Source organism: Ochotona curzoniae, unplaced genomic scaffold (assembly GCF_017591425.1).
Source record: "Ochotona curzoniae isolate NIBS_2020 unplaced genomic scaffold, NIBS_Ocur_1.0 scaffold_4506, whole genome shotgun sequence".
Taxonomy (NCBI): Eukaryota; Metazoa; Chordata; class Mammalia; order Lagomorpha; family Ochotonidae; genus Ochotona; species Ochotona curzoniae.
This window is the reverse complement of record NW_024467119.1, coordinates 30931542-31075720: the sequence shown is the minus strand read 5'-3', so window position 1 is coordinate 31075720 and position 144179 is coordinate 30931542. Positions and strand designations below refer to the sequence as shown.

At 37.4% G+C, this 144179-nt stretch overlaps 1 protein-coding gene across 2 annotated transcripts; it reads right to left on the bottom strand.

Annotated features, from left to right (window-relative positions):
- Positions 1-72940: 72940 nt before the first annotated feature.
- Positions 72941-120980, bottom strand: MMRN1 (multimerin 1). 2 transcript variants are annotated; one of them, XM_040966904.1, is made up of 8 exons: positions 120330-120980; positions 111720-111830; positions 108814-108920; positions 95620-95733; positions 94485-94658; positions 87985-89958; positions 75972-76124; positions 72941-74084 (listed from the first exon to the last, which is right to left on the bottom strand). In XM_040966904.1, the coding sequence occupies exons 1-8, from the start codon at positions 120905-120907 to the stop codon at positions 73669-73671; spliced, it is 3627 nt and encodes a 1208-aa protein (XP_040822838.1). In that variant the 5' UTR covers positions 120908-120980; the 3' UTR covers positions 72941-73668. The 2 variants fall into 2 exon arrangements, with proteins under 2 accessions (XP_040822838.1, XP_040822839.1); XM_040966905.1 differs by having other exon boundaries at positions 95629-95733.
- Between the last annotated feature and the right edge of the window lie 23199 nt (positions 120981-144179).

Below are 144179 nucleotides of genomic sequence, written 5' to 3'. Positions count from 1 at the left end.
TCTTATGGATTGCCTTAAGTCTAATTTTGAAAATATATTAATAAGTATAGTAGAGTGTCTAAAGTAAGGCTCAAACTTTTTAAAATTATAGATATCATCTTTAATGAATAGGTATCTATTTCTATTTGGCATTAGTGACAAAAACAGAGAGATGGATGGATGGATAGATCAATAAACAACTAGAAACCTGTACTGCACAGACATCAATCACTATGGCCATAAAGATTTGCCTACATACTCAGGTATTATAACTAATTTGAGGTTTCCCAAAAGTCAAAGTATAGTAGTGATTTGGTTGGAAAACCAAATAAATGCTGCCATCGGTGACATATAAATTCTGCTTGATCTTTAGCTTAATGTTCAACAGATGACTCACAAATTGGAAGACACAGCATGACAAGATGCAGATCATGGTATGATGTCTGATGTTTTCACCACATCTGTCAGGTTGGAGTTGGTGACTCAATTGAGCTCATTTCAATTGCTGTCAAAGACACTACACAGAGAGTGCAAGAGGGGCACTTTAGTCCTGTGGCAAGACATTAGGATTTTTATTCTAAAATTGATGGAAAGATCCAGAGATTCTTATCAAGAAGGTAATCTGGCTGGTGTGTGAACAGATAGTGGGATAAAGGTGTGAAATGGAAGGCCAGATTGGAGATCATGGTGATAATTTGGCAAGTGAGAGGCTCAGGGTTAGAATGAGAATGAGGGTAAAATTTAGAACTCCACAATGGATGTAGGCTTGGTGAAGAGTCAGTTTAACACTGGTCTGAGGCATGGCCTTCTCTTTGGGTGAAGGGAAAAGGTCGTAAAAGAAAAGGTGGACAAGAAGCCACATTTCCCACTCTGTCAATCATTTCTCTGGCAGTTTTCTCATTCAGCACAGTAATTGTGATGATTTATTTGCATTGTAAGCTGTTGACTATCCAACTTTCCTTCTTGCCTCTGTGTACCATGAAGATGGGACCTCCTGTTAGTTTTCTCAGCACTGGATGGAATGCCTGAACAAAGCAGCTTTCATAAAATATTATATATCTTTAAAGATTTATTTATCTTTATTGCAAAATCAGTTATATAGAGAGAGGAGGAGAGACAGAGATCTTCTCACTGCCCAAATGACCCCAATGACCGGAGCTGAACCAATTCGAACTCAGGAGCCAGGAACTTTTCTGGGCCTTCCTTAGAAGTGTAGGGTGCCAAGTCTTTGGGCTGCCCTTGACTGCTTTCCCAGGCCACAAGCAAGGAGCTGGAATGGAAGCAGGGCTGCCAGGATAAGAACCGGTGCATATATATGGAATCCCAGCATGTTCAAGGCGAAGACTTTAGCCACGAGGCCACTGCACCAGGCCATAAAATATTACATACATATGATGTGAGTACAGTTGTTTTCATGTGTATCAGGCATAAGCCTTACAAAGTTCTAACTTCAGTTACTAGAATTTTCTTATTCCCAGGAAACAAGAAAAATACATTCATATATTCTCATTTACATTGTCAAAAGGAGCTGGGTTTGAGGTTATTATGGAAAGAGATGATTTTTCCTTCCTTTATAACTTCCTTGTAACATTTGGCAATAGAGCTAGCTTAAAAAATTAAACCTTGATAATATTATTTATAATAAGCATGTCTAAAATATGTAAGATAATAAAATCTTAAGATAGCGTTAATGATTAGTAAGCAATGATGATTGCAATTGCATAAATCATTTTATCTATTAAGCTGGTTATTCTCATGTCATTTAATCTATATAAGTGTGTTCATCTACTTTTTATATGTATGTGAATATAAGATATTAATTTTAAAACATTTATCATGATTCAAGTTTCCATTTATTTACTGTTATTTTATGTTAGAAATCCAAATCAATGAGATTTTGCTGTGAAGTTATTAGTAATTAAATCTAAAATATACTGATTATTTGATTTTTTTGTTCTTATGTGATCGAGTCATACTACAGTTGTAACATAAACAATGGAAAATTCTTTCACTTTTGTGATCGAATTCCTGAGAAACTGTATCCAATGGGACACAGGGTTGAAAAAGAATCCTTTTATGAAAACATGAAATTCAATAAAACAAATATATTTACTTATTATAATTGAACTATTGAGTTGTAATTAACAAATGGTACTTATTTTTACAGCATTTTTACTAGTCAAAAGTATATTTTAACATATGTTCTTATATAATATGCATTAATATAATATATAAATCTAACATTGATTAAAATACCAATGGGTTATATGTTACATTAAAAACTACCTAGTAATGCTCTGTCTCCTTTCAAAATTGTATAATTAAACAAGACATTTTTAATTTTTCATGATTATATCAAATAAATGAATTTCACACCAGTCGACGCCACGTAGTCAATTAGCCTAGTTAATTTTCCTGGGGATATTAGCGTGAGATTCCCTGAAATGTTCTGAAAAAATGCAGGCAGGTTTCGCGGGCATGAAAACCATGTTTATTTTTTGCCCTTCTCCATGATCATTCCAGTGAATAGATATCATAGATTAGAAGTTAGGGCTTTGTGGGTAAAAACTAAGACTGTGTATTATAATCTATTTGAAATAGCAAAATTGCTAGCTTCCTTTGATTAAAAAATTGCTAGCTTGTCTCAGCTATAGAATGTAAATGCTGCTAAGCTGAGGAATAACAATGCTTGGAAACATAATAAATTCTCTAGATGCAAATAAATTATCCTTATTAGGCAATCTGTTCCTTTCATTGTTCCTGTTTATTATTTCATTTAGTAATAAGCACCATAGTCAATTTGCAAAGTAATGAACACTTTTGTAATACCAGTGAAAATAATACAAATAGTTAAAAAAAAAGAATGAAAATGTAGGTTTGCATGGAATCTTTAATAGTCTGGAAATGAGAAAGTTTTGTTTCTGGGATCTTTTACACCAACTTCTTTAGACAATCTCCCTTTCTCTGCATTTAAAATACACTTTCTTGAGGCTGCATGCTCCTGAGTTTTTTTTTTTTTTTAATTTTTGCAGTTTTTACATGGCACTATCCTCTTGTGCTAAAATTTTAAGGTTAAGTAAATTCATAGAAGAACAAAAGCTTTGAGTCACCTACTTACAGTTGTAGTTACTCCTTCGGAGGGAAAATATAGCTAAGAAATCTGCTCTGGCTTTAACATGTTTTTGTCATATGTGTTAAGCATTCATTGTTGCTACACATTCACACATACACACATACAAAATGGATTTCGTGATGATTATACTCAGCAGCTTAGCCTGCATAACAAAATACCATTGGCTGAATAGACTATAAAGCTTAAATAAAAGACACTTGTTTTTTCACAAATTCTGAAAGATGGAAACTGTAAGTTCAGGGTGCCAGCATGATCGTGTTTTCATGAGGCCCTCCTCCTGGTTTGCAGACTGCTGCCTTCTACTGGTGTCCTTAGAAATTGATTGTAAGACCTGGTGCTATAGCCTGGTGGCTAGATCCCTCGCCTTGCACACACTGGGATACCACATGGGCATCGGTTTATATCCCAGCAGCCCTGCTTTCCACCCAGCTCCCTCCTTGTGGCCTGGGAAAGCAAGCAAGGACAGCCCAGAGCCTTGGGACTCTGAACCCATATGGGAGACCTGGCCGGCTGTGGCAGCCACTTGGGGAGTGAATCAGTGCACAGAAGATCTTTCTTGCTGTCTCTCCTCCTCTCTGTATATCTGATTTTCCAATGAAAATAAAATGAATCTTTCTTTAAAAAGAAAAGAAGTTGATTGCAGAGCATAGGTAGGTCTCTGATCTTCTCCTCTCTCTTTTTCTCTCTCTCCTCTCTCTCTTTCTCTCTCTCCCCTCTTTTCTCTGTAAAAGCATTAATTCTTCCATGAGTGTCCCTAACAAATCACTCTATTTAACTCTAATTGCCTCCCAAAGGCACTCTGCAAATAATAGCACATTGAAAGATTAGTTCTTTTTTAAATGAATTATGAGGAAGCCCAAACAATTCAGCCATAACAATATATTCCAAGAAAATTCATTATGCCAAAGACCTGTGCTGTGGGGGAGGTATTTGCATAGAAGTTAAGGCAATATTTGGGAAGCTCATACACCATGTCAGACACCTGGGTTCGATTCCTGGCTCTGCTTCCAATTGTAGCTTCCTGTGGATGTGCACTCTGTGATGTAGCAGGTGGTGGGTTTAGTACTTGGGTGCCCATCATCGACCTGATAGACCCAAATTTAGTTCCTGGCTCTTGGCTTTAACCTGGCTCAGCCCAAGCCGCTGAGGGAATTTAGGAAGTTAATCTCCATTGTTCTCTCTGCTGTTGCAATAAACAAATACATGTTTATTTTTAAAACATCAGTGCATGCATGTACAGAGAAAGAGGGAGTAAGAGAGAGAGAGCATTGCATTTTATAATAAGGATTCTGTTTGTAAGCAATTGACACTTTTCATCAGCATTGGTACAATGTCAGGTGATACTGTGTTTGTCAGGGATGATTGAAAAAAAGTCTGAACGTTGGTGGAGTGTGTAATGCTGTGAATGAATGCTGAGACTGAAGAAGGAAGAAGGAAGTTGCTATGAAAATAAAGATTTTACTGAAGCAACCGACATAGACAATCTGGTCAGTAGCTGCTGCAGTGAGTTATTTCTACTTTGGGTGGCAGATGGGAGGCAGATTTGATAGATCGTACTAGAAAGACAAGCTTTGGACTTGTTTTGCAAGATTCTCTTGCACATGCTTGAGGAGTTAGCCCCTTGGGCACTCTGATGTCCCTCCCCCATCCATTCCTTTCAGGAAAACTTGTGATACCACTAAAGCTTTTGTAACTAGTGAACTGCATGAGCTAGGCTAGCATGTGATCTGCATCCTTCAGTGGTAAAGACAAAAGCCAAAATGAAGTGGCGCATGCAGTTCAGAGAAGGTATTTGCTATCTTGCATCAACTGTGCTACGTGAAGGGCTCTCACCAATGCTTTGAAATATCTAAAATTGCCTTTAAAATTTTTAACACAATGTTTCCATGTGTGTTGACTGTCTGTTCTAGCAGCACCATGTTTAACAGGTGGTTAAGGGCCCAGCACAGTGGGCTAGCAGCTAAAGTCCTCGCCTTGAACCCGCCAGGATCCCATATGGGCACCAGTTCTAATCCCAGCAGCTCCACTTCCCATCCAACTCCCTGCTTGTGGCCTGGGAAAGCAGACAAGGACAGCCCAAGGCTTTGGGACCCTGCACCCATGTTGGAGACCCAGAAGAAGTTCCTGGCGCCTGGCTTCGGATCGGCATAGCATCGGCCATTGCGCTCACTTGGGGAGTGAATCATTGGATGGTAGTAGATCTTCCTCTCTGTCTCTCCTCCTCTCTGTATATTTGACTTTCCAATAAATAAATAAATCTTAAAAAAAAACAACAAGTAGTTAAGGCCATTCAGATTCAAGCTTCAGAATGCATAAAAACCAAACATCACAACAAATGTAGATTATAGAACTAGAATCCTTTTATTTATATAATAGGAAATAAATGCTTTATATCCTTTTAAAGTGGTTATTTATTCTTTCCAGGAACCATTTCTTGTTAAATAAGCAGAAAAATGCAGCAACAAAACAGCCCCTGGAAGAAAACACAGTGGGAATAAACAAACAGATAAATGCCTGGGGGAAATATCTTTTCCATAAATTAAATCTTTTCTTTGTTTCTAAGCTGTTTGAATTCTTTGCTTAAATTCCTCAGATGATGGAGTTCTGGCTAGCTTTCTACTCAAGTACATTTGGCAAAAATTATTGCAAAGTATTGCAAATGATTGTGATTTAGTTTTTCTATGCATAATTCCCTTATGAATCAAAGCAAGTTATATGCTATTTTCTTAATTTAATTTAATTAATTTTTTTTTACACAAATCTTTTGCTCTTCCAGATTAAGAATAAATCCTATTCAGGGACAACTTTACTGTATTTGAAACATTATATGGTCATCTGTAGCCTTACTTTGCCAGCATTTTTGCATTCTGGGTTGTAATTTAGTAGACTTTTGGACTGAAGACCAACCAAATTAATTAAAATGAATTTACAAGGTCAATTTCCTGTACTTTGTGTATTGCCAGAGAAACAATAAATCTTACTAATAATGGCAAGATGGCAAAGTGAAGTTTAGATTTTTTTTTAAAATGTAGACAAATTTGGCAATCTTGGATAATTATGCTAGAGAATTGGTATGGTTGTTTTTCTGAATTTAGGCCTTAAAATATAAGCATAAATATCTAGACTTAAACAAAGCGGAGCAAAGTTCCAGCAGTGATTTTTTTTTTGTCTCATGCAGCTGTGGCCCACCTGCAGTAGGCATCAGTGATTTGGATGCTGGGCATTTTGGCTCAGTCACACACTTGTTGGAAGATGTTAAAGCAATTAACAGAGGCAATCTCAAAAGAGAAGACCGAGGAGAATAATGTCACTGTAGCTGTTGAATAAAACATTATCATCTTAAAATTATGCTTATTTCTTCTGTATAATATTAGCACAACTAAAAGAACAAGCGTGATTTTGTCTGTAGTGAGCTATTTTTAGTCCTTCAATTAAGCTCTCTCCAATAGTGATTATCATTAGTGAGCATTTCCATAACAATGCACACTTTGTAACACAAGTATTTAGTGTTCATTTTAGAAGTTCCTTCTCCGTGGTCTTCCTAGGTAACAGTTAATCTACATAACATTTACAGGAAAATACAACAAATTATATGGATCTTTCACTTCATGTTGAAACTACTTGCAGTTAGCTCTGTCATAAGCCAATATAAATTGCCCTTGTAGCTAAATCAAAGGAAAGCTGACTAATTTATGCAAGGTCACATCTGGAGTGAGTTAAAGATTCAAACATAAAACTCTGTTTCCTTTTGGAATGATCTTGTACCAGCCCCCCAAGTCCGCAATAATATAAAGTTTCAAAATCCACTTGGGGAATAAACCATAATGTGAAAATACACAATTATATATAGCATCCAAAAGCCTGATTCATAGGTCTTGCATATCACATGTCAACCATGAACACATTTGCAAGAAAAATCTGATCCCCAAGACCAAAGAAATTGAAGTTTGAACTCCACAGTTCTGTAATGTCCATATCCAGGGCTGACTTTAAGTAACTGGGAGCCAGGATTAAGATTCTTAAATTCCCCTTGAATTTCCATGGCATTTCAGAAACATTATTGAAATAGAAGCAATAATCGACATACATGCCATCTACTTCAGAAATTTCCTAGGATGTCTGTGTAAAAACTATGTAAAAACTAGGTATGATTTTTTTTTTTTTTTGGTCTCCAAATTAACTTGTCTTGTCTTCCATTTTTTCACATTGTGAAACACCCTGGAACATAGCAACAGCTTTTTTTAAAGGAAGGCACACTCATGAGAAAAGAATCTCAAAGCTCTGATACAAGTGACTTTAAAGATCTTGAAAATCATCACTTTAAATTAGATATTTATTTATAATTTATAATTAGAATATTTCCGCTATCAACCCATCTTCTTCTCGATTACTTTACAGAACCTTCCATGTTAAAACAATTTCCTAATCTCAGGCTCCCAGAAGATGTATTTTGGCTGTCTTCTTTGTCTAATTTTGTATCAATGATAAAGATTATCTCAAATAAATGTAAAACACATTTTCTTTCTTTATTCTGTCTTTGTACTTTAACAAGGAAGATGTTCCACCTGGAAGCTTCCAGTAGTAGTCTCACAACTATATTCTCACTGAAAAAAAAATGTATTGTTTGCAAGATCACTTAATTTCTATTTTCATAGATAGTGCTCTATTTCTGGGTGAAACACATTTAACCACTAGCATTTCCAGGGTCAACATTATGGTACAGAAGACAGAGCCAACACTTGAGACACCAGCATCCCATGTGGGCACGAGCTCATGTCCTGGTTGCTCTACTTTCTGGCTGCTCCACTTTCCATCCAGCTATCTGCTTGTGGCCTGGGAAAGCAGTAGAAAATGGCCCAAATCCATGGGACCCTGCACCCATACAGGATACCTGAAGGATGCTCCAGGCACTTGGTTTTAGCCAGGTCCAACTCAGACTGCTGTGGCCATCTGTAGAAACAATGGATGAAAGATCTCTGTCTGTCTTTCCGCAGCCTCTGTAACTGATTTTCCAATACACAAATCCATCTTCTTCTTTACAAAAATTTGTTTTTGTAAAGGCAGATATGCAGAGAGAAGAGACAAAGATCTATCCACTGGTTCATTTCCCAAGTGGTCATTAAGGGCCGGAGCTGAGCTGATCTGAAGTTAGAAGCTGGGAGTTTCTTCCAGGTCTCCCACATGGATGCAGTGGACAATCTTTTACTGCTTTCCCAGGTCACAAGCAGAGAGCTGGATGTAAAGTGGTGCAGCTTGGACAAAAAATCAGAGCCCATATGGGATACTGGCACTTGCAAGGCAAGGATTTAGGAACCGAACCATTGTGCTGGGCCCACAAATACATCTTTTTAAAAATGTGTTATTCTTGTACTTTTCTCTGCAGTGAATGTAAAAAATTTTAATGCAATCCATGTTTAACTGCTTTCAGAGAAAAGGAAGGAAAATAGGTCAATATAATTATTTATTCAAATCTACTAGAATCTTAAGGAATTGAAGTCCATCAAACTGCTATAATCCCAAGTGACAAGAATCTCAGTTTACAGAAATATGAGGATACTTAAGGAAGTTCATAGAAAAAATGGAATTCAATAGTATCTTTATTTTGATGCAAAAATTTGAAACATGTGGGTGTTATTTGGTTTTTGTCATGTTTATTTTTAAAATTTATTTATTTTCTTATTTTGTGATATAGGCTCCAATATTTCCCTTACCTGTTTTTCAAATCTCTAGCCCTTCCCCAACTGATTTTGCCCATATCATTACAATATTATGGTTCTTCACAATCAGTTATACGCCCATCATTCTGCTATTCAAGTGTATCCTGATATTGTAGGTAGGGGCAATGGCAGAGAGTCCAATATCCTGTTGTCAAGATACAATCACAGTGTCTTTGGGAGTCCATCTTTGATTTGGAAGTAGAGATGCACACTGCATTGTACCTACAAATCTGTATGTGATAGTCTGTAGTACACAATTACCATACAACCCCTTAAATGAAAAGCCATAAAACAAAATCAACAATAGAGAAAAAAATAAAGTTTATAACAAAGTTAAATAGCATGCTACTGAATGACCAATGTGTTGCTGAAGAAACGAAAAAGAAAATAAAAAACCTTGCTGAAGTAAATGATGTAGTGAGGAAGGAAGAAGGAAATGATGTAGTGAGGAAGGAAGACAGTGAGGAAATTAATAAGAAAAACAAATAACACATTTTTCACAAACTTTTTGAAGATCCTTTACATCTATAGTCTAAAATTCTCCATCTCCTTTTTCACCTGGCATATTGTTGAACTCATTTTTACAACTCTTTCTGTTGAGCAAAAAAACCATATCCAGTTTGACAGGGAATTGTTAAATCTGCATAGGCAGCAGTCCAGGGCGCTCATCTTATGAGAGTTCTTGGCTTTGTCTCCAGTACTCACTGTCTATCCTTTCTCTTGCAGAGTTCTAGTAGCAGCAGGTGTTTGCGTTTGAGCATCTGCTATCCTCAGCCCCAGAGATGACCACAAATATTTAGCCAAGTCTTGTTGTTACCTTTGAGACCTAAAACTGCACTGTTCCTAACTGGTTCTTTATTTCCACGTCTTCACTCACTCACACTAATTCAGTCCATGTTGAACAGCACACTTCTTGGCCTTACTGATTCGGCACATTGTCCCCTGTTCTCACCTTACCTGGGGGGTTAATTGATGTGAAATGCCTTTCCTGGGAACCTGAAGTGGGGAGAGGTTTTCTACATGGTGAATATCTCTGTCACTTGAAATTCTATTATATGAATATATCACTATTAAAGAAAATATTGCAAAACACCTAGAAATTATCATTATGAGTGAATTCATCAATAAATCCAGTGTTTCACTATATTCCTTTCTTTGAATCTACATGGTATGTATATCATGACTAGGGAAGAATCAGTGTGCAACGCGAATGGGATTTTGTTGAGGTAATTAAAGGTAAGGACTTTAAACAAGAGACTAACTTGGATTATTCAAGTATATACTAGGAGGCTCTATGGATAGACCTAAGACATGTCCAAAGAAGTCGAGGGTGATCTCTGCTAAATTCTTGCAAAGACCTGGAGTGCTCTGCTCCACAAACAAAGCAAGTGAGCTGGTCCACTGATGTGAGTGAACCTGGAAAGGCAGTCTCCTACAGGGCCTCCAGTTACAAAGGCAGCTCTGCTGACAACTTGATTTTAGCGTGTTGACACCTATGTTCAAATTCAGACATACAGAACCTGTATGACAAATTAAATTGTGCCCTTAAGCTTGGGTTATCTTTCACAGAAGCCACAGAAAATTATAAAACTGCAATTACGATTTTGTTTCTGAGCAGTTTGGTCCTGTGGGTCATGTCTTAACATCAACCTGTTCCCCAGATTCTCTTGGACAGTCATCCAAGCTAAAAATCACTGTGAGAGGGACCAAGGATTTTCCCCTAACGCAGGCCAATTTCACATGACATTTCTGTTCCTTGAACACATCATAGGTAAAAAGTTGAATACCTTAATTACCCCAAATTTTATGATGTTTATCCTTGGTGCCATTATTTTAGCAGTTGTCAAACTTAAAGTACACAAAAGCCACCAAGAGTGCTTTTTAGCACACACATTCTGGGGCCAACCCCTGGAGTCTCTGATTCAGTAGGTCTGATGTAGGTTCTGGGAATTTCTCTTTCTAATAAGCTCCCAAGTGATGCTAGAGCTGCTTCTTAGATTAACATACTGAAAGAATCACAGCTTAACAAAGTTAAATGATTCTTTTTTTCATAACATATTAACCTCTGTTATCCTTGCATCTTTTTAACCCATTTTCATAGTAACATCCATTTGGGTATATCTCCTTTACAAGACAGAAGCAAAAATATCCAAAAAAGAGATGCTATTTTAGTGCATTTTACTGGAGACAATACAGGTTAATGAAATTATTCAGAGGATATGTCAATGTTTTTCAATAGGAGTATGATAGCTGTTTGTTGTGAGATAGCTCTTCATTTTGTAAAATCGGATCGTGTGACCTTTGCACCAAGCAATTCAATACCTCTCATTCTTGTCTACCAAATGCAGGAAAACTCCGCAGGCATTGTGAGCACACAGAAAAGCTCTGTGATTTTCACATGTCCCTGCAGAGGGTGCATAACACTAATTGAAAACTATAAATATAGATTATTCAAATTTCCATGCTATTCTTTCCTATGTTGGTGAGGATTTTCAAATTTTGTTCTCATGTTTTATTCATAAACTCTGGCAATTATAAATATTTTAATTAATAGAATATATTACTGAAAAAACCCCTGAGGACACAATCAAGAAAGATATGTGACTAATATCATGAATTGGCTCACTCAAAAAGGCATCCCATCCTCTTTCAAGTGTGTAGAAACCGGAAAATAAAGGCCATGTTTATTGGACTTCCTGAGGCTTCTCTATGTAGTTTAATTTTCACCACTGAGATATGCCCTCATGACCTGGAATAGTCAGAGGAACCAAGCAAAGGCATTCATTTTCTATGCATATTACAGTAATAGTGGTATGCATTGGACACAGGAACTGCAGAAATAACTTCTGAATTTACCTGTCAGCTTCCAAATTCCACAAGTTACCGCTGTTTCGAGATTTGGAAGACCCCGGAGCAGTTTGTGTAGATTTTTAAGGCCTTTTCCCAGAAGCTGCATCTCTTAAGCACTCAATGATCAATGTTCAACCTCAAGTCTGTTTCCCTGAAATTCTTCCAGTCATTTCATAGCGAGAAATAAATTCTCATCTATTCAAATTACCTTGAGTGAGATCTACCCACCACAATTGAAATCAATTCAATGCAAAACACTATTAAAACCCAATGCACATGAACCTCCATATCTGCATATTTTGGCCAACCATGGTTCCTGTATTATGTAGCTAGCTTTACAATGGTCTTGTTTGCTCTTCAACATGTACAGAGTTATTTGTCTTGTTATACTCTAAACAATGCCGTGAGATGACTTAATACATCATTTGCATAGCGTTATACATATTATTAGAATGCAGAGATGATTCAATATATGTTGGAGGCTGATTATAGATTGGATGAAACTACACCACCACTATAGATTTTGTAATAGATTTGAGCACCTGCAGGTTTGGGCGCTCTTGGGGAGTTTCTGGAACCGATTCTTTGAGACACCTAGAGCCGACTGTTACAGTTAAGAGAATATTATGGGTGTCTGTTTTTAAATCTAGAATCAAAGCAACACAAAGGTAATTATTTCTCAATCCAAACATAGAAATAGTTTTAATAGATCTTGAACATTTTTCTTCATGGACATACTGTGACAAATCATGCAAGTAAGAATAAAAGTTGTCTGTCAATGGGGTTTGACATGACAAACACACATAATCATTTTCATCTTTGTGAATTCCCTTCTCTTCAGTTGTCTGCTACTCCAAGTTGTGAAAGTGAAACAAATACTGTCATGAAATTGATCTTTTTTCCATGCCTTTGAGTCAAGTAGTACATCTCTAAGTACAATATGAAGATTACTAATATCAAACTGACCACTTTCTGTTAGTGCCTGGAGATAACTAGCAATATGAAAGAAAAGAAAGAGCTAGATTCCAAGCATAGGTCAATAGGGATACTGAAACAAATAATTAGAAGTAAAGTTTGGTGCCAGAGGCAACCAAGGGAACTTAGAGAGATCATTTAGCCTCATTTGGATGCACATCCGCACATATACAGCTGCAAACCTGTTATTGAGTACTATATAGAATTCGTACAGTACTATATGTATATAATACTACAAATAATTTAATATTGTAAGCATAATGTAATATGGTACATAATAATATAGATAATTTATACAGCAATATATTATATATGCATCATCATATATGTGTGTATATATATACATATATATGCATGTATATATCTTAGAGAGAGATTGAGAGAGAGACAAAGACAAATTGTGTTTCTACCCGCTGGTTAACTCCCCAAATGACTGTAGCTGTCCAAGATGTTCAGGTCTAAATCAGGAGCCTGGAACTCTGTCCTGGCTTTCCATGTGTGTTTTAGGCATTCAGCTAACACACCATCATTGTTGAATCCTAGTGTCTGTTGCAGAAGAAAGACGGAATCAAGAGTTGGAGCTGGAGCAGCTTGTTGTTGAGGCTGGACACTCCAATGGGTGACATAGGTGTCTTAGCTGTTAGGCCAAATGTCCACCCTCATTCTAGATACTGTGAATCAGCCTTCTCAGCCAATCTTTGATACTGTTGAATGGGTAGGGTTAAACTATGATATCACTTTTAGCTTATCAAAATAATGCTGGCTTTTCCCATGCATGACCATGCACCAGGAAAATATTAAATTATACAATGTCTAACTATTTATTATCAATTTTTCTTTCAGAATTCTTATTTTCCTTAATGTAGTAAGTCATTAATTACAAATGCACTATATTCCTTTTTCTTATTTTGCATGTAGATACATAACAAACACATACACGAAATCCTTAGCACATTATGGATCACTACAAATTTGAAGGTTGAAAATACAAATTACAGTTATACAGCTTAAATTGGATACGAAATATCATTTTTTTATAATCTCTTTCAACTGTTTTCAAACTCTTCCACACTTCTATGCAGACTACTTGTTAACTCCTTGCTGTCTTGATATCCTTTCTAGCTGCTCTTCCTCCTGGGTCCTGTGATTTTGTCCCTTCCCCTTTGACATAATATTTCTCCCATTTCTTTTCTCCTTCACTTGGTATCCAAAAACAAATACATAAACAAAAACAACTCTTCATTGTCTTATATATTGAGCCCCCTTTGGATCCTGTCCCACACACCAGCACACTTTCTGTGTATCGTCAAAGTGCAATTCAGAATTCTAAGACACCATCTCTAAAAATCTGGTCTGGACAGCCAGGGAGTCTGGGAGTGGAAAGAGGATTAGAGATGTTGTATTTTCCAGTGACAGAGGATTTCTCTCACAGTTATTAGTATTGGAGTAATATAAATTCAGCTGCATAGTGAGATAGCAGATATTTCAAATTAAAGAATTAGGGACAAAATATATAACCTTAGACTGAATACCAGAGGAAACATCAAGTTCATCTTCACTGTCATTGGTAGAAAACGAGAGATTTCCGCATTGTATCCTTCCATGGTAGTCCAAATCAACTCCTGTTACATTCTATGTAAGTGATTTCAAAACAAGCTTTTATATCAAATAATTTTTATAAAGTGTGTTAATATTTAAATTTATTATTCTAATACCCTTCTGCTATTTATTCAATTTATAGGGTTTATAAAGACGTATTTCTCCTTCTATCATTAACCTGTAATCTCTCATGGCATGTTTTTGCCAAAATCATTTTCCATTTTCTAATTTCATAGCCTGACAATCTGTCATTCCTCCTCACTTCAGTGCCTCATTCGAACTGCATTTGGATTCCAGGCAGATAATGAACAGGAAGGTAATAGACATGCCTCTCAAGTCCAGTAATGAAAAGGAAAAAAGAATTAACCAACTTGTTCATGAGCTGAAAGTATTAACTGTGAATTTCTTCATTTGTTTCATATAATATAGTGATTCACATGCCAGAACATTTGAACACTATAAAATATCACGTAAATTTTGGTTATTATTTATAATAATTACCACCAACAACCACTATCACAACAATAGTTTATCATGCCCTTTGGAAGTTTGTTTCAGATCATAACCATCATGAATGATGAGTTTTACTCACTAAAAGTAGTAAAAGAAGAAATATAATCTAAGCCTAATTTTGATGGAAATTATGGTAGAAGAGGCATCAAAAAAATAATAGATGTTTAAAGAATTTTTAGAAGACAATCTGTAAATAAATATGTGAAAATGTAAATAATTATGGGACAGTTTTCCAAAGAAAATACATACTGTAATCTTAAATTAAAAAGCTAACTCCAAAAATTGAAACCAAATATTTTTATGAAATTTACATAGCCAGACACTTCTGACTTCTATTACGACTTCAGAAGCAAAAAGAAACAACAGCAACAACAACAGCACACAAAATGAAGCAAGGGGAATATAAATGAGTATGGAAAGCAAGCAAATATTAATCTTCACGATGTTTAGATTAGACTTGATTATTACTACAATGTTATCAGCATCAAATTGACAGGAAATTCATAGACCCAGGAGTAGAAGTTTCCCAGGAAACAGGTGTGTCATGCAGAGGAAATGTCACTGCACACCTTCGGCTGCCACTTCCTGGGAACACACAGAGGCAAGCATGAGGAATCTGCCTACAAAGCAACCTCTGTCACCTTTTATTTTCCTAAAACAAACACACAATCAATAATTTTACAGAAGACTGTTTCTTTGCAAAATAAAGCAGCTAATAAAGCCTGTAAGATAATCAGTGTGTAGAACCAGCTAATGTTAACAATCATTTGTTTGATTATTCCTTGGTTCTTTCTTTCTAGGATGACTTTCTCTTCATGTAAGCAGAGGAGTGCCAAATATTACAAACTAAGACAGAAAAACAAAAATGTTAACTAAAAACCTTGGAAAGAATGGTTGAAAGAAAAATATCTGCCAAATATTCCTGCTGTAAATCCTTACTGACTGTAAATAAATAAACTTACACTTCTTTTGTATGTGTGTCTCTTGATGAATTGTCAAGCTGATTTCAGTTTCATTTTGAGTTTTAGAAGCATGTCATCCCTGAAATGTCCATTCCCCACCAAGTCCCCAACTCTACTAAGAGTATTAAGATGTAATTCAATGCAATTATTCCTGATTTAAACACCTATGGTATTATCAGTTTTTTAAAGCCCAAATGCTTATGCATCTAACTTCTTTTAAAAATGCATTTAAGATGCATAAGAAAAGATTTTTTAAAAAAAGAAAGCAATGAGAAACAAACACAACTAAATTAAAGGAGAAAAATCAAGAGAGGAGAGGCTTATAGATAAATGCACGAAGTAATAATTAACAAAGTTTTTATGAAGGCATAATTAATAAACTGCAGATTTACAATAGGTTCTAGCAAGAAAAAACACGGATGAATTAAGGCAATTATGTATTAATGAAGATTATGATAATATGGCAGAACTATTAAATAGCAAGATACAATTAAAATTCATCATGGAAAATTCCAGAAAGAACAGAAAATAAAGCAACCTAATGATAAGAGTTTGTCAATTGTTCTAAGAAAATTGTACCTACTATATTTCAGGAAAACCTAGGCATTAGCCAACAGATACTCCATGACTTGACCTGAAGAAAAGTCAGGGAGCTTCACATTGTGGCTTGGTTTATCTCATCAATTTGGATGCACATCAACCTGACCAACAAGGCGAGAGTGGTAAAAAACAAAATGGCTGCGGCAATGTCAAGCAGAAACACTACACTGCTAACTTTATTACAGTACTAAAATTTTGATTTACTTTTTAAAAATACAAAGATAAAAAAGAACAGTCATCAGAATAAAATAAATTTGCCCTATTTCCATAGGTGTTAAAGTTTCTAAGGTGTTTTATTTTTGGTTCAATTTTAATGTAAATATTTATCCCAGAAGTTTTTTTTTTTTAAGATTTATTTATTTTTATTGGAAAGGCAGATTTACAGAGAGAAGAAGAGATGGGGGAAAGATCTTCCATCCACTGATTCACTCCCCAAATGCTCACAACAACTAAAGCTGAGCCAATCTGAAACTTTGAGCCTCTTCTGTGTCTCCCGCATGGGTGCTTTGGGCCATCCTCCGCTGCTTTCCCATTCCACAACCTGGGAACTGGATGATGAGTGGAACAGCCAGGACACAAATGGGCACCCATGTGGGATTCCAGCATTTGTAGATGGAGGATGTGCCAATTAAGCCACTGTGGCAGGCTCCAGAATAATTTTGATAATGGTTTATATAAGGAGGAAATAAAGGCTAGGTGATGTATTCTTCCAAGATTCACATATTAAGTAAGTATGCTAGGGCTTTGGATCTCAACTGAGTCCTTCCTGACCTTGATGTGAATGTCATTTCTCACATATGACCACCCAACCTCAGCCTCAGTGTGTTAGTTTAAAGCAATTATTTTTGAATTTTAATTTCCTTCTGATTGATTTTGAAGAGATTTTCCCCCCAACATTGCAGACTTTCTCATGTTATACAGCCTGCTGGAAAAATTTCACCTTTAAATATATTTGTTATTAAGAGCAAAATCAACAAAGAATGGTTTAGTTCAACACTCTTTTGGCACTTCTCCTTTATTATTGCCGGGACACACACACACACACACACACACACACACACACACACACACACACACACACATAAATATCCTTTATCTCTAGCTTGTTCCCTAAGTGGCCAGGCTGAAGGAAGCCAGGAAGCAAAGACTTCATCCTGGTGTCCCTCATAGGTATCAGGGGCCCAGATCTTCTGCTGCCTTAACGGGAATTTTAGCAGGAAACTGATTCCCAAATGGAGAAACAGGGACTCAACCCTGCACTCTGAAATGGGATGGCTTGTTCACAGGCTTTTGAAAGAGGTAAGTTTCACAAGCACTGTGATATACCAAGTTAAGCCTCTCTGTAGCATGAGCATTGTGTATGGCCACTGGTTTGAGCCCTGGATGCTCCACTTTTTTTTTTTTTAAGATTTTTTTTTTTCTTATTGGAAAGGCAGATCTACACAGAGAAGGAAACACAGAGAGAAAAGTCTTTCATTTGCTGGTCCACATCTCAGCTGGTAGCAATGACCGGAGCTAAGCAGGAGCTGAGCTGCTCTGAAGCCTGGAACTAGGAACTTCTTCTGGTTCTCCTGTGCAAATGCAGGGTCCCAAGGCTTTGCGCCATTTTCTACTGCTTTCTCAGGCCACAAGAAAGGAGCTTGATGGGAAGTGGAGCAGCTAGAATACAAACCGGTGCCCCTGTGGGATGCTAGCACTTGCCAACAAGGCAAGGATTTAGCTATAGAGCTATCACACTGGACCTGCTGTTTCATTTTCAATCCAGCTATCTGCTAATGGTTTGAGAAGACAGTGGGAAACCTGGAAGAAGCACCTGTTTCCTGAATTCAAATTGTCCCAGCTTGGCAGTTGCAGCCACTTAGTGAGTGAACCAGCAGGTGGAAGTTCTTTCCTCTGTTTCTCCTCTCTGTAATTCTGGCTTTCAAATAAAAATTTAAAAATCTTACAAAAAAAAACAGGTTATAAGTAAATTGAAGTTCGTTAGTGATATTTGCTGTTTTCAGCCACTTTTTGTGTGTAATAATAAAATTATTCATTGTGTTTGTGGATTTTATTTTCTTTGTACAGATACTTAAAATATTCAGTTTGAGCTGATGATAGAAGTTTTATGTATATTTTCTTGGTTAAGGTTTCATAGTAAATGATAAAGTGAGAAAATTCAATATAATGCATATTTGTGGAAATAGACATTATATTGGAGTGTATCTTTATGAGGTGACTAAGTATCTTTCATCACACAGATGCCTTGAAGTGAACAGTTTATATTCTATACTAGAAAGGTAATTGTTTTACTTTACAAAGGATTTTTACATAAAGCCTTTCCCATCAAGGAGAAATGAAACTTAACAGTACAGATTTCACTCTCAGGTTCCTATGATAAATGACCTTGACTGTCAAGAAATCCTTGTCATTGAAAGGAAGATGTTGGTCAAAAGAAACAAAAATATTGGAGCACATTATTCTTATACCTCTGTAACTATCCCAAAAAGGACTTTCATTTCCCCATGTGACTGGAATTAGGTTTGCGCTTAAGAATGCATAAGGACTAAAAAAAGGAAACAAAATTGTACTGTAATATAATTTAAAATATTGCAAACAAAAGGAGAGGTTGGGGGAGGGAGTGGAAGTCAGGGAAAGCATACAGCATGTGAATGTGGTCAAGAACTTAGTAAACTTTTAGCATCAGTGTTTAAAATGACAATTTCTATTTCTTTAGTGAATGATTTTTGTCGATTTTGCTTTCCTGTACATCTCCAACGGGAAAGTGGAAAGAGACCCAAACTGGACACTGTGTACGAATTGATTGCTTACCTCCTTTTCAAGTCTCTTCGAAAATGAAGTGGTCAATAAAATTTCCTTTTGTTTGTCAGGGAGTAGGGAGGCAGTCAGGCCTGCAGGCAAAAACAATAACAGATGGCAAGGAGTAAACAAGTCTCTTTTTCTATTATTATTTTTTTCTTTTAAGGGAGACTGAAATTTGAAAGGTCAGGGGAACAAGATTCCTCTTGATTTTAATAGAAGAAGGGTTAAAGACCTTTCCAAATTTTACAGGTGTTAGCAGTCAAATGTGTCCCCATAGATGATGGCTGCCACCAGGCCGGGAAGGGGGAGGAGGAGTGCGGGTCACGCTCAGAAGCAGGGTGTCAGAGATTTTCGCTAAATCCCTAAGCTGAACATCCGTTCGGTTGTGGTGAAGCTTTGACATTTTCTTCCTGGTGATGAAAACCCCTCGGCTTATAACCCGTGATGATCACTTTGTTGCTTAAATCAATTTCAAACAAAACTGGGGGAGGGGGGGATGTCCTCAGAAATGGCATTGTTGTCAATCGGGCTTGTCCTACTGGCCACAATGAGATAACCAGCACCCGATGGACACTATTTCCACTGGCTTAATCTCCTGAGAATCTGGGACCTCCAAGTCCACTGCAGCAGCTCTGCCCACGAGCAACGACTCTGCATTAATCCGTCCGAACAATTTTTATGCTAAGTTTTCTTCTGCCAAATCATAATTCTGAAGAGACGATTAATGCCCATCTCTCGTTGACCCCAGAAGGGAAAGCTGACTGCTCTCACCGCCCCGCTGCATCTTCCAGATTTTTCTCATGTTTTCTATTCTCGGGAGGTCGGGGCGGGGGGCTCTGTTTAAAGAAAATATTTATCTCAAAGTAAATGGAACCTTGGTCAACCACATCTTGAATTCCATGCTGGAATACTGAGGCGATGGAAGTACTGATATTGGGTTCACTGCAACTGCCTTCTTACTAATTTTAATAGCGACCAGCTGGGGGACCTGTATTAGCTATGTTTTTGAGGGTTATTTTACTTACTCAAGGTCACAGATGTTGAAAATGGGGAAGCCAAATTTGAAATCACTTAGACTACAGGGCCCTGATTTTTTTTTTTTTGCAATGAGTTTGCCAAAAAGTAATTTGAGATAACGTTTGCATAAGCCCTAGGTTATAATGAACTTGATAGCAGGAAAAATGTAGGGAATGGTTATTTCACACACATATGTGTGTAATAAGTAATATATGTAAAAATATATTTAATAAGTATCCTATAATAGTAACATTGTATTTATGGAGTTAAATTCACATCAATTATAGGATTGTACATACCAAAGGAAATCATTCCCAAACAAACTTGTATGTGATGATATCTCATTGTAACTGCAAGAATAAAATGGGTTTAGCAGCTACCTAATAAATGGCCTATAAAGGGCATGGCCTTAATTTCTTTAGAAGTTTAACTCATTTGCAAAGAGCCATCATTTCTGTGTTTCTTTTCCCCTTAGTGCCCACGTTGTCTTTTCAGATTCAGATGCAGCCCATGTTAGGAAGTCCTCTCTGTTCTTTCATATTTTCATCACCTCACTTTGACCTTAGGGAAACTGATATTCATTTTGATCTCTACAATAGCTTCAGACCTCAGACTTTCAATGCCTGATCCAAAATTTCTATTTTTGGAGCAATCCGTAAAGTATTGGCTTGACTTCTCCATTGGCTTATGGGACAGAGAAGCCCCATCCTCGGCATACTGTCATTTAAGGGGAGATGAATCCATTCAAAACAGGATGTGCATTTTTTTCTTTTCCAGTTGCATAATCCTGTTTGAGAAGAATTACTTAGATACCATATTGTTACTTCACAATCATTTAAAAAGACTTGAAAACAGTGGTGGGTGTGGGGATGTTGAGAACACATGTGAAATCACACTATCAAGTAAGAATTGTTCTGCTATATTGTAGTGACTACTCACCAAAACAATTTATACTGTCAAATAACAAAGGCAAATCAGAATCAGTTTCCTGGAAGAAAAAAACAACATTTGAAATTTTAAGGCAAATATTTCTGCATATTCTTCTAGTAGCAAGACATTTACTGTACTTTTGTTTTGTTTTGCAATGGATCTACTATTGTAAAGTTCAACATAATACTTATAGATTACATTATGTTTCCAGAGTGTTGTCAATGTCCTTATATCCAGAAAATAGAATGGAAAGCTTTTGGAGGGACATCAAATTGCACATTTTTTAAAAGCTCCCTGCACAGAAACCTCTCTCAAAAAAGGCTTAGAATTACAGTCTTGCTGCTAGTATTTTAATGCAATTATAAAGATTATTTTTCATAAAAATGCTATCCACACCTTCTTAAACAGTTAATAAATTGTAATGTTCTTGCAGACACAAAGATCACCTGAATTATTCATTTTATGAATATTTAACAATATTTAATCACATTTTCATAATATTTAATGGTCATAAAAACTCTGCCTCACAATTCTGAAAATATTACCTAGTTCATGAATTAGAAAGGTGTTTCCAATTGTGCCTGTTCAATCTTTCTTGAATTTAACAAATGTATTCAGACACTGCATCAAACTGTGTGCTCTGTGGTAGAAACATAGGTAAATGAAGGTCAAGAGCACAGAGCCTGTGGTCAGATGGCCTGAGTTCAGATTCTGCCTCAGCCAGCACCTTGGGGGTCTTGGTTAAATTATTTAACCTCTCCTTGCTTTCATTTACTCATCTGTACAATGGTAGTTTGAAATGTTTCTCATATAGAGCAATTGAAAGATTCAGTAAGATGAAATAAGAAATATACATCAGACATTTAGAATAGGATTTGGCAAGTGTAACCATCAACACTTGGAAAGTGCTTGCTATGTCTCAGGCACGTCAGTGTTAAATATTGTCATTATTTATTCAAAAGACATGATGGCACTGTGGTCATTGACTTGTCAATACATTACTGGTAGTAATGTGTTAAACAACATTGAAGTAATCAGGTAACAAGAGATTAAAAGCAATAATGGAATAATGTCTTTTGTGATAAGAATGCTTAGTTGAAAGTATGTGGTTATTAATTACTGAATAGCTTTGCATGAGCTTTGGTTCTAATTCACCTTATCTCCAAAACCATGGTAAATTATATGAGCAGTTTCTTTTAAAAAATAATTAATACCACAGTTGTATGAGACTCAGAAAGAACAGTGGTCTTACAGGTATTTGAGCAAAAGCAATTTTGTCCCTCAATTAGGGCCCCCATTTTCTTCTTTTTTAAATTGTGTAAAATGTGGCATTAAAAAATTCTATATCAGCATTACAAGCAGTATTGTCATCTCATTAATTTTTAAATTAATGACATTAATATTTATTTAAAAGGCAGATTTACAGAGGAGAGTTCGAGGGAGAAGGTCTTCCATCTAATGGTTTACTCCCAAATGATCATAGTGGCCAGAATTGAGCTGATCTGATGCTAAGTGTCAGGAGCTTCTTTGTGGTGTCCCAAGTGGGTGCAGGGGACCAAGGACTTGGGCCATCCTCCGCTGCTTTTCCAGGCCATACACAGAGAGCTGGAATGAAAAGTGGAGCAGTTAGGACATAAATGGGCACCTATAAGGGATGCCGGAGCCACAGAGAAGAGGATTTTCACTTTGAGCCACTGCACCAGCCACTGTCTCATATATTTTTACAGCTTTTGGAAGAATGTCAATATTGCCAACTTTCATAGTGAGGCACCTAAAACAAAAAGTTGTAGTGATCTGCTCACTGTTTCAAAACAGGTGCATTTTAATTCTAGCTAAGTGATTGTGTTACTAAGCATTTGCTTAACAAGTATCATATATTAGTAATTATTTTTCTTTGGGAAACCAAATATGGATATCAATAAGAAATAAAAATATTTATAAGAAATATTAACTTGTTCAGATTCCAATCTTTAATTTTTCCTCTTTTTTCATTGTAGTACATTTTACTATGACTAATCATACTGTCCAGCTAACTAGCTACCTAATTAGCCATTTTTTACATTAACTTTGCAAATTTGTGTTTCCTCTTTGTCTAAAATAAAAGCGATTTTAGGTTTACTGCTTTTTATTCAAGTCCATTATTCAACTCATTCTACAACTGTTCCATGCCCATGTTTTCAAAATAATTGTATGTTGAAATTTTTGCTTTAATGTATCTATTATAAAGTTGCCTTCTATTTTATGTCCAAGAAAGAGTAGATGCTAGCTTTCTTCTTTACAAACTGTGATCTTCTTTCATGGAAAAATACATTTTTATTAAGTTCTTGTTTGCATGTTTGTCAGGAAAGGCTTCTGTGGGATGGGCAAGTAAGATAGAAAGAACATTCAAAGAACCCTTAATTAATATTATCAGGAAGAGTTAGGGTTTCTAAGAATGCCCAGAAAACCAAGGACCAAGATGTAAATGCATTAGCGTGAGCATCCTGAAGGATCAGTGGGGTGTGGACAACTAGACCAATGTATTTTTGTACTTCTTTTGCCATTCTACACCTGCCTCCCCAGAAATTGACTATAATGGAGTAAGGAAGAATAGAAAGTGCAATGTGATGCTTAATTTATACAGAATTTTCCCAGATCATAGAATTATAGCTTTCTTGTTATTTCCTGTGAACATTTGAGAGCTTTCAGACATACTTGAATTTGTATTACATATTCCAGTTCACCCATCAAGGATTTTTCTCAAGTGCGGCCTCTATTATTTACCACCATGGTTTCAAGAACAAGGGCTCTGCTTCACTCATGTTTTATAGGCTCATCATTGCCATTCAAAGATGTTTTTTATGATGGTGATGACACATATTCTCTTTATTCTCTTATATACGAATTTTGTGCTTGCAGTAACAGCCTTTGGCACCACGGGGCGGTGTTACATTTATTGCTGGAAATACCTTAAACTAGTTGACCCAACCTTTTTAGCACATACACAAAAAAGTGCCTTTCAATGAACAACTGAATTTGTAAGAAACACGGAAAACAAAAACACTGCTGCTTGATTGGCCATCTACTCACAGACTCATGAACATAATCACGGAGGAAGGAATGCACCAAGTGTTCTGTTGATAAAACAAGAAGTACATTTCTTATCTTTAAGTTTCCTGTGTGAATTTTTTTCTTTTATTAACTTGTGGGAGAGGGGAAAAGAAGACAGTACAAGATGTGTTTATCCTTGTGTGTGGCTCACTTTGGTTTTTAAAAGGCTTTTTTTTTTGTAAATCATAGGAGTCTACTTGTGACAAAGTAGGCTTCTTTTATTTATTTCAAAAGCAAAGCTACGTGAGAGGCAGTGGAGAAACTGTAATATGCTCTGTCTGCTGATTTTTCCCCAAAGGCCAAAGTTTGGCTGACTGAAATCCAGAAGATGGGAATTCCATCCAGGAATCCTACTCGATTAACAGGAACCCCAGTGATTAGACCATCTTCTGCTGCTTTTCCAGGTGTGTTATCTGGGAGCTGGATAAGAAGAGAGGGTGAAAGTCAAATCAGGTGATTGTTCAGCTTGACTTCTACCATATAAGTTATTATTTATCATATTATATAATTCAAACACATGTTTTAAGGGATACTTGACGGATTATGTCCTTTTAGGGGTGTGTGTGTGTGTGTGTAGCAAAACAGCAACAGAAAATGTTCTTTGTTATTTAACACATTGAACTGGAATCAAAGCACAAAAGAAGAGTGTTGACTAAATTTTTGGAAGAGCAAACCTTAGAAATGACAGTCATGAGGTCTTTGATTAAAAATTTGTGGGAAAGACAGGCATTTAAAGCAACAGTTAAAACAGCACGTGGGGCACCCACAGCCCATCAGAATGCCTGGGTTTGAAGCCCAGCTCTCTTCTCCATTCCAGCTTCCTTCTAATGTGTACTCCCGAAGACAGCATGAGACTCTGTGAGAAGTTAGGTCTCTGCCATTCTCATGTGAGACGTGGCTTGGGTTCTGGACTCTGAGATTCAGCATGATTCAGTCCTGGCTGTGTCAGGCACCCTAGGAATGAGCCAGAAGGTAGAAAGGCCTTCTGCATTTGTGTTTTTACCTGTGTCTCCATCTTTCACATAATAAATAGATATTTAAATAAAAATATCTTAAGTAGGAAATCATTTTAACCAGTATATTGCAGAAACAACTAGATTTGTATATTTGATTATGGTAAAAATACAGTTAAAGTAAATCACTGAGAAGACAATTAAGACTTTCACGTTGTATGTATATATTTCTTGATTGATACAACAAAGAAGATGCAAAGAAAATGAGATAGAACATGTAAGAGAACCTGAACCGAAGGTAAACTTTCAAGTCTTCCAAAATGGTGTGGCATCAAATCATTTGAGTTTTATAATGTTGTGTAATGCATGTTTGGTCTTCCAACTTGTTTCCTTGAAATTCTCAAAATCCACACTGATGAATGTTTCTGTGTGCAGCTGAGAGAACTGGTGGCTGGGGCTAGATGGATGGCTTCAGAATGGGAACTGGGCACAGGAAAGACCAAGGCATGACTGGAAGGCTGTGCCTTTGAGCATCCCCACCCCAACCTCTTGGCAGGGGAGAGATGGCAGACTGTGTGGATGATGTATTACCAGTGACTTAATTCATTTTGCATATGGAATGAGGACTTCACAGAATCTACAAAAACTTCAGGTAGGAAGGTAAAGTACCCAGAGAGTGAATGGAAATGCCTTCTCCATCCTACCACCCTTTCCCAAATATCTCCTCTTTCATTCAACTAGTCCTTTGCAAAGCACTGCATTATGTTATTTACTTATTTTTATTTTACTTGAGAAAGAGGGCACACAGAAACTTTTCATTTTTAGGTTCACTCCCCAAGTGTCTGCTATAGCAAGAGCCAGTCCAGGCATAAGTGTGTGCTGGAGGGTGGAGTCGGTTGGGTTGAGTTAAGCTTCAGTGCCCAATGGTGTATATGAAATCCCAATGGGATATGGGGCAGACCAGACCAGTCCACTGCACATGCTGGCAGGCACAGGAACCACAGGTGGAGGCGAGTCCACTATGGATTATTGGTGGTCACTGTGACTAGGCTGCAGCTGCCCCTGTGGTAAGATCAGGGTCAAGTGCGTGTTGGACAGGGCTGGGCTGGGCCATAGCACCTATTGGTTTGCTGAGGATGGAGGGCAGAACAAATTGACCAACTACCGCAGTAAAACTTGCCAGCAAGTTTCTGGGCCAATGGAGACACAGTGATGGACTATGACAGCCAATCGAACTTGGAAAGGTTTCCTCATCATGGACAGTGATAGCAGTGGCATCTCAGAATTACCAAAAACACATGAACAGAAAATGCTCCACAATGGGCAACTTGGGATGACATCAGGTGGCAATCCCTAGGGCATTGTAGGGGTTTGGGAAGCTGGGTGTGGTTTCTCCTCTCCCTCATATATTGGAAGAAGAAGAAGAAGAAAAAAAATGTGTAAACAAGGGTCTCACTCACTAACCCCTGTTTTTGCCCATTCCCACCCTGGTCAATATGTAAACATCATCAATAATAAAATTTTTTAAAATAAATAAATAAAATTGTTTCAAAAGAGAGACACAATAGTAATACTTATGGGATTATTTGAGAATTAATGAGCTACTAGGTTAAAATACTTAATAACAATGCTAAGCAAAGAAGAACTTAACACTGTAAAATATTAATAATTTGGAAAATTCCTAATATATACTCCTGGAGAATGAAAATTAATTTGATTGTTAAATCAAGAAATCGCCAAAAGAGACTGAGATACATGAAAACAAATTTTTACTAGCAAGTCTATCAAATGCATTTTTTATACTTGTACACATTCTTCTTATATTAGCATCCTAGTAATTGGGGGAATGTTAGAATACTGACATTTTCTATTACTTAGAACTCCTTGAATTAACTTTTCCAAAAAAGAAGTATACATGAATTCTTATACAATAGTTCATTAAAATATTCCATCAATCTTTAAAAAAACTAAAGGACATACAAAGTCACAATTTTAAACAAAGCATCCTATTTTATTATCAAATTTATTAAGTTGACTCAGAGATATAATTGTAAATTGAAATGTGTTTAGTATGACAGTGTAAGACCACACACTGATAAGAAACATTGTGAAATTTGTTCAGAGCCCATTGCATAAACGGCGCTGCGTACTGGTTATCGGTGGACCTTTCCCGTGTGTGTAGGATTTGCTCTAAAGGCTTTGAAAGCACAAAGCCTTGAAGGCAATCAGAGTAATAATCATAATCCCAATCATAGGCGTAATAACACAGGGGTGATTAAACGTCACTCTCTGGGGAAAGAAATTGATTCTGTTTCATAACGTGGATGGGGGATGCGTTTTTCTGCAAATATGACATTAAATATATGGATGGCTCAAGTGCAGGCTGGTAAATTGAAGAGAGAGAATTAACTGTTTCTCTGAGGTTTAGGCACTTACCACATGCAGAGGTGGCTACATTGACTAAGCGTCTAATTTGGTATTAACACACTGTAGCTGCTGAATAGAAATGAACTTCCTTTTGCTTCCCACCTGCCAGCAACCATCTAATTAGCTTCTATCATCACCCCTCCCCTCCCATCGTCACTATCTACACCATCCTCTGTCAACCTGAAGGTAAACTCCCCATCCTTCAAATGGCAGACTTCTGGAACCTACTGGTGATGGGGCAGAGCTCACCTGCACCTGGTGCCTTTCTGTGCCTTCATTCACCGTTGCTGATTTAACTACAGAGTACATGAATCTAAAAAAAAAAAATGCACTCAAAAAGTCACCACTGGACCTTAAACGCTGAAATTCAGCATTTACAAGTAGTGTCATAATTATTGCAAAACCTATTCTCTGCTGATCTCACTCATGTAGATCTACTCTCATATATTTTTTTACTTTGTAATTGTACTCTAATCCTTAACATAGTATTATTTCCTTAGAGGCCAAATAAATTCCTAATGTAACAGTCTTAGTTGGCGCCATTGCAGAATAGGACAAAAGTAAGTATCTGTCCACGTCACTCACTCCTTGCAAAGATGAAGGGGCTGGATAAGGATGACAACACAAGTTTTTTTTTTTTTTTTTTTTTAGACCCCGATACTATGAATCACATAAGCTACCCTGGTAAATAAAAAAAGTATTCTGTCTTTTTTCTGCTACAAAAGGTAAAACCATTAATTAACTTGATTTATCCTCCTGGTCCAAACATCCTGTAAAGGTCAGAACTTTTAAAAAATGTTTCACAAAATAAATTTGATGAATAAAATGGTAAATTCTGAGGTCTGTACTGTGATGCAGCTGGTTAAGCCACAGTTGTGCTATTCCACATGAGCACCAGTTGTTTCACTTCCTGCTGATGCTGAGGACCCATGCAGGAGGAGCTGCTGAAGGTCTGGGTTCCTGGCTTTGTCCTGCTGCAGCTTTGGCTATGGCGATCATTTGGGAAGAGAACCATAAGTACAAGATCTCTCTCTCATTCTCTTTCTCTTGCTCTGTCCCTTCCTCTGTCTCGCTCTGTAACTCGGCCTTTCAGGTAAACAATCTTTAAAAATAAATAAAATGATAAGCACCTTCACTCAATTGGTGCCATGATCCACATTTTTGTTCAAGTTCTCTTTTATGTCCGGATGATTCATACAGTAAAAACCCCAAGAAGTTCCTACCTTAAAGAATCCCAAATTTTCTTTCACATCCTTATTGCTAAAGGAGAAGTCGGTTGCTACATATCTGAAAATACTGTATAAGTCAGAATTAGAGATATATATTATATATAATGCATATATTACATATAAATATGTCATATTAAATATAATGAAATATATAATGTATATAATATAGTGTATGCTTTATTGTATAATATAAATTATATAAAGTTTATAATATAATGTAATATATAATATATACACAGACACAAATATACAAACCAATTTTAAGTATACAATAAGGGCTGCTGCTATGACATGTAGGCTAAGCCTTCACCTGCAGCACAGGCATTCCATAGGGGCACTGGTTTTTGGATGCTCCACCTCCCATCCAGTTCCTGGCTGATGTGCCCAAGAAGGCAGCAGAGAATAACTCAAAAGTTTGGAAACTTGCACCCAAGTGAGATCCAGAGGAAGCTCCTGGCTTGTGGCTTTGAATTGACTCATCTTTGGCTATTGTAGCTATTTGGAGAGTGATTCAGTGGGTGATAAATCTCTCTGCTTTTCCTCTCTGTAACTCTGCTTTTCAAATAAACATAAAATAACTATAAAACAAACAAAAGAGTAATAAAGTACAACATAGAAACATGAGGGTACTGGGCCTGGTGGCTAAAGTCCTTGCCTTGCATGTGCCAGGATCTCATATGCACACCAGTTCTAAGCCTGGCAGCCCTGCTTCCCATCCAGCTCCCTGCTTGTGGCCTGGGAAAGCAGTCAAGGATGGCCCAAAGCCTTGGGACCCTGCACCCACGTGGGAGACCTGGAATAAGCTCCTGGCTTCTGGCTTCGGATTGGCGCAGCTCCGGGCATTGTGGTCACTTGGAGAGTGAATCAATGGTTGGAAGATCTTCCTCTCTGTCTCTCCTCCTCTTCTTATAGGAAAATTTGCAATAAAATGGAATAAATAAATCTTTAAAAATAACTATGAGGGTACTTTAAAAGATTCATGGAAAGACATTTAAAAGACAAGTAGAGTTTGTTGAAGAAATGTTTGAAATCTATAGTTTTTCATCGTATGTATTTTCCAGGAACTCTTGGACATACCCATCTATGAATCAGGTTTGCTTTTTTTGTTGCTATTTTGTTCTTTTGTTGTAGAACAGGAAGTAAATTTAGATGTAAAGAAGAATATTTGGCTATTGTAGTTCTACAATAACACTAGTTGTATTTAAAGAGACTACTGAAGATACCAGCTGTAAATTCACAAACTATGATACTATACCAGAGTGTAGAAAATGAAGAGAGAGAAAGAAGAAAGGAAGAAAAAAATCTGAGAGAAAAAGAATGAAAAGAAAGAAAAAGAATGGAAAGAAAGAAAGAAAGAAAGAAAGAGAGAAAGAAAGAAAGAGAGAAAAGAAGGAAGGAAGGAGGGAAGGAGGCAAGGAAGGAAGGAGGGAAGGAGGCAAGGAAGGAAGGAAGGAGGGAAGGAGGGAAGGAGGGAAGGAAGGTAGGAAGGAAGGAAGGAATGAAGGAAGGAAGGAAGGAGGCAAGGAAGGAAGGAGGGAAGGAGGCAAGGAAGGAAGGAAGGAGGGAAGGAGGCAGGGAAGGAAGGAGGGAAGGAGGCAGGGAAGGAAGGAAGGAAGGAAGGAAGGAAGGAAGGAAGGAAGGAAGGAAGGAAGGAAGGAAGGAAGGAAGGAAGGGAGGAAGGGAGGAAGGGAGGGAGGGAGGGAGGGAGGGAGGGAGGGAGGAAGGGAGGGAGGGGAAAGAAAAGAAAGGGAAAGCAGAAGGAGATGAGGCAGACCCACGGTGCTGCTGGCACCGTGCCGGTGTGGGCCTGGTGTTTGTGAGCTCAGAGGAAGCCATACAGGTCATCTGTGCTTATGTACGTGTACTCTGGTTCTTTGTGAGGTAAACATCCTTCCTGGATGTTCCATTTGATCACCTTTCCTCCCTCTTTCTTCTTGCCAATCAGTGTTCCAATTCTTGGATCTTGTACTGAGTCAATGTTTTCATATCATATATAGTCTCTGTTTCAATAGAGAGAGAGAGACAGAGGTAAGTACTAAAATATGATGGGCCTCAGGCTACTACTCTCTGTTAAAAATTAATAATAACCGTTACTTACAATTATACATTTAGGAATGAGTTAAAAATATACATTAACACATAAGTATTGTAAGTATTAAAATATTAACCAAAAAGTCTTTAGAAGTGACAAAACGCTTGATGACATCAGTGGGAGCCCAGTGGCGTGGGAGATCGTCAACTTGGGGTTACCAATAAGCAAATGTTTTTTACAGGAAAAAAATCCATTCTTTATAAACAGAGTAATCCCACATTCATACAATGAGAATCTACTTCTTTAGTCTTTAGCCTGTCTCCCCTCTTTCTGTAATCATGTTTTGGATTTTGTTTAGCTAAAATTTCAGTTTAAAAAATCACAGAATCTAAATATTGAATTAAACTTCTTATTTTCATTCTTCTTGCTACCAAATCATTTATTTAAAGAAACAGTCCAACTTATCCTGATTTATATTTCCTAATAAAATGACACCACAGTTCTTCAGTATGTGCTAATGCTTGGAACGCCCTGTAGAGATGATGAGTCATTTGGATCTTCAGATTAGTGCTTTCTAAGAGCTTTGTGTTGATTTTGGCACAAATCAGGCTGTACTGTGGCTGGCACAGACTACTTAAAATTAATCCTGCTAGAGATAGATTGAAGCTGAGACTTCTGCTTTTCAGCACTACCTTTCCTTTTCAAAAGCATAACCTTCTGATATGTGCGCACACAACATATTTGCCATTAAACAATTACTTAGTGCATATGTATAATATTGAAATTACAGATGTTACTGTGAGCTCATTTTAGCTGATCATATAAAAATGTCATGGTTCTCTTGTTTTACTGCAAACAGCCAGAAAATTAAAATGCTCATAAGTATCCCAGAGTTATTAAATAAAATGGTCAACAGACTAATTTCTATTGGTAAACTCCAAATTATTTCCTTTTAAAATGTTCTTCAGAAATATGTAAATATGTATTAAATTATATTTGACATTCTGTATAGGTGTTAATATTAACTTTTGGCTAAAATCCAGATGAGCAGTTCAAATGCTTGCTAAATAAATGTTAGTTAACCTTGCCTTTGCCAGTTCTAGGTCTAGAACTGAAAATCAAAAGCAGAATGATTAGATCAAAATATATCATTTTCAGACCAAAAATATATATGTTAGGGTAGTGTTCTGGTTTCAGTGACAGTGATATAGATATATTTTCATTTTTTTTCATCCAGATATTAAACTTTTAAGATAACATATTAACCTAATGGCAGTGTACCCTTTTTAAGGTTACACTAGTTCAAACAAGATGAGATCTTACAAAACCTCAAATATGGATTTAAAAAAAAATTCTTTTCTGAAGATTCTAAGAAACAAAGAAAAATATGCATATATGCCCTCTGCTGGCAATGCGAAGATCATAGTCTTTTTCTGGAGACAATGGAAACAAAATTTTCAGGCAGAATAGCACAGCATATTCAAAGGCATTTTATGAAAGAAGCAAACAAGCTTTGAATTCATTGAATAACAGTTTTGAAAGAACTGCAGACCAGTTTGATGTTGTGGTTTATACCAAGGCTGGATGAAACTTGGAAAAATAGCAATGCTATCTTTTATTTTTTAATGTTTCAAATTAATTTGTTGAAAAAAATAAAACATTCATGTCTAGTTAATTCCATAAAGGTCTATTAGATGAAACAAATCAAGATGACTTCATGAAGTCATATTAAATTTTCTAATGACAATGCATTTGTCCCTCGGTTTTAAATATTATGCAAGTTTGGTAATCCTAACCCAAAGATCTCTTTAACTGAAGGGATCTAACATAAAATGTTTATGTTTTAAAGCCTTGGGAAAGAGTATCTAAAAAATATATGTATACACCTTCATCAATTTGAAGAGGCCATAAGGTTTTTTTTTTTTTAAATAAGGACACAATAAACTAAATCTATGCAAGAAATTTTGTGAGCTATCAGTAAAGATTGTCCAAGCTGCAACCACAGTCAGAGAATACAAATGAGATATAGGAATGTGATCAATGCATTAGTGTCAACTCAGGAGAATGTGACAAATGGTGCCCTGGAAGAGTTGATCTGGGACCTATCTTCTCATTCAGTGTCGGAATGATAAACTGTAGAACATGCTCTGTAGTCTTAAAGTGACAAGAAAGAGTCGAAGATTGATTTAGTCCCACCTTAGAAAATGGTACCCTAAAAGCGAAACATGCTTGGAAATGAACCTATTCAAGCTTCCTCATTTTATGAAGGGGAAAACTGAGGCTCAGGATAACGAAAGTTAAAATGGCTTTTCAGGAGCTGGCCTTTGCAGAGCAGGTAAGACACTGCTTGGGATGCCTGCATCCCATTCAGAGTGCCAGAATGGAAGCCGGTGCTCCACATGGCTGGACTGCTTATATGCCTACCCTTGACATGAAAAAAACAGATTAGTTTTAAGTTCCTAGTTTCAGCCTGATCCATTTCCGGCTGTTGCAGATCTTTGAGGCATGAGCCATCAGATAGAAACCACCAGTCTTTCTCTCTCTACAGATATATACATATATATTATATAGTAATATAATATATATACATAGTGTATTGTATATATTATCTGTATATTATATGTACAGATATCACTCACTATATATTACATACAACTATATATATTTTGCATAGACATACATATCTCTAAATACATATATATAATACACATATATATCTGTTTTTTCCTTTTGATTCAAATGAAAATAAACAAAACATTAAAAACATTTGGCAGAAACTGGAGTAAAATAAGGATACAGAAAATGTTCAAAAGACAACTGTGTATTTGTATATCATTGAAGGAAACGAAGCGGAAATATTCCTTAAATGTGGCAGAAAAATGGTTTAGGTCTTATCTCTTAATAAGTTGATCTTGAATCATTAGTAAGAAAGAAAAGTATAACAATTTTCTTGAAAAACAGCAATACTAATAGGTTAAAAGTTTCAGAAAAAGGGGTAACCATAGCAAAAGTAGTTATAGATATCTGAAAGAGTCAGACTATATTCCTTAGACTATCACCAAGTAGTTACAAACTTGGTGAGTCGTTTACTCAATCTGACCCTCACTTTCTAGATGGTCTTTGATTACAATGGTTTTTGACAAATATGCAAAAATGATACTAGTTTAGTAGAAACTGTATTTCAATTTTTTTGTAAAGACCTATTTGTTTTTGTTTAAAAAGCAGATTTACAGAAGGAAGGAGAAGCAGAAATCTCTTCCATCTGCTAGTTCATTCCTCAAATGGCTACAGCAGCTGGAGCTGAGCCAATCTCCCACGTGGGTGCAGGGTCCCAAGGCTTTGGGCCATCCTATGCTACTTTGCCAGGCCATAAGTAAGGAGCTGGATGGGAAGTGAGATAGTTGGGACACAAAAATAGGAGGCTGGCACTTGAAGGTGAAGGATTGACCAATTGAACAATCGCACCAGTCCCTGCACATTGAATTTTGAGTGTTCATCTTTCCTGCACTAGCAATATGCTGCTAGATAATCTCTCCTGATGCTGGGTAGTGCCATGGTTGTAGCATTCAGTCTGCCTTGTGATCAAGTGTGGGACAGTCTACAGGATGCTAAAGTGTGCCATTTTTCAGGAAATTGGGTATACTTCATGCATTTTTCTTTATGATACCTTCACATTTTCATAAGTTTAAAAAGACATAAGCTCATCATAAGTGGAGGAGGGTCATCTTTGAATAAAATAAACTGGGTGGTTAGGAGTTGGTCCCCTTTAGCCTTTTCTGTATCTAAAAACCCTGCACTGCAAGTGGATTTTCTCTACATGTGAGTGTACATGTTCATCACTTGTAATGTAAAATCATATCACTCTATAGATTCAACAAGTACTCATAAAACAAATCAATGAACTGAAGAGGAACCATTTCTTTAAGGCAATAAGGGTTAGGGTGAAATAGAAAAATGAAATAGAGAAGCAGTGTGATGAAATCGTGGCATCACAATTCTATCACCAATATCAAATACTTCAGGACTTTCATTTCAAGAAAATGAAAAACTAGAGAATTCGTGGGGACAGCAGGATTAAGCTACCATGTACAACATGGGGATTCTATACTGGATTGCCCCCTTTGAATCTTGACTGCTTTGCCTCTGATTCAGTTCTATACTAATGAGATTAATAATTCAGAAAATCACGGATCTCTGTCACTCCTGTGGGATATCATAATGGGGTTCTATCTTTCACATGATCTGGACCTGGTTTTGGCAGTGTTTGGGGAGAGTGAACCAACAGTTATAACACCACTTTCTGTCCCTCTCTGTCACTCTGCCTTTCAAGTGGATAAACATATCTTTTTTTTTTTTAAGAATGGAGAATGTGAAAGTGAAATGATGTGACTAAAGGAGGAAGCTAGCAAATAGCAAAGAATAGCCCCAAGTTCAATTATCTGAGTTAGGTTTTCCTAACAATATAATAACCAGCATTTCCCTGTTACTATGGTCTTCACTGAAAATAGACAATTCATTTCTTTCTCTGTATATATACACACACATATAAATGTATATATATTATATTTTTCATTTTTGCTTTTCTTGCATATTTACTTAATTGCATTGGGCATTAATCTTTGTTGGTTATAGCTGTTTTTAAAGACAATGTTATGTGGAGTTTTCTAGGAAAATAATGGAATGTATTTTATGGAAATACTGAGATTGCTATCAAGTCCCACTGGTAGTCAATCTGAGTGTGACAAACGTAGCAGTGATGTTCATAAATGAATTTCTTTATTATTGCCCTAGTACCATTAATAGACACTCAGCCAATGTAGATGTCATGTGTTAATGTTTCCTCAGGAAAAAAATAGAAACATCAATCTGCCAAAAAGGATATTGAAAGCAAATACATTTGATTTTAACATAAGGAGGATGTGCACATATGACAAGCAAAATATCTCCAGAACAGAAGAAGATGCCATGGTTGATAAAGAAAATGTGATAAAGGGCAATTTGCCGGAAAGAAGTCTAGTCAGCAAGGTGGAAAAGTACAGCAAGGGATGTGACAAATAGATCAGAAAAGCAACCACACTGACGAAATTTAAGCTCTGCGAACAGAACTAAGGAGGCTCAAGCTCTGTAAAGTATACATATTACACATGGAATTGAGTAGTAAATGATTGAAAAAGAAATGTACAGATATAACTATCAGTATCTTGGATACAACTATCAGTGTCCACATTCTTTGTGAAGCTGTTAGGATGGCTGGAAGCTGAACTTGAAATGATGTTTAATGTTATTTTGCGTATGATGTATTAATAGAAAGTGTTTAACATGGCATGAATAGATCATAGCAATTGCAGGGCATTTAAGGATTCTATTTATGTTAAAACCAAGGAACTGCAGATAAAACCGAAGTAAAGGGAGGTAATAGCTGCTACATAGGAATAAGAAAATCTCAGCAGTAATTCTTCTCCTTAATAATACATTTAAGGAAGCAAACATTTAGCCTAGTGGATGACAGACTTCTATCCACGTCAGACTCCTGGGTTCAAGGTCCTGCTGTAGCGTTTGCTGCAGACCCCAGCATGCTGGCTCCTATCCACTAGCATGACAGACCTGGACCGTGTTCTTGTCTCAGGTCTACCCATTACAGATTTTTAGGATGTGAATCAATGGACAGGAATATTTCTCAAAGATTCTCAAATGAATTGATTAAATTCAGAACAATATCACATAGGGCAAAAGATTTAAGAATAAGAGTAGAGCTAGACTTTCTGTTAGGGGAAGGGAGGTTTTGTCATGTAGCATTACAGTTTCAGAAAGAGAAACATGTCATGTAGCCCTGCAGGGTAAGAAAGAGAAGGCAGAGCAGTCTTGCTGCCATTGGCCAGCCTAATAAGACTCTCTGCAGCTGGCTAAGTGAAGGCAATGTGCCAATGCTTTTCGATCTCCCCTCAAATATCCAGGGACTACTCTAGAGAGCCACATCTGGCCACTCATATCAGGAATATTAATGACAATTTCATGTCATTATGAAGATTAACCAAGATTAATAATTAACGAGCTATTAAGATTAGGTCTCTCTCTATTGTTGTTGTTATCTGTGTTATTTTGATTTCCCATAAGAAGTCATGGTGCAGAGCAGTGAGCTATACTATACACCAGAAATGATTTTCATATTTTTTAAAAAAATGCAATACTGAAGGAAAGTAAGATTTCGTAGCGACAGGTGATTTCTGATGCTTAAACTATAACTTGACAAAGCAACTATATAGTAAAGGAAAAAACTATATGTAATCGTATGTAAAGGAAAAAATAAGGGCCTTTTGTATTCATACGTATTTGTTTTTCTATTCTACGTCATGGTAGAGAAATAAGGATTCAAGATTGTTACACCATGAGTTATGTGAATTTTCAGTACTAAACAGCCTTGACAGGGCCAGTGTTACAGTACGGGAGGCTAAGCGACCACACAGAGTGCTGGGATCCCATACAAGTTCTGGTTCAGGTCTCTGGCCTCTCTGCTTCTAACCCAGGCACCTACTAATGCTCCTGGGAAAGCAGGCAAGATAGGAAACTTTGATGGAGCTTCTGGATTCTGGCTGCAGGATGGTACACATTGACAATTGCTGCTACTTGGGGAGTGAATCAGGGCATGGAAGATCTCTCTCTCTCTCTCCCCTTCCCCTTTATCCCCTTTTTCTAATTTTCTGTATAACTCTACTTTTTTTTCTTAAATAAATGAAGGACACTTGACTACAATCAATTTCATTCATTAACATCAATATACAAATTAGTATCTCACAATACCTTTAAGTTAAATGAATATAAATTGTCATTTTAAAGAGATGTGAAACTGCAATGGACAGGAGTAATGAATCTCTATTGGCTAATGAAATTAATCTTCTATATGTGTACATATAGTAATGTCACTATTAAATACAAAAATAAGGCAGAATAGATGTGCATTGCCTTTCCTTGACATTGTTTTTTTTTTCATTAATAGTATTTAAAAGAAAAAGACAGTGGTGAGAATAAAATACATTTAATACATTTTAAGCAGTAGGATTTTCATTTTTAGTAAGATGCAAGCTGAGTGACAAAATTAATTTTCATCATAAGGAATTCTGAAATGATCTGGACATCATTTTATGTACTAATCATGGTGGTTTCAGGATTAATAATGAGACCCCGTATGTTTATGCAATATGTAGTCACATATAGGTTAATAGTAATATGCTTTTCAAGCAATTCAGCCTGAAGATATTACATAAAGTCTTGGAGAGCTGTTAAAGACAGAAATTATTTCCTTCTAAACAGAAACTTTTATTAATATGTTAATAATTAGAGATATGCATAAAATTCATAGTTCTTATAACTAATGGAGCAATATAGACTAGACTACTTGGATGCTTAGGCAGTTGTTAAATATTAAAATAGCAGGACAGAATTTTTAGACTTTTATTTCTAAAACATATTATAATTTCCATTCACATTTCATCAGTGAAAAATTGAATTTATGCATGATGTGCAGCCATAAAACAAACCATACTTCATGTTAGGGCTTAAACTAATTCATATAATCTTATTTTTAAATCTATCATTTTTAAATCAAAATATGAAACAAAGAAACTGATCCTAAAAGAATAAATTTAAGCTCATTTGAATGAATTTGAAAACTTATGACAATAAACTTTTAACTTTAAGATCAATTTAAAACAAAAACTTAGTTATTTCACACACCAAAAAATCAGCAAAATGATATATAGGTTATTGCTAAACTCATAGTGGGAATTGAGTCCCAATTTTGAGTTATCTCCTATTGAAAGTAATGGAAATATGAAATCATTGCAACTATATTTGTATTTATTTTCACTTCCCCAAAATTGCTTCTAAAGCATTAAGTACATGAGGCTGCATGATAGCATAATAGGTATTCCTCTGCCTACAGTGCTTACACCCCATATGGGTGCTGGTTCCTGTTCTGCTGTTCCACTTCTGATCTAGTTCCCTGCTTATTGCCTGGGAAAGCAATGAATGCTGAGTCAAGCACTTGGGCCTCTGCACCCACATGGGAGACACGGCAGAAGCTCTTGGCTTCTGGCTTTCTGATTGGCTCATTTTGATCATTTGGGGAGTGAATCTGTGAATGAAAGATATTCTCTCACTATCTCTGTAAATCTTTCTTTCAGATACAAATAAATAAAGTAAAAACAAACAACAACAACAACAAAAAACCCTTTTGAAGACCTGTGAATCTTCTCTTCCAAGGGAGATTCATTGAATTCATGAGGTTGGACAGTTCACCAGCCAATAATAAAGCACATAGATATGTGGCTGATTGGGGAATCCCAGGAAAACAATTCATCTTCTGTGGTCTTATACTCCTCACTGGGAAAACACTCAGTTCTCTAAAGTCCTCTAGCTGAGAGCTAGCAGAGGGACAGGATTGCAACACAGAAATGGGGAGAATAAATGAACTTTATCAAGAAAGGGTTATTATTATTATGAAGCACTTTGTTTTTTTCAGAGCACTTTTAAGGCTCACAACAAAAACGAAAGAAATGTATAGAGATTTACCATATACTCTCTGGCCCACACATGTACAACATCTGGCACAAGAACAATACGTTTGTTACAACAAATGAAATTACATGGACACATCAAAGCCACCTCAAGCTGTTAGTGTGTGTTACAGTTCTTCCTTGGTGTTGCCTATTCTATGGGTTTGGACAAGTGCATAATGACACATAGAAATCATAATAGTATCATAAAGAGTGTTATTGCTGTCCTGAAGAAAAAGGTGCATTTTCTCTGCTCATTCCTCCCTGCTCCACCCCCTGAAAACTAGTGGTCTTTTTACTGCCTCCACAGTTTTGCCTCTATAGTTTTAACCTTTTTCAGAATGGCATATAATTGGGATCATTCAATTTAGCTTTTTTTCAGGTTGGCTTCTTTCACTTAATAATATACTTTAAGTTCCTCTTACATCTTTTTGTGGCCCAGTAACTAAGTTCCTTTTAGTGCTGAATAATATCCCATTACCTAGAACAACATAATCTGTTTCATCCACAAAGAATGTTTTAATTGTTCACAAAATTTGATAATTATGAATAAAGCTGCTATAAACTTCCATGTGTAATTTTTAATGATTTAGTTTTCAACATGTTTGGATACATATCAAAGAATGTGATTGCTGGATAAATGTGGTAAGAACGCATTTAGATTGGAAAAGAAGCTGTCAAATTGAACTTTCAACATAGCTGGGAATTTTTTACACCCCCACCAGCTCTGCATCCTTGCCAGCATTTGTTGTCACTGTTCTGTGCTTTGGCCAATTCTATCGGGATGAGTGGGGACTTGTTCAGATGCCCAGTTTCCTATTATATGTGTTATAGAGCATCGTTCGTATAGTACTTGCCATCTGTGTATTTTTGGTGTGGAAACAGTTAAAATCTTGGGCTCATTTGGATCATTTCTTTTATTGCTGTTGAGATTTAAGAATTCTTTGTTGATTCTGGATGGTGGCAGCTTTATCAGATATTCTCCACGTGCAAGTTTTTTTCATTTTATTCTCTGTACCATCTTTTGCAAAGCATGAATTATTATTGTTGTTGTTGTTGTTGTTAGTTGGAGAGACAGACACACAGAGAGAGGGAGAGGGAGAAAGAAAAAGGGGGAGAGTGAGAGAGAGAAAGCACTCATCCACTGATGTATTATTCAAATGCTGGAAAAGCCAGACCCAGCCAGGTTTAAGCCACGAGTTGGAAACTCAATACAGGTGTCCTACGGGCATGGAAAGGTTCCCAGGGATTCATCCATCACCTGTTGCCTCCTTGAGTGCACATCCATAGGCACTTGGAATTAGCAGGGGAGCTGGGACTCAAGCCCAGGCACTTAAATGTGGGTGTAGGCATCCTAACTGGTGTCACACAACCGCAGGCAGGTCAATTTTCAGTTCTCTTAGCACTCTTCATACTGACTTCCATAGTGGTTGTGCTAGTCTACACTCTCACCAATAGTGAAGGAGGCTATCTTTCTTTCCGTGTCATGCTTTCTCTAGTAGACAGAGAGTTAGAGAAGATGATACAAACTTTATATTCAAAAATAAGTGCCTTAACCTCTGTGGATGTTGGATTATTTCTACACAAATGGAATAATTAAAAATGCATTGCCAAGGTTTTCTAATCTTCAAATAGATATCATTACAAGTAGTAAGCAATTCTGAATAGTTTCTAAAATGTTGTTCTTAATGGTTGAATTTATACTTTGACATTTTTTTAGATGCCACATTTCCAAATTTTGTTATTAAATGCTTTCTTTGATTGAAAATCAGAGGACCAAATTCTCCTTTTTTCACAACCCATATGATTTATAATAGATATCAGTAGTGATAACTTGGATTGTGTTGATGTCTCTTTCGACACCTTAGGTGGTTTCCTTTCATGCTGACTCAGACGTAGGCCAAGAGAACTTTCCTTGTTGCCCTACTTAAATTTTCACTTCTCTGATTTTTGTTGTCTCGTTAGCACCCATCCTCGTCTTACACACTATTTATTTTACTTTCTTTTGTACGGCCTGCCTCTCACACTAGAATATAAGCCAAATAAGGGTAGGCTTATTATGTTTTGCTTGCTATCTCATCTTCAGCACCAAAGATAACAACCAACATAAAGTGAAAGACTGCTAATAGATGTCAAATTGCTGAATGAATAAAGGAAAATTAAGGGATTTTTATTTCCACCTAATTTTGCACATATGTGAAATAACTAGTCGTAGAATTTTGATATGGATATAATTATAGTTACTGAGATACGGTTCACAACTTTCATTCAACAGGTTTCTTGGTACAATAATCTGTTTAAATAATTTAAAATATTTTCTTTAATTGTAGAATTGAAAGTTTGAAATATTTTGAAAAAGTTGTGGCTAGTTTAGAGTGGTCCCAAAGGAAGATTAATCAGGCAGAACGTCGGGTTCAAATCAATGGAAATTATAGGCACAAAGAACAGTCAGGAAGTTATTGTATTAAGTAATTCATGTATTAATGAGACCCTGAACTAGAAGTGTGACTTGGGAAATTAAAAGAAAAAAACTGATTGATTATGTACAAAAAATTATTAGAACTGCTGCTGTGTTACTGTGGGATAGCAATGTTGAAATGAAAATCAAGTATCAAAGAAAGAAAGTTGTGTTCTTATTTTTCAACCAAGCAATACCACGGTTTGTTAAGTAACTTCATTACACTGAAGAGAAAAAAATGTCCATAATGTCTCAATTGTTTGAATCTTAAACCAAAAACCATTTATTTTTCCTTCTAGCAATGCCACCAAGAATAGGTTTTTTAGGAAAAAGAGCATGGGTGCTATTTGCTAAATTTCATATAGAAATTGGAATAAGTCAAAATAGCCCATGATTGGCCATTTTCATTGTTAGGTGTAATATTGAATACATTGAAATATTTTCATTTTTAGCTAAAAGAATAAATGACTTTCTATTTGCAAAACATCTAATGCAGCATATAATGTTCCACTAAGCAATGCTTAACAGTGATTATAAAGCTATATAAAATATAAGCATGAAGATTGATTCTGTCTTTACAGTACAGTAGAATGTACAGTACAGTAGAATGCTGTACATCCGATTCAGGGAAAGGGGTTGGCCTTGATAAGAATTGTTTTCTTTTTTTCAATTGTCAGAAAAGGCTTAATAAAGCAAATGGTAACTATTGTAGTCCATATCTTAAAAAATGAATTAGGGAAATGACAGCTGCTATCTCATGAGAAACTTTTAGTCCAAAAGCAAAAGCAAGCAGTGGGGAGGCAGGTACTCTTCCCTTTGGGATTTCTCCGTACACTGTAGGACACCAGCCACCTCATGACTGCTGCATTCCCACAGTTTAATGCAGATACTCAGCTAACATTTTTTTATCTTAATAGATAAAACACTGGTTCAGCTTACATTGTTTTTTCCTTTTTTATGACAGTGAAGAAAATTTTAAATAATAAAGTAATTTCTCCCCAGAACTGCCAAGGCTTAAAAAGACACTTCAAGAACCTCCAGGAACAAGCCCTACATTTCCATCCTGCCCAGTGACTTACCTCACTAGGTCTGATGTTTACTCACTTTTGCAATCTGATTGTGCAACTGATCCAGTGTAGATATTCCTGTTACTTGAATGCTCTTCCAGGAGAAACCCCCCACCCAAGGGATTGTGCATTCCTCCATAGCTGTCATTCCTTTGTGACTCTTCTCAGTCTCAACTGAATTTTAGCATCAGTCTTAACTGCTTTCTCAATGCTTAGTATTCAAACCTGACTTCCAAGAGTTCCAAGCTGCTGAGAATTTGATCATACTATTCGTTTGCTTAAATTCTACCAGTAATTAAAAAAAGATGGGATATAATTTTAGTTACATTTATTACATATATACTGCCATGTTTTGCATTTCCTTCCACTTTGTTTCATTTTTTGCTGCCTCCAGAGGCTGAACCAATTCATTCTTTTCTCTGAAACAACGTGCTACTCTCTACTCCTGCCAAACCCATTCACCCCTTCTGTCCTCCCTCCACTGTCTCCCTTGCCATGTTTAGATAAGCTCCCTTTACTTTTTTCCATTGTTTTGCATGATTCTATTGAATCTTCATCCTGGATTGGTCATTCTTTCATCGACTTTTGATATTCTAGGACCAGCATATCATTTGTTTTTGTAGAAATAAAACTTTGACCTACACAATTCCTATGATAGAAATTTCATATGGGAGAAGAAAAAGAGGATTATCATTATATTTTGCAAATAGTGCCACTTAAGGAAACACTATTGTTGTTTTCTCTATTGCTACACTGGGGAATCCTCCATCCATCTTTGGCTGGTTCCTTTCTTAGTTCTGGCTCTCAGGGTAAGGTCATGTGGACATCTAGGAATGAAAGAGGATAGAAGGAAAAAGTTGCTCAGGATGGCTTGAAGAGTCTGCTAGTTGGCTTCTATCACTTTGTGCATAATAGATTCTAGAACTATAGATACTGGGGCACCTCAGGGAGAAAAATCAGTGCCGACCTTTTTAACTCTTGCTGTTACTGTGGACATAAAACATAAAACAATCCTAATAACAAAACCTTGTCTCTCAACAAAGGAGAACCCTTGCCCCTTCTGTATCAGTGAAACTTCGGCTACCGCTGCAGCTGCCTTTATCCAGTGATTCTACTTCTGAAATATAAACATTATGCCAACCCAGGAGTTCTTGACCACCTGACAAGAGAAGCATCTCATCTCGCAGACTGCTAGAGTGAACCACCTGGAACTGGAACCTGCGTGTTAAGATGAGTCACCTGGTATGTATGATATCCAAACACTGGCTCAATAGTCCTGCCCCAAAGTGGGATCTCTGCGTTCTAAAACTGGAGGAATACAGCAGGTCCTGCTACTAGAGCTACAGAAATTGCTCTAACATAACTGAGATGGACCTCTAATGTGCTGCAGTGCTACCAGATGGAATAGTACTTGTTAAAGGTTAAGTTTCATAAAACATGAAACACTGATCATTATTTTGTGGTAATAAAATGTGATATAACATGTTGAACAGAGTCTAGGTATATTTGCATGAAATCATATTTAAATGTATTATTCATTATAAGTCTACTACATTGCTTTATCATATTGCATATTACTGGTTCTCTTTTACAATTAATACTTTTGTCTATAGAGATACAATATGACCAAAATTTCCATATCTAATTATATAAAGTGACAAGGTATCTTAACTGCAATTTTATTACAAAAAAATTGTTATATTTATATTCACATCTGAACAACCTTGTGAGAATTTTGGAGACAATGTGAAAAAAATAAAGCATGGACTGGATCCAGCTATTCTGTCCTATTCCCTGCCCAGTGTTCCATTCTGGGTAATATCTGCAAATCATGCTTCATTGGAGAAAAATAAGGATACTGATTCACGTATGAACATATTATTTTGTATGTCTCGAGCTTTACATTTTGCCTGGCCTTTTTAAAAATTAAGCTATTGCTATCATCTATTTATAAAGTTAAGAACTTGACATCTGTATAGTTCTTTGAAATACACAATAAAATAGGGTTACCAAAGGGTCACCCACTGCCAAAAGCCTTCAGTAATTAAGGAGTCCAAGTGCATAGCTAAAAAATGACCCAATTCCTTTACACTAGGAAGGAGAACATTGATTTTCAGCTCTGGTCCTCAACCTACTATAAAGCTCTGATTCCTTCTAAAGGGTACTCTGTAATGTTGAAAGCTTGAGAACAGATCATAAAATTTCATGGAGAGTTTATTTTTGTCTGTGTCAATAGCTTAAAGCCTACACCTTTTAGTTTGGCACCTTTTTTAATGATAGGATATAGAAAGGTGGAAGTAGAGAAGGCAGTGAGAAAGGGAGAGGAGGAAAGGGAGGAAGGAAGAAGAGTGAAAAGAATGGAAGGTGAAAATCTGACTCAAGAAGATTTTTATCAAAGCGAAAAAACACACAATGCGGGCAACGGCAGAAGCATTTCCGTTCAAAAGCCTGGATCTGATTCCTGTGGTTTCATCGGCACTGCTGCACCAGCAGCAGCAGTGGAGACAGTGGGGCTGGGGTGGGAAGCAGAACTGGTAGAACTGGTAGGGGTGTGTCATGTGGGTTACTCAGCACTGGTGTCTCGGAATGGAGGAGTCATTCAATTATGTACATGAGGAATTTCTCTGCAACTATGTCAGATATGTGACGAAGCTTTGAGGAAGGTAAAACTATGTAACATTTGCCAAGAAATGATCTATTTTATTCTTTACCTGGAAGCCACTTTTATTTTATTATTTTTTAAAATTTTAATCCATCTATATCCCAATGCTTCATTTGCCATTAGTCATTGTATTCAACAAGTAAAACATAGGGAGACCACAATTCCAGTGGAGTTCAAACATGGGCTAACAACAGCGATCCTATCTCAGTGACCAACTTAGTCCAGTACTTTTTTTGTTGTTGTTAGAATACATTGTTGTCCTCATAGAAGATATGATTGCAATTTTAATATATTAGTAATAGGATGTTATGTGACAAATTACCCCCCAAATTTAGCAGCTTAAATGAGTTACTCCTGTCTTTCCTGTGGGTCAGGAATCCAGGTGTAAGGATTAGCCGGGAACTTGTGAAGTCTGGTGAAGGCTTGGCTGAGAGAGGAGCTGTCTCTAAGCCCGCTCGTGTGGCACAGAAATGTTGGTTTCTTGTTCCGTGTATCCTTCCACAGAGCGTCTCAGAGTTTGCTCCCTTATATCTAGGCTATTACACTTCTTTTTGTTTCTTCATTTTTTCCCTACATTTCTTTTTGTAGCGCTTTTAGGTGAAGTACCTCCTTCTCCTCTGTGACTCTTAAGGTGCTAGAATTGGACAGCAACCACACCTGTCTGGCATCAGAACACACCCAAACCTTCACGAACACACCCACTAGCCCAGTCGGCCGTCTGAGTCTGGAGACAGGAGAAGGGATCCCGGCCGGGTCTGGGCCTGGCGCTGGCAGCCACGCCGCTGGTTCTAACTCCAGTGGCAGTTGTTTCACATAGAGAACCATGAGGAAAAGCAGGAGGGTGGACCCTGGATGGTGGTCAGCAGCAACAAGCAGCGGTTCAAAGACAGCCATTGATGTTACCGACTGTCCAGCAAAGGGATCAGAGCCGAGAACGCAAGGGCAGGCTTGATTGGAGATTAGTTGTTTCCCAAGATGCCTTCTGTGAGAGGCCCTCCGTGAGACATCTTAACATGAATCAAAGACTTTGTTCTAGAAGATGGCTGACAGACTACGCTGCTTGCATGGCATTTTGGGCTCTCTGGTAGGTGCATCAGGAGCAGCAGGAACAAGTGCAAATCCTGAACATGTCGGTGAAGGCACAGTGGTCAGGAGACTGGTGACGAAGATGCTCTGGGCTTGCGGGAAGACCACAGTGTCTCCTGTGGGGGCCCAGAAGAAGAATCTACATTTAAGCAGCTTAACAAGTGACTTGTACCGACAGGTGAGTTTCTGAATTATCACTGCTGGGCTCCAGGTCCTCTCTGGGGGGAGTGGGAACAGCTGTGGTCACGGGTGGGTGGGTGCTCCTTAGAGGAGCACCGAGAGGCCAGGGCGTACACCCACTGGCTCTGGTCTGTGAGATCCGAGATGCTGGCAGTACTGAAACCATCACCCTACGAGAGCACTAGTTGCTTGTTGACACGAATGGCTGTATCCATATGGGATCTAGAATAGTTCTGAGTAGGGCAAGGCCTCTGGACAAGGAGGGAAAATAGGCAGCAATGCCCAAGATCAGGCTCCCCCCAGATGGCTGGCACCACTGTGACACCTAGTCAGGTATACCGAGAAGAAATAAAAGTTGTATTTATTAAAATAAGTGTTTGAAAGAGTTAGAATGATAAAAATGAGACTCACTGTGCGCTGGTTACTCTGAATTGATTTTTAATGTATGCATGTGTTATAACAACATATTGAACCCTATACGTGTTGTTCAAAATTCAGAAAAACATGCAATTTAAAAACCAAATTTCATAAGTGATTCTTTGGAAAAATATTAACATTCAGGGTGGCCACAAAACTCAAAACTGAAAAGTTCAGTGTTTAATTTGGCAGCTTCTTTATTAGTAATTGATGTAAGATATTTCTGCAAGATGGAAGATTCTGGAAGAACATCTAAGATCATAGAGCTTTTTCTAGCCCTTCAATGCCTTTCTAGTTGCTGGTGGGTTGTAAATATTCTGAGTATGCATTTTCTTACAGAATATGCTGAATTCATACTTCCTCAAAATTTTAAACATAAAATAAAATATTTTGAGAGATCTGATTAAAACTAACTTTATTCTTAAAACAAGAGGGCCTGTTAAGAACAGGTGGAACCATTTTGCCTTTCTTGAACTGACTTGAATTCAGTTGAGTTTTACCGTAACTAAAAGCAATTTTATTTGAACTTTTCAGTTTCCTTTGTTAGATTATGGGATGGCAGCCTATTCTACTTCTGTGCAGACCTGGCTCTGTTTGAAAAGTATGCAGGAGTAATTGGGAGCCCTTCCAGTAACCTTTCCTGAGTCACAAGGTCAAGTGGAAACAGACCAAACCAAGCATTTAGAATGGTCTTCCTTGGACCAGACTAAAGCCATGGTCTGCTTGCTTGTTTGTTTTGTGACTTTTTTTGTGTGTGTGGTTGAGTGCTTAGTCTATAATCTGTCCATCTAGAATCTTTATATAAATATGGATTAGAGCAATCGTATTTATTTCCTGTACTCTTACAATCAGCACAGCAGCTAAAAACTCAGCCAACTCTGGACCCAGAAACATCAATGTATTAAGATTCCTCATGCTGAAAATGCTGTAGAATTAGGTATAACTGGACGCTGAATGTGAGAAAAATCACAGGGGTTGCTTTCAAGTTCTGTGCTCGTAAATTGCTTAAATGCAGGAAAGTCATAAAACTGACAACGTATCTTTTATTTTTTTCCCTTCATAGTTTGATTATTTGTGGAATATACCAAAGTAAATTAATTGGAAGTATTTGGACGGCTTTATTATTATTATTACTATTTTAATCCCAGGCATAGGGAGAGTTGAATTGCTCCTGCTTTGAGCCCAGTATGTTCTGCCATCTGGACTGCTGATAACTGCTCAAAGTGTTCCTTTCTTTTCGAGGAAAATAGGTGATAAATGCTTTCAAATACTACCTTTTGCCTGTTTAAATACCAAATATCAATTTGTGATTATCCACAGTAGCACCTCGCTCCCTCTCCCTCAATCCCCTCGTTTTCTTTCCTCCAACTAACCTCACGAGGAGAAAGACAGAAATCTTCCAAGAAACCCAGTTCCATTATGATCCCCAGTATGGTGCCATTAAGTACTACTCTTTCTGTGTGGGTCTAATTGGCCAATGTATGGTGCTTTCTATTGCTGCTTTCAGGTTACCACAGAGCTCCATACACTTACACATATATAATTTGTCATGTGGAGGTCACTTTCTTCACCCTCATTGTTCTGCTCCTTAAATTGTTATTCTATGTGTATTTCCATGCAATTAACTGGTTTGGTCGCAATTTCAGGCACTTCAGAAACACAAAAGGAAAACTGGGAAAAGCTGCCTTTGTGAATTGGTTTACATTCAGTAGCCTTGCTCGTCATTCTCTTGGACCACCAGATGTCAGCCTATATTGAAGAATAGAAAAGAAATTGTGTATCATACCATTAGTGTCTAGTGTGCCAGATGGAGTTTTACACAATCCCAGAGGAAGAGTTAGCCAGCAGTAGTTAAAATTCAGTGTTAGAAATGGCACAAGTGACACTGCATGCGCTGTAGCATTTTTTGATTATGGAACTAAATTGTATCATAGATCACTGATAGCTTAGTTTATGAGGATTGATTTCATTAATTCAAGCAGTTCAAAAGTCACTGTTAAACCTTCAGTCCATTTAATTGTATCTGACTTAAATTTTACTCATGCCATAGGAAGACAAATGACTGTATCATGGCAATACGTTCTTACTTTCTCTGCTGTTTGTCCATTTACTTCTATTTGTGTAATTGGCTGTGGTTTGCATTTCAATGAGCACTATTAGAAACATGACACAGGGTTTTCTTTTTTTTAAAGTTCTCAGTGGAACTTGCAGAAAGCAAATGTAATGCTGTCTTTAAATTGTGCCACTTTTGAGTTCACTACACTTTTTAGTACAGCAATCAAAATGTTAGGGCTTTCCTCCTCCTGTTTCCATCTATTTCATCCGGGAGATTGAAGCTGTTCCTTTCTAGGACTAAATAGTTGGGTTTGGAAATAATTTAAATAGAAGGGGTCTGCTATAGTTTTTGTTAATATATGCAACATTAAACATGGAGAGAAATTCCATTAACATGTCCATTAAGAAAAGCAGTCAGAACTATAATTACACTGATTTTACTTATCTTTGAATTTAACACAGGGGTGAGTAAGTAGACTTATTAAGAGAAGTGAATTTAAAAGATTATGGAGGGATGAAGGGTGGGAAAGAGGAGGAGGGAGATAGAGAAAAGGAGGGGGGAAGGGAAGAGAAAGGGAGAGAGAGAGAGAGGGAGAAACAAGCGTGTTTGTATGTTTTGCCCTGATAGTTAATTTAGCATTCAGTCTTGTTCCAGCTGGCTCTTGTCACTGATGTATCAATGAAAAAAGGTTTTTCTGCTTCTGTTCAGCTTTCTCTTGAATTTTTAACCCTGACATTTATTTGAACACCACCAGCCAGATTCTTATCTTTTTTTTTTTTTTCACCCCACTGGAGCTATCAAAGTTATATTCCCATTGGAGCCTATGGTAATGATAACGATAATAAAACTTCACATTTGCTTATCGTTCTTAGAATGAAAGAGCCTAAGATACTCTAAAGACACGATCTTATTAACCTCATAAATAAAGTCGTTTTCGACATAGTGCATGTGAATATCAAGAATGTGAAAAGTTTACTTCATGGTTGCCCAGTATATCAATGACAGAATCAAATGTTATCTCCACAGTAGCTTTGACATCTTAATTACAATTTTCAATGAAATAAGCAGGAAAAAAGGAGCAAAATAAGAAGCTGGCTCATTTTCCAGTTTTACTTAATCCATAATGACTTTGGAGACAATGAAATCTGAAGACTCAGATTTGGCTTTCTTCTACATATTATTAACTTTGTGTATTTTGAATCTCAGACCCCGGATCCATATAATTTCCTTCCATACGATACAGCTTAAAGATGTCTTTGCCTGCTAGCCCTCTATTCTTTCCTTCAGGCAACACATCTCTGAAAGTGACTTGAGTTTTGAAGTGGTACAAGACTGACTGCACAGGTTGAGACAGTTCCCTTATATCATTGCATGCACTACCTATGTTCCATTTTGCTGTGTGCTCACCTACCTTCTCATTGTGGTCATTAGAATCTTTGGGTTTGCCCACAAAGTTCAAATAGTTTTAAAGAAAAGGGAATTACAAGATAAGTTTCTTTCAGGTCAAAAAAAAAATTGCTGAAATCCATGCATTCTTTTGGGCATAATTTTTGTTTGTTTGCTTTTGTGAACTTTGTGAAGCACATTTGCTGTCTCAAATAAACGAACGTTGCAATTCATTTTTCTTCTCTTCCTTATAAATCTCACATCTTTTTGTTATGTTTGTATGACCTATAAAATGTTAAAGGTTAATTAAAGTCATCTAGAATTTTAAAAGATATTCAAATTCAGAGGTCTCCTGTGGTCAAGTACAGCTGATATCAGGGTGATTCCCATTTGAAAATCTCTGGTCTCAGCTGGCTGAAGAGGTCTGATCTCCCATGTTGTGTGTAACTGGGGCCACTGCAAGAATCACTAAAACTGGCCCCTTTTATATCACAGGACCATTAAAAAAGAAAGGTTTAACCTTAATCTCATACAGTTCAAGTTCCTATTTAACCTTTATTGAAATGCATTTTACTGGATTCCTAGGTCTTGTTAGGGTAATGTTAGGATCCTTAGCAGAATACACAACTCCCTTCATTCATGTCATCTGCCAGTGGGGGTGACCAGGATACACCACCTCCTAAACAGGAGGGGTCATTGAACTGCAGGCCACTAAGAAGCTCTTCCTGTGCTTAGCTCAGTGCAGGATAGGTTTACAAAGGCACATACTTTTTTTCTACAAGGGAGGATAAAGGTTATTCATGGAAAACTTGAGACTCTGAACGACCTCACATGGGCCCCTGGAGGAATCCACGGTCACAGCTTCTGTTCTTTAGCCTTCTGCCAATGATTCACCTGCAGCCTCTGGAGAAACAATGTCCTTTTCTTTTTTCTTGCAATTGTCTAAAAGCTTTCTGTTCTTTTTATAAACATGCCACGTGAGCTGAATTCAAAGTCTCCTTTTGAGAATTACTCATTTCCTGTCACTCCTAGATATACGCAGAGTATTAATGCTAGGAGCTTCTGTGTGTTACCTGGCTTGTTACAAAGCATCACCCCAAGGAATAAGTTGTGAAGACTGAAGACAAAATTGTTCTGCTTCTATAGCTCCAGGTACACACCTGTTTTGAAGTATCCTCATCCCGTTCTCTGATGACAGGGTCACACCTTTCTCACAATGTTCTAGGATCCTTTGCAACTTCCAGCTTTGTGCATTTTCTTTCTTCTTTGTATCCTCACCATAGTCACTCACTGATTCATCTCACGTCTGTGTGTCACTAACTCACGCTGTTAAGCCTCCTAAGGAAGAGTTCCCTGATGGGGCTGCACCCTCAGGGTGAATGAGACTTTTCCTCTCCTCTTCTCTCTGGGTATGGGTCTACTGCAGTTCTTTCCTCACAATGTTTTAACTGCCAACCAGTCATGATCATATCACTACAAGGGGAGTTCCTGCTGAAGAGACAGGAGGTCACATTTGCTTTAGGAGCCCTTCCTACTCAATTCTTACCATGTAATAGATACACAAATAAATGGTAAAAATACATTTAAAACCTCTCTGAGCGGTGTCATTATTTTGCGAACGAATATTTGCAAGTGCTTGCATTGCCACATTGAAGAACAAAATATTTTAATGCTTTAGTTATTGCTAGATGTATGAATGATTATATATGAAATCCTTTGGTGTTAGAATTCTGTTATTTAAAAATTACTGTACATATTTAAAATATCCTATTATCTGAAAATGTGCTATGACAATAAATGTTTTACTTATTTATTAGTGCATTAGCTACTTATTAACATGTAATATAAGATATAAAAGATATACATGTAATGTATATAATATATATATATATATATATACCAACCAGAGGCAAATGCATTGAAACTCACAATTACATTGCACTTAAGACAGCCCACATTTCACATCTGAGCACAGAGCTCGGTACTTGGAACCAGCTCCTGGCTCCAGTTTACTGCTGATGCAAAGCTGGGAAGGCAGTGGTGATAGTTCAAGTCATTGAGTCCCTGTCACCCACAAGAACTTGAGTTTTGAGTTTCTGGCTTCTGGTCTTGGCCTGACCCAGCATGGGCTTGTGGCAGGCATTTGAGAGTGAATCAGCAGATCTCTGTCTTTCCTTCACAAATAATAAAAGAAGATATAATACATTAACTGATATGTTTTCTTTATCTGGCAGGAAATTTCATGCTGAGAAGCAAAGTGCTTTTCTTTGTACTTTATATAGTGTATTTCAAATTTAAGCTAAAGAAAAATGAGAACAAACAAAACCAAATCTATTTAAATTGGATAAACAATTTTCAGATCAGTGAACAAGAGCCAAATTATCCTTTGGAGATCCTTTTTCTTCAGATTTCCCTACTGAAGGTGCAAAAGAACATTGAAAGTGCACGCATAGTAATTAATTCATATTTAATGAATGACAGACCAGTTCCGATCCTTCCAGAACCAAAACCAAGAAAATGTTTTTCTGAGATTTTCACAGTCAATGTCTTTTGGGAATCCTTCATCAAATAGATTGTTATAATATTACTATTTTTTCATAACCAGCACCAGGATTTCATAACCCTGCACTTCTGCAGTTAGATGAGATATAAGCATGTTTCCACTATAAACAATGAATCAGAAACCACACCTCATTAAATTACAGTAATGTGTGTACCTCAAAACTGCAGCACACAGCTATGGAGAGCTGTCCCGGCAGTGTAATGAAGCTTTTCTATGAAGATAATCTCCTTGCTTATTGTTTTATCTCCATCAATTACTGCCCCGTTTCTTGCAGTCTGATCCTGCCAAGATGTTATAATTAGCATGTTCATTTTTACCTGAAGCCACACCTCTTATCATCATCACAGTGTGGGTTAGAATCAATGAACAGTGGGAGAGCAAGTTCCACAAAGGGGAGGGGTCAGGCTGCTGCAAGATCACAACAGAAACCTCAGTTTGCACCTAATCCTGTAAGGAATTCTGAGGCTGAGGTGGTTCAACTAAAGCAAAGGGTTCAGCATAAACCAATCCTACATTACCTCCCTTCTTAAACTGAGTGTATTCCCTGAGTTTGGTAGCTAAGGGCTCACAGCAACAATGTTACCAGTACCTTGGGAAGACACCCATTTGTTCAGAAAGAGGACTCTGCTGGCACATCCTAGTGCCTATCACAAGGGCAAACATTTTCAAGTTTCCTCTGTGATAGAAAGCTAGACCAGGGCAGGATACAGTGGCTCAACTGGTTAGTTCTTCCCTTCAAGCACCAGGATGCCATGCGGGTACTAGCTCATGTCCCTGCTGTTCCACTTCCCATCCAGCAACCTCCTTATGGTCTGGGAAATGAGCAGAGGATGGGCCAAAGCCTCAGGATCACACACCCACAGACCTGGATGAAGCTCCTGTTCAGATCAACTCAGCTCCAGCCATTGCAGCCATTTGTGGGGTAAACCAGCAGATGGAAGATCCTCTCTGTAAATCTGCCTTTCCCATAGCAATAAATAAATGTTAAAAAAAAAAAAAAAAAAAAGAAATCTAGGCCAGTACTTCCTCAGGGGACTTACTGACATTCTCTGACTAGGACTGTTAGATTACACTGGGATATAAGACATGGAAGAACTGCAATGTAGCACAGGAAATATCTTTGTGGAAAGTAATACAATCCAGGGCTCAGCGTGAAGGCCTAGTGACTAAAGTCCTCGCCTTACCCATGCCAGGATCCCATATGGGCGCCGGTTCTAATCCCGGCAGCACCCCCCTTCCCATCCAGCTCCCTGCTTGTGGCATGGGAAAGCAGTCAAAGATGACCCAAAGCCTTGGCACCCTGCACCCAAATGGGAGACCTGGAAGAAGTTCCTGGCTCCTGGCTTCGGATCAGTGCAGTTCCGGCCATTGTGGTCACTTGGGGAATGAATCATTAGACGGAAGATCTTCCTCTCTGTCTCTCTTCCTCTGAGTTAAGGCATGAGAGCAGAGAAAATTAGGTTGGTCATGAAAAGATCTGAAAGTGAGGTGATTTAAGTATGGGCAGTCTTTGCTATATACACACTCACACACATTCAAAGGAATAGCTTTAGAACTCACTCATTGCTAAAAAGCAAAGATGTCTTTTTTTTTTATTAATTACAATTAGTGTAAACCTACACTCCTCCTCAAAGACTTCTCTCTCCTAATCAAGTTAGGGGTGTTGGTGAGATTCCCACCACAGCTATGGTAAAAAGCCTTTTGCAGCAAAAGATATACACAGAACTTATCAACTATGTGTGAAGAACTGGCAAAACCCCACTTCGAGAATTTTTTTTTTCTTCCAGGAACATGTTTGTCAACAATTTATTAAAGTGATAGAGGAATGGAATTGGAATAATAAATTATGTTTTAGAAAGACTCACTGTATGTGTTAGTATTTTCATAAAGATTTATTTATTATGGGCCTGCATGGTAGCCTAGCGGTTTTGAGTCCTCACTTTGAACTCACCTGGATCCCATATGGGTCCTGGTTTTAATCCCAGCAGCCCTGCTTCTCATCCAGCTCCCTGATTGTGTCCTGGGAAAGCAGACATTTCGGCCCAAATCTTTGGGACCCTGCACCCATGCTGGAGACCCAGAAGAAGCTCCTGGCTTCGGATCAGCTCAGCTCTCCCCGTTGCAGTCACTTGGGGAGTGAATCAGTGAACAGAAGATCTCTTCTCTGTCTCACCTCCTCTCTGTATATCTGACTTTGCAAGAAAAAAAAATGAATAAATCTTTAAAGTCCTTAAAAATATTTATTTATTTTTATAGGAAAGGAAGATTTACAGAGAGATCTTTGATCCACCAGTACACTCTCCAAACGGCTACGATGGCTGGAGCTGAGCCAATCAAAGCCAGAAACCAAGGGTGTTTCTGGGCCTCCAGTGTGGGTGAAAGGCCCAAGGATTTGAGCCATTCTCTGCTAATTCCCCAGTCCATAAGCAGAGAGCTGGATTAGAAGTAGAGCAGCCAGGACACAAACCAGTACCCATAATTGGTTGCTGGCACCACAGGTGGAGGATTTACTTGTTAAGCTATCACACCATCCACCAATCACTGCATTTCTAAGACCGAATTTAGAATGATGGGAAGGAAGAAAATGGAGGAAAAAAACAAGCCTCCTATTTTTCTTGTATTTATTTTTCAGTGGGTCTCACACAACTGTGAATGATAGTCACATTCTACGTTGCAAAGTTCAAAGACTATAAGTGCCATGTCACTTGCCCAAAGGCCACAGGACTAAAATTCACACACAGTTTAGTTTAGCTAATAGTCATGTTTTTCATTTACTAAGGAATTTTTGAAGGTTTTTCATTTATTCTGATGAAAGACATTGATGTATTTGGCGTATTGCAGCAAAATCAAATTTAAATCATCATAACATGTAGAACCAGAAAATAGAAGAACAGAGAGCATGAGCATGGAATTGTGGTTCAGTGGGTCAGCTGTGTTAGCCTCTCTTCAGTGACTAAGTAACACAGTAGTGGGGAGGGCCATGTCAGATTCTTTATACCCCTCCCCACTGCCCCTCTGCCACAGCTGGACACCAAACTAGGTTCAGGCTGAAGGAAGGCTGCTGAGGGCTACTTGAGATGTATAAATTGTGGTCAAGGGATGAGGGTGGGCTGCTCAGGCTGTAGCACCCACTGGCTCTCAAGGATGCCAGGTCAGGGGGTCAGCCTGGTAGGGACTCTGGCGTATAACCCATACCAAGCCAAGGTATTAGTAGGTGAATCTAAGAGCCAGGAATGAGGGTGAAGCAGGCCAGGCCGTGGCACCTAAGAACCACGCCTAGGGATTGGCTCGATAGAGGTTCATATCGCTTCCCCTGACCAGATAGCTGCTTCTGAAGGTGCATGTGAGGGCTGGGTCTAAGGTCAAGCAGGATCAGGCCATAGCATCTGTGGGAGTATGTGGGAGCCAGGTCTGGGGTGTAGCTTGCTAGGGGCTCAAGGACTATTCCTAACTGAGCTGCTTGTTGCATATGCCAGTGCCTATGGAAGCTGGGGTTGGGAGAGGCTTGGTTGGATCCCCGCACCTACTGGCACACTCTATAGTACAGTCTAGGGAGTGTCCTAGTAGAGGCTCAGGGATCTACCTTATTGGACCACCATACCCGCTAGGGCACTTGAGAGCCAGGGCTCACGGCTGACTGTGTCAGACCACTGTACTCACTGGTGCTCATGGTATCTGAGACAGGAGGCCAAACTGGCAGGGGCTCTGGAAAGGCCTCCTAACCAGGCCAACACACCTGCAGGCCAACACACCCAACAGAATAGACAACAGCCCGGACCAGGCTGTAGTACTTGCTGAGGAGTGCGAGAAACAGGGCTATCTCTGTCTAAGCCAGATTCCAGGCAGTAACCCTCCTTTGTTGACAGGCCCTGTGAGCTGGGACAGGAGAAAATCTGTCTGGTTCTCACTATCTCAGCCCACAGGCAGAGTCACGTGAGAACCAACCTTTGGATGCCAGCATCCTGAGCCTGAAGACCAGCTCACCTCTACTACCGGAAGTCTGAACAAACTGTCTTCCCTTTGATAATGTTTATATCATTCACCTGCTGTTCTTTTCTAGTAAGCACATCATGCAGTAAAAATGCATTATTATATCTCAAAAAAAAAAAGAAAGACACAGTTGAGAAAAAGCAATAAGTATGTTAACATTTTCCCACTGCTTGGAAGAAGAAAAAAGGCCATTTAGACCAGTTTTTTCTTTCTGTTTTATGCTTACATCAAATGTCATGAACAACATTTTTTTTCGTGTAGGAACAGCAAATATTTATTATGCCCATATCAGTATGCACAAATGGATGATGATAAGACTGAAATTCCAAGGTCAATACAAAGAATTAAATGTCATGCCAATCAATTACAGTCTGCAGGACTTAGTGCTTTGTGATCGTGTGCAACTTGAATGTCCTGGCTTCTTTCTGCCACATTTAGCTTGAGGTAGTCCAGTAACTTATTTGGCAAACAAAAGCAAAAACAAATGCCAAGTTATGTGCTCAATTCTTACTTGTCATGCTTTGGTTTGTGTTGTTTATCACACAGTGCATTCTTCTTCATTTCTCTATTCCCGAGGCCATCTTTATCAATCTTTATCATTGGCCTTCCCCTTGCATCCTTTTTTTTTTTTTTGTAGTCTTGACTACACCCAATTTTTAAAGGGTTGTATCTTTTATTTCCCCCTTTTTTTTCTTTGGGGTTCACATTCTGAGACTGATGTTGGGCTGCTGCCTGTTATAAATCACAGTCCAGGAATCTCCTGGGAATGGCTTATCAAAATGGCTCACTTAGTGATTGGTTACAGTGCTTGGCAGGTGGGGTGAGACTGATCACTGTTTGAGCAGAAATGTATTAAAGTGAAATGTGGGCATATTAGAGTAACCTAAGCAACCTACATAGATGACAGAGGGGGAGCAGAGAATTATATGAGCACCAAGCAAAATCACCAATGAAATCAATTGTCTGAAGCTCACATTTTTTTGTGATCTAAAATAGTTTGCTGTGTATCTATGAAATAGCATAGAGGGTACACAATTGTGTTTAGTTCTCACAATTTTGGTTCTTAGTATTCAAAATATATTTCTGTCACTAAACTTTGTTTCTCTACTCTCCCAATATTTGCTATCACTGACCTATATATTTCACACCAAAGTCATGATATGACATTATGACAAAAAGAGCAAGAACTGATAAAAACAAAACTATTAGGAAAGTTACTTTAATATTCTTCTATGTGCTGGTGCTTCATGTGAAGAAGGCAAATTCTCATAGTATATTGATCTGATATATAACATTTTGTTCTTAATATAGCCAGAAATTATTCTTTTAACATAAATTGAATGCAGAGGGGTAAAGAATTCAACCATGAAAAAAATAGCAAATCAAATACATGAACAAAAACATCTTTTAAAAACAATTTATCAGCCTATAAACAAATAATTATATTGAAAGCCAGTAATGTTTGATTATAAGGGAGATAAATGGGAAACAGCAGGGGTAAGTGAGGATGTGGAGAAATTGGAACCTTGATCAACTGCTGCCGCAGGGATGTGAAAGTGATACAACTGCTATGATCAATAGTTTGGCAGTTTTACACAAAATAACATAATACTGCCATATGACTTATTATTTCCTTCCTAAATACAGACCCTAAACTATGGAAAATGAATTCTCAAGTAAATAATTGTATATGAATGGTTGTATCAGTTATGTTGGTACCATGCACAGGATACAAAAACCCCATGTTCTCACCAATGGGCAGCACATCACAGTCCGTAGGTACAATGAAATGCTGCTTAGTGAAAAAGTGGAAAGAAACACTGATATCTACTGGAACGTAAGTGAACCCTGAAAACATGTTAAATGATAGGCCATGTGCATAACGCCATATATTTTATGCTTCTATTTGTATAAAACATGCATACTAGATTAACGCATGCAGTCACAAAGCAAGCTGGAGGTTGCCAGGAGGAGTGAGTGCTTAATGGAAACTGTGTTCTTTGGGGGATGTTGGAAATAGTTTGCACCTGGTTTTAATGCTGCATAACACTATGACTGCAATAAACATTACTGAATTGTTCACTTCGAAAGAGCTAACTTTATCTTCAACAAATTTTACTTTTGACTGAGAGAGAGAGGGAACGAAGTAACTATTTGAGAATCAAAAGTAAATTTTTCCTGACAATGTGTGGAGATATAATAGAACACTTAGAAAGATTTGTGGGCATTTGAATTTAAAAGATAAAAATAAAAAAAAAAACCCTTCATTTCTCAAAATAATCTCCACGAAGTTAAAACAAAAAAACACTTTAGTTAGCAATTCTCCAGCCATATACTTTATCCATTAAAAAGAAGTGTGTCCATGGAATTTAGCCATGTCAATGCACTGTTTTTGCATGGAGAAAAATAGGGCTCTCTCATATATCTCTATCTCTATCTAGATATATAGATATTTTGGGCCTAAGGGGTCAAAGGAGCCCAGTCAAGCTTGTAAGGATTTCTCATCAAGCTCACACTAAGTTGCCTTTTTGGTGAAAGGAATGAGGACCCTTGGTTGAAGCTTTCTCAGCTATATCTTTTTTCTTTTCTGCAAAAGCTTGGCTTAGCTTCCTCAGAACATGTTCTTAACATCCAGGTGTTACCACTCTTTGGCTCTCCAGAAGATCAACAGAAACAGTTTACCTTAAAAATGAATGAAATTGAAACTGCAGTCCAACACAACCTTCCTTTTTCCTGTCTCATTTTTTGTACTTCCTCTTTATTTTAAAGTGACTACACTAGATACATGATAGTACTTTGTAAATGCTCAGCATACGCTTTTAAAAAAAAAGATTTATTTATTTTTATTACAAAGCCAGATATACAGAGAGGGGGAAAGACAGAGAGGAAGACCTTCCATCCAATGATTCATTCCCCAAGTGACCACAACGGCCGATGCTGTGCCGATCTGAAGCCAGGATCCAGGAACTTCTTCCAGGTCTCCCACGTGGGTGCAGGGTGCCAAGGCTTTGGGTCATCCTTGACTGCTTTCCAAGGCCACAAGCAGGGAGCTGGATGAGAAGAGGAGCTGCCAGGATTAGAACTGGTGCCCATATGGGATCCCGGCGCATTCAAGGCAAAGACTTTAACAGCTAGGCCACCGTGCCAGGCCCCTCAGCATAGATTATTAAAATGTATTTCTGGTGTATTTTTTGAACATATGTATGAGACATTTTCAGGATAACCCAATTTTTCTATCCTAATAAGATCAGTGGTGTTCTAATTTATATACAGTAGAATCATGCATTTAGACTTTATCTCACACAGAGGCTTAATGTATCCAACACATAGAAATAGAGTTATCTATTTGAAGCTGCTTTACTTTGACCTTCTGAAGTGGCCCATCTCCTGGAAACACAGATTGAATGCCACTATTTTAGCCTGTACAATACAGTTAAGGACATTTATTGTTTCCCATATTTTTATATAATTTTGGTACGTGTTACTATAAGGAAGGAACAAATTGGTCATTTTCCGTGATACATGAACTCAGAGGTTCCTTCAGAATGCATTTGGAGAATTATTTCTTCTACTGAAGTAAATTGTATTTTAGTGGTCTGGAAGAGATATGAAATCCAAAGGAAAAAAATGTCTTGTTCAATTCCTTTTGTTGGGTTCTAGGCATTTTGTACAGTTTGGATGTTATTACTACGATTTTTTTCATTCCCAACAGGACAAGTCAGCGATCACATTTGTGATCTCTCTTTTTCCCCAGCCTTTTCTGCTATTAGCTTCATAAATCATCTGCCAGCGATACCTTCCTCAAAACTCATCTGGGAGGAATGTCTGAGCAAAACGTAGGTAATTGTATCAGGAAAAGTCGGGGACTGTATTTATTAATTCAATCTCAGCCAACAGGTGGCTTTCATTCTAGTGAGATGTATTTCCATAGGGGCTGTAGGAAGTCAGAAATATCACAGCAGCTTCCATGGCAATACATTCAGCTCTGCTACCAAAACAACAAGCTGATCATCTTTACACCTTCCAGAGAAACTTGAGACGTATGTCTCCTGCAAGCACCAGAGATGAAAACCTACTGGAGGCTAAGAAGTTATAAATGATATTGTTACCCACCAACACTGTGGTATGATCACACATCTTTTCATATAGTGCAGAATTTATAAATTTGGTAAGGTCTAAATCAGCCTGCCTTCTCATTTCTTTTCTTTGTTTCTTTTTTTTTTTTTCCAATTGTTTGAAAGCAAGAGAGAGAAAGAGAGAATAAGAGATTGAAAGAGACATGTTCCAACTGCTGGTTTACTCTAAAATGGCCACAATAGCCAGGACTTGGTTGCAACCAAAAATCAGAAACTCCACCCAGGTTTCTCACATGGATGGCAGCTGCCCAAGTGTGGGAAACCTCAACCCCAAACCTCTCAGGAACTTCAGCAAGAAACTGGAAGGAATTAGAATAACTGGGACTTGAATGAGTGATCCAATAGATCATGATGGCACTGTAAGTGCAAAGTTTATTTCTGTAAAGGAAAACTGGCTCTGGCCTTCTCAGTCTTTTCTCTTTGTCATCACTGAAACTACGTTACTTAGACTAATTATTCTGGATATCCTATGTCTCCATCATCCTCTGTGCTGTACTACTGTTCAAGTTTTTTCTTTCTAGCATTTACATCCTTATCCTAATATCTTTCTTTGCAAACATTTGGCAAAGCAACAATCTTATCCAATGTTTATAATATTTGTAATAAGACATTTTAGCAGACTCTATGAATGAAAATAGCTAAACCATTATAGTTCACTTTTCTTCTACCATCAAAGGGAGGATGAATTCTCACAATTGCCTGGACTAGTACTTTATACAGCAAATTGAAGATGCCCAAACTTGTTAGAATAGCTTTCCATAGCCATACATTATTCCGTGTATTCAATCTCTAAACATTTGTTTAGTATCCACTATGTTCCAGGAATTTTTCTAGACCTAACATGTGGCTTCAAAGAAAAAAAGAGGTTCATTTCTTGATGACACTTTATAATTGAGAAAACAGAATATAAACAAGTTCACTAAAAAGGATAATTTCAGTAACTGTTGATTACAGGGCAATAAGGGGGATATGACAGAGACTGGTGAAAATTCCCTTTCAGTCATGAATGGGGGAGGCTTCCTTCCCACAGGAGGTGACTTTGAGATGAGCCCACAAATAAAAAATTCAGAGCAGGTGCCTCCAGAACAAAGACCTAGAACTACCGTGAAATAAATGCATTCAAGCTTGAGAAAGGAAGCCAATGGATTTAGAGTAGGTTATGCTCAATTAACACTAAGATAAACAGAAATCTGACCCAACTGGGCTTGTAAGCTATAGCAAAGACACTATTCTGACCACAAAGCAAAGGTCTCTAAAGGTCTTAGGTAGTTTTCCACTGTTAGAGAAAGAAGATACAAAGAGTCAAAAGGAAATGATAGAATGAATGATGTGCTAGATTGGGATTAGTATCAGTAAGCAGGAGTCAACATATACAACATACAAAAACAGATTAAAAAAATCAGCCCAACACAGCACCTGCTGTTGTGGTCACTTGTTGAGTGATTCTGTGAAGGGAAGATCTTTCTTTCTCTCTCTCCCCCTCTCTGTTTATCTGACTTTGTAATAACAAAAAAATCTTAAAAAAAAAAACCACACACATTAGCCCAAGTGTATGAGTTTCTGTGATGCAGCCGAGAGGGAGGTCAGTGTATGCACATGTATTTCCTACTTGACATTGCTGAGGTGATTTATAAACAATGACTAGCCTTTTATCAGGAAGTATATCATACATCTAGAATTTGATTCTTTTTTTTAAGTTTTACTCATTTTTATGGGAAAGTCAGATTTATAGAGAGAAGGAGAGACAGAAAGATCTGTCATCTGCTGGATCACACCCCAAGTGGCCACAACAGTTGGAGCTGAGCTGATCCAAAGAGAGGAGCCAGAAGCTGCTTCCAGGTCTCCCATGCAGGGGCAGTGTCCCCTTCTGTCCCAGGCCACAAGTAGGGAGCTGGATGGTAAGTAAAGCAGCCAGGACACAAACCAGTGCCCATATGGGATCCTGGCACATGCAAGGCGAGGATTTAACCACTTAGTTATCACAATGGGCCCAGAATTTGATTTTTAATACATTTCTTACTCAAAGGAAACAGGACTCTGAATATAAGCTATAATACCAGGGATGGGGCATGGGAGATACAAGACAAATCCAAGGCTTTTGTGATTTCAGAATGTATAATCATGTCAAAAGAAGAAAGCAAAGACAGAGAGATCAAGTTGAAAGAAATAAGGACCAATCAATCAAAAAGAGGTCTAGGCACTCAAGTCCGGAACTATTTGAGCAACAATGCAAAACAATGAAACTATTGGATTATCCAGGTGATAAATGTAGATGTAAGAAAAATAGAAAATCACTACTAAAACCCATAATACCAATCATTGCAGGCAAAATTTTACCAATTACAGCTAAAATAAATGAGTGAAACTTAACAGAGCCATGGGAGATTTACATGACTTCCAAACACCATCTCTCAAAATGATGATTAAGAAACAAGAGAAAAGAATGACTTTACGCTTGAGAAATTAACAAGTACCAGAAGATCGAAGTAAACACTGGTAGTAATTCCCAGAAATGATGCAGAGAAGGACACAGCATCTCTGGTTTGTTGTTGTTGTTGTTTTTGTTGTTTCTGACAATCCACAACCTCAGTATAACCATAAGAATACCTCAGGAAACATAAACTGGAAGGCATTCTATAAAATTACTGACCAGTATTCTTCAAGTATCCAGACCCTGAAAGACATAGAAAGGCTGAGAAAGTGTCACACACTGAAAAGGTTGAGAGGACACAATCAAAACTCCTAGCAACACAGTAATGTGAATTGAATACTAAACAGTCAAAATCAGCTTTCAGAGGAGTTCCCTGTCCTTTAGGAGCAGGTCAGCTGTAGGGTCCCTGTTGGACTCTGGTCATATGCAGAAAAGGTGCAGTAAGTCCGTCCTTGGTCACAACAGATTTCAGAGCTCAACAGCTGAGACTTGGTCAATTTCACTTTCTACCACGTGATATCAGAGAGGAACATTCTGATGGCTGCCAGTCACTTCTTCTTGGAAGCTACATTAAGCAGGAAGCCTGCTGAAGTGTGGTAGATAGGATAGATCCTTTTACTGTTGCCAGTTGCTCCCACACTAGCTAGCTGCTGACTCTGTCACCTCCACGGTTGGAATGACTGTGTGGAATATCAAGAGGGAATGATCAGGAATCATATTTACTGGTGCTGTTATTGTATAGCCCTGCCACTTTTATATTTGTCTGTTGTTCACTAGAGGACTTGCATAAACATACGTTTTACTTACACAAATGTTTTGGCCTAATGGGATTACTACAGTAGAAAAGTGGAAACTGGACACTTTGTAAATAACAGATCTATTTCTCACAGTCTGAAATCTGGTAAGTAGCTAAAGATCAAGTTGTCAGAAAATACAGTATCTTTGGAGGATCCAGTTTCTCATCCATACATTAAGCCTTCTTGCTGTGTTCTCAATTGGTGGAAAGAAGAGGAAACTTCCTGTAAGTTGTTCGATTTGGTCACTAAACCCATTCAAAATGGCTCTGATTTAACAGCCTGATAATGGCCAAAACCATGCCTCCTACCACCAGCTCCTTAGGGACTAGGATTTTAATCATATGAATTTGAGGGGGATACAAACATTAAGATTATAGAAATGAGTCATGTGTCTAGTTAGATACTAACAGCATCTTCTCCCCACATCTATTAACCTATCATAATCCCTTCCTTTGGTTCTTTACCCACGTGAGCAGAGTCCCATCTAAATGTGTTGCCTCAGGAAAAACATATATCATATGCCATCCAAAAATGTTACCATCTGCAGATGAAAACTTTGTGTTTTGTTTGTTTTTCCATTCGTTTCACTCCATTTACTCTGGAGAAAGAGTAGGTTGCTATCTGTTATCTCTCACTTTTCAACTTTACAAGGTGTTACTGTCTTGAATATCTCTAATACTTTAGGCACTATAAGCAACCTCCCTAAGTTGTCTTCTTGATTAATGTCTCAAGAAGCTCAAGTACAGTGGCAGTCAGTCTGATCTGCTTTTCTTTAAGTGACAGAAGAAAGAGAATGGAAAAATGTACAACACTTCATCGTTTTTAAATAGTTTTTGTCCTGTTCATTCAACTGCAAACCTGAAGAACTCAAAAATATATAAAACTACTGCTTTGTAATCTATTTTGCAAGTTTTGCATAGATGCTTAACACATCATCATAGATGTGAAAAAAGTATTTGCAACCTATGTTAGTTAAGGAACTTTTAAACCTTTCAATAATCCTGCGACTCAGTATCACATTTTCTTACTGAAATAGCTACGTCAGGTTGCCTAATACGTATGTTGGGTTTTTTTTTCCTTCTTTTTTCACAATACACCTGAGTACCCAATCCCCATCCCTTCTTGAGTCTATTAGTAAAGGAGTTTACCTCATTAGGAAAATACAATTCACAAGCAACAGCATCAATTTTTGCATCCAAGGTGCAAACACACTTGTTCTAACTCTCATTGTCCTGTTCTTTTCATTGAGTGCCCTAATTCACACCTGAAACATAGTGACAGTTTGGAATATTGTAGCCAAAAGTTCCAAAGAGAGAACATAAATTAAAGGATAACAGTAAGGATTTATGGGTCAAAATGACTTTGAGCTTTTCTATAGCTAAGAAGACAACAAGATCATGGAGCAAGGTGCTAGGATTGCTAAAGGAAAATGCTTTTAACCTGCAATGTCGAAGCCAGCCAACAATCAAGAATGAAAATAGATGGCAGCTTTTTTTAGTCGTGCAGGCTCAAAAAGAGTTAAAATAAGACAGAAAACATATGGAACACATTCAACTTGCAGTAGCATAATTGAAATCCCTACCATGAAAGCAAAAATGTCTCAGGATAAATGCCATGTAATGATCGTAAGGGAAAATGAAACTGGATTGGGCCAGAGAAAACCTGCATAGTGAGTTTTTTCAAAAAGTGAGACTGATAGAATGATTTATAAGTCCTATTAATTAGGAGATGTATCCAATTAATAATAGAGTAGAATTAGAATACAGAGAAAAGTAGAAAAAATACAAACAAAACTAGGATGATTATTAACTCCAGAGAGAACCAATCTGTGATAACAACGGCATAACCCTCATAATGTCAATATAAAGCACTAATGTAGCTACATTAGGAGGCAGAAAGTCCATGTGACTGTAGAGCTTGGAGAAAGATAATTGTTCAGCTTCCAATGCAGCAAGTGATTGTATTTGTTCTTAAAAGCTAATTATTAAGAAATATGAACAAAAGCACAATGTTGAAGCCATTTGTCTTTTAAAATTTTCTGTGCAAGTAAAATTTTTAATGAAAACAAGAAGCAAAACACAAAATGAATAAAATGTTGAAAAGATCAATGGAGTCCCCTGTTAAACAAGAATTGCTGCCTTGTAAAGTATTTGCTTTCTCTGAGTATTTATGTACTCAGACAGAGTGAGTACATAAATAGAATCATAAAAGTTCTGATAAGTGTTGTGATGAAACAGAAAGGATTCCTGGGTAAGGCAAAACTGGGAAGAAATTTTTTAACATTGAATGATCGGGCCTGGTGGCGTGGCCTAGTGTCTTAAGTCCTTGCCTTGAACACTCCAGGATCCCATATGGGCGCCGGTTCTAATCCCAGCAGCTCCACTTCCCATCCAGCTCTCTGCTTGTGGCCTGGGAAAGCAGTCAAGGATGGCCCAAAGCTTAGGGACCCTGTACCGTGTGGGATACCCGGAAGAAGTTCCTGGATCCTGGCTTCGGATCAGCATCGCATCGGCAGTTGAGCTCACTTGGGGAGTGAATCATCGGACGGAAGATCTTCCTCTCTGTCTCTCTTCTCTGTATATCTGCCTTTCCAATAAAAAAGAATAAAAATAAATCTTTAAAAAAAATAACTATGTCTGAATACAGATAATAAGCATGAGTTTTTCTTTGTAATGAAAAGCAATATATACAGGAGTTCAGAAATCAATTCTTTTTAAAATTTGTCATTTGCAAAATAGGTTTGATTAGTGAGAAAGAACTATAAATTATCTTTTATTCAAAATGTCTAAAATTTTAATCATGTTTTAATTGCAAAAGATTGTAAATTTGCAATAAAATAACAAGAAGAGAGGCTACAACAGATGTTGTCAGCATAAGTGCTTTCATCTGAGACAACCTAACATTTATCATGCTTAATTTCATCAATTGAAATGTACTGATTTTCAATAATATGATGAATGCCTTATAATCAAAAGGCTTCTGATATTTAGGAACACTGTTTTGGACTGCAACTTTTTTGTAGAGTGGTCAATTCATGCTATTGATTCCTTTAGCCTGGATTGTAAGTAATTTTACTTAATTATATGTTATATTCATATTACATAACATAAAGTTTGCTTTTCTGCAGTCATTTGATTTTGGCCATTCCATGTTTCTTTGCACATGCCAAATATTTTGTCTATACAAGTGAAATACAGCATGCTTAACTTGGGTATGATTTGAAAATAGTGTTGAATTTTTTCTTTGAACTCTACTACTCAGTGGTAGCTTAGTTTGTTTAGATAACTGCAGAATTCTCTGGAACAGCACGTTAACAGTACCACTTTTATAAGAAATATTCCATTTAGACCTGATTAAGTAATATGCAAGAGTGTCTTCAAACTATAAGTTGAAAATGCTACTGGGGGAAAAACATAAATGTATCTCAAAATTTTTATGCAACAAAATAAGCTTATTGTTTAATTACCCTTTCTGCAAATCTTTTGACATACCTTCTTATTTGGGTCTTAGAAGTATGTGTTAAAAATAAAATGGGAAGAATGATCAGCAGGAATTATATAAGCTGTATGTTATTTAAATTATTGTTTCTGAATATGTGAAAAGTAAGAATGAGAACAGAAAAGAAAGAAAGGAGGAAGAGAATAAACAAGAGAGAGTGGTACAGAGATTAAGCACAGATAAACAGGCAGTTCTAAAGGAAAAGAACAAGAAGAGGGAGAGAAAAAAGAAAAAAAGGGGGGAAATCAGAAGGAGAAAAAGGATGATTCAAGTTAAAAGGCAAAAGCCACTTCATAGGAGCAAAGCTTGACTTTCACTTGGTGAGACTTAGAGAATCCTAGAGAGCCTCCAGTTACTGAGGACACAAGGTGGTGTCCTGCCCTGGGGCTTGTGATCCTCCAATGGAAGTGGAGGGAGGGGAGGGGAAATAAGTGAAAGTCCCTGCCAGGAAGACTTGAGGAGCGGCTACATCTCAGGTTCTGTGGAGGTGCTCTGTTGACACCTGGGATTTTTAGAGAGGGCAACTTGGGAGAGTCCAGGAAAATTGTGGTCATGGTCTCAAGCTAAGGCTGGTTAACTGAGAGGCCAGAGGAAGATTTAAAGTGGACAATAATAGAATTATCCTTACTCCTTTTTGTTTTCTAGCCAGAGTTGGAAAACAGAATAGGCTATCTTCCAGAATATCTTGAATTCATTCTGAAAATTGTAAAACTTTCTGGATGATATAACAAAATATTTTAAGAAGGGAAAATGAGAAGAATAGGCTTTTGGTATAAAGCCCAAGTCATTAGAAGGAACATCCTCTCCCAACTTCACCCCAAGGGAAATGATTAACTCTGCATGCTAGGTACTTCACAAAGTGAAAGAAAGTCAAGTCTGCATAAGGCTTTACTGTTGAAAGTAGGTATCCTCCCTGAGGCCAGTAGTGTTCTCACAGGGTCACTTGCCTGGTCTATTTGTTCATTGGTGTGAGAGAGACCCATCTGTAAAATGCCCTAGTGTACTAGGACATAGCTACTGCAAGGCATTGGTTGCTGCAACAGAGATTATCTTACCAAAAATATATGTGACTTCATAATAGCTTAATACTTTTGTTCACTGAACACATTAATCAAACACAGATTTCATGTCTCCCTGTGTTTGAAAAAAAAAAACAACAGTTACAGCTACGAAGAGTTTGGGGATTGGTGATTGGAAATTCAAATATGACTCTCCATTGTGGTGAATGAAATGAATTTGACCAACAAAATGTATAGACACTAGCATTGTTTCAATGGGTATGAAGTTCCTTGGGCAGCAAATGCCTCCACCTCTTGTGGGAGCGGATGACCCACTGAATCGTGCCTAGCAGGGAAAGAAGGCCTCTCTGTTTTGCTTTAAAGTGGCCCTCATATTTTGTGCAATAAAAGGCAGTGGTCAGTCTTGAAAATGAAAATAATTTTTGCTACATTTAGAATTCCCTTTGATGAAGACAAAGATCATGGGTCATTAGTGTCAAAGCTTTTACATATATGACATTTTTGAGTGAAATCAATTTGCCTTCCCATATTCTCCAGACTTGAATGACAAGTGCATGAGGAAGACATGAAATTATACCCCTAAATATATAACTAAATCATAAATACATATCATATATACATTATATACAAATATATGTTTATAATATGATATAAATATATATCACATATATACATTATATAAAATACATATCATAACTATACACTATATATTTAACACATTAAACACATAATATACAAATGTAAAAATATTTAAGATGATTTATATTCTTAAATATAACTGATATATTTATATATAATTTACCTGAAATTTTACTAATTAGAGATTGACTTGAAGCAGCAAATTCATTTTGAAAATAAATAAAGAATAACTAAGAGCTTTCCTCTAACAGCTAAATAGCCAGGTCAAGCAAAAGTTAATATGGCTTCTTTGAATCATTTCTTCATGTCTAGGTAATATTAGCCCTTTTACCAAATGTGAAAGTTTTGACTGGAGTATTAGTAAGGAAGAACAATTTTTAGGCACACTTGGCCTTGAATATGAAATCTCAGTGCTTGGAGTGCGCTGAAGGAATATGGTGGGAGTTAGGTCAGTGTGCAGAAAAAGGAGTGGGGTGGTTATTGAAGACACATTTCCTGGGTTCAGTACTGTGGTACAGCACATTAAGTAAATGAATGAGCATGAGATTGGATTCAGTAGTTGAGTTCTGACCATACATACTTTACCAGAGAGGTCTGGTGAGAGAAAAGCCCTCTGAAAAGGAATCAACAAAATAATGTTGAAGGTAATTGACTATCTCCACAAAAGAAGTCAAGAAAAATTCCAGTACTGTATTTTCTACGTAGATAAGCTTGTCATGAAAATTGGATATATTACTGAATTATCTTGATTTAAAAATCTGGATCACGCTGAAAATTTGGGAAAGTACTGAATAAAATAATGAAATGATTCAAAGTTCTTTAAAAAGTGACCATTTACAGGCAAACAGGTAGCAGTTTCCAGCCACGCAACTTCTGGTTTCCAGGTCCTTAGCGTCCCACAGGAAGAAGGGCTCTGAAGATCTGACATCCTGTGATTGTGGTACTAACTGTAGGGTTCGCGTGCAGAGTTCGCCCAGGTTTGTCAGGGGGTAGCTTGAAGCCTTTTCCTGCATAACTGTTGTGAGGTTTGTGGAGGATGTAGTATTTCATTCATTTTTATTGCTTGGTATTCCCCTGCTCTGAATCTCTGAATGTTTACTAGTTAACTATGTTCAGCTACTATATGTGTGAGCCATTTCCAGTGTGGATCCTTGACCAAAAGCTACTGTTATCATTCACATATGTCTTTGTATGAACATATGCTTTACAATTTTGGCAAACTTGAGGAACTTTTCAAATTTCTGCTGTAAGGAGATAATATTTTCAACTTCAGGACTACACACATTTAAGAACTTGTGAGTTTTGATGAGGATATGTGAGAGACAATGAGCATCTTTTTTTATTGATAAGATTAGAGATTAATAAGGACATTTTTGGTGTGTCATCCTGGCACAGGGGCCATCTAATCTCCGCATTGTTCCATTTCTCATATATATGCTGCAGAAATGAGCCCAAGATGAACTTTTTTTTTAAAAAAAAGATTTATTCATTTTATTTGAAAGGCAGATTTACAGAGAGATGGAGAGACAGAGAGAGAGCGAGAGTGAAAGAGGGAGCTCTTCCATCCACTGGTTTACTTTCCAAACGGCTGCAATGGCCAATGCTGAGCCAATCCAAATCCAGGTGCCAGGAGTTTCCTGTGGGTCTCCCAAGTGTGTACAGAAGCACAAGGACTTGAGCCATGCTCTGCTGCTTTCCCAGGGCATAAACAGAGAGCTGGATGGAAGTGGAGCAGCTGGGACACAAACCAGAGCTCATATGGATGTGGTACCACAGCTGTGGGGTGTAGGGATTAGCCTGGTGTGCCATTGTGCTGGCCTCCAATATGAACATTTTTATGGGCAATTTGCTATTACCTATCAAAATTCAAAACCGTGTTTCTCTTGGTGCTAGAAATTCTCCAGCATTTGCTGTAATATTGAGAAAATTAATTAGCCTTTATTTGTTTCTGTTCTTCCCAGGTGGGAAGAGGATGATGTATAAATATGTGTTCATACATAATGCATGCAGCTACAGTGAGCACTCAATACACTTATGGAAAAAATGCCTGCTATAATGACATGATATTTATTATTACCGTTATGACAACTGTAAGAATATATTCTTCAGAACCGCTCTTTCAAATTTGTAAAGAATATATTTTCTTTTTAGGGCCCGGTGTGGTGGCACAGTGGTTAAGGTCCTCGCCTTGCATGCCCGGGATCCCATATGGGCGCCGGTTCTAATCCCGGCGGCCCCACTTCCCTTCCAGCTCCCTGCCTGTGGCCTGGGAAAGCAGTCAAGGACGGCCCAAAGCTTTGGGACCCTGCACCCATGTGGGAGACCCGGAAGAGGCTCCCAGCTTCGGATTGGCATAGCATCAGCTGTTGCGCTCACTTGGGGAGTGAATCATCGGACGGAAGATCTTCCTCTCTGTCTCTCCTCTCTGTATATCCACCTTTCCAATAAAAATACATCTTTAAAAAAAAAGAATATATTTTCTTTTTAAAAAGATTTATTTATTTTTATTGGAAAGGCAGATATACAGAGAGGAGGAGAGACAGAAGAGGAAGATTTTCCATCTGATGAGTCACTCTCCATGTGCCCGCAATGGCTGGTGCTGCGCCGATCCGAAGCCAGGAGCCTGGAGCTACTTCCAAGTCTCCCACATGGGTGTAGGGTCCCAAGGCTTTGGACCTCTACGACTGCTTTCCCAGGCCACAAGCAGGGAGTTGGATGGGAAATGGGTCCACAGGGACATGAACCGGCACCCCTATGGGATCCTAGCGCATGCAAGGCGAGGTAGCCACTAGGCTATCGCACCAGGCCCTGTAAAGAATATGTTTTCAAGGATGTTCATGACAATAGTCTTGGTAAAGTAAAAAGTTGGAGACCACTTAGCGCTCAGTGATAAGGGAGCAGTTAAGCAAGTTTCTGGACATGTGTGAGAGGCAACAGAGAAAGCAGAGATGCGGATTCTGCAGAAGACATGGCTTGAGTGTGCATCCTACATCAGCTGTGCGCTGTGGGCCATTCCTCATCATCCATATACCTTAGCTGCTATATCTGTGCACATACAAGTAGTGGCAAAATACTGACCTTAAAACATGATTGTGAGGGATACATAAGACATTGTCTGAATGATTGCTCAGAAGACAACTAGATCATAGTGAGAGGCATCCCACAAATTACAGGATCACAGGAATTGTTAACTACTTTTACGTATTGTATAACTATTGTTATAACTACGTTTGCATATCAGCACGTATAGCTGCAGCAAACTATGTTATCTTTTCTACCTGTAGGTTTCATTTGATAGTAACAGATAAGTGTTCCACTCATAAACCCTTATATGGGGATGTCAATGTTCAAATATATGTCACTTGCTAATTACAAGAAAAGAACAATAGCTAATCATATTTCAAGTTTCTAAGCATTCTTCACTTAGATTACAAACGAAAAAGTTAGTAGGCGAAATCGATCACCTCAACATTAAGGCACTACGTGAAAAAATAGGTTATAGCCATCTTTGTTTTTGAGGAATTTAATTTGAATCAGGAGTATATGTTATATATTTGAATACATGGGGAATCACAAAAGTTAAATTTGTATTGAAAAGAATACGGTAACTGACATTATATTGATACTTTTTAATATTACCTTACATTAAAGTAGCTACAACTGAAGAAACAGAAATACAAGTAGTTATGCTCACAAAAACACCCTGTCTGGTGTCACTACATTTCTTTGGAGCAAGAAGAGGTGCTTAGCATACAGGCTTTGCACACGGCATCCAAATCACTTCATGACATCCTTACTCAGATTAAAACAAGAAGTTGGCTTCCTTATGTGTAGAGAAATAAAAATAGAGCAGATGTGCATGCCGGGATGAATAGAAACATTGGCTGTTTCTCAGAACAGGTGAGAGTCTGTGTCCTACCAGCTTAGGTTCTGTATAACAAGTAACCCCCAAATGCAGTTGTAGGGGGAGACTTCCGCGGAATGCCCCCTTTTACCAGTCGCACCCACACTTCTTGCCCATAATTTAATTCTAATAAAACATCTCCCGTCACTACCCTATCACAGTGAATTTCGTTGTTAGTATTTTCAGACTCAAATGCAAACTTGTCTCTTCCATCCACCACTAAGAACCCAGACAGGTGGGAACTGAATGACTCGATGGTATACTTGAACACATAGACTCCACGGTACGGAACCCTGAATCTTCCTGTTGTTGGTGTATACGAAGCACCATAATTGACGTGCAAATCATTAAATAGGATAGGACCAGGAGTAGTCATTCCATAATTGTGCGACACGAAAAATGCCACCATCGGTGTATAAGAGCCTTTGGAAAAATCTGTTTAAGGCGAGAGAAAAAAAGATATGGCAAGAGTCAATTTTCATGTTTTTACCTTGCTCTTTTTTTTTTTCACAAGTTATCATTTCACCTCAGTTACAAAATGCCTTAGTATAAGAGACAAAGCTTTGCAGCACCTTTCCCCAGGGACAGGGATATGTCTGCACGCCTGCATTGTCTCTTGGCTGTAGCACTCTGAGCATCTTAGTCTTTTACAGCCTCAGTTTCTCCACTTAGATCAAGAAAGAATGAAAATAACATTTGTTACCTTCCATGCAAAAAAAAAAAATGCCTCAAAGATTAATTTACATGTTGCTTTGATCTCTCTGGAGACAAAGGGATTCAAAGCCCTCTATGATTATTAGGATACCTCGCAATGTTTCAAAGCCCCTTGCAGGAATTAAAGCTGACAAGACGTAGAAGCAATTTTTCCAGCTCCTTGTCAAACCATTTCTAGAGGCTAATGCGGAAACCAAATGAAACCATAGTCACTGAAAAGTAGACAAAGGCAATTTTCTTCATAATTAATGCCAAGTGTACTTGCAAAGGCTGAAATTCAGAGTACACATTTACTCTTTACTGTGTAGCATATTATCAAAAACCTGACTGAAAATTTTGTTGGGCTGCCATTAAAGAGAACATATTTTAGATGCTGTATATGTTTTCTTGTATAAAAGTCAAGAATGGGGCATTCTTGAATGAATATAAAACAAAGACTTATCTTCCAATTAAATGGACAAAATAATTTTCTTATGTTACTCAGGGCTTTTAAGCATGCTGTTAGTCCTCATGCAGTCCAAATTGGTACTACTTATTTCTTTTTTCTTTTAAAGATTTTATTGGAAAGACACATTTATACAGAGAAGGAGTGACAGAGAGGTCTCCAGTCTGCTGGTTCTCTCCCCAAATAGTCACAAGAGCTGTAGCTGAGCCAATCTGAAAACAGGAGCCAGAAGCTTGTCCTGGCTCTACCATGGGTGTGTAGGGGCCAAGGACTTGTGCCATCCTCAGCTATTTCCCTAGGTCATAAGCATGAAGCTGGATGGGAAATGGGGCAGTGCTTACATGAGATGTTGGTGCTTGCAGCAGAGGATTAGCCAACCGGACCATTGCATCAGCCCCTGTTTGCTAACCCTCTGATGAAAACATACTAAGGCCTCATTTAAATGACCTTGTATGACTGGAGTACAAAGCATATTTCTTTAACAACTAGTTTGAAGAGAAATTATTTATATCGGTCAGATACAAGGAGTTGAATTTTCTTTTAGTATATGAGAGAAAGACAATGAGAGAAGAAGGGACTTTCAGTAACCGCCTTTGGTATACCGATATTGAACATTTCTAGTGTGAGTGCCATAAGCGCAACAAGCTAGTCCTCCACCTTTAAGCAACCACATCTCATGTTTGCATCAGTTTGTGTCTTGGCTGCTCCACTTCTGATCTAGCAACCTGCTTACGTCCTGGGAAAGTAGCTGAGGATGGTCCAAGTTCTTGGGCTCCTGCATTCACGAGGGAGACCTGGAAGAGGCTCCTGCCTCTTGGCCTCTGACCGGCTCAGCTCCAACCATGTGGCCATGTGGGGAATGAACCAGTGGGTGGAAGATCTTTCTGTCTCTCCTCTGTGTAAATCTGCCTTTCCAATAAAAACAAATAAATCTAAAAAAAAGTTTCCATAAGTGCTTGTAAATACAAATGGATCTGAATGTATCTGCCAAAAAGATATTTCCACTTGTAAATCATATTCAAAAGTCACAGAAGCCAAAAGAATCCATTCTTTCTTGAATCACATTAAGCATCAATATTTTCAAAAAATGTTTCTATTGCTGACCTTGGGCAAACCCAAACATGTTTGTTCTTTTTCTTTTTCTTTTTTTTTTTTTTACCTACCTGGAGGTAAAATGTTTTCTTCTGCCAGCTTAACAGTGCAGTTGTCACCCGTGAAAGGATGCCGGCAAGCGCAGGTAAAGCTGGAAATCCCGTTGATGCACGTGCCCCCATTCTGGCACGGGAGGCTGCTGCAGCCCGAGTACTCCTCTGTGACTGAGAAAGAATCAACATAAAATGGGATTATGTGGCCTGTGTTCAGGTTGATCTCAAATCATAGTTTTCAATCAAAAGGAAAAGCTCTGAACTTGAGATAAGAATAATGAGTTTCCAAACGGAGGTTGCCTGCTGGTGTGGCCACAGGACACCATACAAATTGCCTAGCACTGGCTCTTCCCTCCCCTTTTTGTGATGGAGGGAGATAATTCAGTGATTCAATGCACTTATTTGTGTGAAAATGTTAAGAGTTTGTTCAAATGAAGAAGAGAATCAAAATTATCTAGACATAGAATCATGTATATTTGGAATTGACACATAAAAGATGTGTCAACCATTGGCTATGAAAAGTATCTCTTCAACACAAAGTGCAAAGATAATTGGATATCTATAAAACATAAACTCCATGTCTACTAAAATACTAAATGTAAAAAAAAAAACCTCCAACAAGTTGTAACACAATTACTTTGGGGAGCATATATTTGGGTAACTTTGAAGATTTGGAAAACTCTTTCAAAGCAAAGGAAAACAAAATACAGCAAAAACTGAAAGGCATAAAAGAAAAAAAACCCTTCATTTTCAAAATTAAAACTCATTTACAATGAAATTTATCACTACCAAAGTTCAATTATTTTACCAGTTAAAAGAAAACATTGTTTAACAGACATGAAAATGCAATGACTTAACTTTGTAACATGAAAAGCTCTGACAAATCCAACAAAACATAGTCCTTTAAACATCAAAGACAAATGAACAAATGACTTGAACAGGCAGATAACTGAGCAAAACACACAAATCTCACTGCAAGTTTAAAATATGCACCCTCATTCCTAGCGAGCCATTAATAAACTTAACAACAATAGCATTCCTTTTCAAGAGAAAACATTTAAAGAGAAAGCATTCAGTCATGGCTATCCATGCAATAATGGGCTTTTTTTTAAATATTGGAAGGAACTTAAATTGTTAGGCCTCTGAATAGGAAAACTTCATCCTATTTATCAGGTTTAAAAACAAGTAATTTGTTTTGAGCCAGCAATATCTCCTGGAAGAATATATATATATTCCAGACACATTTGTCCATGCACACAAATAATTCAAAGATGTTCTTGATGATATTGTTTCCATTAATGAAAAATTTAAAAGCTTCTAAGCACCACTGGCAAAAAGTTCAACAGGTTATATATGCACTAAGATACATTTAAAAGCAGCTAACAAATAAGGTAAATCAAATCTTCCACACTTTGGATTTGCTGGCAGAAAGTTAAAATTCACATACCATTGGCAGCATAATTTTATTTCATTGGAAGACTTCAATATATTATAAACAATACTTAATTATATAAATGAGAAAGACTGTTCCAAATATACTTGCCACATTTTCCACTATTGCTTTCCACAAGGTGTGCCACCTTGTGGCAATAGTGTAAATAGTTTACAATTCATTGATTTTAAGTCATGTGATTGACAAAAGCATTTTTTACACTGGTTAACATTTTTCTTATGGGGCCCAGCGCAATGGCCTAGTGCCTAAAGTCCTTGCCTTGAATGCACTGGGATCTCATATGGGCACCAGTTCTAGTCTTGCTGCTCCAATTCCCATCCAGCTCCCTGATTGTGGCCTGGAAAAGCAGCAGAGGATGACCCAAAGCTCTGGGGCTCTGAACCCGGGTGGGAGACCTGGAGGAAGTTCCTGGCTCCTGGCTCCGGATTGGCACAGCTCTGGCCGTTGTGGTCACTTGGGGAGTGAACCATCGGACAAAAGATCTTCCTCTCTGTCTCTCCTCCTCTCTGTATATCTGACTTTGTAATAAAATTGAATAAATCTTTAAATATATACATATGTATTATGAAGTGGCACCTATATTTTATACATTGTTTAAAATCTATATTACTGAAAATCATATCTAAAATATTAAACTGCCTATATTAGAATATTTTGTAAAGAAAATGTGTTAATATACTACTTACGTAAGAAGAAATATTTTGTTAATCCCCTGCAATATTCTACAAATATTTTTATAATTAATTAAATTATAAAGATACTGTATATAATAACTTAACAAATGTTTCAGACTAGTCCATATCTTAAAATATCTTTTATCAATGGGTAGGTAACCACACCCTTTCATTTGTAATTAACTATTATTGTAGAAATTAGTTCATTATTTTCTAGCTTAAAATCATCAGTGGTTCTCCATTATTGGTTGAAATATGAACTCTTGCTAACAAAGCACTGGTTTCATTTATTTTCACATTCTTGGAATCTAGCACAGTGACTAAAGGAAAATCTTCAATTTACATGTTTCACTAGGAATGAATTAATTGTGCAATGGAATTGGAAAACAATGAATTATTTATATCATTTGATTAGCTCTGTCATTCTAAATCATCCTCACCTGTGAGCAAACCTGTTTTAGAGAGGAAAGTTTAAGAAACTGTTGAGTTGGTCTCTGTGTTGCTGTCGAGTCTGCATGAGGACCAAGGCTTTGCCCTTCTAAGCAATATGCAGGACGAACATTCCAGCTTTCTCCTCCTCATGTTCTGTTCCTCCAGGAAGGAGCACTTCCCTCTCCTTCTATGAGTTATTCTAGACAGTTCTATTTAGCCCTTTGTCCCAATCCCTTTAATGCATCTGCAAAATAGGTCCACTTCAGTCTAGGGGCCTGAGCCTTTTGTTGGTGGCCAAATACCCTGTCTTCTTGAGACTCCTTTTAGGATATCTCCTATGATGTCTTCTGATCCTGCATGCAGCTTCGTTCACTTATCTGCTTGCTATTTAGATGATCTGGTCTCCACATTATTGTCCAGAGAATCCACATTTTAGTGTCTGATGTTCATTGTCTCAGGGTGTCGGTAGCCTACCATTCTTACAGATTATTGTGTTCTGATGTCAATATTTTTGAAACTGCATTCTTGCATTTACTGTTACTAGCTATTATATATACCTTTATTTCAGAAGACTTGAGTTACCCTCTCTGTCCACAGAACTTATCCTTTTTTTTTAATTCTGAATGAACTGTTTTAGCTACCCCATCCCCAGCTCTCTGCTGTCACTTCCAACTTTACAGTTCATACACGCATCCACGTAGCTGATAAACACATGTAATGTCTCAGTGTCAGGTATGGAATCTCATAACACAACTAAAAACTGATTGGCACTGACTTGGCATTACAAGATATTTGTATTTTGTTACACAGTCAGTATAAAATATAAAACGAAAATCAGATCCACTTTTATAGATTTTCTGATGCTTATTTTTCTGCCTTACTATTAAAATACTTACAAGTGATGAGGTATTTTTTAAACTACCTGTATTTATTAATGTTCACTGGGTTATTCGTTCTTAAACGAAATAGAACATTTAAGTTTCAATGAAGCATCAGTTGCGTAATGACACCTTTTCTCGTCTCTGCCAGTAGAGTGAATTACTTTAACTTTCTATGTTCTTGCCATGATGTTGAGATTCTCTCACAGATTTTGTGCAGTAGGTGACTGTAACTGCTCATGTGTCCTTCCAAATGCAGTGTGACTTTTTGTGAGCTTAGTATTCAGGCTCTCTGTTGCTTCAACTTGGTGTCACTTCTGTGTAATACAGTGACTGGCATTTAGTGAATGCTAAGTTAGTGCTGACTAAATTCACAGTTCTCAAAGTTCATATGTAGTTCGATGCTGTGATATTCTTAGCATGTCTTGCTGAGGACATGGAACCATTTCAAACAAACTTTCTCTAATTTGTCCTTGATCACTGCCTAGGGCACAATGAAGTTTCCAGCAGACTAGTAAGGAAACCTGTTATTTGGACTCCAGACCAGTTTTATGACATGCAGAGAAGAACATTTCACAATTCGAATCCAAAATTCTTTGTAAGTTATATGCTCTCACAATATCAGCACGATGCTTATGATTTCATCCTGGTTACAGTTTTTATTACTTTCATATTTGAGGGTGCATTCTTAGTTTTAGCACTGTTCTGATTGCCCATTGATCAAAATTGTTTCTAACAAATAATTACAATACACTTTCATTGCTCTAGAAATACTTTACATTCTCATTTCCATATCTTCTAAAACTTGTCAACATTAATTTCACTACCATAGTTGCACATCAATTGTTCATTGGTATATTTCCAACCATCTACTGCAATAGCGTTCCTGGTATCTTTTTTTTCCTTGAGTCTTCCAATATCTCTTGTAAACACATTTAATCATATCAGCATTCCTCACAAAATATATTAGCCTTGTCCCAGAAGAATGCTTGCCACTTCATTATTGTTTCATTATCTTAAGCCATGACCTGAGAAATTAAAGGTGTTTATTTGAAGTCATTAGCCATTTTTCTCCTTATCCTTCAGATTCACTACCTTATTCAAAGAAAAGTTAAAAATACTGTCCAGATTAAAATATTGTTCATCATTAGTCATTAAGAAAATGCAAAATAAGATATAACTGCCTGCCTTGCAAATGGTAAAATAAACTATATTAACAATGTCAGTGCTGACAAGGATATTTAGCATTTAGAACTCTCATACATTATTGATGGAAATGCTAAGTGGCTGGTCACTTCTTATAAATCTAAAGCTATAATGATAACCAAGCTATGCTACTCCTGCTTATCTATTCAAAGGAAAAAAATATATTCACATTAAAACCTCTGTCAGCATAACTTGTAATCACCCCAAATCATAAACAACCCAGATATCTTTCAAAGATAAGCAGAGACTGTGATGTACCTACATATTGCACTATTACTCAGTAACAAGAACTGATAGGTGCAGCAATATTTTAAATGAAAAAAGGCAAACTCGAAGGCCTTCACACCCTGTAGGAGTTCATTAATTGCTATTCTGGAGAAGAAAACGACAAGGTGGAATAGATCACTGTAGAAGTTGTGATGGATATGATTTACAAAGGTGTAAGAGGAAATTAATTGGTAATTGAACCGTTTTCCATCTTGATTGTGGTATCAGTAAATTTAATGGTGTATATATTGTACCACAAAAAAAAAAAAAGAGTTCTGATTTCAAGGATTGCAACTACCCAGCTAGGATTTCAAAATTATTAACAAATCTGCAGTAGGTCCTCCCCTTCCTCCTCCTCCTCATCCCTTTTCCCTCTCTCTATCCCTTCCTGACCTCTTCCTTCCCTCTCCTCTTTTTTTTCAGCCCTGTCTCCCTCCCCCTTTTATTCTCCTGCTCTCGTCAAACACACACAAGCTCTATGCTTCTATCATCAGACCCTTTCCCTCTTCTTGTAAAATAGATTTGGAGGTTTATTTTTCTTCTGTATCATTCAGTGCCACTTCTATAAATAATCTCCAATTACTATCTATACAGCTTTATCTGCTTCCAGACCTACATTTATAATTAGTGTTTGCATTCTTCCACATAGATAAGTAGATCAACAAACTGTGTCACAAACTAAAATTCTCTTCTGGTACGCATTTCTGTCTTCGTCATGGCTTTATTTCTGCTAATGGACTGATGAACTTTTAAGTCATCAATGCTTTATTCCCACTTAGGTGTTGTTTTTCATTCTAAGAATTTATATTTTTAATTACTTACCACTTTACACAAATTACATACTCACATTTAACTAATGTCCCCAGTTATAATTTCATTTTTGCCTCTTATCTAGTCTTTCGTTTCTTCATGCTTATACTCTTTTAATTATCTAATTTTTATGCCTAAAAAACTCAGAACACATTTTTCTAGTGAACACGCATGACATGACATTCCTATTCAACTATCTTTCATTTCTCTTCATGGATTTGAACATACTACACTCAACAAGAATCAGTAGGTGGTAGAAGAAGTGAGTGCTTAGTCCATGTCTAATGTCATCACGATTTACTCAAACACCTAGTACTTGATAAGACAATCAACTCTTGTAACAATTAGCTCCTCATTTAGTGATGCTTTAATATACTATTGCTTTTCTTTCCATTCAAAATAGTTTTATCATAGCACAATGTTTATAAACATGTGCCAATTTTTAAAGACATACAACTTAGTAACAAATAAAACACAAAATGTTCTGTACCTGCAGATGCATGTACTACCAACTTTTCTTTGACAAAATGACTGTCTTTCTGAACCAGAGCCTTGCTTTCTCTTCTTTTCTATGCTCAATTCCTTGCGGAATTCACTTTTTGACTCATTAACCCATTCTTATCAGCTTACTTAGTAGCCATAACCTGCTCCCAGTTAACTGAAGCACAGTGTATGGCAATCTGAATCCCCTTTCCTGTCTCTCTCTTTTTATTCTGTGCATAATATATATTACCTTCACAGCTAAAACATGAACTCAGAAGGCCAGTTTTTCCTTTTGAAACATTCCATGCATACAAATATCTAAAATACCATTTGATCTCATTTGACATCTAAGGAGTATTTGTTGAATTAAGTAACTATTACTTATTATAATTTTCAAATAATATAAATAATTTTAAGGTAATTTATTTGGATCTTAGGAAAAACTAATGGAGTTTTAGAATGATTAAAAAAAACCACATTTATTTAATTATTTGAAAGGCAGACTTATAGAGAGAACTTTTCCATCAGCAGATTTCATGTACCAAAAGGCTGTAGTAGCCAGGGCTGGGCCAGGCCAAACCCAAAAGCCAGGGGTTTCTTCCTACTGTCCAGTGTGGATGGCAGAGCTCAAACACTTAAACCATCCTTTGGTGCTTTCCCTGACGCATCAGCAGGGAGCTGAATCAAATCCCAGCAGTGGACCAGCTAGGATGCACACGGGAGCATGTATGGGATTCCACCATCACAGGCAGCAGCTTAACGCACCGCACTATGGTGCTGTAGGTAGCATAATATTTTAAGTTAATACGACACTGACCAAAAAAACTCTGTGTCTTTAGATGCCATCAGTCTAGAAAGATCTTTTGCAAAGTTCTTGAGGAAAATCTGCAGTTTGACATATTCAAATTATTTTTTAGTTTTAGTTTATAATATATGTCTAAAACATGCACACATGATTTTGTACAAGTGGTAATTTTTAGTGGACAATAAAGTGGCTGAGTTCAACTTATGTTTGAAATGTAGTGTTAATATCTCATTGTTCAGATAATTTGGGGGGGTATTGAACATTTTTCATAACTTCAATTTGAGATGGACTGACTAGAAATAAAATACTCTTTGTATATGGTACGTTCATCTTCCAAGCTCTCTGTTTCTTTTCAACATTTCAACATTTTCTCTAATTTCGCTCTCTCCAACTAAACTCTAGAAACTGCCATTCCCTTTGAATCTGCTCCTATTTCTGGTGTCTCATTTACATGAATTTTGCCATGACTTATGTCACCCACACCCAGAATTTCATGACACCATATTTATTCTAATGTCTTTCAAATTTAAATATTCATATGAATCTCAAATTTTGACATTTGCTTGAATTATAAAGCCCAGAAAGGAATTCTTAAGAGAGTGCTGATTAAGCAGAAAACACAGTTTGAAGTTGGGCAGTTAGCCTGGTAGTTAAGATGCCAGATGAGACCTCCCTGTCCCACAGAAGCGGGCTGTGTATGATCCCCAGCCCCATTCCTATATCCACATTTATGGTGATGGAGACCTCAAGAAGCTACCAGAGATGATGGCTCAGGTGACTGGATTCCTTCTATACACATGGGAGGCTAGAATTGCATCTCTAGTCACCTGCTTCAGCCTGGTCCAATCCTAGCTATTGCAAAGATTTAGGGTTTGGGAGAGTTCAGAAAGGAGTTGCTCTCTCTATGTTTCTCTCTCTCTCTCTCTCTCTCTCTCTCTCTCTCTCTCCCTCCCCCCTTATATCTCTTAGTGCTTATCAAATAAACAAATAATATAAAAAAAGTTTGATAATCAACATGACATCTATGGGTAATGATCAGAAGAAAGGCATATATACTTTGCATTTAGTTTATAGATGAAATTAATAATTAAATCTACTTTCCAATCTTTGGTGTCAAACATCCATTATCAAGAAAGCAGCTCTTGCAATTCATGCATGAGAAAGAACCCAAGTATATGCAGTTACTACTGAAATGAAATTTTAGAGCCAACATTAGAAATTTGGGTTCATCAAATACTTTTCTGATGACTCATCTTAGATGTTCTGGCCATTTTATTGCAGGTCATGGTTCAGAAAAGGATTGGCAATTTTTGTCAAGATTCTCTCTCAACTGTCACCATCCTTTCAAATGAAAGGGCAGCTCATGGCTCTCTGGGGAAATCTTTCTCCCCAGAGAGCCATGAACAAAAAATAATCTGTCTATTATTCTCTTCAACTCTGATATGTTTTATTGACACACATTGGGAAGGCAATCCCCAGTAGCAGGCCTGCTAATCAAGTCTGACACAAAGAATATGTTTAAGATTGTGTGCAGATGAGAGTAAAAACAGCTGGCCTGACAATAGTACCATTGGAAAGACATGAACAGCTTCTGGGACCTTGACTGGTCTCCATTCCCAGTTGTTAAGTATCACTCTGTCCATGTCCAGGCTCTTCGTGCAGTGTGGTTCATGCTGGATATCACCTTTCCTTCTCAGTCTCTAGGGTTTTCCCATGTGCCTTTGTCATCAGCCCTCAACAAAACATTGGCTACCAGGTACCTGATGGGCTTCTCTGAAGAAATTGTGTATAGGTTGTTACATTTTTGTATCTTGAATAAAAAGCACACTAAAATGACCACTTTTGTGGGATGCAGTGATATAAGGAGGCCTGGGAATGGATTTTTTAAAGGTTTTGCTCGTATCTTTTCCCCTAGCTAATTCCACAATTAAAAAGTAAGGTCCTACAAGTGCTTCTATTGAATCTGTAAATTCAGGCATGGTTTTGGGGAAAGTTAAAGCAGGTCACAAATTCTAGTTCCAAGTAGACAGCCATCAACATTTAAAAGGCTTATATTCAGTCATTTTGTACAGAACACAACTTATTTGCTGTTCTGAGGTATATTTGAGGAATTTGTTTCATGAAAAACTATATAAATAAATGATAAAAATGCTTAAAGGGGTAATCATTCTTAAAACCTTTTTAAAGATGTTAAATGTGCGCTTATCAATATTCATGCTTTAAAATATTTGTCTTTCATGTCCAGATGTGAAGACAGTGTGGTATGCATCTCTGAATCCAGACCAAAGATGAAGTCCCAGTGAAACTGTTGAAAATATTTGGGCATTATGATGCTGGACTCTCTGACTTTGTCCATGCCTACAATGTTGGGAAACACTTAAATAACAGAATGATGGACTAATGACTATTCATGAACGACTACCCATTATAATACTATACAGCAAACCAATAGGGAGGAAGGGGGTTGGGGAGGGGATGGAAAATCCCAGAGCCTATGAAATTGTATCATAAGACAATATTAAAAATGTATATGTATATCGGTCTTTACATTTTTACTACATTCTACTCTTTTTGATTTATCATTATGTGGTAATTATAAGCTGATTTAACATAGTAACTTATAGAGATGGGACTAATGTGACACCATGATTTTGTAAATTAGACTTTCACACAGAAATCACTGTATATCTAATATTAGATGAAAAACTGAGGAAATATAAACATTGACTATGACTAAGAAAATTTATAACCTTATAACTATCACTAACTCAATAATATACCATAGGAAGATTATCTTTTTATCCTTGAAAAAACCCCCAAGGTAGATAGATAATTTTATTAACAAGGAAATAAGGTTTAGAAAAACAAGAATTTATTGCAAATAAAAATATTGAAAGAACTTTAGCCCTGCTTCCTGACTCCAAATTTAGTCCTTAATTAACAATCACAATTGCCTTGATGAATTTTCACAAGTAAATAAAAAATGTTTTAAGTGATATGAAATAATTAAGTAATCACTAGCCTCTTATTTTTCTCTACGACAGAGAGGGAGTAAGAGGGAGAAAACATTGTCTAATTGCTGGGGAACATTCCCCTACAACTGGGGCATTTGTTTATAAGTGACAGCAGTTACTATCTGAATAATATGAGATTCAGAAGATAATGGCAAATATATCTTCTGACTCTAGCTGTGTAGGGGGCAATGGGATTTCTGGTATTCATTTCTTCAACTAAAACGCAGAAGAAACTAACCAAAGTGTGAGTGTTCTGCCCTCTGGTATAGAACAGGCTATCAGAGAAAGTAGTTTACTATGATGTTTTATTCTTACAGGGGAAATTTCACCTGATGCCACAGGCTTCATCCTCTCGGATGGACTTTACCAGCTTCTCTGCGCAATGAACACCATTAGTTTTATAGCCCAGAGGAGCAGGATCAGCACATACAATCTAGCCACACATTTAAAGGGTCCCACACGTTATGTTGATCGCTGGTTCTGTATAAAATGAATATCTAGTTTAGGTGATATTTATGTATTGTCAGGTCACTTGGTACTGAGATATTTACTGACAAACAACGCAAAATGCTTAACAATTAATTGTGATAGAGCGATGTGAAAAAAAATTTAAAAAAGAGTAGAAAAAAATTCTAGCAAAATATCATTGAAAATAGAGATGTTATTCCCTAGTAGATACTAAGATTATCTACTGAGTCAGTAGATCCTAAGTATCAGATTCCCTGGAACTAAGTCATCCATTATATGCCTGAATGTAATTTGATGAGGTGCTAACATGCAATCTTTATCCCACCAAAGTTTATGAGTTCTCAGTTAGAAATATTTTACATCAATTAATTTTCAGATTTTTTTTTTGGCTTACTCTATAGTTGTAGATGCTTTTTGGGCGTTAAGAGAAGAAATGACATAGCTTGCCAGGTGTAAGATCACATATATGGCAAAAGTTCATTAAAGCTCATGTTTCAGTGCTCACAGGAAATAACAATTGACAATTTTTTCCTAAATTTGCTATTATAAGACCATTCATATATTGAGATACTTCTTTGCTCAGGGAAATGTATATGCCTAATTAATTTGTATTGTGTTTTCCATAAGGTCGAGAGAACCCTCCTAGAGCAGATTAAACTGGAGGAATCACCAATCACTTGGATCATCAAGAGCATTCAGCTTTCTGTCATTCTGTGATTTTTAAGTATTATGATAGGCTACTAATTGCCCTACTGTAATGAAAAGAAGCAAAGTGAGGCCAGCATTGTGCAGCAGATTGCCCTGTTTGAGCACCGATTTTAGTCCTGGCAGCTCTGTTTCCAATCCAGTCTCTGCTAATGTGGCTGCAAAAGTCCAAAGTAGTGGCTGATAGTGCAGGTACTCAGGTCCCCAGTATTCACATGGGAAACCCTGATGAGGTCCCTGGCTCTTGGCTCCTGGCTCTCACCTGATACAGGCCAGGGTGTTTGTCATGTCCTTTTAGGGAGTGAACAAGTCAGGGAGAAGATCCCTTTCTTTGTGCTCCTCTCTCTGTTTCAAATAAATAAAATATATAAGATACAAAATTCATGCAAATGGATGTATAGTTTAGCAGTTGTATATTAGATATTACAAGAAAATTATTTTAGTTAAAATCAATGTGTTATTCTCTTTGTGAGGTTATTCAGTTTTATTATGACAAACAAAAAGCAAAAATAATATCTTTTATACAGTGAAACGATTTAGCAGTTCACAGGTGCTGTGCTGAACTCCTCTTTCTAGCTGAATATGATGATCTGTTTGTGGAAAGCTCTTGTCTGAGTTCTAGACTCAAAACCTCAGAACATTCTTGCCTCAACTGTTATATACTCAGTCAGGGATTATTGTCTTTTAGAGAGCTGTAGCCTACAAACCATTTATGTTGATGACTTCAGCAAAATAACCGTTGTAATCACCTTTCTTATTTACCGGACTGCATGAGTCTACCAAATATCATTTCAATAAAAAGAGAAGTTAAAAGCTATTTTTCAGTAACACCTTACCTGGAGATACAATGTTGTCTGTGTTTCTTTGAGTCCGGCCTACCAGGACAGTGGTAAGATTCACTGTCGGTTTCTTCAACATACTAGATTTCTTCAGTAACGATTTCACTTGCTTCTTTGACTTGACAGCATTTGCCAGACTGCCAGACAATGATCGATCTATATACTCAGTTAAATTAGACAGGACAGCTTGAGTTTTTATCTCAATTATTGATTGCACAAATTCTGTAAGGGCTTTCTCAAGAAGCTGAGTGTCTGGCAAAGAGTTTCTTATCCATGTAGGTATGGTAGCATTCAGTTCCAATATATTTGTAGAAGTGCTGAGACACATTGTTAAAACTTCGTTGAGAGTTTTGTTAAGTAAAGAGAAGTCAGCTGAAAGATGGATGGATTTTGCTTCTAGTGCCTTAAATCTTGAATTTAATACTTGCAGTTGAAGGGCTTGGTTTTTATCATTAGTGGCCACACTGCCTTTTTTAGGTGAAATATAATAAGGGATGAGTGTCTGGGTTATTCTAGACTCAATCTCTTGCAACTGAGCTTCAAAATGTTCGGAAATCTTGGTGGCCAAGCGTATTTTTTCTTCAAAATGACTCATATTTTGCTGGTACTTTATAATTTGGGAAATGGTTTCATTGAACATTTGATAAATCTTCAGAGAGTTTAACTGACTTGATTTCTCATCGTTAGGAATATCAGCAAGGGCTTTGGCAACTTGCAAAACAAAGTAATATTTGTGGTTGTCATTAGTCAAATTCTCAATAGATTCATTCAGGCGTTGAAATTGAGAAATAAATGCCAAAATGGTTTCCATATGTCGGGAACATGTATTATGGACCTCAGAATTATACTCAATGGTACCCAACGACTCTTTGAGCACGTAGTTATCCTGAATGTAGTCAATGGCATTGTTTATAACTGTCATGGTCTTGTTTAGGCCATCTTCCATCTCCAGGGTGTACTGATTCATTCGCCTTTCACAGGTATCACCACGTCTCTGCACTTCATTTACAAGTAGGTTGTATCTTTTTAAAAGTTCTTTGACAAGAATATTCAGCCTATCAACATCACTTGTTAGAGTCTCCACCTTTTTCCGTGTAAGTACTGCCTCCTTTGTCTGTTCATACCCCACTGCCAGTCTAAGAGATGCCCCCTGCTCCAGCAAAGGTTGAAGAATCTCCATGTCATATGTGAAGTCATTCAGTTGCTCACTCATTTTATTCATCTTGTCGTCCATAGGAAAGAGAACCTCAGCCAAAGTTTGGTTTAACACATTCAAATTCTCTTCTGTGTCCTTAAGTTGAAATTTAAAATCATTTCTGCACTTGGAAAACAGGTCTTCACATTCGTCCCTGACAGATTCTTTCTCCTTCTCCAAAGTGATGGTGAGATTGTTAATCTTGCTTTCTTGGATGTGCAAATCATGACACATCTGCATCAGCATCAAGCCCTGCTTCTTTATATTCTCACTTAGAGTAGACATGTACTCAGTGCCATTATGGCTGACCGATGCAGCCGCTGGAACATTCTTCTGGTCTGATAAAAGTTGCTCATGCACTTCGTTCATTTTAGAAAGAGTTTTATTGAGGGAGTCATAATACACAAAGCTCCTAGAACGGTCCTGTGCTAGGGTACTTTCTAAATGAGCCTGCTTTGCTTCTAGTTCTTTAACGGACTTCTCACATGCAGAAGTGATTTCCTGTCTCACATCCACAATGTGATTCTTCAGACTGACTATGTCAGGCAAAGTAGGCATATTTTCTTGTCTTAAACCTGTCTTTTGCTGGACTTCTATTGAAACTACAGATTCATTAACCTGTCGAATCAACTGCCTGGTGTTTTCAAGGTCCGCTGATAGACTGGATACAGTTTTGAAGAGCTGAGCAACAGTCTCTTGCATCTCATTTTGAAAAATTTTAAATTGCTCACTTACTATGTCTTTTATCAAGTTATTAATGCTTTTGGATTTTAGACCTGGAAAACAAAGTGATAAACAATGAATGATACATTATTTTATTATGAGACTATAAATATCTCTAATAATATAAAAAGTTTGAAACTAAATACCAAGGAGATGTAATAATGAATACCTTTACTTTAATACTTGAAAACATTTACTTACAAATATGTGAAAAAAAACAAACCCACAGCAGTCTGTGGAAGATTTTCACCTTCTTAACCTGACAGGTCTGAGAGAAGCCACTTGCAATATACACAAAAGACATGATGGAACTACTATTGATTTCAAGAGAAAGGACATAATATTTAATACCTCTTGGTCTGATCTCACATGAAAATAAATGGCTTTAGGCTCTTTGCCTTAGTAAATGCTAGCTGATGTTAGTTCCTGACTGCGTTATTAGCTCTGTGGTAATGAGGTTTTAGAGGTTATGTTTTGAGCTTCTAAGAGCTAATAAATTGGCGGCAGAGGAGAACCTTAATGAGATTCCCAAGTGAGGAAAAAATATGAAGTAATATTCAGAAGGTTTAACAATGGTTTATAATAACAATAAAATCACAATAATGAGAGACAAGGGATCACAAAATTAAATCCACTTCAAATGACATCAGGAATTCAAGACAGAATTGATTATCATAATGTGACATTAATGTTTCAGAAAGAGATAAGGAAACTTGCCATAAATGCCACACTTACTAGTGTCTCCAATATGAAAAAACCTGGATTGATTGTAACCAAGATGATGGAGGACATTAAAAATAGCATTAAAAATAAGAGGAAAATGGTGCTAGACTGCTCGGAATTACTTAGGATAAAGGAAATGCATATTTAAAATGTAAAAAAAATCATAAAAATAAGATATATATATGTTGTATAGTTATAGTATCTAGCCATAGATGCGCATCAGTTCAAAAGGACTGTAACACAAAATGTAGTCTTCACAATACAAAGCACTTTACATCAGAAAGTTTATTCAACAACGTATTGTTATAGTTAAAGCTTCTATGTAACCTATTCAAGGATTACTATTGGATAAAAATGAACTTAGGCTTTACACATCCTCTTTTTATAATCAAATTTTCAAAAGCACTTGGCAAGCATGGGGGATTTACATGAAAATATTCTGAAGGAAGAATTCTAAAAATAGAACAATGAATTGCTACAGCATCTTGATATCACTTAATCTGGTGCCAAGACAGTGCTGCAAGTGCAAACACTGGTGTACGTGGATTTATATTTCCTTAGACTTCTACACCCTATCGATCAACCTGGCTAAATGAAAAGAAAGATAAAGGATATTCTAATTTTCCTTTTCTAAATCTAGTAGAAACTAAAATAACTTTAAAATTCAAAATAAGGGTACAGCCTTTTGACTTAGTGGGTGTAACTACTGTTTACCATCACCATCAGCTATGAATACTGGCTGCTCAACTTCTGATCCAGGTCCCTGCTTACATGCCTGGGGAAGCAGCTGAAGATGGTCCAAGTCCTTGGGCCCATGCTGCTCACTTTGGACTTGGAAGGAGTTCTAGGTTCCTGGCTTTAGCCTGGTGCTGCTTTGGCTGCTTTGGCCTTTTGGGATGTGAACCAGTAGATGAAAGAGCTTTCTTTCTCTCTTAGTATCCACAATTAAATGAAATCAGACAGAAATTACTCTTTGTTATGTGTCTAATAACATATCCATATTCAAAAGGTTTTAACGTATTTTTATCCTCTAAGCTTTGCCTAGTCAGTTGTTCATTTATCCAACAAATAGCTGTTCAATACATTTTATATGTTATACAGAAAATGAAATTTGGGAAGTAAGATTTTTTTTAAAGAGAGAATATGTCAGTCATGCTGAAAATATGGTACTACCAATGGTAACATTATTTTTATTGCTCTTTCTATAGAATCATAAAGCCATTTTCTACTAGTTAAAGTTGTCTTTATTTCTTGTCACCAAAAACTTAATAAATACTATAAAATATTTAAAACTAGGAATTAGACCTTTTGATCTTGTGACCCTATAATTTATCATGGAAGATGTTTTCAAGATTCAAATGAATAAAAGAAAATTAGTTAGCTAGTTATGGAAATAATGGTAGATGTTTAATTGTAGTAAACTGAAAACTGCATGGATAAAAGAATAAAAGTGATACTAGATAGGTAAAAATGGATTCTTTTTAATACAAATAGGCAACTATCCCATTTATGATTCCTATTGATATGGTCAGAAACAGTTGGGGGGAGAAAGACTGGGGAGAAGGAAAGAGGAAATCCTTGAGCCTGTGGAACAGTATCATGAAAAATAAATTTTTTAAAGGCATAGGTCTTAGAATATAAAAACAAGAAAGAAGGAAAAATGTGAGGTACTGTGACTAATATAGTTTTAAACTTATGAAAAGCTCTGTGGAAGAAAGGGTAAAATCCCAACAATGTCTGATAAGATACCAGATTGCTGGTGTAAGGATTTGTTTTGGAATGAAGAGTTTTCCAGTTAACACCCAATTCGTTGCTAAAGAAATATTTGTGCAACCCTTTGTTTTTCAAACTATATGAAAGCATTTTATGCTTGTATCTGACAGGTCACATGTAAAAACGTCTATTCAATTCTGTATCACGTGATTTACACTCTTCTACTTTTTAAAGAGAGGCCCTTAGAGATGACAATCACAGACAGTTCTAATACCGGACATTTTCCCATGCTCTGTTATTGATTGTTGGATGCGTGGCCATTCTGTAATGTTGAAATACCTCTTTAAGATTGAGACATTACTTTCAACAAGTTCCCAGGCTACTCTTGATTATGCAGTGGCTTTCACCTTGGATGTAAAGTAAACAAGGGAAGAAGTAGTGATTTTGCTAGGCAAATGCAGCTCCTTGGGGTGGGTTTAGCTTTTGTTTCCTCTAAGAATATTCATGAACTACAAGCCCTCTGGTTCTCATAATTAATAACTGTGCTCTGTACACAATTAATTGCTTGTATTGAGAAGGGAATTTCATTATTGTTACTGTTTCTGTACCTGATTCATTTTTCCATCACTATTGCCAGATACTTGTTAGTAGATCAGTAGACCAAGCGGTGGACCAGCAGAGTACTGTCAGATGATGATAACCAAATTTTACCAAACTAATTTCATTCAGATAGTTATGATCAATTATTTGCCCTTATTGCTTGACTTCTTTCTCATGTTTTCACTTATGGGGGAAATGTTGCTCAGGCATTGGGGAGTTTTGATCATACCAGAAGTGTAGGGAAGGGGTTTTCACTGTGGTTGAATAGCACCAATCATTTATATGATTTAAAATAGTCACACCATTAATGAGTTACAAAAGACACCAAGTCAAACCTCCATCTACATTTGATCTATGTGAACTACAATAGAGAAAAAATAATGTGAATATGATATAGGGGACAGCGTAGTGGCATAATTGCTAAAGCCACCACCTGCAATGCATAGTTCATACAGGTGCTAGTTCTTGTTCTGGCTGCACCATTTCCAATCCAGCTACCTGTTAATGGCCTGGGAAAGACAGCAGAAAATGGCTTAAATGCTTGAGACCCTGCAATCCATTTGTTAGACTTGTCTCTAATTCCTGGCTTGTGGCTTTAACCTGGCCCAACTCTGGCCAATGTGGTCATTAGGAGAGTGAACCAGAATATGAGATTTCCCTCTCTGTCTTTTCTCTCATGTAGCTGTCACTTGAATTAAGCTTGAATGCAAGTTGGGTGTAGCTAGGTATAAAACATCTATCAATCATATGAACAAAAGATTTTAAATATATAGTAAAACATTTTTAGATATGACGTGTCAAATTAGTGTCCCAAAATAGAGTGTTATTTTATTTCAAAATTATTCAAGTATGTTTATTATTTACCAAAATCCAGTTTTGTAAGTATGGGGTACTTCCCTTCTCCCTTCTTTACCTCCCTCCTTTTAGTTTCCCTCCCTCCATTTTACTGCTTAGTAAGATTTACAAATTAATTATCTGCTATTTAAATGTATCATATAAATATACCAGTTCAGTATGATACTACATTGTCTACTTTTATCTATATGTACTGTCAAAATTAAATACTTTTTAAAAGATTCACATATTTTTATTGGAAAGGCAGATATACAGAGAGGAGGAGAGACAGAGAGGAAGCTCTTCTGTTCAGAGATTCACTCCCCACGGGGCCTTGACAACCAGAGCTGAGACAATCTAAAGCCAGGAGCCAGGAGCTCCTCAGGCTCTCCCATGCAGGGGCAGAGTCCCAAGGCTTTGGGCTGTCTTCTACTGCTTTCCTTGGCCACAAGCAGGGAGCTGGATGGGAAGTGGGGCAGCCGGGATTACAACCTGTGCCCATATGGGATCCTGGCACGTACAAGGCGAAGACTAGCTGCTAAGCTCCCACGCCCAGCCAAAATTACATAATTTAAGATATCTCATTCAAGAAATGCTTATCTCAACGTACGCTTTTCTTAATATAAAGGAAAGATTCCAAAATGAAATGAGAGAAGACCAAGGAAACAATTGTCTTTTGTCCTAGTTCAATGATCATTTTTTGTTTTACCTTTTAGAAAATATTGAAATTCTTTGCCTTTATCTTCACTGATCTTTCCCTCCAGGGAGGAATACGTGCTTTTCACATCATTCACAGCCAAAGTAATATTATCAACTTTCTTCTGCAGATTGGTCAATTTCATTGCCTGATTGTTTATGTGGTTGGTCATTTTTTGCATTGCCACTACATAAACAAAGACAGAAAGTTGGCACCATTTTAAACGTATAATAAACTCTTCCAATTTCAAGATAGGTTTAAACGGAAACAACTATCCTATAACTAATATAATTGGAAATAAAGACTACATTGACTTCAGCTAGTGGATGGTATCCTGGGTATTGAGTCTTTTTACACAAAAAAATGTAAATCATATTTTAAAAACTTAGATTTCTAAAATGATAGTTGAATCACTGTAAACAGTAACGATTCTGCTCCATTTACACTGGCCTTTCATTAATTTAAGGATTTTAGAACACTTCAAAAGGATACTGACTTCCAATCCCTTAAATAAACTGGTGTGCAATTTCCAAGGAATATTCACTTGCCTATTTTAGAAAATTTCCTTAGGACACACTTCTCAATGCCTTTTCATATAACTACATGAATGGCCAGTACAGTAAAGAGATGTGCTTATCAGTAATGAATCCTGTTTTCTAAAATAAATGACATAGATTTGTTTGGATTGGAAACACATGAAACTAAGCAGTGTAACTTTGGATTGACATAGTGTCATTATTGGTCTTAATTATGATTTTCGTTAGTCTGTAATGAAACCTATTAATGAGCACTTATCAGACAACAGAATAGGGACTTCTCAGCTTCCTTAAAAAGGATCAAGTGACTCCTTCCAGCTCAATATTCTTCCATAACTGAGGGATGAAAGTTTCGGTTTAATTTAGAAACCTGTGATTTCCCTTCATGCTAGTATCCAAGCCCTTTCAAACTTCTGTATTTGTATTAACAATTCTACAAGGTACTTTTCTGTGTAGAAACGTATATTGAGCTTCTCCCAACATCCAGAACCAAATACAATAGGATTGAGAGGTGTGTTAATGGTTCACCAACAAACGCTTGCTTGCCAAGAGATTTGTTATTTCACAATCAAACAGAGCACAATGACTGAGTTAGAGAGCATAGTAATTACAGTCATGACCTGAGTCGCTGCAGTCTTGTTGCTGTAGTGGCTGTCCGCTTGTCTCTGTGCCAGTAGCTGCACTATCAGCCTGGATGTTGTGCGTCAATTGGTGTTGTTCCTGGGCTACGCAAAGACAAAAACAGAAGAGAGAGGGTTAAGCATTGAGTCTGCCTTGCTTTTCCAGTGCTGTGCAATCACGTGGCTGGCATTCTTTTTCTCATGTGCTGAAGCATGGTGGTCTCGGATGATTGCAGAGTAAGCTGCTTCGCCCCATCCATAGGGCAGAGTGACAGTGCATTGGCGTTAGAAGGGCAGGATTCTAATTCTGCCTGGGAAAAATGAAATCATTCGTTTCCTTTAGCTAAAAATGGATGCTAGGTTGGGAAGGGGCCCTGTGTAAACTAACAGTTGTGAAATGCCTGTATAATTGTGGGACTTTTAAAATCTGCTGTGTTAAAAGCTAGGAGTACCTTATAAAAAGACTGCAATGAGAACCAACTGTTCAACAGCGGAAGTTCCCACTACTGACTACAAGGAATTGAGGGGAACAACAGATCTACACAGAAAAACATGAGATGTTCCATTGATAGCCCCACTTCAAAGGGTAGCTTCCAGGTTTTAAGAAATGCAAAGTCTCAGAGTAAAAGTAAATTGTAACAGACACGTCTCAAGTGCATGAACCCATGAAGCCAGTGACATTTCAGAAAAAAAATATATATAATACGTTATTCATAAAGAATTGCTTATATTTACTGTGAGGTTGTATCTTCAATGACAATATAACTCTCCATTAGGAAAACAATTTAGGGAGACAGTAAAAGTATTGAATGCATCCAATAATGTATGCCTGTCATTTACACACTGCTAATGAACAAGTGTATTCATTGAAATCTACATATCCAGGATGAGAACCATGTATTGTAGTGTGCCTCATTCTCTTCTCATACCAGCAGCAGAATCAACGGAAGTGCACTTGTGGCACCTGTTCATTGTGCTCCCTAAGGCGTAGGCAGCAGTGACAATACACTAACGTTCCTCCACTGCAAACAATGTATAACATATGTGGCACTAATTGGGGTTAGTCTCTCTTGTGAGATTGAATTTTCACTGCTTTTCTTCCAAGCATGGAGTTAAAGTAATGAATTTCCATTCATGACCAAGCTTTTTGCTTTGACACTGTTTCTTTCTATTTTCCCATTGTAATTGTTTATTTGGTGGAAGAAAACAGTTTGCAACTTGGAGACAAATGGAATTATTTGGGGTCCTAGAGTATATCGGGGGATAGAGTTAATCTCCTGCTAGAGACTAGCAATTAAGTTCATATAATATATAGTCAAAACCAATTCACACAAAAGTATGTTTTAAAATAATTGCACAATTTTTCTATCCGTGTTCCTTCTCAAGTGATATAATAAGGCACTTTCCTAGCAACTTACATCTAGTGTTACTGGGAAGATCAGGGGCTCTCAACCCGGGGTTCCTGAATCACCAGGATGGGCATCACCTGGGAACTTATGGTACTACCCTTCTAGGACCACAACTCAGACCTATTTATTCCTTTAAACCCTGTCATGTAAGGCAACAACTGGTGGCTTAATATCTCCACCCCCAGATGAGTGTAGGACACACTCAAGTTTAATAAAGCCAGGAGTGAAGTGGCAAAGTTAAGTCTGTCTTAGCCACTTTATACCTCATTTCCTTCCCTCTGACTCTTAGTGGTGGAAGAGCACTAAGGACTTGTGGTGTTTCCAGCAGTAGGATGACAGTTAGCAGGATGAACAAAGATCTTTTCATTTCCTGACTGCTTGTCTGCTTGAGTGAGATCGTAGGGAAAACTCAGAGCTAACGTATTTTAAGGCACCATCATGACACTGTAGGCATTGGACACTTTAGTGACAAGCAAAGCATGAAAACAGTTCAAACAAAAACTATTTGTGATGTACAAACAGAATTACCCCTTAAATATCCTTTCTAACAGTAACTCACAACACATTGCATTTTTAAAACTTCTTCGGAATGCTGGCTTTTCATCGTGGGTGGAAATCAAAAACATTTATAAACTCTGACACATAAGCACTGTCCATGGCCTTTTTCCTTCTCCCTCCGAGGTTCTCCATCAGTAGATCTGCTCTGCAGAAGTGGACTTGTGTATATTTCCTTATAACTCCACATGTAGTTGGGATGCATGGTCCTGATCAATAGATCACTGGTTTAGAACAAATTGTGATGTTTTCTAATTCATAGAAATAATTTTTTCATTAGGAGGCTGGAAATGTGCCTATTTCCCATGCTAAGATTGTAATACTGAACTTGAACTTCAAAGATTTTTAAATAGCATGCCCACTGATATCCAGGACACACTTTAAAGATGTAACAAAAACCCCCACTCCGTGAAGCCATAGGTTGCTATAAAGAGTAAGTGGAGTGGAATGGGAAGAGAAAGTGAGTTTCAAAACCCTTTATTCCGTCATGTAGATATCGCCATTCTGTTATTACAGCACAAGGAGCTGCTAAGCACTGGAGCCTCCCTAGGAAAAGTATTGCCATTGCCTGTCAATCAAATCTCGAGCTCACTGCCAATTTCAGAGTATCTCAGAAATAAAATCCTATTTCCATTTGAAAGAAAAACTATTGTTCACCTCTACCAGGAACATTACACCTCCCCCAACTCCAAGATTATATTTAGCCGATTGGCACAGTGTTTAAATTACATGACATGCAATAATACATACTAGCAAATGCTTAAGGATAAAGTTTGCTGATAATATCTGCTTTGAAAAATCACAGTACTGATTGATTTTATATTAATTGTGGACAAACAATAAAAGATTTGTTTGTAGCACACATGATGCATGGAGTTCGTATTGTAGTTGATTTGAGAACTGCTGTTTCAAGATAACATTTCTTGGGTCTCATGCATAGCATAGAAATGTGGAACATTTTGTGTTTAGTAGTGCCTCAGTTTAGCATTAACTACAATTCAGGCAATTGTTTGGACTTCCAAATTGTTAGCTATTTATGTGATAGTATATGCTCTTTGTTGTAAATGTATAGTAATATGTCAATTATAATTCAACAATTTGTGATAAATTATTTATACTAAAAATGAGACAAAGTTTAAATTTTTAACTTTCAAAGCATTTCAATCAAATACCCAACCCTGTTCTGTTGAGACCATTTAAAGAGTGCGCCAACAAATGGAAGAATCTTTCCTTTTGAAACTCTGCCTTTCGGATAAGTCAAGAGTCTTCTAAGATTATTTATTTTTATTTGAGAGGCAGGATTACAGAGTGACTCTGCACATGCTCCAAATGACCACCACACTCAGAGCCAGGAGTCAGCACTCTTCCAGTCTTCCACATGACTAATGGACCCAAAGACTTGGGCTGTCATCCACTGCTTTCCCAGGCCGTTAGCAGGAAGCTGAACCCAAAGTGGAGTAGCTGGGACTCTAACTGGAGCCATACAGAAAGCCGGTGCCACAGTCAGAGGCTTAGCATGCTATGCCATGTTACCAGCATGAATAAACAAGTCTTTACACAAGAGAAGAAGGTGGATCCAATAGAATAACGAGAAAGTAAATCAACAGATCCTGACGAAAGTCTAGGCAAAATCCAGGGTTCAAAGAAAACTTTGCACTAGTAAGTCTACTATATTCAACTATCTCTGACTGAAGCACTGTTAATGTATGAGCAAGTAATTAAAATTTTCTAGGTGGATTTATTGAAGAACATCAAATAAATCACAGAATAAATATGAAACAAGAGAGGGAAGGAGAGAAAGAACATGCTTTGGATTGAAATTGAAATGACAGAAATTGGAAGAACATTTGGAATTCAGTGATAACCTATAATGCTAGAGTCATAGTGGTATTTTGAAGATTACATGAAGGTATGTGTATTAACTTTTTACACATTGTGATGTATAGGAGTGGGGATCGGACCTCGCAGTTAAGACAGTACTTGGAACATTATCCTATAACTGAGTACATGGGTTCAAGTCCTGAGTCTGCTCCTTCATTCCAAACTCACGTTAATATGCACCCTGGCTGTTGCATGTTTTGGGAAAATGGACCAGTAGGTGGGAGATTTCTCTTTTCCTCTCTAACAAATACTTCAATTAAAAAAAAAAACTTTAAACATTAATGTCTGTCTCTTTCTAGCTTTTTAAGGAAAAAAAAAACCTGCTCTTCTTGTTAAGCTGTGGATGGTCTGAAAAGTTATAAAAATTAGTGTTTGTATTAAAATTGTATATGTGTTATGAAATTTACAGTATTTAAAAAAAGATTTATTTAGTTTTATTGCAAAATCAGATATACAGAGAGGAGGAGAGACAGAGAGGAGATCTTCTGTCCGGTGATTCACTCACCAACTGACCGCAAAGATCGGTGCTGCGCTGATCTGAAGCCACAAGCCAGGAGCCTCCTCCAGGTCTCCGGTGTGGCTGCAGGGTCCCAAGGATTTGGGCTGTCATTGACTCTTTCCCAGGCCACAAGCAGGGAGATCGATGGCAACTGGAGCTGCCGGGATTAGAACCAGCGCCCACATGGGATCCTGTGCGTTCAAGGCGAGGACTTTAACTGCTAGGCCATGGGGCCACGCCCAAAATTTATAGTATTTGAGGCATACATATTCTATTCACAATAAATACACATTATTTGAAGTATTTATATGTATATACTGTTTCAAACAAGCTGGTTCAAACAAAAATTAATTGCATGAGAAAGTAGTTTTCTCAATAGATTATATGAAAATGGAATTTATTTGACAAAACTAAAAAGTACAATTAATCTTCTTTTATTGTATTTAAATTGCCTGGAATTTTACCGCATTGTGCTTGTAAACCTTGACATTCCTATAAAAATGTTCATGATTCAAGTAATTAGGAAGTCCTTAACAGTTTTACAATGCACGCGATATTTAGGGGCGGTAAGGATTTTGCACGTGCTTTTTACCTCAGTGGAATATTACAGCTAATTCAGAAGAATGGCAATGTCACTGATATTAATAGACGTGATCAACTTATTGAGACTGAAGTCATCCAATGGCTCTCAATTGAATGCGGATATCTTCAAAGGTGGTTGAAGAAGTTCTATATATTAAATTACCTCTGAGACAGGGGACATCTCTTAGCTGGTGTCATGCATATCAAAAGAAAGAATTATCAACAACCTGCCGAAATCAGTAAATTATTTAGAAATTATTAGAGCATGAATGATTTATTTTGTGTACATTTTTTATGTGAATATACATTCTTTTCAGATTGTTTTAATCTCTCTGAAATAATAGGCAAAATATATCAGCTTAAGAAAATAAAAACTAGTATATTTTAATATTTGATTTATAAGTTGATTAATATAGTTAGTGTTGTTCTTGTATTAGTGGTTAAATGTTTCCCTGCACTTTACCTTCCCACTCTATCCTTATAATGAAGGGGTAGATCGGTTGGGATTTTAGTGATTCTGAGGTCCAAAAACAGAAAACACATATGCATTTTACACTAAGTTAATTTCAGGGGTCCAAAGTACCTTGCCAAAGCTCTATCACAAATACTTCAACTTCATCTACATTCCATCATTGTAACGAAATCAGGTCTCTTCATTTTAGTACAAAGTATAGCATATATTTTTTATACTACTTATATAATTAAAATAACAGAATAATTACATAAGTTAATATACAGTAAAATGAGTTTGTACTTTACACGTGGTGTGTATTTGTATATACTATACAAATATTGCATAGCTTGTCTTTAATATGGAAGTATGTTTTACTTAGCACCTTTCAAGGATTAGCAAAACAGGAAGTTTCAGTCTCTCTCTTTCCATTTCTCCCTTCCCCCTCTTTGCTTGCCCCCATCATACAGGTATACGTAAGAAGTTGGGGGCTAAGCTAAGCCTTCTTGGATCCTATTGAGACGGAGTGGGGTCCTTTAGCAAGCCATGTTTTTCTCATGCTGATCAATCGGCTAAGATTCTGTAAGGACAAACTCAGTTGAGCAGGGAAGTGTCAAAATAAAAAGGAGCTAAATAAGCAGCATCCCTGTCTAATACTGACCTTGGATTTAAAAGAATTTCAGGTAAATATCATACTTTTGCTCTTGAAAAATGCTATAGAAAAAGGAATAGAAAGTGATACTCTAGAGAAAATCAGTATACTAGAAACAGCAATTAGAAAAAAGCTTTAAAGTCAATAGCAAGCAAGGGAATAGAGAATCAGTAAAGAAAGCTGTCAGAAAAAAAGAAAGACATTGAAAGGACTAAAATTAATACACAGAAATAACGAGAGAAAATTCTCAGTGTTCTCACACACTGTAATCTTATTCACTCCTTGTTATTTAGAAATATATATTAAATGGAAAAAAAAGTGTCCATTTTTTGTGAAGTTTCACAAGGATTGATTTGATAGAAAATATCATTAGAAAATGTTTTCAAGGGCCTGGCACGATAGCATAGTGGTTCAAGTCCTCGCCTCGCATGCACCAGGACCTCATATGGTCACCAGTTCTAATCTTGGTGGCACTGCTTCCCATCCAGCTCCCTGCTCGTGGCCTGGGAAAGCAGTTGAGAATGGCCCAAAGCCTTGGGACCCTGCACCCAGAAGAGCTCCTGGCTCCTGGCTTCAGAATGGCTCAGCTCCAGCCGCTGAGGTCACTTGGGGTGTGAACTATGTGATGGAAGATCTTCCTCTCTGTCTCTCCTCCTCTCTGTATATCTGCCTTTCAGTAAAAATAAATAAATATTCGTAAAAAAAAACAAAAAAGAAAATGTCTTCAAGTGTTGAATGGCGAAAACCAATGTAATTGCTCATGTGTACATGTTTGTGTATGTTCTCAATTGCTCATAGCTGTAAGTTATTTTAAAATTAATTTTCCAGAAACTAGATGAGAAAATTGCACTTGCAAGTACAAGAAACGACTTCTAAGCACCACACAAAGATCCTTGACGGTCCTGTTGTCACATGAACCTCTTTGCTCTTGAATTCATTGGTTTGGATCCTTGCCAAGGCTGTTAAAAACTTGAAATGCCTGTTTTACAAACTCAACAGTATATATTATCTTTCCCTAGCTCTGTTTGTCAACTGGAGGTCAATACTCACATTCATCCGAGTTTATTGCTCAAGATTTAGCCAGTGGCAGCCAAGACCTGATAGGATCTCTCACGGTGGATCAGTTACTCTGCTGTGATAAAGAGCTTAGTTGATCGATGTTCTTTTATTTTTTTCCACTTAGCAATCTTTCCGCTTCCCTAAATGTATTCTCTGTTGCGAGATTCTAGGTTTTCCAAGCAATCTATCCTCTGTTGCGCTCAGACCTCTGCTTTGTTCCATAGAATGCAGATTTCTAAGTCTCTTTTTCGTAATCCTTTCTAAGTGAGAGGTGAAGAAGAGTACTCGTTTAGCCATCTAATTTGAAGCCTCTTTGTGCACTTCAGCTTTTTTTTAAAAAAAAATGCAATATATTTTAAGAATCGTCTTCCTTTATTTTCTGTCAACACAATTGCACTTTTCCCCATGCGATGGAAACTCTGACCTTGGTAGATAAAAGATGGAGGGAAGCAAGGTCACACGCGTCCAGAGCAACAGCTTCCCTAGAAAGGGCTTTTTCTTTCCTCTAGTTAGGCAGGTTTTATTTGCAATTTTCCCTTCCTCCCAGGCCTTGGGAGCCATATGGAGGAAGTCATTAATGGCATCTCAGTAACGAGGATGCCCGAACTCTCTCCCTCAGCACCATCAAACCTCCCTGTGTGGCTTGACAAAGATGAATGTCCAGCTGTTACTGGAGTCAACATGGAATTCTCACCTGGTGAATGTTCAGCGCGTACGTAAAAATGTACCACAGTTTGTAACTTAAATGGAAGTAGGCAGCTTGATGCAACAAAGATTAGAGGTATGCAATTCTCTTTCTCTACATGCATCATAAATTTATCGTGCAAGTTACTTGCGGAACATAATTTCTCAAAGGGAAAAGTGTTAAACACACACCAAAAAATGCAAAAAATATGGACTTTACCCTCTTTTCAGGACGCTATTTCAGAGTGGATTTTCAGACAATCTCACTGGAGATACCTTGCATTTCAAGTGTTAATTATAATATCTCATGTAATTTATGGAAATACTGTGTCACATATTCATAGCATATGTCACAGGCACATTTATTCCAAAACCTATACGTGCTCATGTTTTCAGTGATGCATTTAATGAAAGATATTTTCCCATATAGAGGATTTGATTAAAGAAAATTTAATTTAAAAAATCTACAAAAAATGTGTGCTTATCCTCTGCAATCTAATGTTGCTTGAACTTCTCTATTCCTGTCCTTTGTAGCTTGTATCATTAAATAAAAGCCACAATTTTCCAGTTCTACTTCAGAGTGCTCTAGAGACACCTACTGGAAAGATGCATTATTGCACTTTTTATAAAATATGTAGAGTGTTATTACTGATACTCCAGAAAAAAATGCCTTGAAAACTATTCATTTACAAAATTAGATCTCTTTTTGAAGGAAAAACCCTATGGTCTCAAGAAAAGGATAACAAGTATAAAATATATCAAACTATTACTTTGCTAATGGACTTACTGCTCCTTTTCCAACAAAGCTCTCTTTGTCTAGGTTTTTAAAAAACTGATTCCCTTTAGATAGTATGACATATTTTTTTTTAAGATTTATTTATTTATTGAAAAGTCAGATATACAGAGAGGAGGAGAGACAGAGAGGCAGATCTTCCGTCCGATGATTCACTCCCCAAGTAAGCGCAACGGTAGATGCTATGCCGATCCGAAGCCAGGATGCAGGAACTTCTTCCGGGTCTCCCACACGGGTGCAGGGTCCCAAGGCTTTGGGCCGTCCTCGACTGCTTTCTCAGGCCACAAGCAAGGAGATGGATGGGAAGTGGAGCTGCCGGGATTAAAACCAGCGCTCATCTGGGATCCCGGCGCGATGAAGGCGAGGACTTTGGCCGCTAGGCCACGCCGCCGGGCCCTAGATAGTATGACATATTTTTAAAAATTTTTACCTTTATCCACTTGCAAAGCAAAGAGCCACATAGAAACAGAGACAGACAGAATGCCAAATGCCTGTAGTCAATTGGGCAAAGCTGAAACTGGGAGTTCAGGAACTCAATCCGGCAGGCAAGGACACAGTGCTTGAACTATCACACTTGACCTCTCAGGATTCCGGGACTGGAACCTGGGCACTGCAATATGGGATTGAGGCAACCTAAGCAGTGTATAGACACTGGGCAAACTCCTGTCCTTACGAGTCATACTTTCAATAGGAGAGTCTGGAACATAAATGCCAGTACTGCATTTTGATCATCTGTATTGCAGCTAAAGTGATGCAACAAATCAACATATTGTGGAATAATGTATAGTTGAGAAAGTTGCCTCGCCGATTTGGGGTTGCAATACCCCTTCTTAGAGCTTGACGATGGATGTCAAGCAAGAGAAATAGCGAGAGAGAAGGGGAGGAATGTGGGGCTCTGATTAACGCTTGATCTATTAATGTTTTTTTTGTATTTTTAAACATCTCCCCATTGTAATCAAATCGCAGAAGAGAATGCTATTTTTTAATTATGTAGTTTATTTTGTGTGGGGGAAGGGAGCAGTTGGGGGAAGCAGAAATAGTTGAAATGTATTTAGTATTTTTACAAATTATCTGGACATAAAACAATGTGATTTGGAAAATGGAGCAAGAACACTAATATTTCTCCACCCTTTGTTCAGAAGAGATATAAAACATAGATTATCAAAGTTCATTATTTTTACCCTGTTCGGGGCCACTTGTTATATGAGATAAAGTGGACAAGTCTGTCAAACACTGTTTATTTGTCCAAGACACAATTTTCTGTAAGACTTGACACATACATAAAGTATGATCAAAATGATGAAGCGTATGTGTCAGAAGAGGGAAATGTGCTAAAAAGCCCCTAGGACAGAGATAATGAAGAAGAGTTCAGGGACAAAGGGACACAATCCTGATGCTACCAGTGTGTCTTCTGCACTAATAAAAAATTCAACAGTTTTCATGAACTGCATTACAAGCAAAGAACAAGATGGTCGGAGCACAGCAAAGGGCAATAGGAACTTAATGGAGGGGGCAAAGCTGTCTTACAATTGGTTGCATGACAACATGACACAGTTGCCATTACAATGTGACTTCCACCTTGGATTTTTAGTAGAAAAGCCCTTTCAGCGACAGCCTGTCATCACAAGATGGCTTGGTCAGGAGAAGCCCCTATTATAGCTTTGGTGAGAGAGATCTTAATCAGAACTGGTAGAGGACATTTTTGTCAATGGGAGTGGAGACAAGGATTAAAGATTTTTCATGGCTTGCTTTCAGTACTGTTGCTTAACCCTCAAAGCTAAACCACTTAAATTCAATTTAAAAATTTCATAGAATACTTTTCAAGAAAGGAAATGTCTGTACAGAGTTGATATTTAAAATTGTCAACATGTTTTTGCTTCTTGTATGTGCTCTCACAATAATTGTACATTATGCTTTTTCTTATTTCCTGTGAATATTAATCTGCCATACCAACTAACACTAAACTCATGGGAGGTGTGTCATGGTGCAGTGGATGGGGCTGCCATTGAGGTTGTTTGAATTCACACTGGGAATGCCTGGGATTCCAGCCTCAGTTCCTCTGCTCTGATTCGGCATGTAACAGCAGATGAAGGCTGACACATCAGTCCCTGCTACTCACTTGCAAGTTCCGGGTGTAGTTCTTGGCTTTTGACTTCAGCCTGACTCAGCCGCTGCGGTAATGGGCATTTAGGTAGTGAATCTGTAGATGGACAATCTATCTTTGTCTCTCTATTTCTCTATCACTCTGATTTTCAACTGAAGAAAACTTTTTAGAAAAGAATAAATTCTAGGTGTGAAAGGAAGCACAGAGCAGCTGCAGTTCTCGTGAGCTGCAACTCATTGCATCTTTAACCCAAAGGAAGAGGGGTGGAGTGGGCATCTGGCACAGCAGGTGATGCTGCACAAGGTAACCATGTTCTCTTTTGTAGTGCTTGGTTTTGGTTCTGACTGCTTCCCTCCCATCTTCCTGCTAATGAACACCCAGGGAGGCAGAAGTTGATGTTTGGTTCCCTATCTCCCTCAAGAGATATCTGTGCTTCTGGCTCCTTGGTTCCACTTGGCCTGCCCCTTTTTCAGGCATTTAAGGAATGAACCAGTAGATGGAAGATCTGTCTCTCCTCTCTCACACTCTGCCTTTCAAATACATTGAAAAGAAATGGGAAAAAAAATGTAGTTGTATAATGATATTCTACAAATACTTTGATCTTTGAGGAACTATCATGGAAACCATATTTGCAATATGCCCTTCTTCGTGGAAAAAGACAAGTGTAGAACTTATAAATGAGGGATTGATATTATGACATACTTGATTAGACAGCCACCTGCGATGCTAGCATCTCATATGGTTGCTTGTTTGAATCCAAGCTGCTCCACTTCTGGTCCAGTTTTCCTGCTAATGCACCTGGCAAAGTAGCAAAATCTGGCCCGGGACCATGATAAGAAACCCCAATAAAGTTCCTGGATCCTGGCATCCTGGCTCATGCCTGGCCGTTGCAGACATTTGGTGAATAAACCAGCAGATGGAAAAGCTCTGTGTCTCTTCCTTTCTTTCTGTAACTCCTTCTCTCAAATAAAAAAATAAAACTTCACTGTTCTGAGTCTATCTGTGTACTTCATGAAAATCAGAAGTTCTTTGAGAACAGGATCATACCTGGATCTTTTTAGAATGCACCAAATTATCACATTTTCAAATATTTAAAATATAGGCTATGTGTTATTTAAAGGTGTATTTCAATGTTTGTGCATTTAGTACATATTCATATTATAGTCTAAAAAATGCATTGAATTTATATACCTGTCTGAAATTCAGGCCAGACCTAGAACAAATAGCATTACAATGAAATTTACCTACAGTTCCTCATTTTACAGGCTAGCGAAATCACATATAACGTCTCTAACTACGCTGCAAGAATCCTAGAGCTTTTGTATTACAATTTTCTTTTGCTAATGTGAGTCATAATGGCTCCTTCACACTTACATTAAATTTTAATCATAGTCTTTTATGCTGTTGATTGAATTCCCCACTATTGCTAATGCCCTTTCTTGTAATATTCATTCATTTAAAATATGTATGCTGATGCCATATCTTATTTTTCAAAGGAAACCCGTTTAAAGCCAAAAACAAAATAATAGTCACATGGATGTTAGGCCACCGCAGGTTGCTGTGTGTGTGATCAGCCTTGCCAACAGAAAATCCTTAAAATCTCAGTTGGCCAAAATTGGCTCCATTAGGATAAAGTAAAAAGGAAAATTATTCCTGGTGTACTGGTTTATACATGCTACATTCTTTAACAATGAATTTCATTCATATGTACATTATTTCAAGTGACTGAACCGGAATAAAACCAGAAGGTTTTTCTATATATTAAAAAGGTTTTTCTATATATTTTTCTATAGGGTAACTTTTAATAAAAGCTTATGAAAATATGAATTAGTATTCTTGATAATACCACATACATCTTCCTCTTTTAGTTTAGAACAAGTAAGATATTTAGCCAGATTGTCATCACATGAAACTAAAAACATGGGAATAAATGTTACAAGGGAGTCTGTGAAATTCAAGATGAAATAATAGTGACCATCTTAGGATGTATTGTAAAGCGAATAACCTTAATAACTGGGCTACAATTTATTTTGATTCAAAATGGAAAATTTGATTTCATTTATATATATATATATGTAAAGAAAATAGATTTCATGTACTTCCTAGTTACCTAAGGATATGATACTGCCCTCTCTTCCTCTTCTTTTCTTCTTAAAAATTTTTGGGGGATAGCACATTTTAACTTACTTCACTGTCTCTCAGTCTTCACGCTTCACTAAAGAGTTCAAACACAGGAAATAGAAAGACCACCGCTGAGGGGGAATACATACAAGGACTATAAAATCAGTGAAATTCTAGAATGTTAGTTTTACTAATGCTCATTAATTGTTCTGCACTGTAGATACTAGCTGTCACAAATCAGAGAACATATGTGATATTTGTCTTTTGGGGTTTGGTTTATTTTACTACGCAAAGGGGTCTCCAGTTGCCTCCTTGTTGCGTCCTTCTACAATCAGCTGCATATTGTATAGAATTTGCACACTGCAAACCGTTAAGGAATTAGTATTAGAGTATACCTTTTGTCTGACATTCTGGCCCACTGTATCCAGGACAACATTTCCATTGAAATGAAGTAACAATTTTGTGTTGTATTCTATAGACAAAATTTGATGTCTTCTGAAACCTAGAGGGAACAGTTGAGAAAATAAATTGTCTCATATTAAATTGTCAGTTGTAGCCTGATGTAGAGTGTTTGGAACAATGCCTGGTACAATAGACAATCAGTAACTGTTAGCTGTCATTTGAATCAGAATCTTTATCACTAATATAATTGCTCAAATTAGATTTTTAAAAATACATTACAATAAGCATTGTGATTATGCTATTTGGTATTTTAAAAATTGATACTTTACTCATTTTCTGAAGATACAGATTTTTGTGAAACTTGTTTTAGCTAAATCAATAGAAAAACTTACTTAAGTTACAATTTTTAGAAGTTGTGTAGCAATAAATTATGTTGTATCTGTTATTTTTATATAATCTGCTATTTTATATATCATTATAAATAAACTTATTTGCATTTCCTCCACATTTATATTAACCAATATATTAACCAACTTGAACAAATTGGATATTAGAGTGATATAATTGAAGTTTTCATAGCAGCAGTCATCTTTAGGCTATCCTTTCTTATTTCCCAAATTAAGAAAAAAAAAACTATCTTATGTACTATTTGATTCACAGAGCGTTTCCAGCAGAGAGAGGATACAAAAAAGGAGAGAGAGAGAGAGAATAAAATAGAGACTCTTGAATGAGAAAGCATTTCCAAGATAAAAGAATGGAAAAAAAAAAAGAAACTTTACTATTTCATTATTCAATGCAAGTAAGAAATGGTTCAAATTATAGGTTCAATCTGTATGTGAATATAAGTCCTTAGTAAAATTTAGCCATATTATTCTTCCATCTGATTGATATAGCTGATTTTTATCAAACAGGCCTGTGAAATTTCTACGTACAATTTAGCTTAATTTTCATATAAGTCTATAGTGAATGTACAATTATCCTGATTTGATGAGGAGGAGCCAGAAGAATGGAGAAATGAAAAAACCTGCTCAGAGTCCCAGATACAAACATGACAGATGAATACATAAGGGCAGTTTGGATAACATAACCCAAATCAGAAGTGGACAGAAGGAATAAGTTCCCAGCACTACAGAGCAAAGAGGCATAAAAAGTTTAAATAGCTGGTTATATGCTTATGTGCAAATAGAAGAAAGGACTTCCAAGGCTCCAATTGGAAAGTAATGTCAGAGAAGGGACATGCTCATTCCTCTGACTTAATCAGTCATATGCAATGCATGCATTGAGAAGCACTAGCCTGTATGTCTTCATACTGTTAATAAAAAATTGAAATAACTAACCTACAAGAGTAGTGTGTGGTGTGACCACCCTGTTCCACTATTATTGTCTCAAGAGTTTGTCCAGTCCTCCACATGAGAATTTCCCAGTGATAGAGCAGGAAGACATCATAACAGACGGGGAGTCTTAGCAGACTTAGGCTACAGTTTCTGCTGTAACATGATAGATTCTCAACATGCTCAGGCTATTGCTCAGTTATACAATCAGCTACAAGATTCTTGTTACCCACACAAGCACACTAGCTCATTCAGTAAGTGATTGTCCAATGAGATATCGTGAACAGTTCAATAGTTCAAGCTAAATAGGAAGCAGACTACTTGGAAAGGAGCTTTTAAAGTATGTGGGGCTGAGCTCAGGCAGTTAGTTCATTGATGGGGTTAGAGTTCTTCCTTGAATTATTGTTGGATTCAATCATCCTGTTTTGGCAAAATGAATATCTATTGTATGCAGCTCAGACATGATCAAAGAAAAGCTAACAAGCATCACACAGGGTTGAAATAGTAAACTAATGAGCAAATCAATTTAAAAGTCATACAAATACAAGAGATGAGATAATTATAAATAAATATGGTTTGTTTAAGAAAAGCAAGAGAAAGAAAATGTTCACCTTGAACTTAGAAGAGCTGTACAGTAGGAGTTACTGCGGTCATATTTTCATTACAGAAAAATTAACAATGAACCCTTCAAGTCTTATGTTGACAGGGAAATTGTCACAAAGGGAATAGACACTGAAAGTGCAATTGGTGTTCAGCTGTCCCTAGTCCCTGAGGTGTGCCTAGCTCTCTGGACCGTGAACTTCAGCTATTCCTCGCGAGATCAAGAAACACCTTGATTTGATGTACCCATACTATGCACTGTTCCAGACTGCCCATGTGTCAGCTTCATTGCCTGAGTTATTTGTATGGTAATTTGCATAACATTAGCCAACATGGCCTGAATGACAATTTTAGATTTTGCTGCGGGCTCGTCAGCAAGACCTCTGCTGAACTACAGAGACTCTATGGATTCTGAGAACTATCAATTGCTCAGCTTTGCATTTTGGAACAAGGATACAGATCTACTTCTTAAAAAAATTAGTATCAAATAACAAGAGTGATTAAAGTAGATATAAAAAGAAAGGTCCCACTTACTTTTTCCCCCAGGCATAATTATATTTAATGAATTTGCAAATTATAGAATATGAGCCAAAGTATGGATGGATTTTCTCTGATCCACATTGAAATGAGAATGATCAATAGATAAAGTTTTAATGAATTAAAAGGCAGAATTTCCATAAGGAATAAAATTAATAATGACAGTAAAGGGAAAATAAGCATGAATGGTCACCTTTTTTGAACACTCACAATGCATTGGATCATCTAAGCACAGAAATACATGCTCTCTTAGAATTCTGAAATAATCCTATTGAGACCAGTATTATTGGGGTCTGCATTTTAACCTAGTGAACTCATATACTTCAAGATGACATTTCTCCAGAGCTATCCCACATAACTACATAACTGGAATGACTAACTTTATCTCTGGTCACAAACAATTACCGCTCAAAAGAACAAAAGCTAAATACCTCTGAGCACAGGTTTCACTGTTCCCACTACAGGGACTTCTGCTTCCTGGAGCACGGCGGTCTAGGATCAATGTGGGAGTCAGCGAGGTTTGCACATAGGCACACCAGTTCCTGAGGAAAAGGTCATTATGGTTAGAAAAGAAAGCATTTTAAGGAAGTATTTGCATCAAAATTATTTTCAGAAAACAAGATTTTACTTCTGCCAGTAGTCTAGGTCAGATAACTTGATACATTAGTCTCCAGTTCTAAAATATCTAGATATGAGGAAAAAAAGATATTAATATTTATTGCTGTACTCCAAAAAAAGCTACATATCAAAATAAAGAAAAACATTATACCAAAAATCTGAACCGGGACTGTTTATCTGTGACAGGGATGAAAAATTAAGGTTGTAACTGCAAGTTTACCTTGCGGATTCCTGTGGAGGAGACGCAGCCTGAAGAAATGGGGGGACAGTGCTCTCTACGGCAACTGACAAAGTTTATTTCCAGGTTTTCCGTTCTTATACATTTCATAAAACAATAGTTCAAACAGAACTCAAAATTAGGCCATGTCTGGAAACAGAGGGTACAAAGAGGCTCCCAAGGCGATTAGTGAAAACATTATTGAAGCAGGGAACAGATAAAGAGCACTGCCCATCCCTGGCTGACAGAGCACAGACGTTCACCCATCTTCAAGGAGAGCACAGAAACACACCCAAGGACTCACTGGGCTAAGACTGCACACTGCGTGAGAGGCCCTCCGCCTCCCCTCTCCTGGAGCCTCTTCTCAGCGGGGTCCCATAGGCCTCTGCTGGCCCAGCCAGCCTACTGGATGTATGCTAAGAAACTGTGAAAATTACTACGGATATCAGCAAGTTGGGTCTAGGCCCATTACCTTGAATAACAAAATATAAGCAAACTAATTGAATAATATTAAATAAATAAATATCATAAAAGCTAAAAATGAGGAAACATAAATGCTATTAGTAGATGATGATTATAAATAAAACATGAAATCTTCTCAATAAGTTATTACATAATTAGAATACATATAATTTACATAATAAAATATCACAATTATAAAAATATGCAATTTTATAATTAAGCTTGATACAAAACATTTATAATCCATTGAAAGTTAGTTAACACTAATTTACTCATAAGCTTTAAAAACTTGGAAAACCCCTGGGGCAGGTGTTTGCTTTAGCCACCAAGACTTAGCTAGGGATGCCTGACGACACCCCGACACCACGGAGTGCTTCAGCTGAGTCCTTGGGGTGTCCCTGACTCCAGCTTCCTGCTGAAGCATAACTGAGGAGGGAGCAGGTGATGGCACAGCTCCTTGATGCCATGCCACCGACACCGAATGCCAGGCTCCTGGTTTTGGCTTGGTCTAGCTTTGGTTGTTGTGGGCATTTGGAGAGTAAATGAGTAGATGGCAAATCTCTCTCCTAGTCCCTCTGACTTTCAAGTATATAAAATAAACACTTAAATGAAAATAAGTAAAGATATAGCTTCCTTGAAGAAATAAAATTAAGAGATCTGTTGGCTGGTTTTGTTAAAGCATGGTCATACTTGAGACAAATTTAGTGTAAAGCAAATAACTGGAGTGAGGGCAAAAATAAAGAACTAGGAAGATTTGAAAGTACGAGGATCACAATGAAGTTGTCTTTAAGAAAGTTAACTGGAATCCTCATGAAACCCAGTCATGATTCCCTTTACCAAGAATGACCACGCGTGACGGAAGAGCAATGCAACGTCTCATACGTCAACGTTCATAAAAAAGACTGTGGAAAGACAGGGAAAATAAAAGTATCACTGTTCTTACACATTTAGGGGTATTTTTGTTTTCCTTGGGATGAATGGCAGCTCACCTGCAGAGCAAATCCTAAAGAGTGTTAGGGATTTCATGAGGGAAATGGTTGAGGAGGTGGAGAAGCAGATCCGCTGACTGCTCACGTCCCAGCATCCTTGACCCAGTGTAAATTGGAAGGCCTATCCCCAGCTAAAGAGCCCCTGGTGTGATGCATAATTAGGTGTATGCCACTGACGAAATAAACTCATTAATGGCCACTAAACATGTGAATATAATTTTAAAATGAAATCTTCTGAAAATGTAGGTATAAAATCAGAAAATGGAGTATGGCAAAATGGTGAGAGGCAGTTTAAAAGCAAATGTGATGATCCCAGACAAGCATTTTGCTTAAACCCAGCAATCCTTTGTATCTTTCCAGACTGATTACGTTTGCTGGAGAACAGTTGCTTTGAAGTGGTTAGCCTTCCGCAGGGTCGTGACCCACCATCCAGCCGACTGTATTGGGGATTCTCTTTAACGATAATCACTCCGTTGCTTCGATGTGGCAACATGCGTGGCACATGCAAGGCAAAAAGTGGATATCGATTTTTTGGCTTTTCTAAGTTAATAGGTAAATGGGTTGTTCTAGCAAAAAGCAGACTTCTTTGGCTGCAAGCAAAGGCCTAACTTGCTGAATACATAAAACAGAAGCAGGAAAAGAGCATATTAAGACTTACGAAGCAGGGAGGCATTTGGGTAACCAAGTGAGAGAAAATAATTCATTCTCTAACTGGTAATAATGAGTGTTTTGTATTTTGATTTTAACATTTTAGAATTTAACCCCTCCAGGAGCTAGCAGTCTCGTTCTTCCTGACCCTGAATGGAATGAAAGCGGACTAAAGCAGCAAGTGGTTGGTTGTTCTGGAAATGGCTACTGTCACAAATGCATGCCTGTGTTTCCCTCCGCTCTTGGGGCAAGCAAAGAGTGTCTGGAGTTTGTTTCTATCAGGAAATTAAGCAGGAGAGAAGAGGTGGACAACATTTCATAAACTAGCAAAATAACAAGATTTCCCGCTGCATAGTGGTCAGTAGATTTTGGCTGCAGTTGTTTAGTTCTGATTCCAAAGCCTAGCAAACACAGCTTGTTGGGTGCACACGATTTGCTTGGCAATGCAGTCATGGTGACACCGCTACCTGACTTGAGGCTAAACTAGTTCATGTATGTGAAATGCATGTGCTGCCGCCCCCACTGCTGCTAATTCTAGGAGGCAGAGCATCGTGCGACATTGCCTTAATGAAAGAGATAGTTACGCATACGGTCGCAGATACATATATGACACATGGCTCTATTTTTGCTTCTTTAATGAATTGATAAATTAATCTTAGCTGTATAAGTTTCAAGTCAACAATAATTCCCAGAAAATCAGTGCAGAACACCATCATAATCATTTACATTCAATTGAGAAAACGAAGCTTGTATCTCAAGAAAATGAATTCAAAACATCTGTAAGTCTCAAGAAGTCATGATTGGAATGCTTTCAGTTATAAGAAAAAGAGAAATTACTTTACACATTACTAATTTAGGTGACTCAAATTCCCATGAATCATGTTTACAGTCATCAATCATAAGTGAAAATCTTATAAGGGAAATATACACAATATGAAGGAACAAACCAAAGAACAAGAAACAAGAATGTTGACTATAGTAAGTTAATATAACAAAAAACTTCATTTGTAAAATCACACCTAAATAGTTAGGCTTTCATTTCACTGTTTACTACCTTAAGAAAATAATTGCTTTATTCTCAAACAAAAAAAAATCCTCATATTTATGCATATCTTTACATTGGTATATTTCACCCATATGAATTCTATAGTAGCCAAAATCTTGGATAAAAGTATTAATTTTATATAAAAATTTAGGTAAATTAATGTTTAAAACAGTTTTGAAAGACAAGTGGACAATGCTCAAATCATGGAAAATTTCTTATGTTTTAACTTTTTGATTAATTTGGCCTTCTAGAATAAGCCCCTTTTGATGTATCAGCTTTTACATTTAAACCTTCTGTCAGCAATTTTAATCTGCATTCTGAATTGGACAGATTGTGAATGCAACTGAGCTTCCCATGGTAGATGGTCATTTTGTGCCTCACAGTCACAAATTATTGTCTGCACACAACAATCCCACTGTGGAGTTGTAGGAAAATGTCCTACATGTGTCCTGTCTCAAGAGATGTTTACATTTTGTTATCAGTCTATTTTCCAATATCTAAAATCAGAGAGAGCAGTTTAAAAAGGAAGTGAATTGGACATGCAATCCATATGTATATTTCATAACTAACAATTCAAACTACATAATTTGTTTTGATCTTCATATTTTTCAGGCATTTATTTTGCCTAGTTGCATTTTTTAAAGCCTTTGCCCTAGACTGGCTTCAGCATGTTCAAGGACGGTGTAATTTGCTTCTAGCCCAGCAGGTGTCAGGCTTCCCCATAGCACAGACCACAAGGAAGGCTAACATGCTGGGAGCTTTCATTCTAGGCTTAATCTGTTCCAGTAAATTGACACTTTTAGTACTTGCCCTAAATAATAGAGTTTTATCATTACCATTTTGCACTCAGAAAGGCTAAGGTGTGAAAACAAAGAAATTCTACTCACTGACCTCAACTGCATAAGCATTTATTAAGTTCTTGTAAAACGCAATACATATGTATTTATATACTTAATAACTTAATGAGTAAAACAGCAAAGTAATAAAATGAAGGAAATTATTGATCTTAAAATATACTTCACATGCTATTTGGTTTCAGTGGCAGTGATATAATAGATGCATTTATTTCCCAAGAATGTAAAAGGGTGTTCTTTTATATAAAGGTGTGTTTCTCTTTAGAATGCTACAGCAAAGAAGGCCAATCCCCTTTCAGTGTCATTAAGCCTAGTTATAACTTTACAATCAACATGTGAATTTTAACTGCTTAGATTCTACATGTTTCCAATTTCTTTATAAGTCACACAAATAGGCATTAAAGTGTGTTCTGATACACATTGTCACTGTGTCTGCTTTTATTTCAGTTTCATTCTCATAAAAGGCTTAATTTACTTGTATACGTCAGAGTGTTTGGTGGTTCACATTCAATATAAAACAGTTGTTGGAAAATTCCTGACGTTTGGCTCATCTTACCTCATTTCACATCATCTCCTCCCAGGAAGGCTCACTGACCCTGTTTGGAATGTTCAAAATGGGTAAGCCATTGCCCTACTACACGCTCTCAGAAGCATCATCCAGAATGTCTGTCACTTCTTGATTTAACATCAGCAGTTGTCATGCGCTACTTTTCCTCCACAGAACCTTCACATTGTACTGTAGGTTCAGGGGAGGCAACGTATGTAAACGCTTTAGTATACTGTTGTATGACTTCCATTGGAGACAGACTAAATGTTCAGAAAATATTTGTCCAACTCACAAATACACCAATTCTAATTTTGTCTTTTTATTCTCCTTATTGAAAGTGCTTGGTCATTGACTGCATTCACTCTGCCAGACAAGAGACCACAGACCTATTTTTGACAGTTTCCTGTGGTGCTAACATAGGAGAAAATACAAGAGGAACCCCAAATAAGCCAGACAAATCCTGTAGAAAAGAACTTGCCATAGTCACAAGCATTCCCTTTAGTAACAATTATTATAAAATTGCAACAACAAACGCAAATACCAGTCACAGCAATCTAAGATAATTTTATCCTAAACCAATAATTTTTAAGGAAAAATAGGAACATTGATTTGAGGGGGTTATTTTTCACAGTCCATATTGACCCCATATTTTGCATTTCAGTGTTGACTAGATGTTTGCCTGGAATAATACAGACTGCTAACATTGAAAATGTATACTAACAAGCAAAGAGATGAAAATATTCATTACAAGTCTACTGATGGAAAAACTCATGGAGAGCTATAGGAGCAGTTACAAAGGCTTTCTCACAGCCTGAGAAGGCTGCCTGGAGATTTTACCATTGAGTGAAAAAGGAACTGAAGAAAACAAGACCATGCTAGCCTGAAGGATAGATAAAAAGGACAGGGAAGCTGAAGGAAGAGCACAGTGTTGACCAGAGGACCAGACTCAAATAGGTTGGAAGATGCAGAAAATGATGGTGGGGTGAAAGGCAGCAACCAGGTCAAGGATGGCCTCATGTGAGTGACCGGACAGGGCATCTGGAAAGTGTTTTATAGCCAAGCAACAGCTTTCAAAAGTCCATCACCCAGAAAGTGAACTGCTCCTTTCTACTTTGCTACTCAGGAAAATAGACTGTACCTGAATATGGAGTATAATGTTGGCATTGAGAGCCATGACTCTGAAACTGGTCAGCTTGTGTTTGAATCCTTACACTGACACCTGCTAGCTAAGCACTTTAGGAGCATCAAATTCTCTGAAGAAATGCCAAGATCTTTCTTGTGTATGAGGAGCTGTGACAAAAATGAATGAAAATACACACACACACGCATGCATACACATCACTACAGCAAAGTAACAGGAATGGCGCCATATAAATGTCACTTCCTATTATTAGTAGTGCCATTAGCAGTATTTGCTAATCAAATGAAAATATGTAAGACTTTTTTTTTGCTTTATCAGCGTTTCATTGTGTTCACATTGTCTAAAAAGAAGAGACCTAGTCATTCTCAAATTGTCATTTGCATGGCTTAACGAGAAGAAACATTGCCTGTAATACAAAGAAGTGTTCAAAGAAAACCGCAGATTTTACAGAACCCCAAATTGTGCAATCTCCTTAGAGACTGCAGAGTGTAGTTGCTGGAAAATGCATAGACTGTTCAGTAAGTTACACTTACGTGGTTTTCACATAGCAATATTAAATGTTTCCGAAGTCAGATATTTATTTTGGTGTTAACTATTTGCACAACAGATTCTTTATGGAATGAAATTATTGTTATTCATTTAATCCCACGCATTCCCAGGGTCTAGCTAAGTGTTAGGCACATGATATGCAATTTATGAAGAATCATCAAATAAATTACTGCCCAGGCTTTGAATATGAGGTGTGAAACAATTACTATTTATTCAAAACTAACTGGAAAACCTTTAACTTCTAATCTGAATTATAACAAATTATATACCATATTCTCTATATAATAGACAATTTGAGGTTTTATTTTTATTTTATTATATTTTTGTTTGATTTTCAAGACTGTTAAAATTGATTAACTGTCACATCTCTAGAAATTTCACAAGAATTACCTGCGAATATCTTAAGAATTCTAATTATAGAGGAAAACTAAATCACAAACTTTAACAAAATGTGATGACTAGCTGTGATACATGGGAATAACTAATAGAAGGCTCTTGAGAAATAGTTACTTGTTATTATTTAACAGATGGAATTCTTTTTTCCTCCAAAATGGAAAGATTAACACAGGTTTGCCACACGATTGTTGTTGACAAAATATACTTATTCCAAGTTAAAGATTCTGTAATCTGTACTCTTTGTTTTCTAGTTAATTGGGCTTCTTCTAAATCCCAAGTGATTTAAATAAGATTTATTTGTACATTTTGAAAAATTCTACAGCCAAACACTCTGAAAAAAAGACTTATATAATAAATAATAGAGACATAAAACTGCTATTGACTTGTAGCCTTCTCATTGTTTCAACCTTAATCTTCACATAAACACCAACATTAACAAGATGGCTTTTATGTAGCAAGTGTTACCTTAACTCAAATTTTATTATATGAGTGTACTTCAAAAGGTTATGGAAATGGACATTGGCTTTTAATTGCATTTTTCTAAACTTTTTCAAGTGTGCATGTATTTTTAGTAAGAACCTGACTCAATCTAACTCCCCAAATTGGAAAAGGCAAAAGGTAGAAGGTATTTTGAAATTTAGTTTTATAAACACTAAACTTTTAATGTACCAGACATAGAGATAAACCAGCATATCAAATGAACAAGCATTGAATGACTTATGTATGTTTTCTTTGCTTATTTCCTTTGGTTTGGTTTTTGGTCCGTTTGGAAATCTTTAACAATATGTAGCTTTACTTGTTATTTTACTTTAATAATTCAAATTGCTCCAGTTTTATATAAAATCTTTTACTATAAATATTATTATATCATTGTTATTTTGATTGATTACATTCATGGTGATAGCACACCTTAATACAATTACAACTTTAGTAGAATATGATTTGTTGAATATTCTGTGTACAGCATGCATACAAATGTCTTAACTTGAAACTCTCACTGCATATTCTATGTGTATTTTACACATAAAGAAACTGAAATTCATGGAGACCAAGTGATTTTAATTTAGAGTTCTGTAACTCCATAGTGCTAGAGATAGGATTGCTATCAGACCCAGTTGTCCAGAGTTATCAAGTATAACTCAGCTTACTTGGTTTGATCCCAGAGAACCATATATCTTCCTTAAGATCATTACTGCAATGTTCTTACAACTAGTCATTCCCAACTTTACTTTCTCCCTCAAACTTTGTGAGTAGAACTGTAAGCACAATGAATTACAGAAACTATTATTTCCCTCTCCCCCTGAATGCGAATACTTTGGTAGTAACCAGCCCAATGAAAGTCATCTCTAGAAGTGAACAGAAAAGTGATTTTGGCTTTGTTCAGTAGAACCAAGTGACCGTATTGTATTTATTCATCTTTTTCTCTGTTAGACGAGAAGATAACTGTACATAACTGATACAGTACAATGACAACTAGGAACTGAATTTTCTTAAACCTCATGTTTAAACTGTTAGCATGTGATCTGGTAGACCCTATAGGCAGAGAAAAGAAAAAGAGAAAAGAACGTTTCTTACTTTCTTCCAGTTGTTTTAAAACTTGACCTTGAATGGTCAGGTCCTTGGCTTCCATCACTGTCCGCTCTGCTGAGGGATGTCTCCCGGAGGGGTAGAGTGCTCGCGCTTGCAGATGAGTTTTGATACTTCATTTGCAGCTTTGACTCATTGGCAAAACTCTGAAGAAATTTCAGTGTAGTATTGGAAAGTACTACTGACTCTGCTCCAGGCTTGAACGTGACACTCAATTGTTTCTGGAGAGAAGAATTTTGTAACTTGACTTCTTCGTTCACTTCAGTGTGTGCAGGAGTTTGGTTTCTCACACCTTCCGTTGGTGCACCTGTCTCTAAGAATGGCCTCGCTGACTGTGACAGATTCTTTTTAGAAGTTCCCTCTTCAACAATTGAGGCTATTTCCACTAACATGGGCTGTGCAGTTGGCAACACTTGGAAAATCTCTGTTTTTGGAGCAACTGGGGCAGAAGTTATATTCTGAGAGTTTTCATGCTCAGGCGCAGACCAGGAGTTCCCGGTGTGCTGAAGCCCAATGCCTCCACTCCATACACAGGCAAGCAGAACCAAGAATCCTGCTCCCTTCATCTTAGTCCTCCACGATGGGAAGTCTCATGGGAAACTGCAGGATGAAGTCCTGCTGGCTCCTTTGGTAGCTCTTCTTATATTGACCCTGCTATGACAAATCTTCACCAGTTGGAGAAGTGTAGGGGAAGCAGGCTTCTGTGTTCTGTAGTGGAATCAGGAAGTCTGTTTCCTGTTTCTGTAGGGTGTTCTGTGATCTGTGACCCCTGGTAGGAATGATCTATGGAAGTGGTGAAAGGTCTCTGACGAAGCTAAGAGTCAATGGGAGAACACAGGCAATGATCATCAGAAAAAAACTGTGAAAAAGCATCAAGTGACTTTCCTTTTCCAGGTGCACACACATCTCAGTGATGTCAAAAAGAAACTGCATGTTGATGACAGAGAGAATGGGGTTTGGCTTGCAAAAGCTCAGTGAATGAACATTTTGTTCTATTACATGGGGGAAATTGAGGGGAAAAGTTGATGACAAGCCTTTCCCACTGTTCACAGTTCTACATTACACTTTATTCAAGTGCATATCTACACAGAGAGAGAAAGAAGTAAACAAAACGTTTGTAGTACTTCTGTCCTACCATCTATATATTATAGACTCAATTTTTAAAAATATTCTCCCTATTTTTGTATATACACCTCAGTTATATTGGATTAAAAAAGGACATTAAAAAAGGACATAGGGAACTTTAAATTTAAAAATTAACACTTTAAATTTTGCTCTTATAATTTCCACCAATGATATGAACTAGGAAAACGAACAATCAGAAATTTATTTTCCTTACTTTTAATGCAAGCTAATAATATGCCACTCAGGCATACATGAAGGAAACAATGAAGCAATAGAAAAATAGATTAAAACAGGATTATTTGAGTTTCCTTTGGTTATTTTTCTAGAAGCGGTGTTTCATGGGGTTCATAATTGCATATCTACAGCAAATCTCTGATCCTCATGCTTCAATTAAATGCTCTCATCTGTAAAAATGTCATAGCAGACCCTTAGGACAACTCATTCATTCAGTCACATATTCACTTATTTAGTAATTACTTAAACTGCCAGCCTGTACAAACCATGCTCTTAGGCACTGGAATGAAAGGAAAGGGTGAAAATTCCCGGTTGCCAATTTGCTTGCAGTCTGTTACATGTTATCTGATGGCTAGATCCTTGTGTAATTAATCTGCCTGTCAGCCTCTGTGCCAAATATTAGCCTTTTGGTAAATATTCAGCCGTGAAATCTTTTCTTATAGAAAATAGGAGACATGGTGTCTCTGGTTCCACATCATTATAAGTATGTGCTCATTTTTATAATCCTGATCCAAGCATACCAGCATTTGAAACAAGATTATTAATTTTTTCCTAAACTAAGTAGTTCTTTTCTCTTCCACAGTCTTGGCCACTCATTTCAATTGAGCACATTTTTGACCCGTTGGAGAACACACAATGTGGGGTAATTCAAACTGAGACACAATAATAAGCAAGCCCAATGGCTTTGATATGGAATATAAAGCAGCCATCTCTTAGCTACTCCACAGAACAATACACAAATTGTGAATTTCTAAAAGAGCAAAAAATTATTCAAAGACAATCCAGGCAGTAATTAGCTACTAAAAACAGCAGTGAAACTGCATAATCTTCCACAATACAAAAGTAGTTTCCAGTACTACAAAAAGGCATTGCAACTGCTTTATCTGGAAAAGACAAAAACAATTAACTCTGACTTTGTGCAGAATAGTAATTCAGTAAAACTCAAGTCGAATATTTTTATTTAGTGTGCAATTTTAAATGAAATACCTTAGATTATGTATGGGTAGATTATCTTGAATGCTTTTAAAAATAGCCATATTGGACCTCACAATCACTTTCCTTCTGTCATTTGAAAGACCAATTTGGTCTTGGTCAAGATAAGTGAACTTCAGTGGTAAGGGTCACTCATCGAATCTGTAACTCATAATCAAAAGGTAACAGAAATAGAAGGGAGCTAAGCCATTCATTTCAACTCTTGTAAGATATCGACTAATGATACCATTCACTCATTTCCATTCTAGCTTACAAGTGACCTTATCATCAAAGGTGAAAGGTTCTGTATCTCATTATTGATCTACTAAGCCACCTTAACGTTGCACCTCCCCAGACAATCTCCAGTACAGTCAATGCTCTTCTGTGTGTGGATCAGCTGTTAATTGGAGGCATAAAACATTTGTACTGAAAAACAGTCAGAGGCCTAATTTAAATTCTGCTCTGTGAGAGTCATTATGACTGATCAAACAGCAATCAAAGAAATATTATACTGTTAGGATGATTGCCTTCAAACACTCTGTTCATTCACTCTAGAAACTCCAAATACTTACTGTTTGATTAAACCAAGCCATCAGTTTTGTTTTACATTGCCCCTTATTCTCTTCAGAAGTTTATTGATAAATAAAACATATTTTGTGCTATTCAGGTGAATTTTGTGTCTTCTTTTCATTGTAGCATAGGAAATTTAATATATACTGCAAGACGGATTATTTCTCAGGATAATGGTTTTGGGAAATCAAGCTGGGTCTCTCACATGGGTCACAGAAATATATTTTGGCCACCATCACCACTGCCTCTTAGGGTCTGCATTAACAAGAAGCTTGAATGACGGATCAAATCCAGATACTCCAACATGAGAAACCATCAGGTTCAATGTTTACTCTCCCTGGTTTTCTTTCTGCTTCCTATTTCCTTGACTAGATATTGGGGAATTTAAAATTTGGAAATAACAATGGGTACATGTAATATGAGATCCAAGAATAAAAATCTTTTCTCAAGAACCAGAAAATTACCAGTCTGAAAAGATTAAAACAACAACAAAAACAACAACTTTTAGAAAATAGCTGGCCTACTCCTACCAAATAACTTAGGATAAAAAATTCACTCATGCCAGTGAAGGCTGAATGGGGATGTAGACTTTCACCTTGCAGATGGTAAGGTGCCCGCACCCATGTCCTGCTGCTGTAGGAAGTGCCAGGGAATTTCAGTAAGAAAGCCAGACACATCAAGAAGGCTCCACTGATCATGCTTCCACAGCCTTCCAGAGGCACAGAGAAGGGCAAGGGCAGAGAAACAGATGGCTGTAAGCCAAGCTATACCCTTCCCGAATTGGTCCTCAAAGGAAGGGAGACATGACAAATGGTTGGAGAGGTGTATGTCAGGGACTAGAAACCCAGGTATGAATATTACAAAGAGAACTTATTAGGCATTTTAGAAGATGACTTCTAACTGAACAGAAGACCACCTATGGTGGTTTATCATCTCTCTACACTCCCTTGGTAGGAGGACTCTCCACAATACCAGACGGATGAGAATAGCAGCTATTTAGACAAACACTCATAGCCCTGTGCAGGAGGAATGGCACACTGACAAAAGACACACAGGGCTGTGTTCAGGAGCAGAGAAAACCAGCAAGGTCCCCTGCAGCAAGCTTTGTGATAGCAAGAGTGTGAGGTGCTTCCTGACTCCCATGGGAACATGTAACTGGCTTGACTGAATAACTCTAAAGCCGGTAAGGAACTGAGGGTCACTACTCGGGGACTAGCAAGCAAAATTTCTGGTCCCCTTGATAAGGAGGGTGTTGTGGGCTAGGAGCCCTTATCCCCTGCAGCAGAGTGGGGAGAGGAACTTGTGGTTAGGATGTGGATGTCCTCTGCAGTGTAACACTGCATTTTAATTGTAGGCCTCACATCACACAAAGTTGTTTTGTTGTTTCTCCCCTGTATCACAAAAGATAAAGAGCCCCTTGGAACCTGCCCTGTGCTCACATCCCAGGCTTAGTGCAAAGGAGAATCCTGATCAGGGCCTCAGAATAGCTTAAGATCACAGTGTCTGGGGGTCATCCCTGTGTCATAAAGGATGAAGTTTCTTCCTACATGCCAGCATTTCCTGTGGGCCTTGGCTGCTCTGCTTCCAGGGAAAATAGTGGAAGTTGGCCCAAAAATTTGGACCTCTGCACCCACGTAGGCTATTTGGATAAAGCCTCTGGCCCGGCCTTGGCCATTGAAACCACTTAGGGAGTGAACTAAGAGATAGAAGACTTCTTTATCTGTCTCTAGTTCTCTTTAAACAAAATAAACTATTCTGCAATAGTAAAGGGAAAGCAAAAATATCTTCAGTTAGTATCTTCATTTATCTTCCAAAGATCTATACTCTAAGAAATATGAAAGAAATCCTTCAATATAAAGAGAAGTGGGATTGATAACGTTTGTAGTGAAAACTGGAATGGCAAGAGCTCAAACTCAGTAGGAACATGGTCTTCCACATTTGTAAGAGGGCTTTGATGCTATATGCAAAGAGTAAAATTTTATGTGAAAGTACATGGGGATACATTAAAATGTGTTTTTTTTTTAAATTGCTAGAACAAAAAAATGTTACCTTAAAACAAGATGTAAAGTATAATAATTTAAAAGTACTCAACCAGGGATCACCGCAATGCATTATGGAAGTGCTTCTGCTCCAACTCCCTTCTCAGGCACTTGGGAAAGCAGCAGTTGTCTGTCTCAGTGCCTGTTCCCCCCATTGGAGAGACCCGGATGCAATTCCAGGCTCCTGGTTATGTCAAAGCCTTCTTACCTGTTCTTTTTAATAATGGAAAAGTATTCAATATCTGATCATTGTTCAAAGTATTAGCTGTGGATTTTTTCTAGATGTCTTCTGTAATTAATATGTTCAGAAATTTCAGTATAAACTAGGGTTAATTTTGCTGTGTCTATACATTATGCTTACATCTTTGCTTTCTTTTTCAGTAATGTGATGAATTACATTGCTTGAATTCTGAATATGAACCAATATTTAATTCTTTGCATAAGCCCCCTGTGGTCATATGTCTGCTTTTTACATACATCTATTATTAGATTGATTGTCTCTGCTTTCATGTTTATAAAGGTTATTGATCTGTTTCACATTCCTTGAAATATTTGATAATTCTGATGGTAAGGTTGTTATAGCCTCATAAAATTAAAATTAAATATTTTATCTTCTCTCATTTTTGTAAACAATCTATCAACAATTGTGTTATTTCTTTCTGAAATGTTTGCTAGAATTTACTGGCAAACACATCAATCTTGGAGTTTTGTTTTTGGGAAATTTTGATTTAACAAATGGATTTTTACATCTGTTCATTGATTTTTATTTACATGAGATAGCAAGAAAGAAAGAGAGAAGAGAGTTGGCAGGAGCCATCTTGCACTTGGTGTTTAACTTTCTAATTGCCCACAGTGGCCAGGATTGTGCCAGTCCGAGGAAAGGAACTCAGTTCCAACTCCCCCATGCGGATGGCAGGGATACACACACTGGAGCCATCACCCACTGCCTATCAAGATGTACATAAGTAGGAAGCTGGCTTAAAGGAGAAGTCAGGGCTTGATCCCAGGCATTTTAATATGGACTGTGTGCATCTCAAGCAGCGGCTTAGCTTGGTGTGATAATCTTGTTTTCAAACTTTATTTTTTTGTACTTCTACCAGTTCTTATTTTTTAATAAACTTATCCATTTTACATAAGCAATGAAATAATACACTTTCAAAATTTAATGTAAGAAAATTTATTCATGATAATGATGTAGATAGATTTCTTTGATAGTACCAGGGAGGGATGAGTCATTCAAAAGGCTGACTCATTGAACCTCTTCAAAAGGAAAAACTCCAGCTCATCAAAAGGAAATGGACACAAGCACTGCATAGTAAAAACATAATGTCAGTTTGAATATTTGAACAACTCTTTCATTCAAGCGCGCAAGATGAATTTCTATATCAATAATGAAAAGACAATTCAAATAGTGAATTGCCAAAAGCCCTGGACACAGTACAAAAGTTGAACAAACGTCCAACCAAGATGTGAAAAAATATCTAGTACCTTTAGTTATCAAATAAAATTGAAGCAGCTATAACTGTAAACAGATATTATTGTACATTCATTTGAAAACACAGCAGCAAATGTGGGGAAAAAATGAAGCAATGGAAGCTCTCATACATTTAATTGGAAGTTTAACATTACCCCCACTGCTCGTGAGAATAGTGTGCCAATTATAAAGGTGAAACATACGTGTCACCCATGACACAACAATTTTGCTGAGGTAGTAATCCAAAGGTAATAAAAATACATATGTCCAAAGAATGTTTGTGCAAAACATTTGTAACAGCCCAAATGTCAATCAAAAGAATACATAAAAAAATACTGCACTCATACAATGGAATACTGTACAATAAAAATGAACAAATGATTAATACACACAATAACATGAAGGAACATCAAAATCAACTTGTAAAGTGAGATATTTGAGATGGAAAATAGTCTGTGTCACATTTCTATCAGTGTGAAGTTTGTAGGCTAGAAATCAGAATGTTTTTCCTCTAGGGATGGAAGAATTGATTGAAAAGGAATGCAAAAGACCACTCTGAGTTGTGAGGACTAAGCATGTACAATTTTCAAAACCGATTAAACTGCGCAAGTAAGAGCTCTACATATTATTGTGTATAAATTAAGCTTTTTTTGAAGTTAAAAAAGCACCTAATGAGATTGCAGTCAATAATGTTTGCCCTTTTGTAACATTGCATTGATTTTTCTTGAATCAAGTTAGCAAATCTAATATTTATATTCTGCTGAACAGCAGAGATGATCTAAAGGGCAGAAAGACAACATAAACTGAATTGATGTTTACCAAAAGTTGAATTTGTCTAGGACATGAGTTGAAGGGGAAATGATACAGAAGGTCAGTAAAAACAATCACATTAGAATAAGGAAGAAAATTTCGATTTCTAAGACTTAGTCCATAGTTCAAGTTAGTCCATCAGTTCAATTTAGAGCTTTCTAAGATGTAAAGAGAATTGTTTTTAATCAGTATGAATACTAATATATCATTCTTAAAATATTTATAGAAATGTTTAAATATTAAGAATATGAATTTTAAAAATGGTAACAACAATCAACATTACTAAGTAGAGAAACAACAACCCAACAATTACTTTCTTTTTTGTCAAGACAAACATTAAGAGAGAAATTAAAAGGCTACACTATTCCATCCATAGTTTTGGAATTAAAGAGGCATGATCATTGTATTGAAAGTGATTCTGCCACGCTGACATCTGTGGTAACCTCTGCAAGAGGGTTCCCTTTCTTCAGCAGTGGGGAAGTAGTTATTCTAACTCCAATATAAACAAATTTAGCTTGAAATTGGAGTCGTTTTAGCTGCCGAATAACTTTTACTAAAAATAAGCTTATCAATGCCCAGACATTTGAAACTAGTGTTATAGTCAGTACAAAACCACAAAAAATACCCCGTGTAAGAACCTTACATTCACTTGAAATATTCTCAATAATTTTTACTGCATTCTCAAGCCAAATTACAAACTGAAAGGTAGACATGGACAATAATCCATCATTGATTAGACAAAGGTGTACAGTCCTTAAAGTAGTAAAAATGTGAGTGATTGATGGATAAAGCTTTACAAGAGTTCTAGTAATAACATTATTAGAAAAGACCTTCTCAATTCACCTTTTTAATAAAAGAGTTAACTGGGAGCACAAAATATGGCACAGTGGATTAAACCTCCACTTGTGACATCTGCATTGAATTTCCTGATTCAAGTCCTGAATGAATACTCACATCAGATCCGGTTTCCTGCTACCATGCCTGGAAGGTAGCAAATTATGGCCCAAATATTTGAAATATTGTCACCCATTTGGGAGACCCAGATAGGAGTTCCTGGCTTTTGTCTTCAGCCCAACACAATCCTGAATTAAAGTTACAGCCATTTGGAAAATGAGTTGCCTAATGGAAAATTGGTCTCATTCTACCTTGTGACCCTCTGCCTTTCAAATCAATCAGCCACTCAATCATTCTTTTCTTTTTTTTATTATTATTATATTTTGACAATCTTTACATAGTTAATTAGGGTAAAAAGGTTCAAGGGCTATAGGAAAGTGGGTAATATTATTATTTCCATATTGTTTCCTTCATGTTTAAAGGGTGGTATTAAGGGAGAAGGCCCACCCAATTTCCCTCCCTCCCCAGGTCCCGGATGTAGGGTATGCTCCGAGGTTCTTGCTCAAGTGGTTTTGATGTTTCAACAGTTATGAATCACTGCCAATTTTGCCACTCCAAGCGCAATGAGGTCTTTGAAGAATCCACTGATTGACATAGTCCATCATAGAGTCTCCGTTTGCCCCGTATTTCGCTGCCAACATATAGCTGAGTTGCTTGGTTGACCTGTTCTGTCTTCTCTCTTTTCTTGGTCAGGGTTCTGAGTCCAGCATTTTGATAGGGAGATCTCAAAAGAAACTTTGTCCAAGGGGGCGGGCCTGCTGGGGGTTATTGTGGGTCTCTCCAACTAGGCTGCAGCTAAAACTTGTTTATGTGAGGGCCAAGTATGTACTGGGCAGAACCAGGCTGGACTGTAACACCCATTGGTTCCAGTGGAAGTCAGGACTGAAAACAGAATCATTCTTTTTTTTAAGTGCATATTTGCTTCCATTGGAAATTGATTGGTGTTAAGCTTAACTAGTATTAAGACAAGCAATAAATTGCTGAAATATTCACATGAAGGTAGGTGAAATAATTCTCAAAATTTGTTAGGAATCAATAAAGCTTTTACCTAAATTTGCCAGTGCTTCCACTCCCAAACCCCAGTAGATAACAAACATATCAACCAAAACCAAATGCATAGCTTTTTCCATATTTCATGGATTCCTTCCCTCCAAATTCATCATTATTTGTTTTAGAATCTCATGGTAGTGGGGGAGGGTGGTACTTGGACATTGCAGGTAAAGCTGCCTGCCTATGATCCTGGCATCCCACATGAACACAAGTTCAAGTCTCAGTTTCTCTATTTCCAAAAAAACAGCAGAAGGTGGCACTAGTGTCTGGCCCCTACCCCCCACACGAGAGACCCGGATGAAGCTCCTGGCTCCTGGCTTCAGCCTTGACCAGCTTAGGTTGAGATCATCTGTAGAGTGACCAATGGGTGGAAGATCTCTCTCTCTCTCTCTCTCTCTCTCTCTCTCTCTCTTTCTCCCTCCCTCTCTCTCTCTCTCTCCTCTTGCTCTTACTTTCAAATAAAATAAGTAAATCTGAAAAAAAAATGAAAGAAAAAAAAGAAAAATATCTCACCATTTACTGCCCATAAATAACAAAGATCTAATCCGCATTGTACCTACATTAGGGCCCTGGGATACAAGGATGAACTCACAACAAAATGACAGTCTCCTACGTGGTTGGGAGACACTCCAGTGGCAGCATGATGGACTTGGGAAAATTCACAAAAGACACACATTGTGAAACTGGAAGGGAGAAAAGGGGAGGGGAGGAAACCCGAGGGAGAGGCAAGGAATTTCCAGCACCAACTAAACTGTATCAAAAACAATTTTAAAAAAGCACAAATAGTTGATACATACATACCAAAAAAAGCCTGCCAATACAGTGTAAGAAGTGATCTTGAAACTACGACTATTGTCTAACATACTGGCTCCTTCTCATATTCTACTATCATCCTATACTTGTGTCTTGCTCTCACCAAGTTTCAGTCCTCTCTTCTCTATTCTTCCAATAATTATATGAAGCACTGCCTATGATCACCATGTTCAGTAAGAGATTTATAAACACTCAAGAAACCAGAGCCATGCTTCATTGTCTTCTTAATTCATGGTACATTTGCCATAGCCATGGAAGGAACCCACTCATATTATTTCTTTAGTCTTTAAGACAAGAATATTGTTACTTTAGACATTGGAAAGCGTTCTGTGTTACTCAGTTTTACATAAATTCTTGCTGGACAGGTTGCAAACTCTGAGTTTTCCCTCCTACTAAAGCATGGCAGATTAACCCTGTTTCACAGTAATTAACTCTTTATGCACTGACTGTATGCTAAGCAGTTCACTAAGTGTCATATAAGTGGTGTAATTCTTATTTTTCCAGAATCCCCATGGTATCAACAAGTTGAGTAACTGCTGTTTGAATGGCAGCTCAGAAGCCAGAACTGCCGTTTAAACCCAATACTCCAGATCAGGGGTCTAACTGCTCCTCCTCCGCCCCTCCCCACCAGGGAACTTGATTTCATTTAGAATTTTAATACTTTTCTTTCTACAGGATTCAACTTCTGCTACTTTTAAAAACTGATAAAAACAGCAAATCCAGCTCTGCTTGCAAAAGAAAAGCAATGCTTGTAAACACACCCTTTGTCCTCCCCATCTCCTCCTCTCCTGTGGGTGTGAGAGGTTCTGTACCTGGAGCAAGCAAGAATATCTATAAGATTAAACCAGGAACATATGTCCAAAAGATTTACAATTTCACAGTACAAAGTTTGTGGATTTAGTAGTTAATTCAGCTTTCCAAGGAAAGTGCCGAAAGCGATAATAACATGATAACAGTTTTCAACATCAATGCTTTTCTCTGGCTGTTTTCATCGTTCTTGTTAGAATTTACCGGAAGACTTTCACTCTTACTGGATCATAAATACCACATATCTTAAAGAGAAAATTAATACTTTTTAAGGCAAAAGATTAATTGTGTGTTATGCAAAGTGCTCAATGTTTAAGACTCAAGGAAGGCCTGTAATCTCATTAGAAGTAGCAATGGAAAACTTTTTATTTAAATCAGTAAAAAATGTCACATTTTAAACATCACCAGCAGCTCTTACCTTAAAAATATTATGCCCACTGATAAAACCAGGCACTAATAAATGGAAACCTCTGTGGGACTCGGGTGTCTCCAAATATTCGCTTACTTTCAGAAGCAAAGAAAACAGAGATGAAAGGGGTTGAGGGTTAGAGAAAACTATGCTTACAATGGCTCTGTCATTATTTCAGTGACTGCTTAGCAACAGAAGTCTAAAGACCTAGAAACTGAGATGCTTTCAGGCACCGACCCTCCAGCCTGCCCCCTGTTCTTTCAGTGTATTGTGGGAGCCTAGAGCTGTAACTGAGGCGTTAAACATCATGGAGCTGGCACCAGGATATGAGTCCTCACAGTAATCAGGGCTGAACTGCCAAAGGCCCAATCTTGTACATACTGCTTGACAAATATGTTGAGCTCAAATGACCTCAGATTGTGACCTAACTTTTGATTTTTCCTCACACATATTTGGCTCTTGTAAAGTTTCTCTCCAATCAGCAGGGATTCCAGGATTAAGCATATCATTCATTCATTGCTGCAAAACAAACAAACAAACAAATAAATAAAACCCCTCAGACTGTTCTTCATTCCTTGGAAAATCTCCAGACTTTAGCACATCAGATCTGTCTACCTGAAGCATGTTTGAAAGTTGAGACATGTGAGTAGAAGTGACACTATATCTGACATTGTAGTGGGGTTTGTTCTTCTTCTTGTTTAGCGTTCTGCTTATTCAAGTGTGGATTTTCTATTAGTTGCCCTACTTTGTGAAATGAATAGAATATTGACATACAAATCTCTCATATAAAATAAAAGTTATCACAGAATCCTGTGCAAGCAACTAAAGTCACAGATGACATCACCTGTAGTCTCTTTTGTGCCACTGTCTTCTATTTAAGCTCAGGGTCCTCAACTTCCTAATCACCTAATCAACGTATTATTCCATTCCAAGCAGAATAAATAATAAGGCATATGTAATTAATATATATATTTTTGACCTTATTATTTTATTTGAACCTTGCAATTTAAAATGAACTAGCTCGGGTGGGTTTAGTCTCACACAGACCTTCTAAAAATATACAAAGGAGGTAGACAGGGAGGGAAGAACGGAAGTGTCACTGTTTTCTTAGAATTATGCATGTGGGAGCTGCCTCATGCTATACCAATTTCCTCTACAGCGGTTCCTCCTTTGAGAAAATACGCCAGTCTCCTTGGCAGTGTGAGCTCTTCTACATGTCGCTTGATCATGGAACTCTTGGGGTGCCCTTCCCAGTGATGTATCTACCTGTCCTTTCCACAACCATTTCATGATTCATTTTCATCATCAGAAAATCCTTCTTCCCTATGACCAAGACCTTCAAAAATGTGTTTCTCACTGAATCATTCATCTGCTTATTCACTCTTTTTCAATTATTTTGCCCAACTGAGTCATCAAATTCTATGGTGACAAAAATCTATTATAGTAACAGATAGCATGTAACCTACAGTTGGTGCTTAAAAATCACTACAATATATATTTGATTTTCCTTTATAATGATACTTTCCTTTTCAAAATGGCTTAAGTGATGGGTACATCTGATTGCACTAGTCTGTTATTGGATATGCTCACACTTGGCCCAGCAGGGCAGAGACTTATCCCAGCTTGTCCTACATGTCACAAGCACCAGTAGGTGCTGGAATGTAGCCCAGTCTGGCACATCCCAGATCCAGTCCACGCTTGTGCCAAGTAAGACTGCAGCCATGTCAAGACAATTTTAAAATATAAAATATGTTTCAAGACAATATTATATAGTGAAATTGTCATTCATCTTTTTAAAAAAGATTTATTTTTAATTGAAAAGGCAGATTTACAGAGAGAAGGAGAAAGAGAAAGATCCTCCATCCACTGATTCACTACTCAAATGGCTACAATGGCTGGAGCTGAGTCTATCCAAAGCCAGTAGCCAGGAGCTTGTTCTAAGTCTCCCAGTGGGGGCAGGGTCTGAAAGCTTTGGATTGTCCTCTGCTGCGTTCCCAGGCCACAGGCAGAGAGCTGGATGGGAAGTGGAGCAGCCAGGATACGAACCATTGCCCATAAGATACCATAACACTTGCAAGGAGAGGATTAGCTAACTGAGCCTTCATACCTGTCCCCTGTTCTAACCATAGGGCTTCATCTCATTGGTTTCCTACGTATCAGATATCACTGTTGTCTGACACCTAATATTCAGGTGCCATTGTTTCACATATTTTTGTTACTTTTTAATGTATATAGCCAGAAAATAAATATATTCCTTCATACTCCCAGTTGAATACAAGTGAAATGCTCTTAGTTCAATTTCCTATGGGGATATTTACTCATAATAAAAATGAAGACTTTTTGAACATTTGAATCCATATGGCTTGCTAAAATATACTTAAAATGTTTTGAAATTGATTCATTATGGTAAATTTACTAAGAACTTTAACAGAGTTATACATTTCTGTAAGCCATCAACAATGTAAAAGGCATTTTGTGCTTATTCTTTAAAAATTGTGATTCATTTTATTTCTGTAAAATTCTATTTGCAAGTTTAAAAATCCTAAAAATACTTTGCATCAAGCTAAGTCATTACCTCTTGTGAAATGTTATACCACCATTATGGACATTATTTTAAGAAGATGACTTGAAATGTAGCTTAAGGAGCCTTCTTGCACATTACAAACCTACATTTTTGAAAAATCTTATAGGATTCTTTTTATCTGTCACAGTGCTAACAACTTTATAATATTAACAAATCTTTATAGCCGATCATGAAGAGGGCGACAAGGAGGAAGGTGTAAATCATTGATGGGGTCCAATGCGCCAACAGTGCAAGAAGAGCAAGTACACGTTAACCACATTTCTTTGAAACATCTTTCTAATTCAAATGTAAAGCCTATTTTAGAACTATTTTGTTTTATTTTAAATATGGTAATGGAGTAAGCTTTTTTTAAGTAGTGAATTTATCACAGAAAATAATGAAACATCATTCCAAGTCTATTTTGTCCTTTGACTAGCAACTGTTACACAACAGACTTAATCACTAAAGCCTAATGTCTTCTGAAAAGTAAAACTCCAAAACTTTAACTATCAAATAAACAACGTCACATAAAATCACATAAGGAATATTTTCATGCATCAATATCATTTTTGATTTGCTCGAATCTTCCAGATTACTTACTAAAAATATTTTTAAATATTTCAGGTATTTGGCTTAAACAGAAAAACAATTATAAAATTCACATTATCAAGTAAGCCAGATATTTAAAAACTATCGATTGCATTCATCTAAGTTTGTATGTATGTGTTGCCAGAGTTGCCTATTCACTTATTATTCAGAATTAAAATCAACTCAGATTTTTGGCATATTTTTGAATGTAAATTACAGTTCATTATCTTTCAAAACTAAAAATATCCTATTTGCTCCTTTTCCTATTTTCGCAGTTTTAAAGAGAACCTCAACTAAGCATTTTTTGTAGTTGCTAACTTTTAGATGAATATTTGTATAACACTTATAATAATTTCAGAGCCATGAAACATGTTATACAACATATGAGAAATGAAACAATCTATAGTTTTGCTCTTGTATACTGAGAACTTGAGCATAGCAATTTTTCAGTTGAAAATCATTAGAGAAACACATGGCAGGTTGAAGACACATGTAAGAGTTTTTTCTAACCAACAGATGGCACTATTAAATTCTGAAATCAATTTTTTCATTATTACCCCATCTTACTTTTTTTTAAAGTTCTGTAATTCTTAGTACCAAACATTGAATTAACTTTGATTAATACATAACAGTGCAATTAACATTCACTCTTTAAAAATGTATGATAACTAGAATAAAAGACGATTGTTTTAATCTTTAGACTTGATCTCTGACAGTAGTTGAATGATTGTGATTCTGAACATTAAAACACATGGAATCAAGCTGTTAATCAAGTTGATACCTGTGGCAAAGGGCCGGTTTGATTTTGGACCAGGGTCCTTGGCCTTATGGGGAAGACTGTTGGTGACAGAGACTAGCCTGAAGGACACTAGAACTTTGTGACCATTGGGAAGCACAGTGTCTGATTCACACAGATTACAAAAGATGACATGAAATCAACTGATCAACTTATCATTTTGTTTCCCTCAAAAATATTGTCTATTGTAGAGCACGTTGAGGAAGAATTAATAAGGAAAATAGATGAAAAACAATAGACACTCCAGTCAGGCATATGAAGAGTAAATTGTTTTGTTGTAAATTGTTTTGTTGTAGATTCTGGCATGAACATGAGCTGTTTGGCAGGAGTGTTTAACTTTCGTCTAACTGGGAGCTGTCATGTAGAAGCAACACCAGAACTGCCAACTTCCCCTGTCCACGTTCTGTTGCATTCCCCTTTCAGAAACTCAGCAACACGATGTTATTTTGTGCCAATTGTTTTCTCTTAGAATAGCATTCTAGAATTTAGTCAAAAATATCTTTGATCTATCATTAACTTATTTCTCTTGTGGATATACTCTTAGAAAATGCTTCTCTTGGGCCCAGAGCAGGAGCTTAGCAGCTGAAGTCCTAGCATTGAATGCACCAGGATCCAATATGGGTGCTGGTTCTAATCCTGGTAGCCTTGCTTCCCATCCAGCTCCCTGCTTGTGGCCTGGGAAAGCAGTAAAAGACGTCCTAAAGCCTTGGGACCCTGCACCCGCGTGGGAGACCTGGAAGAAGCTCCTAGTTCCTGACTTTGGATTGGCTCAGCTCCAGCTATTGCAGTCACTTGAGGAGTGAATCATCAGATGGAACATCTTCCTCACTGTCTCTTCTCCTCTCTGTATATCTGTCCTTCCAATAAAAAGAAAAAAAAATCTTTAAAATAAAAAGAAAAGAATCTGGAATACGTTGCTCCATTGTCGTCTGGCCTGTAGATTTTCCTGTGAGAGGTCTGTGAGTTTGACATTCCGTTCTATGTCAGTTGATTTTTTTTCACATGCACATTTAAGGATCTTTTCCTTATGTTTGATTGAAGAGAGTTTGATTATCATATGTCATGGTGAAGATCACTTTTGGTCAAGCCTGTTGGGAGATCTATGCCCCTCTTATATTCTGTTTCCCAATTCTTTCTCTAGGTTAGGGAATTTTTCCTTATTATTTCATTAAATACTTTTGTAAACTCAGCTTCTCTTTCTGCACCTTCTGGGACTCCCATAACTCTTATATTTGGCCTTTTAACAGTGTCTTTCTTGAATTTTTTTTTTTTAGCCTGATCCAGCTCTGCTTCCAGCTTTTTGTTTGTTTCCCCCTGATGACAGGAAATATCTTTTAATTTTGAGATGTTTTTCTTCAGCTTTAGATAACCTACCCAGCAAAACTTTCCTTTGTTTTTGCAAATGAAATAAAATTCTTCCACAGTAAAGCAAATTTAAAAGTACATGCCTCTTCCAAACCTACCCTACAAATGATACTTAAAGATTGCTTCTTGACAGGGAAAAGGAATAGCAACCACCAAAACCAAAGGCAAACATCCCAGTAAAATAACAACAGAAGACTAAATCAATGAATAACCCTTTGTTAAAATGACAGAACCAAATTACCACCCATTCATATTAACCCTGCATGTAAATGGCTTAAACTCATCAATCAAATGTCATGGAGTCATACACTGGATTAAAAAACAAACCAAACCCATCTATTTGTTGCCTACAGGAGACACATTACACCAACAAAGATCAGTGAAAACTATCTCGTGGATTTTGATTTTTTTTTGTTAGTTTCATCTTTTCAAAACACTTTCTTCTGATTAAATTCTTCAATGACTCAGATCATACAGTAACATCACTTCAAGAACGTTCTTGACTTTCTTTTTCATTTCTTCAGCGACACATTAGTCATTCAGTGTCATGTCGTTTTACTTCATGGTGTTGGTCATTTCTTTTCTTTTCCTGCTTTTGATTTTGTTTTGTGGCTTTTCATTTAAAGGGATGTATAGTAACTGTGTAATGGAGACTGTGATATCCAGATGTGAGGATACAATGCAGTATGCATCTCTATTTCCATACAAAGATGGACTCCCAATGAAACTGTTTACTATATCCTGAAAATAGGATGCTGGACTCTCTGTCATTGTCCATGCCCGCAATAATGGAACTATGTCAGTGTATGCAGAACTATACTATAGTAATGATATAGGGGAACTCAATGAGGGAATTGGGGAGGGGCAGAGATAAGAGAAATCCCAGGGTCTATCGAACTGTGTCATAAAATGATAATAATAAAAACAAGTAAAAATTTAAAAAATGCTTTTCCTCCTAGTTTTCTAGGCCACTCAAAGCCAACTGCTGTGCACTTCACCTAGACCATATTATTGAGTAATTCTTGACACTCAAGTGAGGTATTGCTCAAACCAACCAAAAAAGAAGGGTGGATGTAGAAGTGCTGTACTAATGTTCTCTCTCCCTTTCTCTTTCTCTCCCATTTTTGTCTCTCATATACTTGGTGTGGAAAACAAATACAAATGAATGTGAAGCTAAAATAAGGGGACATGCTTTACACTCTGTTGTTAGGACAACTGGGGCTGTTGAATTCTATACATTACCTTAGCAACATAAATAGTACATTTCTAACTAATTTTCAAATTTCTGTAGCTTTTTAAAATGGTCAGAATGTAAAATACTATTTGTCCTTAGATCAGTTGGCAAAAACATGGTTTTGACTGTTTTACCATGTATTTTGCAGATTTGTAATGCATTAATTTAATTTTTGTTTTGATTTTGTGATGAGTTAACCAAAATGAAATGTAAAGATCTAAATGAGAGAAGTGTAAATTTAAATTCATTTGATTAAAATGATTTTAATTTTTGTTCCAAATTCATTAACAGAATAAATCATTATCTTGAATATCAACCATCTCAAAGAGATCTGACCAAATGTAGTGTTACCAAAAACTTAAAGTAATCTCAAGGTTAAAATTATGTTCTTTCTTCTAGTTCTCAAAATGTTACTACCTACATATTCAGAAAACATTTTTAATGAAGATATATACATATGTAATTCATTTATATGAAGGCAACACTCCTCTATACCTACAAAATTTTGCGCTTTAGGCAAATCTTAACTATTTTCCACTTTGAAAAAATTCATTTTTCAAAATACAAATTGTGTATGTTCAATTTTATTTTTCAATAAATCTTTAAAGATTTTTTTTTAATTTAAGGTTTGCTTATTTTCTTTGAAAGTCAGAGTTGCAGAAGGGTGAGAAAGAGACAGGAAGAGAGATCTTCCATCCCTTGGCTCACTCCCCAAAGGGCCACTGAGAGCAGAGCTGAACTGGTTTGAAGCTGGAAGCTAAGCAATCATGTGAGCTCTGGGATCCAAGGACTTGGGCCATCCTCTGTTGCTTGCCTAGTCCAAAAGCAGGAAGCTGCCTGAGAAGTGAATCATCCAGGACACAAACTGTCATCCATATGGGATGTGAGCACCACGGGCACAGAATTAACCTTTCCAGCCATATTATTTTTTGAAAGAGTTACAGAGAGAAGAGGAGAAATCCTCCATCTGTTTGTTTACTGTTCAGATAGTTGCATGGACAGGGATGGATCAGGCCAAAGCAAAGAACCCGGAGCTTCTCCTGGGTCTCCCACATGGGTGAAAGAGGCCCATATACTTAGACCCATCATCTGCAGCTTTTTCCAGATCATTTGCAGAAGTGAAGCATCCTGGAATTGAACTGATGTCCATACAAATTCTGGCATTTCAAGAGAAAATTTACCCACTACACTGCAACACTGTCCCGTTACCTTTGTTTTCTGTCAAGGAATGATCGTTACATAAGATTTTAACGTTAAAGAAAACTGAAGGAAAGATATTTTGTAGACTTCCATTTTTTTCTTCTTAAACAATAATTTTATTTTTGATGTTGTTTACATAGTTGACAAGGATGCATGCCCATGAGGACCCCTGATTAGGATGTTGGAGGTTGAGTCACTGGGAAGTAGATGGGACAAATGCTTCCAGTTTTTTCTTTCCTCCTTTCTGGTGGTGGGGCAAACTTGGTCTCAGCTTCCAAACTACATCAGTGCCCAGGGATGGGTGATGTCCATTTTATGTCACCTTAGAAATCCCATTGTGGAGCAGTATGTTCCAACACCTTGTCTGGACTGCCCCCAGTCTCTGTTCTCAAACACACCAACCAGGGTTATGTCTCAACAGGAGAGTTCCCCAAGCTCCCCTATCAGATTAGCTTCGAGTTGTGGATTGCATACATACGTCTGGGTGTTTGGCTCAACCTGACCTGGTCCACTTCCAGTCCTGACCTTCACTAGTTGCTACTGTGACCTTGTTAGACTACCCCACACCCACTCCAGCTCTCTTTGGTGGGTGCTGCAGCCCAGCCCTTCCTGGCCTACCCCCGGACTTGGCTCTCATGTGGATCAGCAACTGCTGTGACCTAGCATGACCCATCCCACATGCCAGTGTTCTATGGTTTGGCTTGGCCCACTCCCTGAGGCAATCCCCTAACCTGTCAACAAGTGGAGTAGCCTTCCTTGGCCTGGCCCATCCCAAGCTCTGACTATAGTCCCACTCCCAGACCCAGATCGCACATGTGACAGTGGGTGTTAGGTCCCATCTAACAGTCTGCCCAACCCCCATGCTGAGTGTTGTCCAGTGTGCTGGTGGATGTTATGACCCTGACCACGCCACACCCAATTGATGGATGTACCTCTGGGTACTGCAGCCTAGATCAGCCTGACTTAACTCAATTCTAGTTTCTGTGAGTGTCAGAGAGTTCCATGATTATGCCTACCTCTCAAAAAAAAAAAAAAAAACACAAAAAACAGAGGATATTGTAGTCACACAGGAGTGAGTCCACAAATTTCTTATAGAATCTGCCCCCAGACCCAGTTCTCTCACATGCCGGTTAGTGTCATGGCCCAGCCTAAGATGGCCCACCCCTGTCCTGACACTCACTGCCAGGCAAGCCTCCTTGATTTTGTGTGCAATGGTGGGTGGTGATTGATGCAAACTAGCCCAGCTCAGGTCTCCCATATAGGTGGGTACATTGGTCTGACCCAGAAAGGTTCTCCTGGTTCCATTCCTCCAACCACCTGGTCTCAGCCCCTAACTCTGCTCAGAATGCCTGCCAGGTATTGACTGCTTTTCTCCCAGCAGTGTAATGCCTGCCTAGGTACAATGCAGCCTAAGCATGTGCCTATAGCTGGGGTTAGACTTTCATTCTAAACCCTATGTTACTTCAGCATAAAAAAGCCTTACATACAGTCCTATAATATATTCTAAAATGCAAATTTTAGGCCTGGTATGATGGCTCATCCACTATCTTCAAACACCAAGATCCCACAAAGGTACCAGTTTGTGTCCCAATTGCTCTACTTCCCATCCAACTTTCTGTTTGTGGCCTGAAAAGTCAGTGGAGGACGGTCCAAAGTCTTGGGACACCGAACCAAATGTGAGACCTAGAAGCTCTGGCTCCTAGCTTTGGATTGGCTTGACTCTGGCCATGGTGGCCATATGGGGATTAAACCAGTTAATTGGAGATCTTTCTCCCCTTCTCTCAGTAAATCTGCCTTCCCAATTAAAAAATAAATCCTTTAAAATGCAAATTTTGTGTTCTAGTGGTTAATTGTATTTAACAATACAAGAAGACAGAAATAGAATATAAACTTAGTTTAAATGATGTCCATGCATATCACCTTCTGGCTAAAGTATTTTTTACACTGCTTATGTAAATGGAAGGAGTATTGAGATATCAAGTATTCGCTGTGTCCGAAGTGGGACGCCTGAGCTCCATTCTCATAGTTAAGCTATAGATGTTTGGCTATGAGGAACTAAAGCAAATGTAAATGCTCTTACTGTTGCTTTGCAATAAGTAATTAAGTGTCTCTGTCTCTGACCCAAGAATCTCATCTTTTTGTTAGAATTCATGAAACAGTGGCAAACTAAGTTGTCAGCTTGAAAGTTGGATTTAATCTCAGTTATTTCACAGTTCTTGACTCTGAATCTTATAAATAGAAAATTTCAAATGTTGGGAATTCAGGTATATATCACAGTACTCTTTAGAACAGCTAAAATCTGAAAAGGTAAAATATCAAATATTGAAAATCTTGTAGACTAGAAATGCAAATGATGGGATTGCTTTGAAAAACTAGTAATAGCTATCAACTCTCATCCATATGTATCTCCTGTGCTCAGGAATCCCATCCTAATAAAATGACCTTCTAGAGATTTTTCCTCTGAAAACTAAGAAAAGTCTTATAATATAGGAGAAAATGGACTCTGCAGATGTGATCAGAATTGCAGCTGGCAGCCAACAGACTGGGAGAACAAATGCCCGTTGTAAGCAAGGACGCAGACAAAGATGGGTGAATTGCGAACCTGTACAGAAAAATAACCAGCAAGAATCTCTACCTCCCTGAGGGAAACAGAGGCAGAAAGAGGAGCTCGGGGGAGTACGGAACATTGGTGAAGGAAAGCGAGCTGAGTAGTTACCCACAGGTACCTGATTAGACGTGCCCTGGAACAAGGAGACGCCATTGGGGAGGGAGCAGCTAGGGAGTGGATCATTTGCAACAAGGACATGTAGATTGAGATCTAAGTTTGCTCACACCCAAAGAATCTGTGCCCTGAGATCCCCGGAGAGAGACCAGGAAACCTCTAGTGGGAGGTTGTTTCCAATAATTCTCTCATCAGATGTTACTGTAATTTGGGGTGAGGACCAAGCATGCAAGTCTTAGAATCTGGAGGAAAATATCACCAATTGTTTTTCCTCCTTATGTTAACCTTACACTTCAGAATTTTATACTGTAAATTTAGACTAATGCTTTTCCGATTCACGTTTTCTCTTGAAATTTCCGGGATATTATCATCAAATTTTCCGTTGGTGATTTTTTTTTCACTTATGACTTCACTCTGCCTCACACCTGGCTCTCAGCTGAGAGGACATACGAAAAACTGAGGGCAGAGCAAGAAGAATGCCATATTTATCTAAAAATTCCCATTCTTTCCTCAGTAGAGCTTAAGATCTATTCACAAGAATACAACTTCACCACACTGGAGAGGAGATGTGAAAAAACACCGGGTGAAGAGACCATGAACCATGTAGAGTGATGAATCACCTTGGAAGCTCTAAGAGGGACTACCTGTGGCTGTTGCTGGAGGGCAGCCTAATGTCCACACAAAGCCTATGGAACAAACTGCACCAGAGCTGGAGGACATCCAGGGTCAAGGACACCGTCCCCACTCCTGCTTGTGGTAGTGCTGCCAACCCAAGGTGGCTTCATCAAAGAAACATACATAGGTAAAACTACATGCACGAGCCGAACACAAGAGCTCAAGTCCCCGAGATCAATGATGGTTGATGGCAATGCCAGAAACTGAAATTGGTTCTGTGTTCAGCGTGAGTGAGTCACTCCTAAATAGGCTGACTCTCCATTCCCATAGGAGAAATATCTCTGAACTCAGTCCTAAGTGGTCGACTGGCTATGCTATCCCTCCCACATTTGATTTGATCACAGAGTCTTTTTAATGACTCTGTCAGTACAGCCCTGGAACTCTGCATGATACTCACCTGACTCCAGAGCTTGGTGAGGCTAGAGTCTAATAGTAGAACCACAAAGGACAAGCAACTCTCTCAAGTCTGGCTGCCTCTCCTCGCAAGCACTCGCTACAGACACTGGGGGAAGGGAATCGGGAACATTTTGAGGGAAACACACTGAAGTGTAACGATGTACTTGTTTCAAGGAAAAGGAGACTTCCTTAAATGGAAACACACAGGAGCTGATCCAAGCGTGATTCTGAATTCTTTCCAATTTAATGCAGACATTGAATTATGTCATCTTCTCTTGGCAGAGTGGTGACTGGGAAAAGAATTCAGGGCAATTTAGGGAACCCGAGAAATGTTCCTGAACTGTCCCTAATTGTAGAGTGTAGAGATAACTATATTTTCTTTCAGTCTTCATAGTGAAACTTGAACAGTTCATACATTACTCGTCCTTTTTATTCAAAGTGAATCATAAAGCAAAATACATATGACAGAGTTTCTTTTTTCCACCCCACTTTTCGGTATTTGTTCTCTTCTGATCATCTTATAAATAATGCAGAAGAAGCTAGTGCCCTTAAATGATAATTTTGTTCCTTCACTACATATTTGAGGGCCCAAATACCTTAGCAGTGCATGTTCATGTCATATTGTGGTGCTGCCTATTAAGAGAGATCCATTCCATGGCCCATGTTTAGTGTAGTTGTTCAACCACTGGAACACCTGTGCCTCATGTAAGAGAATTTATGTTTGGATCTCACCTTCACAACTTAATTTTGTTTTTATTTTTCTTATTTATTCAAAGAGAGAGAGACAGAGAGAGGAAGAGAGAGAAGCAGAAACAGAGAAGCAGACAGATCTTCTATACTCTGATTCCTTCTCCAATGGTCAAAGTTGCTCAGAGCTAGAGCAACCTGAAGCCAGGGGCCGAAAGATTCTTGCAGATCTCCCCTGTGGAAGGCAAGGATTCCAAACATTAGGGCCATCTTCTGCTGCTTTCCCTGATACACTATCAAGGCACTGGACAGAAAGTGTAGCATTCAGGACTTGAACCAGCACTCACACGGGTTATCACTGGCTTATCCTACCGTGCCACATGCTAGCCTCTCAGCACCACACATTCTAATGTCC

Coding starts and splice junctions, on each gene's coding strand:
- MMRN1 (XM_040966904.1), bottom strand. CDS start 120,907: ATGAAGGGAGCAGGATTCTTGGTTCTGCTTGCCTGTGTATGGAGTGGA. Junction 94,659..95,619: donor CAGCGACTCAGGTCATGACT/GTAATTACTATG, acceptor TTGTTTATGTAG/TGGCAATGCAAAAAATGACC. Junction 76,125..87,984: donor AGACAACATTGTATCTCCAG/GTAAGGTGTTAC, acceptor ATTCTTTCTCAG/TCACAGAGGAGTACTCGGGC.